General features: G+C 45.0%; 9 protein-coding genes and 1 pseudogene across 12 annotated transcripts in view; 3 read left to right on the plus strand and 7 right to left on the minus strand.

Annotated features, from left to right (window-relative positions):
* LRRC26 (leucine rich repeat containing 26) overlaps positions 1-65 on the minus strand; it is a 1,633-nt gene extending 1,568 nt beyond the window's left edge. Inside the window, exon 1 of the mRNA XM_020981734.2 lies at positions 1-65. This exon is cut by the window's left edge and continues 743 nt beyond it. The gene's annotated coding sequence lies outside the window, so the exon portion shown is untranslated.
* A 2,037-nt stretch (positions 66-2,102) lies between these two features.
* On the minus strand, positions 2,103-5,111 carry TMEM210 (transmembrane protein 210). 2 transcript variants are annotated; one of them, XM_020981366.2, is made up of 3 exons: positions 4,432-5,111; positions 3,772-3,922; positions 2,103-2,703 (listed from the first exon to the last, which is right to left on the minus strand). In XM_020981366.2, exons 1-3 carry the CDS (start codon positions 4,607-4,609, stop codon positions 2,634-2,636), a joined length of 399 nt encoding a protein of 132 aa, XP_020837025.1. In that variant the 5' UTR covers positions 4,610-5,111; the 3' UTR covers positions 2,103-2,633. The 2 variants fall into 2 exon arrangements, with proteins under 2 accessions (XP_020837025.1, XP_020837026.1); XM_020981367.2 differs by having other exon boundaries at positions 2,104-2,773; positions 4,432-5,077.
* A 16,364-nt stretch (positions 5,112-21,475) lies between these two features.
* ANAPC2 (anaphase promoting complex subunit 2) lies at positions 21,476-48,013 on the minus strand. Its single transcript, XM_020981737.2, has 13 exons — positions 47,719-48,013; positions 46,720-47,348; positions 44,703-44,835; positions 36,799-36,973; positions 32,166-32,285; positions 30,965-31,082; positions 29,857-30,038; positions 27,829-27,970; positions 26,028-26,103; positions 25,607-25,810; positions 23,539-23,668; positions 22,605-22,843; positions 21,476-21,980 (listed from the first exon to the last, which is right to left on the minus strand). The coding sequence occupies exons 1-13, from the start codon at positions 47,833-47,835 to the stop codon at positions 21,768-21,770; spliced, it is 2,478 nt and encodes an 825-aa protein (XP_020837396.1). The 5' UTR covers positions 47,836-48,013; the 3' UTR covers positions 21,476-21,767.
* Positions 48,014-48,083: 70 nt separating this feature from the next.
* SSNA1 (SS nuclear autoantigen 1) lies at positions 48,084-50,261 on the plus strand. Its single transcript, XM_020981738.2, has 3 exons — positions 48,084-48,237; positions 48,391-48,590; positions 49,605-50,261. The coding sequence occupies exons 1-3, from the start codon at positions 48,186-48,188 to the stop codon at positions 49,710-49,712; spliced, it is 360 nt and encodes a 119-aa protein (XP_020837397.1). The 5' UTR covers positions 48,084-48,185; the 3' UTR covers positions 49,713-50,261.
* Positions 50,262-52,598: 2,337 nt separating this feature from the next.
* TPRN (taperin) lies at positions 52,599-87,819 on the minus strand. Its single transcript, XM_020981735.2, is given in 6 exon segments — positions 52,599-53,957; positions 54,562-54,671; positions 55,006-55,225; positions 85,491-86,393; positions 86,395-87,141; positions 87,143-87,819. Coding segments are annotated over 6 exon segments (2,595 nt in total). The 5' UTR covers positions 87,695-87,819; the 3' UTR covers positions 52,599-53,894.
* A 2,700-nt stretch (positions 87,820-90,519) lies between these two features.
* TMEM203 (transmembrane protein 203) lies at positions 90,520-91,660 on the minus strand. Its single transcript, XM_020981742.2, has 2 exons — positions 91,572-91,660; positions 90,520-91,389 (listed from the first exon to the last, which is right to left on the minus strand). Exon 2 carries the CDS (start codon positions 91,285-91,287, stop codon positions 90,877-90,879), a length of 411 nt encoding a protein of 136 aa, XP_020837401.1. The 5' UTR covers positions 91,288-91,389; positions 91,572-91,660; the 3' UTR covers positions 90,520-90,876.
* NDOR1 (NADPH dependent diflavin oxidoreductase 1) lies at positions 91,642-105,426 on the plus strand. Its single transcript, XM_020981739.2, is given in 16 exon segments — positions 91,642-91,683; positions 92,098-92,232; positions 93,717-93,794; positions 95,069-95,166; positions 95,940-96,038; positions 96,722-96,823; positions 97,304-97,513; positions 99,672-99,793; positions 100,180-100,400; positions 100,578-100,685; positions 101,293-101,407; positions 101,757-101,903; positions 102,577-102,695; positions 102,874-102,968; positions 103,182-103,279; positions 103,282-105,426. Coding segments are annotated over 15 exon segments (1,791 nt in total). The 5' UTR covers positions 91,642-91,683; the 3' UTR covers positions 103,326-105,426.
* Positions 105,427-107,578: 2,152 nt separating this feature from the next.
* Positions 107,579-110,308, plus strand: LOC110205268 (ring finger protein-like). Its single transcript, XM_020981741.2, has 2 exons — positions 107,579-107,979; positions 108,069-110,308. The coding sequence occupies exon 2, from the start codon at positions 108,075-108,077 to the stop codon at positions 108,771-108,773; it is 699 nt and encodes a 232-aa protein (XP_020837400.1). The 5' UTR covers positions 107,579-107,979; positions 108,069-108,074; the 3' UTR covers positions 108,774-110,308.
* A 1,548-nt stretch (positions 110,309-111,856) lies between these two features.
* RNF208 (ring finger protein 208) lies at positions 111,857-115,682 on the minus strand. 3 transcript variants are annotated; one of them, XM_078149940.1, is made up of 2 exons: positions 115,455-115,682; positions 111,857-114,806 (listed from the first exon to the last, which is right to left on the minus strand). In XM_078149940.1, the coding sequence occupies exon 2, from the start codon at positions 113,931-113,933 to the stop codon at positions 113,178-113,180; it is 756 nt and encodes a 251-aa protein (XP_078006066.1). In that variant the 5' UTR covers positions 113,934-114,806; positions 115,455-115,682; the 3' UTR covers positions 111,857-113,177. The 3 variants fall into 3 exon arrangements, with proteins under 3 accessions (XP_078006066.1, XP_078006067.1, XP_020837402.1); XM_078149941.1 differs by lacking the exon at positions 115,455-115,682 and having other exon boundaries at positions 111,857-114,397; positions 114,735-115,038; XM_020981743.2 differs by lacking the exon at positions 115,455-115,682 and having other exon boundaries at positions 111,857-114,397; positions 114,622-115,038.
* A 1,251-nt stretch (positions 115,683-116,933) lies between these two features.
* On the minus strand, positions 116,934-117,415 carry LOC110205273 (large ribosomal subunit protein eL21 pseudogene; annotated as a pseudogene).
* Between the last annotated feature and the right edge of the window lie 9,188 nt (positions 117,416-126,603).

The following is a 126,603-nucleotide window of genomic DNA, read 5'->3' on the forward strand; positions in this document are numbered from 1 at the left end:
CTTCTCTCTAAGCTCTGCCCATCTATCTGTCCCTTTTGACTCTCACCTGCTTCTGAACAAATATTAACTCACCAGCTTAGAAGTTCTTGTACATCCTGTCCTGGGACAGGATTCTGTGGGGTGGGGGGTGGGGGGTGAGGCTCTGAGCAAACCCAGCAGCTCTACCAGCCACCTGCTGGGCTTGGGGCCAGCTCCACCTCAGCATAGCTAGGTCCCTTAGTAAGCACAGGAGCACCTAACCTGTCTTAATTGATGCCAGGCTGGGAGCTGCATGCCCCATTCCCCCACAGTCCACCATAGGGCAGCACCTCAGGCCCTTGGACGGGGGCAGTGTGCTGCTCCTAGCACCAACCAGGCTGTGCCCTGTGGCCACTCAAGGTTGAAAAGAAGACTTAGGGAGGGGGATCCCCAACTCAACATAAGATCAAGGGACCAAGGGACCAGTCCAGGCTACTAACTAGGAGGTCCTTTTATTTTCTCCCGCATCTCATTCCCATCCCAGTTCCTTGCTTCATAAAGGCAATGGGATAAGTAGGATGGCGCCAACATAACAAGCATGAGGAATTTCCCATCTCCACATTTAGGGCCTCTATCAGAGAGGAGGTCGTCTGACAGCTTTGTCCTTGTCCTCCCGCCTTGGGGACCAGCAGGGGTGTCAGCCAGAGCCAACCTCCAGGTGTTCCCTGATCCCAGAGCTTGGACCCTTATTCCCACCCTTTCCTCCTCAGGCTGCACAGCTAGGGCGGAGAAGACAACAAGGGCCTGAAATGCAGTCTCTTTGAACACATCTGTCTGCATATGCCTTCTTGTGTCCTGCATGAGACCGTCTGCATGTGCCTTTGCAAGCTGGACCTGCATGTGTGTATTGATCCAGTTTGGTATCTTCATTCTTGCAGGAATCTGCCCTTTGCTCGTATGTGACTGGGTCTGTGGGCATCTGCACATGAAATGCTATGTGTTCCAATGTGAGTGCCTTCCTGTGTATAAATCTGTGTGTCCAAGTCTCTGAATGTGAGAATCAGTCTATGTGTGTGTCAGCGTATCTACATACCCAAACCTATGTGTGGATCACTGTTTGAGTTATCTCTTGAGTCTGAATGGGAACCTGTGTCAGAATCCCAGTTCTGTGTTATGTCTCTTTGTGCCCATGAAAAGTAGCCAGTTTGAGCTAGCTAGGTGGCGCGGTGAATAGAGCTCTGGCCTTGGAGTCAGGAGGACCTGAGTTCAAATCCAGCCTCAGACACTTAACACTTACTAGCTGTGTGACCCTGGGCAAGTCACTTAACCCCAATCGCCTCACCAAAAAGAAAAAAAAATTGTTTATCTGAATGTTTTTGGTGGCCCCAGATGGGCAGTTGTTGGGAGGAGATATGGACTGGCCCAGCCCCGGTGAGATGGGTGATGATGAGACCTAACTGGTAGGAGGAATGTCAAGCCAGTTTGACTTCAGCTTAAACCAGTTCCTACCATGTTTGAGCCAGCCCTGGGAGCCCAGACCCCTGGCTTTGTTCCTCCAGGCGCAGGGTCTCAGAGGCAGGATCTGGACAGATTCCCATGGATATGTAGATGTTACTACTTTTGTTGGCACACCCAGTCCTGTGCTGGGTGGTTCATTTCCTGCTAGAGCTAGAAAGGGGGAGGAGAAGGGAGATTAGGGAAAAGTGGGCTGAGCCTGGGGCAGATTGGGAGAAGGGGCCAGTCTCTAAGGCTGGAGAGGCTCTGAAGGGAGGGTGTTTTATGTGTTGAGAGGCATTCCAGAAAGAAAGAGGAGAGGCTTTTTTGAGGGGATGAAGGGAGAGATTGTGTGTTCTGTCTTCCAAAGGATTTGCGTGAGGGGGTTTGGGCTCTTACTCCCGTAAGAGCCATGCAGAGGATAGTAGCTCTCAAAATCAAACCAGGCCCCCACTTTTAGTGGGGGATGACTCCTACCAACTAGTGGTTAAAAAAAAAGTTCATCATTCATTCACTCCATCTCAAGCCCACCATTATGGCCAAGGCTAAAAAGACGGGGATGACACCTATGAACTCCCAAGCTGCCTTGGAACTTCACAAACCCAGATAGAGACCCCCACAGACTCGGATCCCTACACGGACTGACACAGGCTCTGACTCACACAGGATGCCCAAACAATGATAAAAAGTAATGTATTAATTTTTTCCCCTCTCCCCATTGTCTCTTCCTCCCTCCATCCTACTTCCTCAATTCTCCTCCAAGGGTGGCTTTTCAAAGCACAGTACTACTTCCTTCTCCAAGTCTAGAAACTCCAGAACTTCCTCCAAGATTTCAGGGACCTCCAGCAACTCGAGCACCTCGTAACTCTTGATGAAACAGTTTTCTGATGGAACATTTAAGGGGCTGCCTTCCACACAATGTCCTGGCAGTACGTTCTTTTGGTTCATTTCCACAGGTGTTATTTGTTTGTGGCTTCCTTGTAGCATACAGCGTGATGGTGGCCACAAGTGAAAGTAGCTCCCCATCACTAAACACTGGGATGATGTCCTATGACTGAGTGAGCGAAGTTTCAGCCAAAGTTGAGGGGCAAGGGCAAGGAGGGGGCACATCTGGACCAGATGACCCTCCCCTAGCAAAGGACTTTGGGTGTGCTTACAGTTCCAAGATCCATATCATGGCATCATAACAGAGATAATGGGAACACTCTGTTCACTCCAGAGTCACCTAGTAAAAGCTTGGCCTCTAGAGCTCTAGAGGACCAATGGGATGTGTGCACAAGGAAAGAGGGTTCATCAGTAACTGAAGCCTGATGTAATGGCCCTTTGGAGAGGAATAGGAGAGAGAAGAACCAGAAGTAGCTTAATCTCTCCCCTTCTCCCCAGGCACTAAGACCTGCAGAGCCTAGCAGACTTACCCCCCTGAGAAAGATCCCCATCACTCAGTTTCCATATAGCTGGGTCCAATGCTTTAGGGCACTGTCATAGCCACTGAGATACATGAAGGTTAGGGAGCAGGCCCACTTTCCCAGAGAACCTTCCTCTCTCCTACCCACTACCCATTTCAAGGACCAGAAGGACCCTAGACTGGACATCTAGCTCAGAAGAATATTTCTTCTACCTCCCCCACACACATCCTCAAGCCCCCAAATATCCACTTATGGCCCCCCATGTTTTCCCTATACCAGTCCTATATTCTATCCCATGTTCTCTTCATACTTTATCCCTTTCTTACATTACTTTATTCCAGATCCCATATACCTCCCACATAACTTCTATTTCTCTCCCCCATATAATTTCAACATTCAGCTTCTCATTCTATCTCTACATAATACTGTACTCCATTCTGAAAGCCCAACATAATGCTCACACCATCTCTATATGCTAACTCTCTACATAATCCTCATCCTGCTCCTATATTCCATCTTCCCATATAATCCAAATAGCATCCCTATATTCCATCTCCACTATAGCCAATACCTTCTCCATATTTATCACCCATATAGTCTTTATACTACCTTCCATATTCTATCACTCAGTCCTCCCACATCCTTCACGTAACCACTTCTTCCTCCCCTCAGACACTCCCATATTTCTCTACCTATCTTCCCATATCTAACCTCCCTCCTCCCTCATATACTCCCTTGAGTATTGTACATGCTGCCCATAATACTGATTAGAGCATCTACTCCCCACTTGGAGGACCTAAAATGGCCAGTGCCCAGCTTGGTTGGCAACCATGGGACCCAGTCTCCTCCTGTCACTCCTGCCAACCGAGAGAGCTGGGAGCTCCTCCTCAGCTCCTGGTCCAGCCCCACACACCTCTTGGTACGAATAATGCTGAAGACCACAAGGAGCAGGGCTGAGAAGCAGCTCACACTGACACTTCCAAGGACAATGAGCAGGGTAATCAAAGCCTCCCGGCTGAGCCCCAGACCACACTCACAGCGCTTTCCATCAACGGAGATAGAGTCTAACCAGGGAAAGGAAACAAAGGACAAATGGAGGGGGATATCAGAGAGAGGGAAGGATGACAGAGGAAGGAACCCCCTTTCCCTCAGGGGAATTTTTATATCCCCTCCAAAGTCTGATGTCCATAATTAGAGGTAGTACAGGTCATGTAGGCTTTCTCCTCAGGAGGAATAAGTTTCACCCTTCTCACTCTCCTCTCTCTAGCCCCAGGAAGGCTGTGAGTGAGGAGAGGAGTCAGCAGACAAGACATGAGACTTAGCAAGAGTGACCAGAACCAGGAAGTCACAGGGTCAAGGAACATATTAATGAACCCTTTTTCTTCCCAGGCTGGGCAGCCAGGAATGGGGGAAGGGTAGAGGGAAATAGGGCAGGTTCCACAGAATTCACAAATGTGAAGAACCTCAAACCCTCATCTATTCCAACCCTCCTCATTTCATAAATAAGGAACCCTAGGCCAGGAGAGGTTGAGTAATTTGCCCAGTGTCACACTGGTGGGAAGCAGCAGAGTACCTGCAGCTGAAGAGACGCTGACAACCAAGAGCAGCAGGCATGGGATGCTGCCAACCAGTCCTGAGGAAGACTGGGGTCTGGGGAACATGTCCAGCCGCCAGCCCCTGTGGACAGCTCTGGGCAGGGCTGGGTGGCTGGAATGTGCTGACCTCACAGTGCGGGCTCTGGGTTGGTCCATGGGAAGAGTGGGAGAAGGGCTGGACTAACTCCCTTACCCCCTGTTCAGGCCCTCCTGCCTGCCTGGTCACCTGAAGAACTAGTCACAGATAGTAGGGAAATCTCACCACTGTCTCCCCTACCTCGAAAAAAGGACAAGAGGTCACTGTATACTTCTTACCAATGGGTTTGACCTCAGAGGAGAACTCAGGGCAAGGGGAAGAGGAGGAGAGGGCATGAACTTCTTTCTTCTTCCCATAAATCATGAGTTATAATGAGAATAACAGTGCTGCTCCCCCCATCCCCCCAGTCTTTCCCTTACAGCATGAGGCACTTCCTCATTAGGCAGCACAGGGAAGGGCACAAGGGCTGGGTCCAAGCCAGGGTGACACAGTGTACCTGCCTATCCTTCCTGCCTCAAACAGCCGCAACTAGGAGCTGCCAAGTCTGAGACAAGAGGACAGTTGTGGGGATCTGCCCCAAGCCAGCTGGCTGATGCAAAGAACTGGCTTGGTGACAGAGGAGACCTGGATGGTTGGAGCCTCTGGTGTCACCTGCAAGCAAAGGGAGAAGGGAGGAAATAGTCAGGGATAGGGAGAAGGGGAGGGGGTGGGGAGCCGGGGTGGCAAAGCTTTAAACAAATCCTAACCTGAATAATAGGAATTCTCGTTTCATGGAAGATGTGTTCAGGTGTGGGGGTGGGCTGACTCCTAAGACATTCTGCCTTGTGGCCTGGGTATACTCCTCCCACTGGTGCTTAGCACAGTTCTTGGCACGTAGTAAGAGCTTAATATGCTTACTGACTGACTGACCTCAACTCACACAATTGTAGGAAGACAGACCTTTTTTGCTTACATCTGCTTCATCTCATAAAATCTATACTCTCCATAAATCGGAGTCTTCTGCCCCCAAAATACATTCTGATCTCCCACCTCCATTCCTTTATACTCATGCTGCTCTTATCAAGGACAATGATGCCCCTCCTTGATCTCTTTGCCTACTGCCTGCATTCCAGACAAAAATCACTCCCATGAAGCCTGTCCCATCAATCCTCCCCACCTCATCGACCTTCTTCCATCATCCCTTCCCCGTGGTTGTGCATGAAAATGAAAGGCCTTGATAAACAAATTCACACTTAGGAGCTCAATATTGATCTCTACTACATCATGCCATTCTTCAGTTGTTCTACCCTAACTCAAAAACACCTACCTCCATTCAGGAGTTGTACTTGGAGTGAAGGAATTAACCCAGGGAACAAAGTCCACGGTGAAGGTGGTAGAACAACCCAAACAAAAATCTTAGAGAACCCCATTCCTAGAGAACAGGAAGTGATTATGGGTGTATGTTAATGTTACAATGCATGCACCAAATCTGAAACAAACTTTCCAGTGATATATCCTCTCCAGGCTTCTGCCACTAAGAGACCCTTGAGGTATCGCAGCACACTAATCAGCTAGTCAATTGTCAACAAGTATTATTAAATGTTTACTGTGTGCTAGGCAATACTAAGTGTTGCAGATACAAAAGCAAAATAAAACAAAACAAAAGCAAGATAAATGTAATGGATGAATGACCTTGGCCTTTTGTGGGGGGGGAGGCATTTATTTTGTATTTAACTAGTATGCTCCTTGAGGGCAGGGGCTGGTGTTTTTGTTTTTGTTTTGCTTTTGTATCTCCAGGACTTAGCAATGCCTAGCCATCAACAGCTGTCTTGACTTTTGTCTTGCCACTGGACTTCGATGACTCTGGAGGATAGAGTGAGGCCAAAGATTCTGTGCAGTTCTGCCTCACTTAAATTCAATTCCCATGTAAGTCAAGACATCACCTTCATGAGGTCATTCGTCTTCTTCCAGAACCAAGGGCAAACAGCAACCACCAAGACATAAATAAATGCAGAGTAGATGAAGGTAATCTGAAAGGGAAAGGCACTGAGGGGAGGAAGGGGAGGGGGGCTGGGAAAGACCTCCTGTAGAAGGTGAGATTGAGGGGCAGCTAGGTGGCACAGTGGATAGAGCACTGGCCCTGGAGTCAGGAGGACCTGAGTTCAAATCGGGCCTCAGACACATAACACTTACTAGCTGTGTGACCCTGGGCAAGTCACTCAACTGCACTGCCTAACCAAAACAAACAAACAAACAAAAAAAAAGGTGAGATTTAAGCTGAACACTAAAGGAAGAAAAATAAGAGTTGGGAGATGAGGGAACAGAATATTCATGCATATCAATGCCAAGGTATGGATTTGGGAGATAATGTCTTGTGTGAGGAATTACAAGTAGGCCAGTGCGGGTAGATGGGAGTAAAGGATAAGAACACCGGAAAGGCAGGAAGGGTCTGAGGTTAGGAAGGGCTTTAAATGCCAAACAGAGGACTTTATATATGATTCTGGGGGCAGTAGGGAACTGCAGGAGCTCAAGCAGGGACATGACAGATCAGACTATTCTTTTACAAAAATCACCTTGGCAGACGGGTGGAGGACGGATTGGAGTAGGAGAGAGACTTGAGATGGGAGACCAATTAAAAGCCCCAGAGCCCTGAGTATGCTGCTGCCCAGAGCAGATCATCAACTCAGTTCTGTAGCCTAGGACAGCAGAGCAGGGGTTACCAGAAGGGCCTGGATCCAAGATTCTGATTCAAGAGCACTTGGCTAGGCCAGCAACCCTGGGTAGCTCAGAGCAGATCACTGGAGGAATGAATTTGGAAAAAAAAAAGACTATTATGATTCCAGGAACTGATGCCAGACACAGAACCCAAAAAGGAGGATAATTCCAAATTGCTCACAAGCAAAGCCTCAAAGAAAAACAGAGCTTACCCACGAGATCAATTAGAATTTCTAGAAGAAATCAGAAAAGCTTTCTTTAAAAAAAAGTGTAAAATATTATACATGAAATGAGACTGACAGAGGAAAGAATCAGAAAAGAAATGAGAGCTACAGAGGAGAAACTTGGAAAGAATGAACAGCTTAGCACAAAAACCTCACTCAAGTAAGAGACTCTCCAAAAATCAGAAGGGGCCAAAGAGGAGTTAATGACTCCATGAACAACAAGAAATATTAAAACAAAGTGAAAAATTGAAAAATTAGAAGAAGAGGTAAAGTCTTTCATATTAAAAACTGACCTGCCATTAAGAAGAAACTCCAAGTGGATTCCCCAATGTATATAAAGCCTGAAGATTTTGTAGCTGATTTCCGACTGATTTTTGAAAATTGTGCTGAATTCAATGAGCTTGATTCTGAAGTAGCCAGTGCTGGTATAAAACTTGAAAGCTATTTTGAAGACCTTCTGAAAAACCTTAATCCAGAAAAAAAAATTTTCAAAGCAAGAATTTTTTTTAATATAAATTTATTTATTTTTAGTTTTCAACATTCACTTCCACAAGTTTTTGAGTTCCAAATTTCTCACCCCTCCCCATACCCCAAGATGGCATGCATTCTGAATACCCCTTCCCCTAGTCTGCCTTCTCTTCTATCTCTCCCCCCTCCCTTCTCTTATCCCCTTCCCCTTCTATTTTCCTGTAGGGTAGGATAGACTTCTGTACCCCATTTCCTGTATTTCTTATTTCCCAGTTGCATGTGAAAACATTTTTTTTAAAACATGTGTTTTTAAAACTTTGAGTTCCAAATTTTCTCCCTTGCTCCCTCCCCACCCACCCTCATTGAAAAGGCAAGCAACTCAATATAGGTTGTACATGTGCAGTTATGCAAAACACTTCCATAGTGGACATGTTGTGAAAAACTAACTCTATTTCCCTTAATCCTATCCTGCCCTCCCATTTATTCTATTCTTTCTTTTGACCCTGTCCCTCCTCAGAAGTATTTGCTTCTGATTACCCTCTTTCCCAATCTGCCCTCCTCTCTATCATCCCCCTGCTCTCTTGTCCCCTTCTCCCCCTATTTTCCTGTAGGGTAAGACAGATTTCCATACCCAATTGAATGTGTATGTTATTCTCTCCTTAAGCCAAATCCTATGAGAATAAGATTCCCTCATTCCCTCTCACCTTCCCCTGTTTCCCCTCCACTGTGAGAGACTTTTCCTTTTTTTTGTGAGATAATTTACCCCATTCTACCTCTCCCTTTCTTCTCTGAGTATCATCCTCTCTCATCCCTTAATTTTATTCTCCAGATATGACCCCTTAATCTTCAACTCACCCTGTGCCCTCTATCTATCGATCTATCTATCTATCTATACATACATATAATTTTTTGCCTCAACTACCCTAATACTGACAAAGTTCTTATGAGTTACAAATATCATCTTTCCATGCAGGAATGTAAACAGTTCAATCTTAATAAGTCTTTTATGATTTCTCTTTGCTGTTTACCTCTTCATGTTCCACTGGAGTCCTGTATATCTTTAGTCAAATTTTCTATTCAGCTCTGGTCTTTTCATCAGGAATGCTTGAAAGTCCTCTATTTCACTGAATGACCATTTTTTCCCTGAAGGATTATACTCAGTTTTGCTGGGTAGATGATTCTTGGTTGTAATCCTATCTCCTTTGCCCTCCAGAATATTATATTCCATGCCCTGTGGTCCTTTAATGTAGAAGCTGCTAAATCTTGTGTTATCCTGATTGTGTTTCCACAGTACTTGAATTGTTTCCTTCTGGCAGCTTGTAATATTTTCTCCTTGACCTGGGAACTCTGGAATTTGGCTACAATATTCCTAGGAGTTTTCCTTTGGGGATCTCTTTCAGGAGGAGATCTGTGGATTCTTTCAATTTCTATTTTGCCTCTGGTTCTAATATCAGGGCAGTTTTCCTTGATAATTTCTTGAAAGATGATGTCTAGGCTCTTTTTTTGATCATGGCTTTCAGATAGTCCAATAATTTTTAAATTCTCTCTCCTGGATCTATTTTCCAGGTCAGTTGTTTTTCCAATGAGATATTTCACATTGTTTTCTAATTTTTCATTCTTTTGGATTTGTTTTACAGTGTCTTGATTTCTCATAAAGTCACTGCTTCCAATTGCTCTATTCTAATTTTTAAGGAAGTATTTTCTTCAGTAATCTTTTGGACTTCCTTTTCCATTTGGCCAATTTTTCTTTTTAGGGCATTTTTCTCCTCATTGGCTTTTTGGACCTCTTTTGCCATTTGGGTTAGGCTATTTTTTAAGGTGTTATTTTCTTCAGTATTTTTTTGGGTCTCCTTTAGCAAGCTGTTGACTTGTTTTTCATGATTTTCTTGCATCACTCTCATTTCTCTTCCCAGTTTTTCCTCTACTTCCCTTACTTGCTTCTCAAAATCCCTTTTGAGCTCTTCCAAGGCCTGGGACTGATTCATATTTTTCTTGGAGGCTTTGGATGTAGGAGCTTTGACTTTGTTGTCTTCTTCTGGTTGTATATTTTGATCTTCTTTTTCACCAAAGTAAGATAATATAGTCTGACTCTTTTTGCGCTGCTTGCTCATGATCCCAGCCAATTACTTGAGTTTTAAACTCTTTGTTAAGGTAAGAGTCTGCTTCCAATGTGGAGAGTGTACTGTCCCAAGCTTCAGGGGTTTGTATAGCTGTTCTCAGAGATACTTGTAGGGACCTGTAAATTTTCAGTTCTTCCAAGGTGGTATGATAAGGGGCGAGGTGTTTACTCCTTTCCTGGCCTGTGACCACAAGTATTCCTTTCTGTCCTGTAACTGTGAGGAGGGGTTCCTCTCTACAGCCACTACAAGCTCCACCAGCAGCGCTCCTCCTCACCCGCACGCGCCAGAACTGTGACCCAGATCCACACGGGCAAAGCAAGAGATTCCTGCCTCAGCACTGGCAAAGAGATCCCTGCAATCCCTCTCTGATCAGCTACTGGATTCCCCCTCAGTCTGTGGGCCGGAAGCTCGGGAAGCAGCTGCCCTGCCCAGGGCCATGCTCTTGGGGAATGGAGCTGAAACCCCGCCTTCCTGTCTGAGCACGGACAGAAACAGACTTTTCCCACTGACCTTCTAAATTGTCCTTGGCATTCATGGATTGAGGAGTCTGGAAACCACCACAGCTGCCCGTGATTCAATCCTCTGAGGCCTGCTCCAGCTATGCTGCGGCCTGCGAGCCCACGCTGCACTCAAAGCCTGGCGCGATACACCTTTCTGATCAATCATCCAGGTTGTCTTGGGCTGGAAATTTGTTTCACTCTGTCTTTCTGTGGGTTCTGCTGCTTCAGAATTTGTTTAGAGCCATTTTTTATGAGTATTTGGAGGGGTTTGGAGGAGAGCTCAAGCAAGTCACTGCTTTCACTCCACCATCTTGGCTCCGCCCCACAAAGCAAGAATTTAAGAATGAAACACAGGATACCATATTTAGTGATGATTCAGATGATGACTGTACAACCACAGAAAAAGCATCTCAAAAACACTGAGGACTGCCCACTATTTAAATAAGTGGCACAGTAGCAAGGACTGGTTTAAACTTTTTTTTTATTAGTGATTAACATAATTGCAAGGAAAAATCCATGACCACTCTAACTTTTAGGTCTGTGGATGTTTAACAGCTGTTGATTTCTTAATATCCCTCCCTACCCCTACCCCTATTAAGCATCACTGAAGACTGAGATAGACTCTTCTCTTTCTCAGAAATCATAAAACAGCATCTGAAATCAGGATAGCTGCATGATGTATTCTAAAGGAAGGAGAGGGGGCAGCTAGGTGGCACAGTGGATAGAGCACCAGCCCTGAAGTCAGGAGTACCTGAGTTCAAATCCAGCCTCAGACCAAACACTTGACACTTACTAGCTGTGTGACCCTGGACAAGTCACTTAACCCCAACTGCCTAAAAAAAAAAAACCAAACGAACTAAAGGAAGGAGAAAGTTTTTATGTAGATAAAGTTGAAAACTTAAATGTGGTTTCAACAAATGAATTAATCCATTTTCAGAAAATGTGATACCACTACCTATTATTCTTACCAAAGGCTCGTGGCTGACCATTATAAGTTTATTCTACTGTTCTTAACAGTATGCCACAAATATGATATTAAATGTCCTAGGATACTGATTGGTGTGATTAAAGTGTGGGTAGATACCACTAAGGAAGTACCTGATAGTCTATCATGTAATATGGACAGTGTATTAAAGAAAAATCAGGGGGAAAAAAACCTGACCTGGGGACAGCTAGGTAGAGAGAGCACCCACTCTGGAGTCAGGATGTGAGTTCAAATCCAGCCTTAGACACACGATACCTACTAGCTGTGTGACCCTGGGCAAGTCATTTAACTCCAAGTGCCTTGCCAAAAAATAAAGAAAAAAACTGACCTAGGAAATAGATCAAGCAATAATTTAGGACTCATTGGACTAATTGAAAGCCATGAAAAAAACCTGAGCTTAGATAACATACTTCAAGAAATCATGAAAAAAAAAAAGGCCCAAATCTCTTAGAGTCAGAGGGCAAAGTAAAAATAAAATCCAGTGAGTCATCTCATGAAAGGAACCCTAAAATGAAAAGATAATATCCAAAATCCAGAATCTCCAAGTCAAAGAAAAAATATAAGTTCTCAGAAAAAAAGAATTCAAGTACTGAGAAACCATAATCACATCACACAAAGTTTAGCAGCTACTACTATAAAAGGAATGGGGAGCATTGACTACAATATTCCAAAAGGCAAACCATATAGGCATAAAACCAATAATAATTTACTCAGCAAAACTGAGTATAATCTTACAGATGGGGGAAAAAGGGGGACCTTGAATGACCTGACAGAGATTAGAACAAAGTACAAACTTCGAAATAGGATCATGGGTGGAAAGAAAAACATAAACAGATAAATACCAGTGAATAATCAGAAAAGACTTTATAAGGATGAACTAATTACATTCTAATGGGAAGGAAGGTGGGGTGGGAATGATCTACAAGCATCTCCTAAGAACCATAATGTCAGAAGTAACAGAAGGAGGCAAATAGGATGGAGGGTTTGGCAGTGATTTTTATTATGTTTTGATGTTCTTAAAAAAAGAAAAGGGAGGAAGGGAAAGGATACACAAGGGAAGAAAAGGGAAGTAATGGGGGATACTTAACCTCTCTTAATCGTTCATATAACTCATATAACAAGTTATAGTTTATATACAAACAAGGAAGGGGTGGTGGAATGAGAGTAATTTGAACCTCAATTATATTTCAGCTGGAGAAAGGAGGGTGGAAAACACATGCAAACACACACATTTACACAGTTTGGTGTATAAATACATTCAACTCAGCAGGGAAATAGAAGGAAATAAGGAGAAGGAAAAGAATGAGAAAGATATAACAAAAGGAGGGATTGTAAGCAAACCAAATCCTAAATTCAGAGAAGAAATTGTGAAGAGGAGTTTAAAAGGAAAAAAAAAAAGGTGTGATTTGGATCAGATGAGGGGAAGAGAAAACAGCCAGGGAGGAAAAGCTGTTTGCATCAAGTCCACAGTGTTGGTGTTGAACACACTCCTATTCTATGCCCTTCTTTTTCTTTGTAAAGAGGGGATGGAGAGGAAAGAAAAGTAAAAGGTAACAGGATGGAGAGAGATACATAAAATTTAAAAGTTTTTGCACAAATACAATATCGCTAAGATTAGAAAGGAAATAGTTAAACAGACAAAAAAAAATCTTCTAGGTAGAAGTAGGTGGCTCAGTGGATAGAGCTCCAGCCTTGGAGTCAGCAGGACCTGAGTTCAAATCCTGTCTCAGACACTTGACATTTACTAGCTGTGTGACCCTGGGCAAGTCACTTAACCTTAATTGCCTCACCAAAAAGCTAAAAAAATCTTCTTAACAGGTTTCTATGATAAAGGACTCATTTCCAAGATATATCAGGAACTGATTGATAAATTGTAACTGATTCCAATTTATATGAATAAGAGCCATTCCCCAATTAACCAGTGGTCAAAGGCTATGAACATCCTTTATAAGGATGAATGAATTCCATTCTAATGAATGCGTGTGTGTGTGTGTGTGTGTGTGTGTGTGTGTGTGTGTGTGTGTGTGTACAGTGGGGGTGACACACAAGCATCCTCTAAGAACCATAATGTCATCAGGAGTAACAGGAGGGGCCAATAGTTCTCTAGGGAAGAAATCCAAGCAATCTCTAGCCACATGAAGAAATGCTCTAAATCACTAATAATTAGAAAAATACAAATTAAAGCAACACTGAAGTTCTACTTCACACTCATCAGATCAGCATGGCTGACAAAAAGGAAAATGACAAATGCTGGAGGAGCATCAGGAAAACAGGAACATTAATAGATTGACGACAGAGCTATAAATTGGTGTAGCCATTCTTGAAAGCAATCTGGAACTATGCCCCCAAAGTCACTAAACTCTACCTACTCTTTAACTCAGCATTACTGAGCAATACTAGGCTTATAACCCAAGATCAATGGAAGAGAAAAGGGGTTTTGAGGAAATTGAGGGAATTAAGGGGATTAGAATAGCCAGTTGTGGTGGGAATTGGGTGAACCACAACGACTCCATCTTGTGACTCAATTCTGGAGCTAGCTCAGTTCCCTTTCTATTCAATTATGAGTCTAGTACAATTTCTGTCCTATGATAAAACTTTATTCAATTGTGGGAATTGAGGGAAAACCTTATTGCACTGTTTAGATCTGGCTGGGAAGCTGGAACCTCTACCTGCTGTGTTGAGACCCTGAATTAAGGACCTCAGTTATGCTGATCAGAAACTCAAGTCAGATCCAAAGCCTGCTGCAAGGAGTTTTCTCACAATTGTACATCTCAAACAAACCATATGCCTTATCTGAAAACCAGCTCCATGCTTATCAATCAGTTACTGTTTCCATGTTACTTTGCTTGTTCATTGACACCTGGGGGGAGTGGTACATCTCTTCTTCTGATTTCAGAGAATTGTACCAGTTCACTTTCCCTCTTCCAACTTGGAAAATCTCTAACCTTTCCTCCAATTAGAAATCAGATTACCTAATGGTTATTGTTTCCTTTTAATTAATTGGTCTTCCTATTTGATTATTTTTAATATATAAAAGTCTGTCTCCTCCTATATTCAGGGTCCAGGACAAAGCTAGTTCTAGCCCCAGTTTGTTGGGCAGTTGGCATACATTGCATAATAAATCAATATGCTTGGAAGAATAGACCTTCGTTTCCCCAGTCATTTCATCTTTCGCCTGCCATGATAGCTACAAAAATATTCACAACTGCTCTTTTTGTGATGACAAAGAGCTGGAAACTAAGGGGACACCCAGGATAGTATTTCATGTGTACCCCTCTTATGTCCCTATGTTCTGTTTTGCATTGTAGCTATTTTTCTAAGTGTTATCCTTCATAATTATGACTTTCATGAGAGGAGAGGCTTAAATCTTTTAAACATCTTTTTATATCCACCAGTGCCTAGTACAATCCTCTGCATTTAACAAGTAATTTATAAATGGTTATTGAATTAAAACAAGTCCTTGGTTTTGAACAAGGCATATGTACATAAAAAAGGCTAAAAGAACACAGAGGTAAAGCCAAGCAATTAGCTGTTATTTTCAAAGGAAGTACAGTTCAGTCACATGGACAAATCAAATGCTTCGTGTAAGACATTGATGTGAAGCTAGAAAGTTCATTCCCTGCCTGAAACATGCACACAACCGCTGAAAAAAATTAGATGGAAAGAAATCAGTGATCAACCTATGATGCCAAATGAAAAATTCAAAGTGAAATGTCCTGAGACAATTCTCAAGCCCAGGACTTTGTCTGAGACATGAATCTATGAGGAAGAGCAGTATTGTCTTCTGAGATGATCTCAAAAGGTTAGGGCTGTGCTCCCAAATATTTCTAACTTCTCACATAATTACCTTTAGGAATCTAGAATATATTCAAAAATCTTCTTTAACATTTATTTCTTCAGTCCTTATCATCATTCAAAGTCAAGTGTTCTATCTTTGTTGTTGAGTTATTTCAGTTATAGAAGACTCTCTGTGACCCCATTTGGAATTTTGTTGGCAAAGACACCAGAGTGGTTTGCCATTTCCTTCTCCAGTTCCTTTTACAGTTGAGGAACTGAGGCAAACAGGCTAGTGACTTGCCCAGGGTCATACAACTAGTAAGTGTCTGAGGCTGACTTTGAACTCACGTCCTCCTGACTTCAAGGCCAGCACGCTATCCATGGTGCCAACTAGCTGTTCCAGTTCATCTTTACTCCTCTGTAAAAGAAGACTTCTTCCCATTTGTCCTAAAACTATCCCCTTCAATAATAATTGTTTCCAGAGCACTTGCAAAACAATGCATATACTTTATCTCACTTGATTTTGACAACAGACCATCAAGGTAGGGCTACATGTTTTTCAGACAAGGACACAGGCCCAGAAATGTTAGTGACTTGCCCACTGTCACGCAATCACTAAGCCTTAGAGCTGGGTTCAAACCCAAGTCTTTTCTTATACCTAGTTTAGTACTTACTATACTTCGCTGTCTCCCAAGCCTGGACATGGTCCTCATCCCCAACACTGGTATGTGGGATTTGGAGATCAACATTGGATTTACCCACTCCCCATTCCTTTCATTGACCCTTAGCCCGTCTTTCCAGAAGGAAACAATTTCTACCAGTAGTACATGAAGATATTGATGATCATACTAAATAGTCTTACATCAACATCCGAAAGGATGAAATGTGCTATGTTGGAAAATTCTGTTGATGCTTTTTATGTTAATTAAAAAATAGAAACCAAGTTGGTGCTCACAGACTAGAGAATGGCTAAATAAACTAAGATACATGAATGCAATAGGATGTTATTACACTATACAAGATAACGGATATGGAGAATTCAGAGTACGGAAGCATATACACTGAGATCTCTTTTTGTTCTAGAAAACATTAAAAAAATAATCTTTTTGCAGGCTGAAATCTTTGGTCTTATTTGAAACAAAGACTTCCTCAGTTTTCAGTAATAGAAGACTTAATAAAGCTTAGGGAAGGATCCAGATTCCCCAAAACTAGAATGAGATACAGTAGATGTCCCTTTGTGTTTAACCAAAGGTAGTGTCCCACAGTTTATCATGAATCAAATCAGTATTTTTGCTTACCTTAGAATTGACTAAAAGAATAAAGTGTCAGTTTAATGCAATTAAGAAAATTATCAAAAAATTTTTTGTCTGCCTTTGAACAGACTGAGATGAATTCAGGGAAGGAGTGGTTAAAGAGTAAATAGTTTCAGGAAGACAGTTCTCCAAGCGTGCTCCAACACTGACATTATTATTGTTCTGTTTAAGTAAATTAAAAAAAAAACTAAACCTAAACTTTGTACCTTGTTTTCTCTTGCTGTGGAATTTTGTCCTTTATTTCATACAAAATGTCAAAGGACACTGGGTCAAGGACAACTTCAAGTAGCAGAGGAATCTTTGCCAGTAATCCTTTAAGCTGGAATAATTGTCTGATAGGCTTTTGACTAAAAACGCAGAATACAAAGTCTTTCTTCCACAAGAGAAACATGGAAAGACTTGTATATAGCGTACAGAAGGAAGAAAATAAAATCAGAGAAATGATATATACAATGACTACAATAATGTAATGAATATAACATTAAAAGCTGAAATCAGATTAAATGCACTGACCAATATTTGTTCCTGAGGACAAACGATGAAATATATCTCCCTCCTGTTGGTATGTGACTACAGATGTCAAAGTTGCATCCTTTGACAGAAGTGGAAACTGTGCCTATCAGTTTTGTTTAACTGTTTTTCTTTGTTATAGGGAAGCTAGGTGGCACAGTAGATAGAGCTCCAAGCCTGGAGTCAGGAAGACTTCTCCTTAGTCCAAATCCAGCCTCAGATATTTACTAGCTGTGTGACCCTAGGAAAGTCACTTAACTGTTTGCCTCAGTTTCCTCATCTGTAAAATGAACAGGAGAAGGAAATGACAAACCATTCTAGTATCTTTGCCAAGAAAACTCCAAATGAGGTTACAAAGAGTTGGACATAACTAACCATTGCAACTTTTCTTTATTATAAAAAAATTGATGAAGGAACCAAGATAGCAAAATGGTAGGAAGAAATAGAGTGAGCTTCTCTCACCACAAACTTGTCCAAACAGACCTAGAAAATATATCAGACCAAACCCCAGTGGGGAAATCCAAGAAAAAGTCATAGTGAGTTATTTAATTACCTGAAAGCCATGTAAAAAAGAGCCTAAACATTTTATTTCAAGAAATTAATTTTTATTTATTTTTTTTAGGCCTTTGGGGTTAAGTGACTTGCCCAGGGTCACACAGCTAGTAAGTGACAAGGGTTTGGTCTGAGGCTGGATTTGAACTCAGGTCCTCTTGATTTTGGGGCCAGTGCTCTATTCACTGTACCACCTAGCTGCCCCTATTTCAAGAAATCTTAAGAGAAAACGACCCAAATGTCTTAGGACCAGAAGGCTAAGTGGAGATAAAGAATCCACTGGTCACCTCCTGAAAGAAACTCTATAACGAAACTTCCAGGAACATCACAGACAAATCCAAGGCTTCTGGGTCAAAGAAAAAATACCAAAAGCAGCCAGAAAGAAAGAATTCCAGTACAGAGAAGCCAGTTAGGATCACACACAATTTAGCGACTACCATTATAAAGAGCAAAGAGCTGAAGATAGAATATTTCACAAGGCAAGGGATGTGTGTGTGTGTGTTTACAATCAAGAATAATTTACCCAGCAAAATTGAATATAATTCTACAAGGGAAAAATGAGCCTTTAATGAAATAAAGGACTTCCAAGAATTTCTGATGAAAAGAACAGAGCTAGGCACAGTGGATAGAGCACCGACCCTGGAGTCAGGAGGACCTGAGTTAAAATCTAGCCTCAGACACCTGACACTTACTAGCTGTGTGACCCTGGGCAAGTCACTTAACCCCTACTGCCTCACCAAAAAGAAAAAAAGAAAAGAGCAGAGCTACACAGAAACTCTGAAGTTAAGAGAAACCTAAATAGGTAAATAAGGGGCTAAACAAGGATAAACTGTTTACATTACATATGGGGAGATGATACATATGTCCCCTCTAAACACTATATAATCAGGGGGTCATAGAAGGAATCTAATTAGATAAAAGGCCTGGAAGTGGTTATGTCTTGATGATTCTAAAAGAATGGAGAAGGATGGGAAGAGGAATACACTTGAGGGGGTAGGGTCAGAAGGGGAAAGAAAGTTTAGGAAAATTATCTCACCTAATTAAGGTGTACAAGTAGAAGTCTATACAAACAAGAAGGAAGGAGTGGGGGAAGTGACTGGCACTTGAAACGCAATCTCATCTAAACTGGTCAAAAGAAGAAAAAATACATTCACACAAAATAGTATGGAAATGTTCAGTTGTTTCAATCTGGAGTTTTCTTGGCAAAGATACTGGAGTGGTTTGTCATTTTCTTCTCCAGTTCACTTTACAGATGAGGAAACTGAGGCAAACAGGGTTAAGTGACTTTCCCAGAGTCACTCAGCTCGTAAGTGTCTGAAGCCAGATTTGACTCAGGAAGATGAGTCTTCCTGACTCCAAGGCCCAGTGCTCTGTGCACTATGGTGCCACCTAGCTGCCAAGGTATGGACATACATTTCACCTATTAGGAAAAGAAGAGCAGATTGAGAGATCAGTTCTAAGAAAAACAAACTCCAGCTAAGGATGTACAAAAATATTTATAGATCCTCTTGAGGGACAAAGAATTGGAATCTGAGGGAGTACCCATAAATTGAGGAACAGATGAACATATGGGATATAAATGTGATGGAATACTATGATGCTATAAATGATGAAGTAGATAGTTTCAAAGAAACCTGGGAAAACTTCTATGAACTGATGCAGAGTGAAGTGAACAGAACCAGGAGGACAATTTATACAAAGACAAAAATACTCTAGACTTAGGAACTCTGATCAGTGGAATAATCAATCATAATTCCAGAGGGCTAATTATGAAACATGTTCTCTACCACCTGATAGAGAAGGGAAGGACTCAGAGTACAGAATGAGATAATATGGATATAGATACACTACATATATTATACACAACAGTATATCTTATTCTGTACTCTGAAAACATTCTATATATATGTATATACACATATATGTGTATGTCCATGTATATATGTATTATTTTAGATATAGTCAATTCTTTTTTTTAAGGCAATTGGGGTTAAGTGACTTGCCCAGGGTCAGACAGCTAGTAACTGTCAAGTGTTTGGTCTGAGGCTGAATTTGAACTCAGGTCCTCCTGACTTCAGGGCAGGTGCTCTATCCACTGTACCACCTAGCTGCCCTACACATAGTCAATGAAGAAATTTGTTTTGCTCGACTATACATGTTCGTAACAAGGATTTTGTTTATCTTTCAGTCTCAATTGATGGTGGAGGAAGGGAGAGATGGTAGATTTTTGCTGACTGAAAAAAACGTTTAAAAGTTAGACTTTTTTTGCATATAATTGGATAAAAAATAAAATATTTGAAAAAAAATTTGTTATATGAGATGGCTCTCTTGGAGAGGGGAGAGGGATACTGGCAGAAATTATGGTGATACAAAAAAAGAAAAGAGTGATAAAAGTTCCAAAAAAAATAAGAAAAGGGTATTTGTGTTTGGTCTAGGGGTGCTACAGCATATATGTAAATGACTGTTGAGTAAAAAGCAAAAGGAATCAATTTTTAAAAACTCACTGCTGACTTCAAAGCACTATCCATGGCTGCATTTATAGAGCTTCCTTTATAAACCCATGATAGTTTTAGGCTCAAATTTGCATGTAAAAGTAGCTTTCTGGTTGGGATCTGGACCCCAAAAAGGAAAAACCTTGGACTTTGCCACATGGCCAAATCTCTGGAGTTGGCCTGAGGCTATAATCCCATCAACTAGCCTTTCATTGTGGCTGAGCAAATCTGTTACCCTTAACCTACCCTGGCCCTCCTTTGTCTTACCTCACTATGGCGCGCCCCCCCCCTCAGCCATTTCCCACCCTTAATTCTAGCTAGGCTCCATTCTCCCTTGGCCATGTGGTCCAGGTCCCAGGAGTTCTGTTCACTCCAGCATACTGGCCACTCCCATCCAGATCTCCTTAGACCCCTCCTCCAGTCACTCCAAACTACTTGGTCCCTCCTAGATCCCTCCCACAGTCTTTCTGTATATAAGGTCCATCTTGTCTCCATTAAGGTGCTCAGATTCTTATAATCTAGCCAAATGCTCATATTCTTAATATCTAGCCAATGCTTAAATTCTTATAATCTAGCCAACAGCTCACTAACAGACTCCTTGAGAGTCCGCCCAATATGACAGATGTTCTAATAAACCTTGTCTTTCACTGAAAAAAAAAAAGCTTTCTGCCTTATAGAACAATGAAGCCAAACTGAGCGGCAAAGATTGACTCTGTCCTGCTTCATAAGCCCTCAACTGGAGCCTGAGGTACTGAAGCATCATAACCACAAGGCAGAACCTGAGGTAAGCTTAGGGTTACACAGAACCCTAAACATTTTATGTGAGAATTAAAAATTCTACTACAGTAATATAACAATCCCCCCCACCCCGGGGAAGATTCTTTTTATTCTGTAACCCCACAAAGGCCTGGTTCTATTCAGAAGCCCTCAATCTCCAATTAGTAGGGTATAACTACTTGTGGGAAGCTAATAAGTGGGTAGAGAGGTGAGGGTGGATAGGGGACACAGCCTCTTAGTTCCTAGAAATTTAAGTGCTGAAAGTAATGAAATTATGATTTCAATGCTATAAGGTGGGAACAGGCCATTTCTTTGTCCACACCTTGAAAGTTCAGCCCAGTGACCTGACATCATAGGACCTCATTTGATCATGACCAAAACTGAACCCTGTTCCCAGGGAGCAAAGTCCAGCCCAGGTATGGAAGAAGGTGCCTCACAGACTGAGTCTGGAAGATGAAGGTGAGGTGGGGAAGAAGTGCCTAGTGCCAGGTATGGTTTCTAGCTCAGTGTGGTTTCCATCACTGGTGTTCCTTCCCACACTGTCAAAAACCTCCACAGAAAATTGAGAAATGATTAAAAAGCCACTTTGCCTTTAATGAACAACAAAGAGTACTGAATTAGTTTTGGGAATAGTAGAAAAGGAATGAATGTGAGGTGGCATATCAGAGGAATGGGGGAGGGATAACACACATGCTCTCTGTCCTTGTCATTATGGAAAGCAGAAAAGCCCATAGAGAGAGCCTGACTTGGCCAGATCCTACTCTCATGGGCAGTCCTAGGGTCACCCTGGGCTCTGGTCAGTCTCCAGCATGACCTCACAGGCCCCTCAAGTCCCAAGACAATAAGGCTGCAGACCTGCCTCTTGTCAACTGCAGCTCTTGGGCAGGCGGTAGACACCCCCAGAGTAAATGAGCTGTTGGTCTCGAACCTTCTTCTGCAAAAAGCCTTGCAACTCCTGCAGATCTATCTCAGTCACCACCGGGCCCGTCATCACAAACATTTTAAGCATGCTATGGATGCGCTCCAGAGATAAGCTCTCCAAGTTGGTTAGCATGGCCTGGATGTATGTCCAGAATAGCTACAGAACAAAGAGATCAAGAGAATGAGTCAAGATGCGCCCAACTGTCTTCTCCCCACTCCTAATCTCCCTAGAGCTTAGGAGACTAGGGACCACTCTTAGAGCCCACAGATGTAGGAGATGGGGCACCATCTAAGAGTCACAGTGACTCTGCTCCCACCCAAACAAGTTCCTCCCATCTGTGACTCCTTGTCTTGGCAAACTGATAATGTCCCTTCCCATCTCCCCAGGCCAATCTGGTGAGAAGGAACAGCTGAGGCTAATTCCTCATAAACTCTAAGCTGGGGCAGCTGTTTCCCGTGGCCTAGGACATCTCTGGGAATCTCCAGGAGGTCTCCCTCTTAGGAAAAGTCCTCTGAGAATCAGCCAAGAGGAGAAATCCCTGAGGTACACACAAGTGAGTGTGTCCAAGGAGAGTCCACATTATGGACTCATAAAACACTGAGCTAGAAAGCTTCTAGTCCAGCCTGCTTAGCTTGGAGCCACAAGGGCTCCAAGGAGGGAATCACCATTGTTCTGCCGCTGCCCTCTCTGCAGCCCCCCACTGCTGCCCTGCCTCCCATGGCGACCCAGCCTCTAGGGAGGTTCTTGACATGTGCCTGGGGAATCAGGGCCAGGACTGACCTGCAGTTCCTCTTCCTTTTGGTCAGCCTGTGAGGCCATGGCTGAGTCACCCTCCTCATCGCTGTCAAGAAGCACCACCTTGTCCACTCGGTCCCTGGGCTGCTCTTCCTCTATCACTGAGAAGGTGCCCGGGGGCTCCTCCCGCAGCACCCCCTGCTGCAGCCACAGAGCCATCTTGCGCCGTAAGGAGGCCACTGGCACCTTCAGCACTTCGCTCAACTCCTCCAGGGACCAGCTGCCTGGGGTTAAGGTGAGGCATGAGGCCAGGGACCATATGAACTATCAGGGGCCTGGGCCCAAGAGGGATGATGGCCGAACCCTTCTCTAGCATGATCTGACCAGTACTATACTGCCTACTTCAGGTCTGTCTCTGAGACCAGGGCACTCCTCCAGGAGAGAGGAGAGGGGTGTTCCATAACCAAGCCCTAATTCTGCCTTTAACAGAATGTTTGTCAGCAAAGGCAGAAAGGGCTGAGCTCCAGTGATCACTTTCTTTGGAGGAGTTCCAGATACCCAGTGGGAACCCAGCACCCTCCCCCAGCAAAACAGTCCTGCCAGTCCCAGTGATGCCAGAAGCCAAACAGCAAAAGGAGGTGATGAGGAAAAGCTGGGCTGGATCCAGGGAGGCAGGTGTTCAATCTACACTCAAATCCTTCCTACCCTATACCAGTCAATGACTATTCCAGGGCCTGAGTCCCAAAGCAGAGAGTGCTTAGAACAGAACTGATACTTGGAGTTTACCGAGGGAATAGACCCACCAAATGAGCCTAAGAACTAGGGGTCACAAGTCCCCAAGTAGGACTATTGGTCCAGCCAGCTCAGAAGAACCATGAACTCTCAGCTAATTGACCTTCTCCCCTCACTCAGAGAATGCAGAGCAGCATCCAGACTACAATATGAGGGTACGGAATGCACAAGGCAGGAGGAATCTTACTTTTGCTCTGAAAATGCAACAGGACAGCAGCATGTATGGGAGACACCGACAAGGAAAGAGTACGGTCAGCCAGCTCCACATCGAGAGTCACCAAGCCCAGGTGGTGTTTCCAGCTCAAAGTCCTCATAGCCTGAGTGGAGACAGAAGAGTCAGCAGAGGGTCCAGGAGCATCTTGCTTTGTTTAGAGAAGAGCCACGCACATGGTCCCTCCATTTAGTTCTGGTGATTCAGCAAAGTGGCCCTTGCTTCTTCTGTGACCCTAATCAGTCCCCTCTCTATTTAGACTGGAATTTTTTTAAATTTCTTTTTTTTTGGGGAGGGGGCAGGCGGGGAGGTGAGACAATCAGAAGTTAAGTGACTTGCCCAGGGTCACAATGCTAAGTAAGTGTCAAGTGTCTGAGGCCGAATTTGAATTCAGGTCTTCCTGACTCCAAAGGCCAGATTTCTGTCCACTGCACCACCTAGCTGCCCCTAGGCTGGAATATTAGGTAAGAGAAGAGGAGGAAAGGGATTGCCATGGCCCACAGGTCAAAGTCCTGCTCCTCTTCTATAAAGTTTGCAGCTGAACCACCTGCAATATTAGAAGAAATATTAGAAGAAATTGAACAGTGGTAATACTCAGGATGTTCTAAATCAGAGACCAAATGAATGTGAAAAAACCACCAGGAACAGATGGCATCACTAAACTTTTGAAGGAACTCAAGGACAAAACTGGTGAACCATTGGCCAAAACATGTAACCTGCCACTACAAATGGCTAGTGTGCCCAAGGGTTGAAGTATTGCTGATATGATCCCCCTTGGGCTCCCGGAGGTCTCCTGGAAACCAGAAACTGGTGACTCTGGTAGGATCTATAAAGGGTAGACTCAACTGAACACTTAAGACAACATAGCCTATATGGTGAAAAGCAAAGAAGTCCCACCTGACTCTTCTATTTTATGAGAGGATAAAAAAACATTTAGGCAAGGAAAAAACAATGAATATAATTCAGCAAGCCTTTGACAAGGTACCACACCAAATTAAAATTATGTGATTTATTAAAAATGCTATAAATGTTTTCTAAAGTTACAAAGCATGAATATGGACTTGTTGGCTAAGTGCTAAATTACTATAATTAGAAGGCACTCCCTCCTTTAAAGATTACCACAGGCTTTAGAACAAGAAGAGACTAAGAGATCACCTTCTTCTAAGCCCCTCATTTGAGGGATGATGAAACTAAAGCTCACAGGTGAACTGATAAAACAGCAAAGCTGGAATATGAACAATACACAAAAGCAAAGACAACTTCATTCAGTGGGGAGCAAACGCTGAATGTGACATATGGGGTGAGATAAGCTGCAAATATAAGCACTACAGTTACTATTAGAGATCGAATGCTAGGATGAAACATAGGACTGACTGTTTCTCAGGGAAAGTTTTCAGAGATTATAAGCATAAGATCTGAAGGTTAATGGACAAAAGAGGGTTGACACACTGAAGGTGTATTAAAACAATGGGAACAGAAAATGATTTCTAGACAATGACAAAATAAAATTACGGACAGGAATTAAGAGAAATATATCATTTTAACAGAAATCTTAATCACAATAGCTTACCCACATTAAGTACTTAATTCAGATGGTTCTGGGTTAAATTTTTGTTTGGTTAATTATTGAACACTTAATTTACAATCATATTTTGTAATCCATGCCATGAAAATAGCATGAATCAATTTGTTTTGAAAGTTCACCTATGGGAAACCAAATTTTAAAACATGGTTCACATTAACAGAACACGAGTTAACAACTTAATTGAACAAGAGGCAGCAAGAAATACTGAGTAGAGGCCTGACCACACTGAATAGGACTGACTTTGGGGGCATTTTTTAAGCTCTAATTTACTCATAGGTCCCCTGCAACTCACCTAAGAGCCTCTTAGCAGTCAAACCACTCTCAGATTTCACTGCCATATTCTGGGGTCAGTGTTACCCTGCCACTAAAATAACCCCTTTCTTGGAAAATAATGTTTCTAAATGAGAGAAAGAGGGAATGCTCCCCTCCCAGTTCCCTTACATGTCAGGGGGCTGGTACCTTCAGCTTCTCATATCTCTTGGAATAGGCCTCCATTGCCTCTTTGATCTGCTCTGGGAGCTCCAGCTTCTCCTCCTTGAGGGTCGGCCAGAACTCACTAGACAGGATGACAGCAATGAGGCTGAATGGGGGTCGCTCTTCCTCAGGGAGCCTCTCCTCCTCATCACGGATGTTGGCATTAATGCGCCGTGAGTCTGCCATGTCCTGGAGTGAAGTGGAGGATAGAGGCCAGGTCATGTCTGGAGGGCCTGGGGTGGGTTCAGGAGTCAGGCTGCATCCAGAATTAGGGAGGGAAGGTAATTAACAAAGACGGGGAAGGCATCTTCCAGGTTAGAGTAGCCCACTGGGTTTCTAAATACGGAAACAGAGATGTACTTTACATGACTCACAGAGAAAACTTCCTCCCAAAAGGGATACTAACCTTCAACATGACCTCACAGTAGTGCATCTGGGCCTCACCAAAACGGAGCTTCAACAATTCCACATTACGTATTTCCCTGGAAATTGAAGGGTAGCTACATTAGTGCTGGGGAACAAGAACCTCCACGTGCCGGGGGGGAGGGATGTCTAAATCTGACAGCCCACGAAGGTCATGGGATAAGGTTATGGCTTTCTCTTTTGGCATCAGAGAGACCTAAACAATCTAATTACCTGTGAAGAAGTGAGAGGATGTAGTAAGTCTCCAAACACGGACTCTGATAACTGTCTGGAGGTAAACCTTAAGAGGAACATTTCATTTTGGAGGCTCTCCTGACATTTTTCCTCCTTCCCATCTCCACTCTCATCTCTGTCCCCTTCCCCCCCTCACAAAAAATGATTACAGAGTCATATAATTTGGAGCTGCAAGGTACCTCAGAAACCACCCACTCCAACTTCTTCATTTCAAAGCTGAAGGAACAGAGGTCTGGTGGGGTTAGGTAACTTGCCTAAAGTAAACAGCTAGCAAACCACTGTTAAGATGTGTACCAAGTGGGGCGGCTAGGTGGTGCAGTGGACAGAGCACCGGCCCTGGATTCAGGAGGACCTGAGTTCAAATGTGACCTTAGACACATAACACTTACTAGCTGTGTGACCCTGGGCAAGTCACTTAACCTCATTGCCTAACCAAAAAAATAAAAGATGTGTACCAAGTCCTCTAACTCTAAACCGAGGGGTTTTTCTACCGCACTATGCTACAATGCCCTGTAGATTTTCCCTGAGATCTTGAGCCAACTGAGAAGCCATTAAGGAAGCTGTCCTGAGCCTAGGACAGCTGAGAAGGTCTGAAATATTGCTGTGAAATATTTTCCCCAGAGATCTTGAGAGAGTTCTGATAATTCTCCCCAAGACCCTACCCAAATAGCAAAATGGACCAAAATCTCACTGCCTAGGACTCCACGAGGCCAACAGTCCAGCCCTGCCAAGAGGAGAGAGCCTCCATTAATGGCAATGAGTATCCTTATGAAAACTAGGCTTGACTTCCTCTCACGCCCCCCCTGGCCAGCTCTGAAAGAGCATTATGGGATCCCTGCTCCAAGCTGAGAAGGGCTCCAAGCTGAAAAAGGCTTCTTTCCTAACAGTGAATGAACTCTGACCCTCATCTCCTAATACACAGAAGCTACAGAGTCTTCTCCTACAGAGTTGTCAGCCAATCGTGTCCAAGGGGAAATATTTATAGTATTTATAGCAGCACCTTTTGTAGTAGCAAAGATATGGAAACAAAGAAGGTGTCCATCAATTGGGAAATAGCTGAATAAATTCTAGTAATAGTATTGTACCATAATGGAATGGATTATCATAATAAGAAATGATAAATATGAAGAATTCAGAAAAACTTGGGAGATTTGTATGAAATGATGCAGAGCAAAGTAAGCACAGTCAGAAGACCAATTTACAAGATGACTGTAATAATGTAAAGGACAATAACACCAAAATACTTCAGACCCTGATCAATGTAGTAACCAATCATGATTTCGGAAGACTAACAGTGATCAATAAAGCATTTAAAATATGCACACAAAATCCTATCCCTCGGGACGGGTTACTGGAAACAAGGAGGGAAACCGCGGCTTTTCTTGACTGGCAATAGCTTCACCGAACACAGTGGACCTGGTAGTACTGCTCACCTGCTAATCCCTTTCCTAGACTCTGAGGGCCTCTTCTTCAAAGATACTATGCCTTGGGTACCTGAGTACCATACAATGAAGACTCCTCTTCTATTAAAGGCCAGGGAACCGACTTACCTCTCAGCACTGTAATTGAACTGATGGAGAAGGCGGTCAGCAAGTAGCGTCCGATATTCATTGATAAAGAGGTCTTTGCTGCCATAGATACTGACCAGCAGGCTGATGATGTCTGAGGAGCGGCGTTTCGAACTTGACTTCCCTAGAGACACAAGCAACAAAGACAGAACATTAGGGAGAACCTTCTGGCGGAACCACTGGCAAAGACAGGAACGTGCTGCTGGCAGCAGGGGGACCCCAGGGCACATGAGCCCACCCTGGCTTTCCCAAGCCCTAAAGGAGTAAGGCTGTTATCCATTCCAGCACCAGATGATTCCCCTTGGTCTTGTCTTTGGGTGATAAACTCAGGGGGTTGAAAATCAGCTTCATTATACTAGAGCAGTGGTCCCCAACCAATCGATCAGGATCTAACAATAGAGCTTAAAGACTTACCTGAGCGATCATCAAACCAGCTGTTGCTGCCATCACATCCTCTTCCCCAGTTTGCCAGGGTTCCAAGTAGAGAGGAAAGTGTGGCTGGTGGCAGTGACCCCTTGGTGACTCAAGGACTTTACTGCCAGCACTGCCACCCTTTCAAGTCAAGGACTTTACCACAACCCCTGACTCCAACCCCACCACGATCTTAGGGCTTCTGGGTAAATGAAAGTTGCTAGCTCTTCTTCAGAAAAAGGTTGGGAATCCCTGACCTAGATACCACTCCTGTCAAAAGGGTGGGAAGAAAGAAGGGTCAGTCTTATAAGATGCTGGGGAAACTGAGGGTGAAAGGAATACTATGTCTGTGTGTAAGGAGAGGAGGGTGGGACAAGGGACCTGAAACTATGACAAAGAGAGTTCGAGGCCATCTGTCCTTGGGGCTCCTCTGTTGGTAAAAAGCCACATACCTGAGTCACTCACGCTGTCTGCCAGGGAAGGCAGAAGGGAAAACCCAAGAGACTAAGATCAGGGCCAGGGAGGAAATGAGGGAAGGTAGGGGTGGAGAGACAGCTATTGGAGACTTGTGAGAGACAACTGGGGTGAACTATAGTGGGAAGCAACACAAGCAAGGTGAGAAGTGAGAACCGTGCATTTAATCCCAATGGAGTGCCTGATACACTGGAAGCACAAACCTGGCTATGCCAGTTTCCCTGTGCCCAGAGCACCAGGTGTGAGATTTGTTTAGCTGCTGCTGTAATGAAGGGAGGGGGCAGAAATCCAGAGGGAAGTATGTCAGGACAATGTATTCCTCTCTTCTTATAGAGGAAGCAGCAGGAACTATGAAATGAGAGAGGGACAGGGCAGAGAACCTGATGATAAGGAAATGTGCAGCCCTGCCTCAGAGGCTGAGTGTGCTTGAAGAGGATGCGCTAGCTGCATGTCTGTATTTCCACAGACAGTTCCTAAAGCCAAGGCTTCTTTTCTGGCCCCTAGTGCCACATGTGTATCTGTCCATTCTACATATGTAATAAACAGAAGACAGGAAAGACCAAGCAAGTAGGCCAGAGACAGGTTCCATATCTGCTATGAATAACTTGGCCCCTGAACTCAATATTCACCTATCCTGGGAAATCACAAGCTCATACCTGACAAAGCTCCCCAGCCAAAATCTGAACATCCGTAAAAAGAAAACCCTTCCCATCGCTTTCCTGGCTTCCCCAAAGAGGTCCACTGGGGGCTACTAGTGATGGAGCTGGTTCCAGTGACTTCCTGAAGCTGGTTCCCTTTTCCTTAAACCCCATTTTGCAATCCCCAGCCTGGCTTATGTCCCTCCACACTGTAGTTCACCCCTAACTGGCTCCCCAAGACATCCCTTAGCTACCTATCCCTTCCTGGGACACTGAAGCAAGCATCACCCACAAACTGAAACTTAGCTCCACAGTTCTCAGCAAACAGGAGTAGGACCAATGAAAAAACAGGACTGATGAAAAAAACAGAACTAAGTCTACCCTAAGTATGTACAGGACCAGATCTTGGATGCTGCCCTTCCCACCAGCAAAAACCTTCAATAGCCCACGGCAGGCTAGGGAGCTACCCTAGAGGGAGCCATCTGACCTGGATCTGCATCCACTGGGTCTGGAACCCAGTCTTCCGGCTCACAGATGTCATCATCACTCTCCTGGCCATTTTCCAGCGTCACCGGGTCAGCCTTGGAGAGCTCGTGAGCCAAGTCCCCAGAACCCTCAGCATCACCAGTCAGCCCAGCTACAATCTGCCTCACAGTGTCTTCCCGTGTCCTGTCAGGGTGAGACCACGTGTGGTCATGACATAGGGCCAAACCATCAGCTCCCAGCGCTGGAGATCCCTGCATTGTCACAGCCATTGTAATAAATAGCCCTGTTCTAGTGCTATGAGAATTATAAGTAATACCCATACCCCTTTTTTTGCTACAGACAAAAACCATATTTTATTGGATGTAAATTTATAATGGAAAATAACTGACAGAAAACAGGGAGGCAAAGAAGATGATGTCCTGGAGGCATGAGCATAAACAAAAAGGAAAAACAGTGGGAAAAGAAATTTCTAAGTATATATAAAGAGAGTAATGGGTTTAAGAGGTGAAGGAGTTAACCAAGCAGGTGGAGAACAAATTAAGGAGCTGACCTAGTGTGGATACCTTATAAAAAGACTAGTGGAGGACACCACCTGAGGAGCTCCTGACCATTAGGAAGATCAAGACTGGGATTGGGGTACCTGTGCACAGGACAGACCTGAGCTCAGGACTTGTTCCTAGGGCAGAAGGGATCTTGCTTCTTCATTACTCAGTCCAAAGGGGATAAAAGTACATAGCTCTGGTTTTAATTGCTGGATTGGAACAGAGTAGAACTAGGAACAGAAGCCAGACCCTCCCAAGTAGGGAGAAGTGGAATCAGGCTTTAAAAGTGCTAAGTCAGGAAAATGGGCAGAAAATCCAAACCCAAAGAAATCCTCAAGGAGCCTTCTCTCTTAAGCAGCCCCCTGTGACTACACTGGATAACTGCAATATCCCATCTCCCCTAGGCAGTCTGTCCTCAAAGGTGTCTCACAGGGCAATGAAACAGTCTCTTGCCCTCTGAACATGCCACTGTTGATGACTCACTACAGAGGAGAGGTCTACAATGTAGACAAAGCCAGTGAGACTGAAGTGGGGGGGGGCCCCTAACATTCTGTTTCTCTCCCTCACCTTAGATATCGTCGTATAGGTTCACAAGCTACTTCCAGGATGACCATGGAGGAGTCCAGCTCCCGGAGGGCTTTGATGGCTGAGATGTAGAGGGTGATGATATCTGATGTATTTACCCCTGAAATTGAAGAGAGCAGGAAAGCAACAGTTGGAACACCTCTAGGACACCGAAATGGGACTCAAGAAGCTAGCTAGAGGAGCAAGCTTTCAGGAAGCTGAACTGTGGAGGTGCAGGTGCCAGGGTATTCATGCAAGCAAAGAACTGGAGAAACTTTGCCCCATTCTTTGAAGCATCTCTTTAAAGCCCTTGTGCTGTTCTTGATTCCAACTGTGGAGAAAGAACATTTAACATTCACTTTCCCTTCTACTCCTGAGAAGCTCAGCCTGATTCCTTCCCTGCTCTATTCTGTACGTGAAATAAGAAAGACTAGGTATGCCCACTCTGATTCCTGAACCACCTTCCCACTGCAAAACTCTTCTGTGTAATACTGAAATAGCATTAATGACTCCTTTTTGCCTTTATTCACAATTTTGTGAAGTTAAGTTTCAAAGTTACCTGAGTTTGGAGAAGTCACAAGATTACCATTTCTCCTGACCCCGCAAGTCATCCGACTTAAAGAATGTCACAAAATTATCCTTTTCCTTCTCTCCTCCTGTCCCCTGATTGTTTCCCAAACCCCTCCAGCCAACTCTCACCCTCACTTCATTGTCTCCAGATCTCCTCCAATAAGAAACAAGGTATCTTAACCTTTCATCCTGTTTTTCAATCCCTCCAAACCAACTAAAAACCAAAATTCTGGATTCTTGGTGACCAAGAGCCCTGAACCCATTTTGTTTTGCAACCACATGTGCATGCATTGCTAAATAAATCACTTGTCTGGATGATACTCAGTTTTAATATCTAACTGTAACATCTGATGGTGGAGTATTTTCTTCTTAACTGTGCAAGGTATCAAGGGTTCCAATTCAGACTTGGTCTTTAATCTGCTTCTCTTCTACACCCTGAGGGCTATACTCAAATTCCATCATAAGTCCAATTTTCACAAACATGAAAACTAGGGCCTAAGAACATGAAAGGACAGAAAATGATAAAGACCAAGGTTTAGAGCCCCCACAACAAACAAACATAATTACTCTACAAAATGGGACAGAAACTAGACAGTGAGGCCCTGAGCAACCATCTTTGATGAACAAGACGAACCTGGGTGAAGAAGGCGGGTTTCAAGAGCTGCTTTAAGGGAACTGAGCAGTTGCTGTCTCTGGTTGGTCCTTTCCAGACAGTATTTCAAATCTTCAATTGCTGGTTTAGACTCTGGAAAATCTATAAATTAAACAGAGAATGCTATAAAATCTTGTCACTGTGAGCCCACACTAGTGTATCAAAAAACCCTTTACCTACGCAGATGCAACCCAAGGTATACACATACAAAATCAAAGAAAATACAGACATGCACATATGGGCACTATTCAAAGAAGTCCAGACACCCATACTTTTGCTCTCATCTCTGAGGTCTCAAGATCAGAAATGAACCCACACAGAGGAAAAAAATAGCCAGTTTCAATTTCTAACCCCTCTCTCCATTTAAAGAGTTCAAACCTAAGAAAAACCTGGCTGTCCAGAAGTATGGAAGGTAGGTCACACGGTAAATCCAAGCATCTCAGAAAAATATTAGTTCAATTAATCCAGTAGGTGAGAAAGTAAAAATCAGGTGCACAAACAAGTACTAATCCGTACATCAGGCAGATCAGGAAACCCTTAACCTCAGTCAGAGCAAGGGGAGTGGTGGGGGTGAGAGAAAAAAAGGTAAATATATAGCCGAGTCCAGTTGAGAACTGGGGAGCAGGAGATCTGTCATCACTTGACTGGTGAGGGTGGGTGCCTAGGCACAGAACCTCTCACAAACTGGGTTTGTAACCTTCCCTGTCACAGAACCTCCCACATGTGAAGACGACCTATTCCACCCTGCATCACTAAACTATCTGAAAAAACACTCAGGGGCCAACTCTAACAGCAATGGCTCTCCATTCTTGGTCCCTCTCTGGGATGGAGTTTGGAGACCTCTTTACCTAAGGACCTACTCCACTGTGTGTCATCAAATGGTCTGTGAATATCAATGCTTCAGCCCTCTATAACCATCAAGCATGCAAACACCAAGCTACTTAACCATGACCAAATGGCACTCAATTTAAGTCTGACTAGGCCCCCAGGGACCCAAACATCAGGTCCTTTCCAACTCAGATGCCCCGCTCAATCAGCTTGCTGACTCAACCCTCTCCTCCAACGTCTGAAGAGACATGTTACTGTAAAACTCCAGAAGGCAGGGACCTCAGTAAAATGGTACTTCCCTCAAACTAAGGCTAGAAAACTCCTTCTTCCTCCTGTTTCTCCTCCTCTTCCTCTCCTAATCCTTGTCATTAGACCTGCTGTCTACAAAAACAAAAACAAACCCCTTTTACTTTGCAACCACTCACTACCTTTTCATCTCCATCCTGCTCAGCCCTACTTTTCTACTGTGCCCTCTGGGAAGCTCATACTATTATTTAACAAACTTCCTCTTAAGACCTCTTCCTCTCATATTCATCTCATCTTCTTGCATTCCCCAAAAACCTCACTCTCCCCCCTTCATAGTCCTGACCAAAGAGCTGACCAGTTCGACTATATACTACGCTCTACCCTTCAATCATTTGTCCTATTGCCCTTACAATTTGCCAAGCATCAACTGTGACTCAAACCCAGACTCTATCATCTTCATTCTTAATCATACTGGGGAACACTGCTAGAGGAAACCACACCACTGTACCTGCTGATGCTGCACAGAAAGCCTTTCATTCTTCCCTGCTATCACACTCCTTGTGGTGACTTTTCCAGTCTTTCTCTTCTTTCCTCAGGCCCCCTATGTTATCCACAATTCCTTCCCTCACCAGAAAGTCCTGACTCTGACTCCTACTGAAAACAACAGAGGTCATCCCTTCACCGAATACTTCTCTTCCTTTAAGATTCAGTTCAAGGTCCATCTTCTGCACAAAGCCTTCCTGATTCCCCCAACTGCTAGCAGCCTCCTTCCCATACTGCCCTGTACTTATCTATTCTGTATATAATCATATTTCTATTTATGCTGTACATAATTTTATTGGCAGCTAGGCTGGCATAGTGAACAAAAGGCTAGACTTGGAGTCAGGAAGACCTGAGTTCAAATCTGGCCTTAGACACTTACTAGCTATGTGACCTTGGGCACATCACTTCACCACTGTCTGCTTCTGTTCCTTCATTTGTAAAATCGGGAAATAATAGCACCTGCCTCTTGGGATTGTTTTGAGGACAAAATAAGGTATTTGTAAAGCACTCTGCAAACCTTAAAGCATTACAATTGCTAGCTATTATTATTATTACTACTACTTTCCAGGGTTGTGGTGAGGATCACATGAGATAACAAATGTAAAGAACTTAGTTTGTGTCTGGCACATAACAGGTCTAACACATTTCTATATTAAGCACTATATAAATGTTAGCTATGATTATATTAGCTAATGGTATTATTGTTGTTGTTGTTAAGTATTTGCTTTTGTGAGTAAGGATTGTTTCATTCTCTGCACTTGTACCTCCAACACCTCACATGCCTGACACACAGTAGGCACTTAAGAGCTTACTGACTGAATGACTGATAGGACTGATCTTTTTCCCTCCTCTACATCTCAAAATCTCTTCACAGCTTCCCTCATTCTCTCCTTTGCTCTAGTCTCTGAGAAAGAGATGGTCCTGGGGGCAGCTAGGTGGCGCAGTGGATAGAGCACTGGCCCTGAAGTCAGAAGGACCTGAGTTCAAATCCGGCCTCAGACCAAACACTTGACACTTACTAGCTGTGTGACCCTGAGCAAATCACTTAACCCCAACTGCCTTAAAAAAAAAGAGAGAGATGGTCTTTCTTCATGTCAAGGCCCACACTAAGACCATCACTCAACACCTTTGTCTCCTCTCACGGTCACCTGGTCCCTTGATCCCATCTCCTCTGGGAGCTGGTCCTGTCAATCATCCTTTTTCTCCCCCTTCATTTTCAATTTCTCCTTATTTGCTGGCTTGATGTTTAAATTAAGAACATGCCCAGGTTTTCCATATCTTTAAAAATCCTTCATTTGACTCTGCTGTCCCCTTAAGCAATCATGCTGTCTCTCTTCTCCCTTTCAGCATCAATCTCCCAGAAACAGTCAATCTATGTTGGGCTTCCATTGCAACACCTTCCACTCGTTTACTAATCTCTTATAACCTGGCTTCTGATGCCACCACGTGACTAAAATTACTTTCTCCAAAGTTGCATGTGATTTCTTAATTCCTAAATCTGCCCTTTTTTAAAAAAACTAAATTAAAATTTTGTTCAATTAATAAGCTTTTTTTTTTCTCCTTCCCACCTTCCATCAACTGGAAAAAGAAAAGATAAACAAATAATAATAATAAAAAGATAGCAAACAATCATGGCCAAGTGAAACAAATTCCCAAACAGACATGTCCAAAACTGCAAGTCACCTCTTTCATCTTGAGTCCCTAACAGGAGGTGGGCAGCATGCTTCATTGTCAGTCTTCCAGAATTGTGGTTAGTCATTACATTGTCTTCTCTCTATCCTCATCCCACCTGATACATGTTTACATGTTGCAACTTTTGATACTGTCAACCATTCCCTGTTTCTAAACATTTTCTCTTCCTCTGGCGACTCTGACAGCACTCTTCTCATTCTCCTCTTTCCTGTCTGACCACTCTTGTTTCCTTTACTGGATCATCATCCATCTCCCACCTCCTAATTGTGGGAATCCTCCAGTTGTGTGTATACTCAGCACTCACATCATCCCTCAACAGACTGACTGACTCTCTTGGTGATCTCATTGAGTCCAGTGGGAGCATCTCTATGCAGATGAATCCCAGATTTAAACATCTAGACCTATCCTGTCTTTGAAAACCCCCATCCTAAAATGCCACAAAACTGCTGAGTACCACCTCCCTGCATGTCCCCATGGCACAAACTCAACCTATCTGAAACAGAATCCATCATCTCCCTCATGCCATTTGCTCTTCCTCCAAACCTCCCTATTTCTTTCTGTTGAGGCACCACCATCCTTCTAGTCACTCAAGTTTGTAATCTCAGTCATTCCCGATTCTCCCTTACCCTCCACATGCCAAGTCTTGTGATAACACACCCCTATATTTCCTGAATATCACCCCCTTCTCTCCACTCACACGGCGTCTATGCTAGTTTGGGTTCTCACTGCTTCTCAACTAGACTACTGTGATAGCTTCCTGATTGCTGTCCCTATTGTCAGTCTCTTTCCTTCTCCAATGTATCCTCTACATATGTGTCAAATCAGTATCACTGAGACAGTGGTTTTGAATATGATCTCCTTCTATTCATAAAGTTCTAGTGGCTCCCCATTACCTCTAGGATAAAACATAACCTTCCCAGCTGGCATTTAAAACCATCTATGATCTGGTTCACCTTTACAGCCTATGTTCCAGGGCTGGCTATTATCTGACTATGGCTTTCATCTCCCTTCCTTCTGCTTTATTACATCTATGTATCTGTGCCTGGAATGCTTTTCCAACTTAAGTCTGCCTCTTGGAATCCTTACCTTCTTTCAGGGCTCAGAACCTTTTACACACACCCCTATAGTTATGAGCATTATCTTCTCCTTCAACTTTCCATGCATTTACTTTTATGTTTACACATTGTATCCCTCCAGTAGAATGTAAGCTCCATGAAGGCTGGGATTCATTTTGGACTTTGTACCCCCAGCTCCTTGCACAGAGTAGGCACTTAATAAATACGTACTGAACTGAATTGATGCTTACCACGGATGATGCTGAAGAGCTCCTCAATTCGCATGCTGGCATAAATTCGGTAAAAAAACCTCTGTACATGGCAGCGCCAGCGTCGCAGGGTACTGCTGGCCTCAGGGGCTGTGAGCCCTATAGGGTTATCCTGCAGGAATACTTTGCTGAGCCAGCCAATTACCTTCTCTATCCACTGTCAAGAGAAAACAGAAAGAAGGTTTACCTACTGCCCTAGCAACACAAGAGTAGGCCTGGGCCTTGACAGTGGCAGGGTAGGGAAAGGCTCCATATACTGTAGAAGAAAGGGGAGAGAATCTGTACAGGTACAGGAAATTAAGTTTCATCCAGCTGTAATGCTATTAGAAGCTGAGGCTTCTAAAATTCTTTTCTGGTTGAACCTAGAAGATCTACTATTATATAATGACAATTTATTTTTAAGTAACACTTTAAGATTGATGAAATGAATGCTTGTGTCACAAGATAAATATGACTTTCAGGGCCTATGACCAAAGCCCTGGCCAGAATAATAGCCCAAAATACAATTTCTTTTGCAGTTTTTTGGCATTTTTTTGGTTTGGGATTTTTTTTTTGGGGGGGGTGTTGCCCTCCGCCAGCTATAAGCTTTACTCTAAGTTTCTATTCTCACTGGAAGACTTACAAACCTTGCTGACTGAGTCTACTACACATTTATGCTAGCTACTTTCAACTAGGCTCTCACCTCAGCAAGGTGAGCTATCCTTCCCTAATGGTTCCCTATCACACTGACTACAGTTGCTGTTTCAGACTTTTTCTTTTCTCCTCCTGATGAAGATCTTCACTTATACTTAGCTGGGGAAAAAAAAAGTGAATTCAATTGCTGGGAGTTCCCTCTTCTCTATCTCACATCCCTCTGACATCATTCCTCACCATCTACTCCTTCATTACAGTATCTGATGATGTGGCCATTTCAAAGGCTAACCCTTAAACATTTATCCATGACCCTATTCCATGTTGTCTTCTCCATCAGACTACCTCCATCAACATCCCCATTCCCTAATCTTCAGTCTCTCCCTATCTATTAGCACCTTTCTTGCTTCCTACAACCCCAAATCTCCCCTATCCTTTGGGAAAAAAAAAACACTACTTCCTTTTTTAAATGAAGTAAAGAGAACAGAAGGAAGGCCAGAAAAGAACAGATAAGCAGGACAGCTTTGAAAACTAAAGCTAAAGGCTGAATTTATTATATATTTAAAAAGAAAAACATGTGATACCTAATAGACATTTGCAGTTTTGCATACAATCCTCTTTCTGTTCTATCCCATATATGGAAATGTCCATATTTATTTGGTGTTTGTTAAACTCAGAAGAAAAATAAATTTAAAATAAAAAAACGCTCATTTTAATTCTACCATGCCTGCCAGCTATTGTTCTATATCAGTCTTTCCCTTCTCAGCTAAACTCCTTGAAAAAATCATCTACAATCAAGAATCTGCCCCCTCTAACTCTCTAAATCTTCTGCTATCTAGCTTCCAACCTCAGCATTCAACTCCAAGATTATCGATGTCTCTGAACTACAAAATATAAAGGACTCTATTCAATCCTCATCCTTCTTGACCTCTCTTTAGCATCTGATAATGCTGACCTGGATATTCTCTCCTCTCTGCTCTCTTTTGGTTTATGCCATGTGTGACGGTTCCTTCTTCATCCATATCATGCCCACTACATGTAGATATCCCACAAGGCTCTAAAAATAGAATCATCTGTTTTATCTCTACAGTCTCACTTTGTGAGCTCATCAGCAACCCATGGGTTCAATTATCTATGCAGATAATTCCCAGATCTATTTATGTCATCCTTGTCTCTTTCCTGGTCACACATCACAAGTCGCCTGTTAAGACATGATCTGGATGTCCCCCAGACATCTCAAATTCAACATAGCCAAAACCAGAACTCCTTAAATTCTCTCTCAAACCTTCTCTTCTGAATTTCCCTATTTCTGTCAAAGACAACACTATCCTTCTAATCATTAACATTCAAAGCCTCAGCATCATCTGTTGACTTTTCTCTCTTCTATATCCTACAATGGGATGTAGAATTAGTTTACAATTAGTGTAATTTCTCTCTCTGTAACTCCTCTTAAATACGTCTCCTTTCTATTCAAACAGCCACCACTTCGGTGGCTGCATCACCTTTCTCACCTGCACTACTGCAATTATCTTCTAATTCACCTTCCTGACTCCCTCCCTAGTCTATCCAATCTATTCTCTATAGCTAACACAGTCATTTTCTCAAAGTGCAGATCTGACCATGTCTATCTGCCTTTCAGTCTCTGTTTCTCTCACACTCTCTCTCTCTCTCTCTCTTAGAATTCCTGCCTCCCTCTAAAACTCAGCTAAAGTGACATCTCCTCCAGGAGAACTTTCCTGGTTCCCTTAGCTTCTAAGGTCACCCCCTCCAACATTACACTCCATGTGTTCTGTATTTATCCTGTATTTTCTTTCCTTCTGGTGATTATATCCAATTTATCCTGTATGTGGCTGGTTTGTATGTTGTCTCCCCCACTGGATTCTGAATTCCTTGAGGGCAGGGACTGTTTTGGCCTTTTTTTTTTTGCATCTCCACTGTTTAGCATACTGCCTGGCACATACTAGATGCTTAAATAAATGCTTGCTGAGATTCAATGATCTAAGACAATTCCAAAAGACTCATGATGGAAAATGCTATCCACATCCAGAGAAAGAACCATGGAGTCTGCAGATCGAAGCACACTATACTTTTTGTTTTGTTTTTAGTTTTTTCTTTCTTGTGGTTTTTCCCCTTTTGTCCTGATTCTTCTTTCATAACATGACTAATGCAGAAATATGTTTAATATTATTGTACACATATAAACTATATCAGATTACATGCCATCTTGGGGAGCGGGGAGGTAAGGGAGAGGGAAAATTTAGAACTCAAAATCTTATAAAAGTGAATACTGAAAACTAAAAATAAATTAACTTTTTTTAAAAAAAATGCTTGATTTGACTTGACTTACATATGCTGTCCCTACCTCAATAGAATGTAAGATCCTTGACTGCAGGGATTCTTTTTGCTTTTTTCTTAGTATTTCCAGTGCTTACACACAGTCCCTGACACATAATAAATGACTAATAAATATCTGTTAATTGATTGATATTCTAGCTCTGACAGCACCTGAGGCAGTGACTTTAATGCATTAGATACATTAAAAAGTATGTATAGACACACACCTGCATGCACTTACTACATACCTATAGATGAAGTGTGATTATAATACCATGACTGACTTGTTAACAGGTATACCAAAATGTACACCTCTAAATTAGAGTGTGGTCCTTCAAGGAAGTCTCTTTGGTGATTATTTCAGGAATGTTGCCATTGTTCAAAGAATTTCTGGAAATATTCTTTTCAAACTCTCTTCTCAACGTCTTGGCATATTCTTTGACTATCCTCAAAGAAGGAAAATCTTTATTCTTTTAGAACAGATTGGGTTTTTAGAGACATCAAAAAGTCACTGAAAGACTTCTGTGGTGAATACTGTGGGTGATCATATGAGAAAATGCAATTCTGAACTAAAAATTGTTACTACAAAGTAATAACTCCTTCAATTGGATTCATAAACATTTACTAAGTGCATACTTTGTGTAACATAATGCTTTAGGAACCAAGGAAGATACAAAGTTTAGATCAAACACAGACGTTACCTTTGAGTTCTACTCTAGCAGGTTTTTTTCTTGTTTTAGCTGATAAAGTAGTTCCCAAGCAATTCCAAGAGGAATTTCAAACATATTTTGAGTGACGGCTTCATTGCTGGAATAAGTCTATAGTTTGCCAAGTACAAAGCCTGTTTGGAGGTATGAGTTCTTTCTCACCTATCTCCTACTCTTTATTACAACTTCCTTTCTTCCCCTTATCTTCTGATTATTCTTCAGTTCTGTTGGTGGTGCACAAGACTAAAAAACAATTGCTGAGCATTGTTTTAGGCTCCTTAGGTAGTTGTTCAGTCATTTCAGTCATGTTCAACTCTTTGTGACCCCATTTGGGGTTTTCTTGGCAAAGATATTGGAGTGGTTTGCCATTGCTTTCTCCAGCTCATTTTTCAGATGAAGAAACTGAGGCAAACAGGGTTAAGTGACTTGCCCAGGGTCACACAGCTAGTAAGTGTCTGAGGCCAGGTTTTTCCGACTCCAGGTCTGGTGCTCTACCTACTGCACCACCTAGCCACCTCCCTTTAGGTAATAAAAGGCGGTTTTTGTCTCCTGGGGACTGGGATGAGCACTTCAGTCTTTCTCCCCAATGCCCAAGCTATATGACAGTGAAAGGAGGACAGGCCAAGATCTCTAGCCCATGGTGTACAACTCATACCCCAAAGGAGGCTCAGTCATACCTTAGGCAAATCACTAACATCTCTGGGACTCAATTTCCTCATCAGTAAAATGAAAATATTGGAGTACCTTTCAGCTCAATCTTATTAAATGATTTCTTCTTTTTTGGCAAAAGTGAAGAAACTTAGACCCAGACTCAGAAACTAGATCCCAAACAGTGACATGGGACGAGTGAACATTCAAAATCTATTTGTGGAACTGTTGACAGAGAAACTTCCCCTATTTAGGACACGTGGCTGTTCTGGTTTTGAGTAACCATAATGAAGACAACAAGGAAAAAAACTCACGTCCAGATCTGCACAGCAGAAGGAGCAAGAAAGGGACAGTTTCTTTTTCCTTTCTGTACATTTAAGGCACTAATAACCAAGGTTGGAATACTTGAGGTTAAAAACAACGTGGCAATATTATAGGTTATCTGAATACAGATAATCCCTGTTTGTCTCATCCTGGTAAATGTATTTTCTCTTACACCCAGGCCAAGCCATCTAATGAAAATAATATTTAATGTTAGCCTAAGAAAATAATAATTAGGGGCAGCTAAGGGGGGCAGTAGATAGAGCACTGGTCCTGGAGTCAGGAGGACCTGAGTTCAAATCCAGTCTCAGACATATAACACTTACTAGCTGTGTGACTCTGGGCAAGTCACTTAACCCCAACTGCCTCACCAAAAAAAAAAAAAGAAAAAGAAAATAATAACTAACACAGGCTGGCTTAATACTAACTTTAAAACAAAAAGACATTTCCCAGTTTCTAAACTATAAGAGCTTATTGGAAAGTGAGGGGTGGGTCATGTTTCAAGAATTTAGCAACACCAGGTTTCCTCCTCCTTAACTTGGGAGGAAAGACTGGCTATGCTTGTTTCACGAGAAATATTCTAATTTTACCATGGCCATTTCTGACCGATTTAGGTAGCAAGTTCACAAGTTCACAAGTTCCTCTTTACTGATTAGTTTTGGGAACCCTCTGGTTCTAAGTCCATGATTTCTTGTCTTCTGATATGGAGACACCAACCAAAGAATATCCCATAATGCATAATTTAACACACTACTTTGTAATTCCTGGAGGCCTGTTATGTGTTGATGCTATTTATTTTTTGTGCTGAAGGAGAAGGAGGAGAAGGGGAGAGTATGGAAGGAAAGAAAGAAAAAGAGAGACGGAGAAGGAAAGAAAGAAAATAGAATGGCAATAATTAGTTCATGCTTGAGATAAGCAAAATTTGGCTATCTCCTCCTTCATCTCCATCTCAGATGAAGAGGTTTCCCTTTTCTTTGCCAAATCAATCTCTCTACATGTACCCTTGACCCCATTCTATCCCATCCTCTCCAACAGACTAAGCCTTCTATTATCTCCACTCTCACTAACCTTTAACTCCCTGGCTATACACTCCTTCCTGCTACCCACAAACATGTCCATGTCTCCCCAGTCCTTCAAAAACTCTCACTTGACCCAACCACCTCCACTAGCCAACTTGCTATATTTCTCCTCTCATTCTCAGCTAAAGTCCTTGGGAGAGCCATCTATATCTCCACTTCCTTTCCTCTAACTGGGTTCTAAACCTTCCGCAGGCTAGCTTTCGACCTCATCATTAAACTGAAACTGCTCACTCCAAAGTTACCAATGATCTCTGAACTGTCAAATGTAATGGCTTTTTCTCAATCCTTATCCTTCTCTACCTCTCTGCAGCCTCTGACACCACTCATCACAACTCTTTTCCTGGAAACTTTCTCCTCTCTAGGAGGATTATAGGTTTTTGTGATACTGCTCCCCCTGGTTCTTCTTTTACCTGTCTGATTACTCATTTTCACTCTCCTTTGCTGGATTTTCATCAGGGTCATACACACTAACCACTGATGTTCCCATCCCACTTTCCTAACCACCTCATCTCTTCCCCCTCCATACTCTCTCACTTGGTGATTTTATCAGCTCCAGAAGATTCAATTATCATCTCTATCATCATTTGAGATAGCTAGATGGCACAGCGGGTAAAGCCTGAAGTCACATATACCTGAGTTCAAATCTGAACTCAGACACTTCTCACTGTGTGACTGTGTACTTTAACCTCCATTTGCCTGCTTCCTTAACTGTAAAATGAGGATAATAACAGCACCTACCCCCAAGAGTTGCTGGGAAGATCAAATGAGGGGGCAGCTAGGTGGTGCAGTGGATAGAGTTCCGGCCTTGAAGTCAGGAAGACCTGAGTTCAAATCCGGTCTCAGACACACAACACACAACACGTACTAGTTGCGTGACCCTGGGCAAGTCACTTAACCCCAACTGCCTAGCAAAAAGAAAAAAAAAGATCAAATGAGATGATATTTGTAAAGTGCTTAGCACAGCTTCTGGTACATAACGGGTGCTGTATAAATGTTTATTGATTATTATTATTACGTGCAGATGATTCCCAGATCTATATACCCAGCCCTCTGGATCTTAAATGACCAACTGCCTACTGGACATCTCATATCTCAAACTCAACATGGCAGAATAGAACTCATTATCTTTTCCCCCAAGGCTCCTCTCTTCTGAAGTTCTCTATTACTGTCCTCGGCACTACCATTCTCCAGTAACCAAGGTTCACAATCTCACTATCATCTACAACGCCTCATTCTTACCCAACATATCTAATCCACTGGCAAATCTTATCATTTCTGCCTTGATAACATCTCTCATATACATTCCCTTCTCTCTATTCATACTCCCCTAGCTCAGGCCCATGACCCCATACCTAGACTACTGCAATAGCTTTCTAGCTGGTCTCTCAAGCCTCAGCTGCCAAAGCAATTTTCCTAAACTGCAGGTTCCCCATCTCCCACTGGCTCCCTGTAACCTCAGAAAATCCTCTCTTTGGCCCTTAAGGCCCTTTACATCCTGGTCCCTTCCTACCTATCCAGTCTTCTTACTATTCACTCTTCTCCACATATTCTATGGTACATTAATATTGGCCTCCCAGCTGCTCCTCAAACATAACACTCCATCTACCAAGCCCATGACTCTTCGTTGGCTGTCCCCCATGCCTGGAAAGTTCTCCCTCCTCCTCTCTGCCTTGTGGCCTTCCTGAAGATTCAGCTCACATCCAATCTTCTTCTGGCTCCTAGTGCCTTCCCACTGAGATGATCTCTCATTTACACTACCTATGTACATTGCATATGCATAATTGTTTGCATGCAAGCTCCTTAAAGGCAGAAATTATGCTTTTTGCATTCTTTGTATCCTCAGCACTTAACACAGTGCCTAGCACTTAGCAAGTACTTTATAAACGTTTAAGTGACTGAATGATTAACATCACCACACTCACAAGAACCTATATAAAACCTAGACCACAGCTAATAATGCTAGCCTGGGCAAGAACCATTAAGGAACAACAACAAAAAAAACCCCAACTAAACCTGTCCAACTACAGGGTAAATAAAATGGTTATCTATATATTATACCACTCTAAGTTTAGATTCTTGTCCATTTTTTAACTAACTCTCTCCTATGTGTTAAAATTGTGCTCCCTAAAGCAAGGGTCAAGAATACAAAGTCACAAAGAGAACTTACCTCCTGAAATTCATTCAGGAATGACCTTTCGTATTCTCCCCGACATCGACGTTCCATCCTTTCTTCAATCATCTGGTGGAGGATAGTTGTAACAGCATCAGCACTGACTCTCTCCAGCAAGTTTAGCCTGTGCCTGAAGGGAAGCCAGTGTTTAAAAATCTTATCCCAAGTCATGTGAAAGAATAGCTGAAGCAAGGGATGTAAGGAAGGAGATTCAGAAGGGGCAAAGTGTGAGACCACAAATGAGAAGTTATATTCCTGAAACAGAACCTGGATCTAAATCCAGACAGATTAAATAGTTAGCCTCTATATGCTCTAAGAGTGTTCTCCCCACCCCAAAATATTTAAGCCACCCTTACCCTCCAATAAAAAATTCATACCATTAGATCCACCACTTCAGTTTCCAGCACACTACTTATAGAAAGGTCACTATTAAAATAAATGTTAAATCTGGAAAAGTAACAGAACAAAGTTCCCATAGTTCATCAAAGAATAGGACTCTGAGAGCATTAGATGAAGAACAGATTAAAATTTTGTTGAAGAGGGGAATCTTAGGGGCAAAGTCCAAGAATAACACTGCAATGGGAGTTTTTAGGCAATTAGTAGGTCGGAAGCTGTTAAAAGCAGAGAGAGAGGCAAAGAAGAGGTGGTCTACTTCTGCTGAGGGGCTTGCCCTCAAGGACAATAAAGGATCAGAAAATCTGCTGAGAATATAGAATTTCTTAGCTCTGACTGGTGAAGTAGCACAGATCTGACAGCAGGTGTCCACACAGATCAGTCAGCAGACAAGTAAACATGGCTCCAATGGATGCAAAGTTACTTCTGGATAAGACAACTATCCCACTTGATCCCTCTAGCCACTGAAAAAGTTTGTAAAAATTCTGTCTGGGTAAATAGACATTATTGCAGTAGCTTAAAAACCATTAACTTTTGTGATTTTTAATGCAGATCTAAACTGCAGTAACAAATGCATCCTTAAAAAAAATTAACCACATACTTTGTGTGTGTGTATCTTGCCCTTCCTACCAGCCTTGTATGGCCCAAATGGGGATTCTTCAAAGAACCATACTTACAGACTCATTTTGGGCATAACTAGTTTCACTACAGTAAAAAACTGTAGACCAAAAAACTTCCAAGTCCACTCCAGGGCACATTTACTTAGAGAAGTTTTCAATACACAAAATTCCAGTACAAAAGAACTGGGATAACCACTTGAATTTCATCAAAATAAGTCTAATCCATGAAAATCAATGAGAACCTCAAAGGTCAAGCCAGAAATTTTAGTCATTTTAGCAAAACAACTCTAACATATTGTTGAAGAGCAAAATTCTTTCCCCAAAACTCTTTGATGGCCCTTAAGTGCTTCTAAAAATGCTAGTAATTTTGGACATGAAAATAAAAAGGCATAACCTAATCATCTACTCCAAAATACAAAACAAGGAACCTGAAGGGTCATCTAGTTCAACTTCTAATCATAATATGAATTATATCTATAGTGCCATTAATAAGCAGTCATCAATCATTCACTTGAAGCTGTCCAATGACAGGGAACACAAGACAAACCATTTTTTTTTACTTACTCTCCACTGAGCATAACTAAAGTCCAGTAACAGATGAAGAGATGAAAACATGATAATACAGTCAATGACTAAAAGTGTGAATTCATTATCCCAACAAATAAATTCTATTTTCTGTTAATGATATAGCACTGCGTGCTCTCCAACATTCCCTGCAATTATGAGTGAGGGAAATAGGACACTAAGATGTCCTAAGATCCTCTTCCACTACCCAGAAATAACAGGTTTCCTCTGCTCCAGCTTTGTTAAGCCCTGCCTGATCCTAGGGAAAGTGACTAGGCTAGGGGATACTGTTCTATAGGATAATAAAATTTGGAGCTAGAAGGGACCTGAGAGATGATTAAACCTGATTCCTTTATTCTACAGAGGAGATCCCTGAAGCCAAAAGAAGCAGGGGGATTTGCCCAATGCCACACAAGCTACAAGTAGCAGTCACTTACAGTATCTCACTAAGCTGCTGGAATTGTTCCAGAGCCACTGAGCACCAGCACAGCTCCTTAGCACTGTTGCAGCCAGCACATTCCTGGCCCTCTGGAGACCCACTCTCTTCCAGGTCACCTTGGTCCAGCTCTGGTTCACTCATGCCACTTTCACTCATCCCTTCATCCCCTTTCTTCTTCTTCTGCTGGTGCATGTAGATTTTAAAGGTACGCCCATAGAACTGTTGGATCATCTCTTGAAAGGTCTTCGTGGTGGAGAAAAACAAGATGGCTCTAAACATAGTATAGACTTTTTCCCGAAGACCCTGAGAGCCAGTCCCTAGCAACAAGCCCATTTGCGTCCACTTCTCCAGTAGATCCAAGCTGTTGAGGTACGGGTCCAGTCGACACTTGAGCGAGCCAAAGGCTTCCAGGAGGAGCAGGATACACTGGGGCTCTTCAGCAGTGTTCTCATACTGAGCAATGCCATTCCAAAACTCAGGGGCGATACTGGACTGCAGGTCGGTCTGAAGCACTTCTGTGAACCATTCCTCCAGGACTGAATGCAGCTCATAGCATTTCAGCACCTCCACAGCAGCCTGAAGTTCCTCTTCTTTCAAACTCACTGCTCCAGTCGGCCTGGAAGCTGCCTGGAGAGCACAGAACTCATAAGAACAGGGCCAAGAGAGGCCAGAAACATGTGCCTCCTTCAGCATCTCTAAAACAAGGAGGAAAAAAGCTCTAAAGGTAAGCCAGGGGAGGAAGAAGACTGCTGGGAGTCAGGACATGAGGGGAGGGCAGCTAAGGAGAGGAGAAAATAAGGGGTAAAGCCTGAGAGGCCAGTTGGGGTCTTAGGGGCATGAGGGGCAGAAGTTGAGAGGAGGGAGGGGGTTAAGGGGAAGGGGCTGAGCGGGGCGGGGGGCAAGGCTGAAGGAAGAGATGGAGCCAAGGGCTGGGATGCGGCCGAGAAGAGAGAGGGGATAGAGAGGAAGCGGAGATGGGCCCGGGTGTGGCCCTCACCAGCCCCAGCGCGGCAGGCGGCACCAGCCCGGTGCTCACGGTACTCCAGGCCACTGACAGCTCCGCCCCTGGGGCCCCGCAGGCTGCACCCTCTACCATGGCCGCCACCGTCGCCATTTGCGCTGTCAGGCCTGGACCCTGGACCCGGACCCCACTCCCGCCCCGGGTCCGGCTCCGGCTCCGGCTCCGGCTCCGGCTCCGGCTCCGGCTCCGGCTCCGGCTCCGGCTGCAGCTCCCCGCTCCCGCTGCTGCAGCGGTTCTGATCTTGGCCCTGGCGCGCGCCGCGGTGACGTCAGACGCAACGCGCTGACGCCCGTGAGCCGACGCTGCGCGGCGCGTTTTGATGAGCTCACTTCCCCGTTGGCGCGCAAAGGGAGCGGGAGGGCGGTGTCTGAGGCGGCGCAGTGATGCGATAGCGGCGGTTGGGGCCGGTGTAGGAGGAGGCAGGCGGCGGGAACCTGGGGAGGATGAGCCAGCAGGGAGCGGCGCTTCAGAACTACAACAACGAGCTGGTCAAGTGTGAGGGCCGCAGGCGGCGGCGCAGCCCCGACCCCGAGCCACCCCGGACCCCATGCCTCCCTGCCCCTCCCCTCCCCGATGTCCTTCCCCGCGCCCCAGGCCCTGCCCCCGCTTCCCGCCCGGGCCCCCACCAGCCTCTCTCGCCTCCCCTAGGCATCGAAGAGCTGTGCCAGAAGCGGGAGGAGCTGTGCCGGCAGATCCAACAGGAGGAGGATGAGAAGCAGAAACTCCAGGGCGAAGTGCGGCAGCTGACGGAGAAGCTGGCCCGGGTCAACGAGAACCTGGCCCGGAAGATCGCCTCCCGAAACGAGTTCGACCGCACCATTGCGGAGACCGAGGCCGCTTACCTCAAGGTGGGCCTTCCCCCGGGGCAGGCGGGCCAACCTCCCCCCCCCCAGCCGGACCCTCCCACCCCCACCCCCCGCTTCGTGGATGGGCACTTAAACCCATGGAAACCCCAAGCTCACTTGTGACACCTGGATGAACCCCCCTTCCCCCAAGAGATATTAGGCTGTTCTCTAAGTCCATCTGTGTGTGCTAAACACCCCAAGGTTGGCAGAGGACAGGTCTAGCCTTGCAGGCTCTGGGTGATTTGTTCCAGAGAGCAGATAAGAGGCTGAACTTGGAGTCCTGAAGTCAGGAGTTCCAGTTCTGCCTCGGACATTTAACTAGTTGTGTGACCCTGGGCAAGTCATTTAACCTTTCCGAGGTTCAGTGTCCTTTTCGGTAAAATGAGAGCACTGGACTTCCGAAGTCTCTACAAGCTCCTGCTCAATGAGTCCATCAAGAGTGCCCGTGAGAGGTCTGAATTTTCCATTTTCTTTAAGGGTGGAGCTGCCAGACATCCCCCAACCCCAATGAAGTGCTCCCCAAGAGCAGAGCTTTGCCCTTCCCTTTCCTTCCATACCGTTATCCTTCTGTCGATGCCCCCCTAGGAAGTCCATACTATGTTCTAGGTGCTATGCTAGGCTCTAGAGGTACCAGGAGACACTAGGTGTGATGGAAAGAGAATTAATCGCATTTGGAGGTGGAGGATGTGGTTCAACATCCTACTTCTATTATTTGCTACCCATGGGGGACCTTGAACAAGTCCCGTAATTTCTCTGGGCCTCAGTTTCCTTATCTGTAAAATGAGGGAGTTGGACTAGATGATATCTGAGGTCCCTTACAACTCAAACTAGGACCCTATAAATAAATAAATGGCATGATCCAGGCCCTTGACTTAAAGATGAAGGAGAATATATACAGTAAGTAGAATGTACAATAAAAGGTAGGTAGTGATGTAGACAAAGGACCCCTTAGTACCTAAAGAGGTTCACCTTTCCAAGATGAGCAAGCATAAACAGTTCTATTTCTTCTGGTCACAGATTCTGGAAAGTTCTCAGACGCTGCTCAGTGTCCTGAAGCGAGAAGCGGGGAATCTGAGCAAGGCCACAACCCAGGATCAGAAGAGCACTACGGGCAAGGATAGCTGAAGTAGGACCATGGGCTAGAGCCTGGGGCTTTCCTAACACTCCCTTTTGTAGGCCTGCAGGGGACTTTCTTGAGAGGGAATCTGTTAATAAAGTATCTTTGTTTTTCATAGCTGCAGCATTTCCCTTCTCTTGCTGTTTTAGGCATGTGAGAAGAACTTAGCTCCCCAGTACTTCATGGGTATTCACTATTCTCTGGTTGTTTCATCTAACATGTCCTAAAGAAAAGGGGTAATAACAGCCCAGCCACTTGGGGTAGGGGTGAGTAATGCTCTGCACATTTCGTTGCCTTCTCAGGCAGAAGGAAAATGGGGGAGAGGGAAACGTGGAGAGGACCAGAGGCAGTTTTGCCTGAGAGTTGTCACTGCTGTCCTGGATCAGCCTTCAGGATATTTATTCCCAGGCCCCATGCTTCCCTCAAGGCAGGTGGCCAGGCAAAGCCAGTAATGGTGGGAATGAGTGGCCAAAAACCCTAACTAGGGACATGAGCCTTAATATGTGGTCAATATATTGCAGTTTTATGTGTGAATAAAGATTTCCTTATGATTTTCATCTCTGAGCCTGTTGCCTGTGTTATGGGGGGAGGGCTTTTTTTTCCTCCCTAACAAAGAGCCAGAAGCCTTTGTTCATTGTTAACAGTCCGTGCCCAACAATCTAGCCCAGATGGCTCCTGATCCTGCCCCCACTCCACCATGGAAATTGAGTATCAGAATAGAGAGTATGAAGAACTAAAATACAGGCATGAGATGAGGCTGGAAGGACTTGGTTTAGCCACTTGACTGAGGGACCAGGACGCTTTCCTACATGGAGGTGAGCAGGCCCAGCACAGTAAAGGACTAGACTTCTTTCTGTTCTTTCTAATGCTTATTAAATGCCTACTAAGGACAAGGAAGGCCTTATGTGACTGTATAACTAGTCCATATCCTATCTTAGGCCTGGGTTGTTTTGATCTCATTTCATATTATTCCCCTTTATGTCCTCTATTCCAGTCAAACTGACCTGCTAGCTTGTTCTTCCTCCACATTTCCTTTCCTACCTCTGTATTTGCACAAGTGGTCTTCCACATCTTGATAATACCTCTTAGAATCCTTGTCTTCCTGTACAACACAGCTTATATCTTGCCTCCTAGAAGAGGCTTTTTCTGATATCTTCACATATCAGCACATTCCCATTGAAATTGCTTTGTATTATTTTGTATACAATTTGCATTAATTTACTTGAGTACATGTGCAAGTTCTTTGAGGGCAGAGATTTGGGGGGTTTAGTCATTTTCCCAGGGCCTAGCATAGTTTCTTGTATATAATTAGCACTAAATATATTTGTTGAAATGAAATACTGCAACAGCTTTCTCTCCTATTTCTGTTTATTCTAACTCTTCCATAGAAAAAGGTAATAAGTCATCTTCCTCCTGAGGCATTTTGGCCTTGTCACCATCCACATTAACAATGGCTTCCCCATCAAATTAAAATACAAAGAAAGATTGAATGTATCATAAATGCTGTCTTGATGTGAATTTGTTTGTGGAAAAACTGTTAAACTAATGACATTACAGTATGTTTTAGATCTAATGAATAGTTAGGCCCATTTTTACCCTCCTAAGCAGGAGTAAGCCTAACAGAACACACTGACTTATTACCTTGTTTTACTTTCCCAATTCCAGCTATATCTTCATTGGGCAATCTGGTGTTAACAACTGGGAACTGCCTTCATCTTTATAATCATAGGAATTGACTTCCTCACTTACTGCCTCACCTTTCCAGTTCACACCTAAGCAAGAAGTAGAACCTACAGGTTTACAGACCATAATGAGTACTTGAAAATTAGTTTGTGAACAGCCAAAGTTCAAGCAACTGAGGGACTGTGTAACATTGTCTTATGCTCTTGTGCCTTAATGAGACCAGAGAGGGAAATGTCCAAGGTAGTTCCCAACAGATCACTCTTCTGAATTTTATCATAGGGCATTTATCAGTGCTTAAATCTGTTTCTCATTTCCTGGGCTGTTAACCAGCTTTTAGTGCCAGCCACTAGCAGTTATGAGTATTACAAGGGCTTTCAGGATTTAAGTATTTCCAAGGCATAGAACTGCACTAAATTTTTGCTGCTTTTTCCACTGCCTTCTTTCCTCATAGATTTGAAGTCTCAGCTCTTCAATGAAACCTTCCCAAATATATTACTCCCACCACTCACATCTTTCAACTCTACATTGCTTAGGATTCTTATCTCCCTACTCCTACATCTGGCTGGGTTTTGATTGCCATCCCTTGTGCCTCTGAGTATTCATGGGGTCTGGGGTTCCCAAACTCGGCAAGTTTCCAGGCATGGGAAAGAAATACTAACTTTCTTTCTCCTCTACAGTTAAGCAGGGCACGCTCCTACAAGACACAATACTGATTTTTTTCAAGAGTCTGTAACTTAAGATCTGACCCCTTGGCTATCTGCATTATAGAAAAAGGCTGACCATCCAAAGGAATGGAATGTGAACTGAGAGCCTAATTCTGACACAGAACAGAGAAAAGAAATGCACTTAGGGAAAAACTGGGGGAAGGAAGGCTGGGAAAAGCTGACTCAAATCAGTTTAGGCTCTGGAGCTGAGTGTACATTTTTTGTTGTTGTTGATGTGTGGAGAAAGGAGAGAGGCAGCTATGCCATGGGCACACTGAGGGCAAACTTGCTGTAGCCTAAAATCAAGAATGTCTAATCCCATCATGTTTAGACAATGGTCTCCCTCCCTGTTTCTCTAAGACCCAGGTGGTACTGGGCTCCCTTCCCTTATTCCCCCAGTAGACTTTCCACAGACTTTTTCTCACCTGCCCCTCTTACAAAGACATCATTCCACCTGCAGTGGTGATGAGTAGCCCTTGGAAAGAGAAGGACAACTGAGAAGAAAGGCAGAGTTTCTCTAGTGCTGTTTATTGAGTCCCATTTATCAGACAAAGGAATCATTCTGGTTAATTACAAAGTGAACTGTGCTAATTTTAACCATGTGTATAAGTACTGACTGGTTGAATGAAGGGGAAGAACCACCTGTGGAGTCATAAGCCCCTAGGACCCCAGAGAGGGGACAAGGCAGAGGGCAGGGCAGGGCGGAAAGACTGAACCCCTGCTTTCTGGCTAGGCCAGGTCTGGTTAAATTCACTCTTTTCACACATGCACACCCACTCTACCCCTTCACATAAAATCCTGATATCCAGTGCAGACATGGAGTGCTTTTAAGCCAACTAGGCATTGCTAGCCTCAGTAGTAAATTCAGAGCAGGAAAAGGGCTGCCCTACTAAAACAAACAGAAGGAGACAGGTAGCTAAACCAGAGCCTGGCACAAAAGGCAGCTGCAAATGGAGAGTAAACACCCTAAGCTGGCTTTGGGCCTAGGCTTCTGCTAAAAGGCCTGTGCTTCTTTCCTTAGGCAAAGGAAAAAGAAGGCCCTTTTAGGTGCAGTTATGGCCTCCTTTCCTGTGTCAACCTTCACCCTCCCAGAAGGGTGTTTCCCCCCTCAGCAGAACAAAGCCTGACTAAACAAGGATGGGCCAACAGTGGGATGAGGAGGCAAGGGATGTGGAGAAGCACTGGGAGTAGGCATAAGGGTAGGAAAGCAGAGGACAGGAATACCACCAATCCCACCAATATCAGTGCTACCAAGAAAAGACAAAGCTGCTCCACTCCCAGGCTTGGGTTATACCCCGAGGACTGGAGGAAGCCTTGCGGCAGAAACAGAAGTAGAATGCAAGTCAACAGGGAGGGGCTGCCCTGTTAGGCCTCAGTAGTGGAACAAAAAGCATGGCCAAGCCCCAGCATTCCCCAAAGATAAGGTGGCAATGGAGCTTCTTAGGGCTGAGGCCCTGCAGAGGAGTAAAGTCATACAGCTCTGGAAATGCTGTAGGCACAGATCCTGAGTACTTCATCTCTGGGCAGAACCAAGCCAGATGAAGAGAGGGGAAGTGGGCGAGGGAAACCAGCAGCAGCTAGAGCTATGACCCTGGTGGCTGAGCTCCCCAACCACAGCACTGGAGAATTGTGGCACCAGCTGCCCATGACTTTACCAAGTATCCCAAGCACCATGGTCCTGGGGGGAGAGGGGAAATGGCAGGCTAATATCTGGAGAATTTCTAGTCCCACTCAGCCAAGATCAGGCCCAACAAAATGAAGTGCTATTGGTTTGTCCACTTCTCAGTCCAAGGTGCTGGGAGATCAGAAATAGAGGGCTGGCTCACTTCGGAAGTCTGAGAGGTCATTCTTGCTGGCTGGGGTAAGCTACAAGTGAGAAAGGAAAAATGAGGTAAGAGGGCTTGGGAGTAGAGAGAGATTCTGTCCTACCCCCCTCCACAGGGCCTCCCAGGAAAGTTTACATTACATGCCATAATCAAGGCATTGTAGGGGCAAGGATCTTAGGGTGCTTTAAATTAGGCAGTGAGAGAGGGGCCAATGTAGAGACTGTGGAAAGGTCAGGACAGAGGGGTAAATCATCAGATTTGCCAAGGGAAAACAAAACCAGCCCCTCCCTGTTCCAAGCAGAACCTCAAAGAAGTAGGCTGAGGCCTCTGGACCCTAAGATAAGTGCTGTAGGGCCATAAAAGGTGGTCAAAAGTCAAAGAGCTGGAATGAACCTTGGAGATCAGTTAATCCAACTCTCTCCATATTTTAAATGATAAAATTGAGGCTGAGTGGGGGAGTGACTTTTGCCTCAAGTCTCAGTGACTATATATATGGCCCAACAGGGCCTTGAAGGCAGGTCTCTGAGCTCCTAGGCCGAGGCTCTTTCCATAGCCTGGCTCCTTGAACCCACAGGGAGTAACCCCCCCCCCGGCCCCTGAAAGCCAGGCAGTCCAGGGGCCCTGTTCCAAACCCAAACTCTTACCATGACTTCTTTCTGAGGGCTAGCCCCAGCTTCACATGGTCCTGCATCATACTTCTGCTCCTGCCATTTGCTGAACTCCACTGAGTGTTTTGGGGTATAACTGGACAGACCTAGGGAACCAAATACAACACATGCATGGATATGTACCCACCCATGTGTAGTCTTGATGAGCAGCAAAAAAGCAGTGGGTCCTACTCCATGCAGGACCCATGTTGGCAGGCCCTCCCCAAGTTGGGTACCATCAGACCAGTATTTCATGCACCTCAAATACCTGGTCTACTAAATGGGACAAGGACTCCCTCTCCAACCCCTGGGTACATCAGGGATTGGGGGCTTTTTGACTACCAGGTTTTAAAAGGTCTGAGCAGTGGGAAGACCTAGCTGAATCACACCTAATCTCTACCCTACTGCCAAAAGATGAATTCTCCCCGATGGCTGGCTCACCTGAGCTGGATTCGGGAGGTTGAGTGGTACTCTCCACTACAGTGCTGTTTACAAAAGTTGCCCGAGGAAGGAAGACAGCAAAGGGTTTCTCCTCCTCATCCTCTTCAGAGCCAGATGTCCCCTGTTCTTCCTCCTCTGCTGCTTCTTCCTGTACCCATGAACTCTCGGAGGGGTATTCAAATGTGGTCTGCAGGCTTTTCTCATTGAAGGAAATCTTCATCTAGATCCAAGGAAAGACCCTGAAGAGTGACAGGGACACTCCCTTCAAGGCATTCTCTGCCCTTGTACCTCATTAATCACCTTTACCTCCTCTCCCTGGGCTGGAAAGAATCCAAGCACAGCAGCTGTACTTCTATTCCAAACACCTCCCCCTCCCACCTCCAGTCTGGAGAAGCTGGTAGTTAGCTGCAACAGTGAGTTTCTGGTGCAAATCTCTCCCTGGGCAAATCAGCACTGACCGCTGCCCTTAGGCAAAAAAAGGAGCGTTATACCTTCCCTCTGGAGACTAGCTGGGCAACTACAGCAGTCCTTTGCCCTCTCAGTCTGGGTTCCTAATTTGTAAAATGGGATTAACAGTACACTACTTACCTCGCATGGCTGTCGTGAGGAACGTGCTTTGCAAACTTTGGAATGGAACAAGCAATATAAACATGAATCAATCCCTAGCTGGCCTGGCCTGGTTCTTCTTAAGTACTCCTTGGACTGGACAGCCACCCTCATTCTCCACCCACTCCTTTCCCTCCAGCAACATGGGCTTCATGACTGAGGGCCTGGTCAAGGCTCGGGCCTCAGAGCTGGGCCTTTTGATTACCACACCCCAAGAGCCTTCCTGCAGACCCCCAGCTTGGAAAACAGAACAGCTAGGGGTAAAATCAGTCAAGGAGCACTAAGTCTTTACTGTGTGCCTGGCACTGTTTTAACTTGTCTCCCCTATCAGAAGATAATTCCAAAGAACCAGAATGAAAAATGCTCTCCACCTCCACAGAGAAAACTGATGAACTCTTAATGCAAATTGAAGCATACTTTTTAAAACTTTACTTTTATTATATTATTTGTTTTCTTTTGCAACATGGCTAATATAGACATGTTTTATGACATATGTATAATCAAAATCAAAGTGTTTGCCTTCTCAAGGAGGGGGAGAGGCAGGAGGGAGGGAGAGAATTTGGAACTCAAAAGTTTAGAAAATGATGATTAAAAAAATTTGACACGTAATTAGGAAATATTTAATGAAATAAATGCAAATCTTTTTTTTTAAGTTGGGTGCCAAAGTTAAAAAAAAAAACGAACGATGAAAGGGATGGGTTAAGAGAAATTTGGGGAAATTTGCATGAACTGATGAACAGTGAAGTGAACAAAAACCAGGAGAATAATTTATAGAAAAACTAAAACGTCATAAAGACAAACAAACTTTGAAGGAATTAAAAAAACTTAATGCATCAACCATATCTCCCTGACAAAGAAGTGATGGACTTAAGACACAGAAGGAAACATACTTTTTGCACACGGCCCATATGGGCATTTGTTTTGCTCAACTATGCATATTTGTTACAAAGGTCTGTGTTTCTTTTTCCCTTTAATAAACAAGGTCAGGATAAAGAGAAAATAAATGCTTGTCAATTGAAAAGAAAAAGAAAAAAAAATTTAATGGCCATGGTTGAACCCTGGGTAGATAAATGAGTTGATCAATTCTCTCTTGGAAGTAAAGGATAAACCAGAGTGACTGATCCGTAGCCATGTCTCTCATCTGAAATATTCCCCCTTGTCTCTCCTCAAATCTTAAAAAACATAGCTGATTTCAATATTCTTTTAAAACCATCAGGAAGGGAAATCACCCACAATTCCAGGTGATTCCTTCAAATATGTATAAAAAAAGATGTATCTGCCATTATTGTACTATAGCATCTTCTTCCCTGGTCAGTGTAAATCACTGAGAGTTGACTGAATAGATTCTAGATCCCCTAGGTCACCTTTTTCTGTCTCCTTGCCTCCAGGTAAGGCCTTAAGACTTTACGTAGAGAAGGAAATAGCGCTCCTCCCCACCCTATTTCTCCTTAAGCATTTCCATTTCTCTGAACACCAACACGTTCCAAAGAACAGATTTGGGCAGAACCACCCAGGCCCAATGGGCACTGAGCCAAGGAAACTATCATGCTCACCCCCTTTCTAGACTAATGAAAGGGATGATTAAGAAGGTTAAGACACACTACTCTCTGCTTGTTTTCCCCCACCCCCAAACAAAAATGTATATATAAACTCAGGAGAAAAGGTTCCAAACAAAAGCAGGGCATCAGTGTGAATGATGCGGAACTTGGAGTTAGGGAAACCTGGGTTCAAATCCTGCCTCCAACACAGACTAGCTGTGTGACCATGGGCAAGTGCTTAATCTTTCTGAACCCTGGTATCCCCACTTGTAAAATGGGGGTGATAATACCTATGGCACCTCTCTTGAGAGGTTGTTGTAAGGGTCAGATGAGATAATCTAGATAAAGTTTTTTACATAAATGTTAGTTATGCTTAATGATACAGAACAGTGGCAGCCTGCAGTGTTTTTTCCTACAAAATGAGCTCCCACCCAATCATATTTGCAATTCCTGTACCTTGCCTAGAGAAAACCTATTTAAGGTTTATAGGAGATGAGTCCATCACCTCTTGGTTGCTTTATCCCTGGCCCAATCCCCAGCTCAAAGAGCACCTAGTCACCAAGTTAGGGCAGTGCTCAGGGCTTACCTCAAGTACAAAGCTGGGTAGGTCTACCTTTGGTAGCCAGTCAGATTCCCAAGAAGTGGCCTGTCCCCAACTCCCTTATACCCACCCACCTTTCCAGCCTTGCCTCTTTTCTACTGCCTAACACAGAACCCCTTCCCACTCGAGACCAAATAAGGACCTCCTCATTTCACCCTGCACATGCTCATTCTCATTGCCCTCCCCCCACTCCAATTCATTCATTCATGCTGCCCCTTCTTCCCTAATTCTAGGAATGTCCTCCAAATCCTAACCTTCCTTCAAGCCCCAGTCCTACCTCCATCTTTCTAGCATTTTCTCTTTCCTTCCTGTCCCCCCCACCTTCTCTAGACAGATCTCACTCTCCCCCTTTCACAAACTCATTCTCACCTCTCATCTTTGCTCATATTATTTCTTTCCTCTCCTAGAATGAACCCCAATCCTTTCCACTTGGCTAAACCCTACCTACCCTTCAAGATTTAGCTCAAGACCCACCTCCACACATTCCTCTCAGACTGCTCCAGCCCACAGTGGCCTCTCCCCTCTCTAAAATCCTCCAGCTGAGTCTAGCAGGCTTTAGGAATTATTCTTCTACTCCACTAAAGTCCTCCTCTGAGGCCTCACCACAGTTTGGAGGTGACCCTCAGCTCTTTTTAAATATAAACAGTTTTCAACATTTGTTTAAAGTTAAGCCAATAATCAGCTATTTATAAAGAAGAAAAACATTGCTAGAACTGAGCTCTAGAGCCCTGACCTTCCGCCTGTTCCCATCAGATGTACCATTCAGGTCTCTCCCTGCCCCTCCACAGCCCTTTTGCCTTTTCCCTGAATGCCCTGGCCTGCCTCCCTCAACTAAGTTCCCAGGGTCACATGAATGCACAGAGGACATTCCAGTTCAGTGATCCATCTTCTCTCTGTCCCCTGGGAGCAGGCATAGGCCGTCCAGGGGGCCCTTCATAGAGGGAGGTGGACTTTGGCCTTGGCCTCCCCCTCTCTGCCTGGAGAAGAATAGCCACTGCTTCCCCTCAATCCTCCCTAAGAACAGAAAGGAAAAAACAGCCAGTGGATGGCAGGTGACATGACAGTCCATGCCTCACTAATGACATGGGTTCCACCCAATTCCCCCTGGACCCACAAGGCCATGGCCAATGCCATCTGTTTGTATCCTGGTGACTTCCTGCACACCAGTTCTGCCTAACCCCTCCTTCACAACAGCCACTCCCAGCTCAGAAATACAGTTATTTATACCTTGGGCTCCGGAAGGGGAAATCAATGTTTAGGCATGTTGCACAGGGTGTGTATGTCTGCCTGGAAAAATACCATTTGGCCTTGATGGGGGGTAGTATACAGCAGAGTCATGTGACCCTGAAGACTACTGGGGGGGGCACCCACATACCTGTTGAGCTGGCTATTGCCTTGACTTCAAGAACAATTTGAGTGGCTCTGGGTTTTGATTCAGAGGCCATCACAATGGCCTTTATACCCTGAAGAGCCCAGCCCTGGGATGCTGCTCCTTCTCTAAGAAAATGTCCAAATAAGAGCTGGACAACCCTCATTGCCCACAGGCCTCCCCCCCCCCCCAGCAAATACCAGCCTTAGTGTTTGAGAGGGAAGCCCAGCCCAAGGAGCTTATTCTGTCCCAGCTGAGTTCCAGTCATAGCAAACACACACCCTAACCCCTCTCCATTCCCCCTCCCCCACCTCCGGGCAAGCCACAACCCCAGCAAGGAGCAACAGGCCCGCCCTGGCACTTCCCCAGGAACATGTCGCAGATGCATGTCCCAGCTGGAGGAGTATCCAGCTCATTCAGCATCCTGGCCTGGACTCCAGCAGATGCCCTGAATGTGCCTTGAAGGACACAGTCAAAACAGGAAAAGACCATGGCTACCTCACAAAAACTAAGGCAGAGGATCAGCGCTTCCACAGAGCCTGCCCAAAGCCAGTCAGTGGAGAAACCAGGGGAAAATCCCAAACATCAAGACTTGAAGGCCAGCTCCTGACCCACTAGATTGGCCTATCCTACCTCTTCTTCCAGTATTCAAGAAGGTCTTAATCTCAACCTCTCTTGGATGAAAAAAAAAGGTCTTTAGAATGCCCTCTTAGGGAGAAAAGAAGAGAAAACATGCCCAGTTCCTCTCAGCAGGAATGTAGGGTACTCTAGGTATGGAGTATTTTGAACACTACCAGACATAGTTGGATGTTTTGCTCAAGGAGGATGCCATGAAGAAGGGAAGATTGGGAGGTTATCTGCGCGTTTAAAAAGAAAAAGTGTGGATCGGGGAGGAGTGGCCCTATAATCCACCAAGCAATTCCAAGGAGCTATTTTCTCCATTATTGACAGATTTCAGCAATACTTATAGGTATGTCTCCCTCCACCCCTCCCATTTCACAGGAGCTGATTCTTAAGCGCTTTGGGGTACATTTTCTACCCAAGCACCCAGGGCAGGGCAGACAGAAGGGCATTGGCTGAGATCACACCTTCTCTGTTACCCAAATACTCTCTACCCTGGTGTCCACTGGGGAGGACATGATGGGCCCAGGTGCACCTGGCATGGAAAGCAGGGGCCCTAAGAGTAAGGGAGTAGAGGTCAGCGAAGCAGGGAAACAAGAGAAGGCTTCTCTGGCTTTCTGGGTACAGAACCACAAACTTCATGTAATTCAGCCCTCCAAATTCAGCCTGAACCCCACTAGAGAAGGAGGGAGGGAAGGGAATAAGCATTTATGTGGTGCCTACTATGTCCCAGGTACTATGCTAAGAGCTTTTTACAAATATTATCTCACTTGATCCTCACAAAAACCCTGCAAGATAGGTGCTATTATTGTCCCCATTTCACAGTTCAGGAAAGTGAGGCAAACAGAGCTTAAGTGACTTGCCCAGAGTCATACAGCTAGTGAGTCTCTGAAGCCAAATCTGAACTCAGGTTTTCCTGACTCCAGGCCTAGCCCCTCTATCCATTTTGCCACCTACCTGTCTCTCTTATCCACTTGGGTTCTAAAAAGTAGCTCCCTACCCATGGGGGATGGGGGGCAGGGTAGGGAGACCATGGTACAGTGGAAAAACCACTGCAGTGGGAGTCAGGAAGCGTGAAGGTGACATCTTGGTTCTACCACTTACTAGCTATGTGACCTTGAACAAGTCACCCTTTCTGAGTCTCAGTTTCCTCATCTGTAAAATATGGAGATTTGAACTAGATAATTGATAAGGCCTATTCCAGCTCTAACAACCTACAGTTCTATCAGGTGAAGCCCAGACTATAGTGACGCTTGACCATCACGGGGTCAAAGGAGAAGCCACTCACTCAGAGGTGAACAAAGCTCATGCCTGCCCAAGGGGCCAAGGGAAGCATTTCATGTGCAAGGTAACATTCTGGGGCCCAAGCCTGGCTAGCTTCCCAGGCAGTGGCCATCACGGCTGGCCAGGAGCAGCCCAGCATTCTATCCTCAGCCAACACAACAGACAAAGTGCTCTACAACGACCTGTCAACAATGGAGGTTCTCAATAGTGGGGCAAATAGGACCAAAGTGGATCCTTGCTGCTTGCTCAGCAACCACCCCCCTAAAGAAGATCCCAGGTGCTCCTGCCCCCTCTGAAGGACTAAACTTGGACTCGTCCTCCCTCCAAAGGTCACTACCACACATTGAGTCCATTTAATCTTCCCTGTGTCCTTCTGCCAAAGCCTTCCATCTGACAGAAGAGGAGGCCACAGAGTGCATAAAGGTTGCTGACCCAGCATCCCTTCTAGGGGCTATCCCTAGCACTTGGCACAGTGCTTAATACAACACTTAATAAATGTTTATTAAATTGACTTAAACGGAATTGCCAGCATGGTACAGTGGAAGAATACTATTGGTGGAGGCAGAGGACTCGAGTTGAAATCTCACTTCTAAAGCAATTCATTTATCCCCCAAGTACTAATTTTCTCACCTGTTAAATGAAGTCACTGCTGTTGGACATCCCTACACTGATGTGCTGTAAGTATCTCATACTCACTCTCTTTCCCCCAACCCTACCCTTCCTCCTAACTTCCCTATCTTCTTTTAGAAAAGTACCAGTATCCTTCTAGTTAGCCACGTTTCCAGTCTCTGGGTCATCCCTCAACTCTTCACTTTCCCTCACGGTCAGTCAGTTGCCAAGCGTTTTACACATCATCACACACTGGGCATCCATTCCTTTCTCCATTTCTGTGGCCAGCACCCTGGTTCAGAGCCTCTCCCCTCTAATAGCCTCCTAATTGGTCTCCCTGATTTTTGAGTTTCTCCCCCTGTCCAATCACCAAATCAGCAAGATTCAGGGGGACACAACCACTCCTGTTATGGAATTCAGTAGAAGACTGGTCATTGGCCTGACTCTCTCCTCTCCAGGCATTGAAAACATCTGAGAGGCCAGACCTAAATAGAGGCAAACGTGCTGCCCTTGAGAAAAAAGCTTTATGTGCCAACACGATATTCCTAAAACACAGGTCTGACCAAGTCACGCCCCTGCTCAAAATGCCAGCAGTTTTCTATTGCCTCTAGGAAAAATACAAATTCTTTGTTGTACCTTTAAAGCCCTTCACAATCTGCCACCAACATTTTTTTTTCCCAGAATGATTTCACATCATTCCCTCTCACTTTATGTTCCAGACAAATTGGCCTACTTGCCATTCTATTTCCATTCACTACATCTTTGAAAACATTGTTCCTCCAAACCTGAAATACTGTCTCCTCTCACTCCTGCCCCTTAAAATCCCTAGTTCCATTCAAGTAGAACCATCTATAAAAGGTCTTCCCTGATCTCCCCAATTATTTCTGCTCCCCCATCCCAAAATTACTATATATGGTGTGTCTATATACATGGGTACACACACACACACACACACACACACAAAAACACACATACACACATACATACATATATTCAAACTAGCTGGTGCAATAGACCTGGAGTCTGGGAAGCTCATCGTCCTGAATTCCAATCTGGTCTCAGACACTTACTAGCTGTGTGACCCTGGACAAGTAATTTAACAGTTTGCCTCAGTTTGAGAAGGAAATGGCAAACCACTCCAGTATCTTTGCCAAGAAAACCCCACATGGGGTCACAGAGTCAGACGTGACTGAAAAAGACTGAATATACACACACACACACACACACACACACACACACACACACACACACACACATATACCTGTCTGCAATTGTGTGTCCTCCCCCCCCACACACATAGAATGAAAGCTACTTGAAGGGACTGTTATTTTTCCTCTGTATCCCCAATACCTAACACGGTGCCAGACATGTAGTAAAAACTTAATAAATGCTTGTTGAGGAGGCGAAACCAAGATGGCGGGAGGAAAGGTGAGGACTTGCCTGAACTCTTCCCCCAAACCCTCCAAATACCTTTAAATAATGACTCTAAACAAATTCTACAGTGGCAGAACCCACAAAAAAATGGAGTGAACCAATTTTCCAGCCCAGGACAACTTAGGTCAGCAGAAAAGGTCTGTTGCATCACAGTGAGAGAAGAGCACAATCTAGCACAGACTGCACCAGTGTAGACTAGGCTCCAGCAAACCAGGAACGAGCCTCAGGGTGACTGGATCAGTGGCAGCAGTGGTGGTTTCCAGACCTCTCAGCCTAGAGAGTAAGGGAATTGGCCAACGGGTAAGAAGCAGAGATACAGGAGTCCCTTTGCTGGCACAAGGGGCAGGACTCCGTTGCATTGCCTCTACCTGGATCTGGGTCTCAGTCCCAGTGCAAGGAGGAGCACTAGCACAGTAGAGCTTGTGGCCACAGGGAAGCAGGACCCCTGGTCACAATTCTAGAGTTAAAAAGAGGGCTTGTGGTTGCTATCAAACCAGTGCACAGCACAAGAGAATAGTAAAGACACCTTTTCCTAGATCACACCACCTTGGAAGAGCCAAAAACTTACAGGTTCCCAGAATTCCCTCTGAAAACAGCTGCACAAAAAACCTGAAGCTTGAGACAGTGAACCCTCCATTTGGGAAGCAGAGCCTCACTTTAACATAGTTAAAAGTCAAGAAATAGGTTGGAAAATGAGCAAACAAACAAAATTCTGACCAACACTTGTTGAATTAAATCCACATCACCACCCCCAAGTTCCCCTGTTTTTCTGGAAGGCACTGCCATTTGACCAGTCACATCAGTTTGCAGTGTGAGTCATCCTAGACTCTTCACTCTCCCTCACCTCCCATATATAAATCAGTTTTTAACTCTACCTTAACGGGCTTTCACCCTCTTCTCTCTACTTCTGTGTTCAGCGCGCTATTCAGGCCTTCGTCATTTCTCCCCTGGCCCATTCCAATAGTCTCCTAATTGGTCTCCATATTTTCAGTCTCTTCTCTATAACCCATCATTCCACATAGTCTGCAAATTCGTATTTCTTGGACATGAATCTGACCATGTCATTCTCCTACTCAAAAAGCTCCAGTAACTCCCATTTTCCTCTAAGACAAAGAAAGAAAAGAAGGAAGAAAGAAAGAAGAAAGGCCTGTGACTGGCATTTAAAGCCCCACACACCAGATATGAGAAGACTGACACCCTGATAAACTATCTGTGGAACTATGAAGCGTCCCATCTAGTCTAGATTTCAGTTTGGAATTATGCAACACGAGGAACTAAGCTGTTCATGCCCTTCGACCCAGAACTTCTACTGCTGGGCATATGCTTCCCCCACCCCCCACCCCAAGAAGTCACAATCAGAAACAAAGGTACCCAAAACTTCATAGTAGCATGCTTTGTAGTCCCAAAGAACTAGAAATGAGGCAGGTGTCATCAATGAGGGAATAACCAGAATCACCAAAGAAACTATGGTATGGGAACCTAAGTGGTGCAGTAAACAGAGCCCTGGCCCTGGAGTCAGGAAGACCTGAGTTCAAATCTGACCTCAGACACTTACTGACTGTGTGACCCTGGGCTAGCCACTTAACCCTGATTGCCTCAAAAAAGAGACTATGGTATATTAATGTGATGTAAAATTACTATGCAACATAGTAAGAAATGACAAATGTGAGGCACTCATAGAAACACGTATAAATTTGTATGAACCAGTACAGAAGAGGAGAAGGAGAAGTAGGACTCTAATGAAGAGATACAAGAAGACATCTCCAACTTATTCTTTAGTGGAGGTGGGAGCCCAGAGGGGTTACACACTGCACATGTTTTCAGACTTCCTCAATATATTCAGTCAATTGTGCTGCCTTTTTTTCCCCCTCTCTAAAAATTATAATTTGTCATATGGGATGGCTCTCTAGGAGGGGGAAGAATATACATGAGATATATGGTGATATAAGAAACAGAATATTTCAATAACAACTTTAAAAAAGAAAAAAGAAGCAGAACCAAGAAAACAATATACCCAGACCACAGCAATATAAATGAAAAGATCACTAAAAAAGAAGTTAAATTTAGTAACATAAAAGCAAGTGAAAGTTCAAAAGAAGAGATAATGAAATATGTCTCATTCCTCATGGGGGGTTGGGGGAGGCTGAGACAGAATATAGTCTACATTGTCAGACATGGTCTTTATATGAGTTATTTGAACTTAATTGCTCTTCTTTATCACAAGGGGAGATTCAATCTGGAGCAGGGACTGGAAGATTTAAGGAAAACAAAAGATATCAATAAAATTATTTAAAACAAAAAGGCTAAATGAGTAATTGTAGGGTATGGTGTACAGGGATTCTTTACAAAGCACAGATTGGAACAGATGGCCAAAGAAACGCCTTCCAATTCTGAAATGTATAGATTCCAAACTCCTGCAGAGGTTCTCGCCCAAGCCTCCTCAGCTCGACCTCTAAGGATCTAAAACTAACTTTCTTCAAAGGCTCATCTGACTGTGGTTCAATCTCTCTCGCAAAAAGCTTTTCCTAATCCTCTCCACTGCACTCCCACCAGCTTGTCAGCATACTGTCTTTTCAAATTACCTTGTATTTATTTATCTGTGTACAGGCTGTATGCCTGATAGCAAGTAAACTCTTTGCAGACGTGTTAATTTTTGGTCTTTATATTAAGAGAGGTTCTATAGAAATACTTCTTGTTTTTGTTGTGGTTGTTATGGGAGGAAGTAGTGGAAAGAGTAGTGTATTAGAAAGGTAAAGACCCTGAATCTGAAATCTCTGTGTGACCTTAGCAAGTCACCTAACCTGATATGCAAAATGAAAGGGATTGGACTAGAAGACTAAAATCCCTTCCCAGCTCTAAAGCTATTATTCTCTGATCCCCAGGCTAGCTCAAGGCAACCTGACACACAATAAAAGGCACTTAGACATTTATTGAAAAGAACTGAATGTTCCAGTGGCTTGACTGATTAGCCATGAGGCAAGTCCAGGCACCTCTGGCCACAACCTCCCAGCAGAAGTAAAGCTCAGACCCGCGTGTACAAAAATATTTACAGCAGCTCTTTTTGTGGTGGCAAAGGATTGGAAATTAAGCGGATGCCCACCAATTGGGGAATGGCTGAACAAGTTGTGGTATATGAACGTAATAGAATACTATTGTGCTGAAAGAAATGATGAGCAGGCAGACTTTAAAAAAATTTGGAAAGACTTACATGAACTGATACAGAGTGAAATGAGCAGAACCAGGAGAACGCTGTGCACGGTAATAGCCACATTTTGGGATGACTGACTTTGATAGATTCTTACATTGCTGTGAAGAGCCAAGTCTAAGACAATTCCAAAAGACTCATGATGGACATTGCTATCCACATCCAGAAAAAGAAATACAGAGTCTGAATGCAGATGGAAGTATACTATTTGCTCTCCTTTTCCTTTGTTGTTTTGTTTTATTGCTTCATCCTCATGGTTCCTCCCATTGGTTCTAATTGTTGTTTACATCATAACTAATGGGAAAATATGCTTAACATGAATGTATATGTAGAGCCTATATTGGATTGTATGCCATCTGGGGTGGGGGCGGGAGTGGGAGGAAGAAGTGGGAGAGGGAGAAAATTTAAAACTCAAAATCTTATGGAAGTGAATGTTGAAAACTAAAAATAAATAAATTAAATTTAAACAAAGTAAAGCTCAATGAGTGATCTTAGGGCCTCCACCCCTATGCTCTAACTCACAAATCCCAAAAGAAACGTAGTAGAGAAGGGACAGGGCTCCTCCTCAAAGCCAGGCTCATCCATCCTTCCCAGGGGAAAGGATTCCCTCATCCAGGAGCACCCTTTGCTCTCAGTCAACTTACTCTTTCCTCAGACTGTTTTCTATGACTCTAAGTCACTCATTCCTCAGAGTTTAAATTGTTACCTGTGCCATAAAGTGCCATACTTGTGCTCACCTATGGTTTGATTCTGCCCTAAAAAGCTGCCCTGATTGGCGAGAGCACACCCTTGAGGAAAGATGCAGGAGGTGACTTGGCATTCCATCTTTCACCTCAATGTCTCTGCAGAGCTGTCCCTCTGGACTAGGATGCTGTCTCTTCCTCCTAGTAGAATCCCAGACTTCCTGTAGGGCATACAGCAGGAACCTCTTCTTTCAGGAGTCCCTTTCTGATGTTAGTGGTCCCCTTCTACACCAAACTTACTCTGCATTTACTCTGTATCTATTTTATGCCTATTTAGTTGTGTCCACATTTCCCCAGGGAGCACAGAAGTTCTCTGAGGACAGAACTCTTTTACTTCTACCTTTAAATTTCCTTCACTTAACACCATGCCTGGCACTCAATTAAAGATTGATGAATTGACAGCCACCCACCTCCTTGAGGAAACACTCAAAAGTCCAGTCTTAGTGCCCCTCAAATGGTCGGCATTTAATAATAATTGTTGCTTAACATTATTCATGACATCGTGCTACAACTCTTGTTACCTACTAAGTGGACAGGGAACAACTGGACCTTGGACTCAAGGAGGCAAATCTGGAGGCAAATGTCACCTCATACGCTAGGTATAACACCCTGGACAAGTCATTTTACCTGTCTATGCCTCAGTTTCCTCATCTGTAAAATGAAGGAGATGTACTCAATGGAGCCCTTTCAAGCTCCAGAGCTAAGAACCCATATGAAACTACCAAAGGGCAGAAATATTTTAACTATTCAAGCCACCTAGCCATTGCTCTGTCAATACTTAACAAAAGCTATTAACTGCTTATGCCCTTTGAACCCTGTAATTGTGCTTCAGGAAACACATTCCAAGGAAATAACAAGAAAGAAATTGTAAAAAGATATTCATAACTCAAATTTTTTAAAATGAATGTTTAAAATTGTCTTTACATGTAATTGAGGGAAAACAAAATACTATTTAAAAAAGAAAAAGATGTTCATAGTAGCAATACATAGAGAGAGACCAGGGGGAATCTCCTTAAGTGATAATTCCCCTAAGACTGATCCCAACCCATCTATAATTTAGTAGGTACGTCTTAGTAGACAAATCTTATGCCAGAAGCACAGAAGCCCAATGACTTTCCCAGGAACACACTGCTATACTGAGTCAAAGGAAGGATTGCAACCTACATTTCTCTAACCCCAAGCCCAGTATACTAACACACTCTAACAGGCAGTACTGTTATAAGAGCAAAAGACTAGGAAGCTGCTAAAGGCTCCCACAGGAGCAGAAGATGGCAGGCAGGCCCTAGTATGTGAAACTCAGTGATATTGGGAAGTCAGGATCAGTGATCTGAATGCCAACTCTGGGGCTGTGTTGAAATGTTCATATAAAATAATGTTTACTGAAGAAAAAAAAAAAGCAAAATACAAGACAGTAATTGTTGCGTACGTAAAATGCCGTACAAACACAGGAATGGACCTTAAGGACACAAGAGACTCTGGAGGGACAGAAAGAGCTTAATGCTCTTTGTTTTCTGTAAAGTTGCTTAAGTTCATAATTTTTAAAACCATTAAGATTAACTTTCCCTTCAGCTAAACAGAATAAACAAAGCCAAACCTAAGAGGAAATATCTTTCTTTCCTTGAACTTTGCAATCATTTTCCTGACAGGCAGAACCTCACCTAATGCTTTCACCTGTGGATTCTGCTCTTTACAAGCCAGAGGTAACTCAATATGTGAATTACTATAAGCCTTTTTTTTAAACTACCAGTTTTCTTCTTCTTCTTTGATCTGGGCAGCTCCAAATAGTTCTCTGAGCCCCTGGCAGGGCTGAGGAGATCATCCACAGGCAGACAAATGCGCTATAACAGACAAGGAGTTCCTTCTACTCCACTTCCTCAAAGGTCATATTCAAGCAAATTCTATTCCAAAATCCCCTACCAAAGGTAACCAGAGGTTACAGAGAGCTAGGGCAGAGGAGATGGCAGGAGAGCAACTCCTGACTTGGTCTAAGGGCAGATGGCCCCTCTGACCCAGGCACACCTTGCCTTTGGTCTCAGAGGGTGCACAAAGGCCAGGTGGAGAGCCACTGGGGATCTCTCCCACCAGCCCCAGCCCTAACAGCCAGTAATGGTTCTTCATCATAGCCAGGGGACTTGGGGCCCATACCCTGAAGAGAAGCAGTAAGCCCCTGGGAAGGGGAAGCCAAGGTGAAGGGAAAGTCTGGAGTTCCACCACTGCACTTGGGCAGCTCCAAGATAAGATCCCATCTCCCAGCCCCAGCGCCCCCCCCCCAGCCTGCTCTCACTAGCTCTCTCGGTAATGAATACACTCAGCCCGTGGCAGATGGGAGCAGCACAGCCGAGGCTCGAAATATTAAACTCCACCTGGGCACAGGACACCACAAACAGTTTCAAATTCCTAGGGAGGAGAGACAGAGCGATCTAGATTCCACAATGGAAGGCAGAAAAATGTGGCAGGCCATGGGCCAGGGACCAGGAAGGAGCTGCTAAAATATTCCAGCTACCAGCAGAGGCCTTCCACTCAATCAGAGCTGGACTTTTAACAAGGAAGTTGCAGGATGGGCCCCCACAGGGTAAGGGCACAGCTTCCAGCCAAGCCTCAATTGAAAAGAATGATGATGCAACAGGAATATTTACATGACAGTGCCCTTTTGGAAGGGGAGTTCCAGGTGAGGGCCTGGTGTAATGGGGACACCACCCCTCCCCACTGGAGGATGTCTGCCTGCTCCCTAAGTACGGGCACAGGCACGGGCTTGGGTTACAATCACATCTCAGAGGAGCAGTCCTAGAAAGGAACAGCTCTCTCACATGAGCATTAGCCCAGATCTCACCACAGGACAGCAGGGCCCACACCTGTAACTCACCATGAGCTACCCCAGCAGAAAGGTCACAGGAAGAACCACAGCTCTCCAGGGGCTCACACACCTGTAACAGGCCTACACACTCACTGGGGTCTCCTACAGTGAAGGCTTCAAAGGGAGAGACAGGAAAGCTTGGCCATTGCCACAGGTTGTGGAGTAGCAAAGGTGAGGCCCTGGAGAGAAAACAGTCCTCTCCTGAGTGACGGCTTCCTCTGACCAAGGCCCAGAAGGGGCTCTCCATGAATCACCAAGCACCTAGGAATCCCCCAAGTCACAAGAGCCATATCTCTAGCTCTTGAATAACTAGCCTCAGACCACTTACCAGGTTAGGGCAAGGGCTGCTCCATCCTCAAAGTTGCACAAAGCCAGCCCAAATCAAATCTCCTACCAGAGTGCTCAGCCTGAGCCCTCCTGTGCACCCCCAATACCACAAGCAAGTTCTTTCCAGCACATGCCTGAAGGGTCCACACACAACCACAAAAGCAAAAGCATTCTAGTGTCAAGGAGAAACTTCCAAGACACTTTCAACTTCAACTTCCTGAATTTAAAGGAAAACTAGTTACTGAATCAGCATCATCTAAAGAGAAAAGACCTTCCATGCGTGATATCACTATATCCATCCCCTCATCGTTACAGAGAACCCTGCCACAGATCTAAGGCTGGACTTTCTCAAGGAAGACAGAACAGCCAATTCCATGAGAACAAGTCCCTTCATCTTGCCCTGGCTAGCAAGAGCCCTAAGGGAGGAAGACTTGAGTCACTCGAGCCTGTGATGATGCTTCCTTCTTAGATGGGTGCTTGCTCAATTTCAATATAACTGGCTTCCCCTACTTGCAGGATAAACAATAAACCTCACCTTGCTCCTTTTCTGGGCCTGTGGACTAGGTGAGCTTGAAAGCTAGATGAAGAAGGTAGGGAAAAATCCTTGAGGAATTAGGAAAGGAGAGGCATCAGTGGCCATAATCTGAACTATTGGGAAAAGGCCAGGGCAAGTCCTGAAAAGGACATGCAGCTATCACTCAGCCATCCCTCTGCCCTATATGTGCCCTCAACAACATAACGCACTGTCCACCATGAAGCCCCTAAAATATAGAGGCTTAGCTCTCCAAGCCTGTCCAGAAGGACATCATGATTAACAGGTGACTCACACACACATACACCATGCTAACTCCTGATTCGGTCACTGTGAGAAAGGCAAACAAGAAATATAACAATGGAGCTCTAGCTCTCTGAGGGTCCCTACCGAGATCAAGGTCCAGGACTGGTTAAAGAACACTTTAATCCAAATGATCAGACCCTGATGGAAAGTTTCCAAGCACAGACATGCCAAAAAGCTGAGTACTGAGATAGCTCAAGCTGTCTCCTAGCCCCCTGCCTTTACTAAGCACCTCAGTGCCATATGGATCAGGAGCCCTTTGTGTGAAACTGGAGGGATAAGGAAGGAGTGTCAACCCTGTCTCAGCTCCCTCTGAAGGAGGCACACACAGACAATGGGTAGCCACGAGTTCAACAACAGGCTTCTGGAAATCATCTAAATATGTATGTTGCCTTCCAACTCACAGCTTGGCCTGCTGTGAGGCCAAATCACTACCCCAAGGTCACAGACTGTGTCCCGAAATCATAATCAATGGCTATTGGTCACTAGTGGGACCAGGTGGGATAGTGAATGGCTCAGGGCAGACCATCCCCACTTCCACAGAAACAGCTCGAACACATGATGCTGGATAAACAGTGTCATCTCTGTATACAAACCACAGCACATTATTGTCTTGTTTGTGGACTTGCCCTTTGTCCTTTTATCCCCTTAAATTACAAACCCAAAAGGCAGAGAAACCATTCTGTGGATGTAGTGAGGGGGCCAAACAGGCTGCCACACCACTGATCTGTCTCTTCTGACTATCTTCACTCACCATAGAAACCAAGGCCAGCACTGGGTGGGGCCTAACACTGATCACTGATCCTTGGCAGAAATAAGCCGGTCAGCCATTCACCTGGAACATTCATTCACTCACTGCAGCTTCCCTCTTGGCTGAGCATTTATAAAATCTCAACAGGGAAATAGGCCTTCCCACATAGCGGATTAGCACTAAGCCTGACCAGCTGCTGCAATCAGCTTGTACCCATGAACCTCTAAAACTCACAAGTCACCTAATACATGGGCCAGGTAACCTGGGGGGTAGGGGGCTGCCAACAATCCCACTACTCTTGTGCCTCTCCAGTTATAGCCATAGAGCACTTGAAGTTCTGGGCCAAGCCCCAAAGCTCCTGGCAGCCACAGCAGAAAATGCCTTGCAAGTAACAGCCCTCTACTGAGAAGACGAAAGGAGGGCAGCAGAAGCCCAAGAGCCAGAAGGGAGTAAGGCCCAGAGAGGGAGAGAAGCCTAGAGGAAACGGGCTTCTGCTGGCTTCCACTGCTGTGTGCTTATATAAACTATCACCTGCCCCATGGGGACTTTGACCAAAAGAGTTTAACACACCAGGGCAGATTGGTCACAGCTCAGCCTCAGCTTCAAAGCTGAGCTTTCCCAGCTTTCACAAGTGCCTTTTTGTTCTCTGTTCACGCTACACAAAGCCCCAGCTTGTGTTACATTCCTACCCTCAGATTCTAGGCCCATGAGCCAAATACCAACCCCAACTTCAGGGGACAGCTGGGAGTTCAGAACCCTGGCTGTCCTCCCATCATCACTCCTCCTCCACAGTTAAACGTTTCTTCCTCTCCCCAACTGTAACATGCCAAGCGGCCTATACCCATCAACCAGCGATGAGAAAACAGACAGATACTCTCATCTACCTCACTTCTCCACTTTCTGCCTGCTGCTCAAATCCTCCCTCCCCACTCTTGATGTCCACCCTGGATGCTGTCTGGAAAGTGCCTTCAGCTGGTGGAGCCGATCAGCTAAATAAGGTATCCTCGGCAAAGAACTTGGCCTTGGAACACCTCAGGAAGTATGAGTTGGGAAAATGAGTCACTGATTACAGTGTAGCTCGATGAGGCAATGAGATGCTGAATTGTAGGCATCAGTGAATTGTCAATAAGCAAAATAAGATAATGGACAGAGCATGTCAGCTCTCAAACATAAGACAATAATGACAAGATCCTAAACATGCAGGGTAAAATGTCCTGAGAAGTAGCCATCATATGTACAAGTCCACAGCAAGAGCTAAAAACCAATACATCTTGTTTAAGAAGTCCCACTTAGCCAGCACCTGCCTGTGCCAAAATTAAGGGCTATTATGGATTTAGATGGTTGCTCCACGAAACAGAGGTATTCTAGAATCATACACAAAAAGGGGAAAGAACTGCTACGGAGATGAAAAGGCCTCCTAGCCTTGGAGCTAGGTGGTGCAGGAGATAGAATGCTGGGCCTACAGTCAAAAAGACCTGAGTTCAAATCCAGCCTTAGTCACATACTAGCTATGTGATCCTGGGCAAGTCACTTAACCTCTATTTGCCTCAGGTTTGGTTTTTTTTTTCCCCCAAATATAAAATGAGGATAATAACAGCATCCACCGGCAAGGTTGTTGTGAGGGTCAAACGATATGCCTGGCACATAGTAAGCACTATATAAATGCTTATTTCCTTCCCTTCTTCCTGGGAAACTACATCTCCTTGCTCCAGAGGTTAGGCCAGTCTACCTATGCACACACCCAACGAACTTTTCAGAAACAGAAGATTCTTTTATACTATAAGACCAATGATAAAGGAATATTGGCTATCATATAACTAAAACCCTAGATTTTTTTTTTAGGCAATTGGGGTAAAGTGACTTGCCCAGGGTCACACAGCTAGTAAGTGTCAAGTGCTTGGTCTGAGGCCAGATTTGAAGTCAGGTCCTCTTGACTTCAGGGCTGGTGCTGTATCCACTGTACCACCTCGCTGCCCTAAAACCCTAGATCTTACAAGATTTCACTAACATATAACAAACTGGAGTGACATTCATGTGATTAGGGGTCACTTCTCCATTATCAAATGGACGTTACCCACTTTTATCTGACCTTTCCTCCAGAGTACAAATACCAAGAAACTTTCAAATATCCTTCTGTGAGGCAGGGCTGAAAGGAAAATTCTTCTCCCCAAAGACAGAAAGGGAAACTACAGGGCATCAGGCAAGTGACTCATCCCAGGACACAGTCATTGCCTGGGTCTGTAACCTGGAGCTCCCAACCCTTTCCCCAGGGTCACAAGGACAACTCATCAGTAGAGCGGTCAGCTTGACACTAAGACTTAGGCTGGCATATGACAGTTTCAAAAAGTCTAAACCTTAAGCCAAACATGGAATTTGCCACCCAGAGACTTTGTGCCAGGAAACTGAGGCCAGTTATGTCCAGATAAGGCCAAATTTTAGCCAACAGTCACTCCCATAGCTGCCACTAATAACAGTAGCATCAACAACTGACTTTATGCCTGTTTTAAAGTTGACAGAGTGTTTTACATACATTATCTCATTTGAACCCCATGACAACCCTATGAGCTAAGTATTAAAGATATGCTCATTTTACAGATGAGGAAACCAGAGCACAAAGAGCTTTGTAAAAACGGTACTGTTCCCATGGCCACAGAATAAACGAAGCATCATAAGGCAGGACTGTGCACCTCAGTCTTCGTAAGTCCAGCACCATCCACGGCGCTGTGCTGCCCCTCCCTCCTTGACTAGGTGTCAGCAATTTGCTGATGGAAATGGAAGGAAGGGGGTGATGAGGGGAAAGGTTCCCGTACAGAATTGACTGTAAGAGTTCCTCTCAGTATGTCTAGCACTTTCTTCACTAACGGGGTGGAAAAACCAGGAGGCCTGGAGGGAGGGCAGGCGAGCCCTCAGAAGCCACGCCTGGGAACAACAGCCAGGAAAAACTTCCTTGGGGCATACCCAGCTCCTACACAGGGCCCAAGTGCCCCACCCCAGGGCTTAGGTGTGTAGGAGAAAAGGCAGCAGGAAACCAGAGAAGCTTAAACAAAATGTAAAAATCATTTAAAAGGGGGCAGCGAGGTGGCACAGTGGATACAGCACTGGCCTTGGAGTCAAGAGGACCCACGTTCAAATCCAGAGTCAAACACTTGACACTTACTAGTTGTGTGACCCTGGACAAGTCACTTAACCTCAATAAAAGGCCAATGGCAGTCTTTAGGAATAGTCACCTGTCTCTACTCCCTCCCTACTGCTTGAATAGGTATCAAACACAAATTGCTGGCAGATACATTAGCCAAAGATCCACTCAGGAGAAGGAACAACTCTTGCCTTCCTACAGCAGAATCTCTCCCTGACATCAGATCACTAGCCCAAATAGCCTTGAAAGTAAAATCTGAAGCAATAAGAACCCCAAGGGGGCAGCTAGGTGGCGCAGTGGATACAGCACTGGCCCTGGAGTCAGGAGGACCTGAGTTCAAATTCGACCTCAGATACACAACACATACTAGCTGTGTGACCCTGGGCAAGTCACTTAACCCCATTGCCTACCAAAAAAAAAAAAAAAAGAACCCCAAGGATGCAGAGAGCTGCAGTAGCTTGAGGTTGGGGGTGGGAGTGCTATCCCAAGGCCAGAGAGCTCCCCAGCTTAGCTCAGGGGGAGAAGGCATGGTCTCTTGTAGGCTTCTAGGCCAGGCCAAAGCTGCCTGTCACTCCTCCTGGCTTCTAATTTCTCTACTTCCCAAGAAAAGGCACAGGATAGTGGAAAGCATACTGAACTATGTTCTAACCTTGGCTCCTCCACCAACTCACTGTATGATCTTAGAGAAGGCCAGGGGACCCAACACCCACAGCAATCACTTCCAGTCACTAGGCTTGGAAGGAAAAAAACTTCCAGAAGAGTCTCTTGCAAGCCTTCATTTCCTTCAAAGCCCAGCCCTCAAATGCCATCAGGGGGTTCTTCACTTGGGGTCCACGAACTTACATTTAAACACCTTATTCTGAGGAGTTTGTAGACTTCCCCAGAACACAACAGGGAAAATGATTAGGAGCTCTGTTCCACATGAAGACTTTCCTGATCCAGTACTTCCCCTGCCCCCACCACGATAACCTTGTATTTTGTATATATGTAACCTACCCTGTCTACATTATGAACTCTTCAAAGGACAGATACTGTTTCACTTTTGTGCAGGCACTTAGTAAGTGTTTTGGGGCGATTTGTTTGGTTTTTTTGCTTGTTTGTTTTTGAGGCAGCTAGGTTGTACAGTGGGTAAGAGAGCATAGAGTCAGAACCTGGAGTCAGGAAGACACGAGTTCAAATTCAAACTCTGATACTTCCTAGCTGTATAACCCTGGGCACCTCTGTCTACCTCAGTTTCTCCAACAGTAGCACCCACCTCCCAGAGTTGTTATGAGGATCAAATGATACATTTGTGAAGGGCCTGGCAAACCTTAAAGCACTAAATAAGTAACAGCTAATACTAACATTATCAACATCATTATTGACAAGTGGCTCTGTGTATTTCCGAAAAGAAACAGTTTGCAGGACCAGCACCTTTTCCACTTGTTAAAGTCCTGCCACTCACTTCACAAATACAAATGATTAGAAAATAGGTACATTTATGCACTGTTAGTGGACCTGTGAACTGATCCAGCTATTCCAGAAAGCAATTTGGAACTGTTTCCAAAAAGCTATTAAGCTGTGTATACCCTATGGCCCACCATATCACTAGGAGGTCTATACCCCAAAGAGATCAAAGACAGAAGAAAATGATCCATAGGTACCAAAAAAAAAAAAAGCTGTTCTGGTGGCAAAGAATTAGAAACTGAGGGAATGCCTATTTTTTGGTGAATAGATAAACAAGTTATGGCACCTGAATGTAATGGAATATTATTGAGCTGTAAGAAATGATGAAAAGGACGGTTTCAGAGAAACTTGGGACAACTTGTATGAGCTGATACAAAATGAAGTGAGCAAAACCAGGAGAACAATTTATACAATAACAACAACATTATCAAGCCAAAGAACTTCAAAAGTTCTTTAAAAGTTAAACTTTAAAAATGTCAAAGACTTAGGAATTCTGATCAACACAATGACCAACAACATTTCCAGACAACTCATGATGAAACATGCTATCCACCTCCAGATGGAGAGCTGACGGCCTCAGAGCAAAGACTGAGGCTTGTGTTTTTTGAACATGACCAATTTGAGAATTTGTATTGCTTGACTACACATGTTCACGACAGGTTGTGTTTTTCTTACGTTCTCAACTGAGGGAAGAGGAAGAGGGAAGAGAGAGGGAGGGGAAGGTGGAAAGGAAAGAATTTAGATTTAGAAATAAAATAACAGAATCAGGAGAACATTGTACACAGCAACAGTCTAAGAATGATCAACTGAGCTACTCTGATCGAGACAATGATCCAAGACAATTCCAAAGGACCCAAGACGAAAATGCTATCCACTTTCAAAGAAAGAACTGATGATCTTTCAATGCAGATTGAAGTATACTTTTTTTAAACTTTCTTTATCCTGATTATTTTTGTTTTTGTTTTCTTTTGATTATATACATAATCAAAATCAAAGTGCCTGTCTTCTCAAGGAGGGGAGGGCCAGGAGGGAGAGAAAGAATTTGGAATGCAAAAGTTTAAAAAAGAATGTCAAAAAAATTTACATGTAACTGGGAAATGCTTAAGAAATAAATAAAAATATATTTTAAAATAATGGAAAAATAAAACAGAATTTCTTTTTAAAAAGGATTTACAACAAATGACAGAGAAGGTATTAACACAAGCTCATTCCTCCATTACTAGGGCCCATAGCTGACACATGTCAGGGATGTCACTGGCTGACTTAGGGTGTTACCATAGCTGACTACAGCTTTGTGAGGTGGTAATTCATATTTTGAAATCACTTTAGTATCTACAAAGCACTTTTCTCACAACCACCCCGGGAGATAGAACAAGTATCATTATCTGAAACAGATTCAGAAAAGTTAAATGATTTGCCAGTGGTCATTCAGACAAAATATACTTAAAATGAGATTCAATCCCAAGTGTCCTGACTTCAAGCCGAGCACTATTTAAACTGCATGAAATGCTGCCTCTGATGAATGTGAAGTAGACAAGTGATTCTGTGTGTCCAGGGACCGAAGCAGCTGCCCTGAATCAGTGCTGTGAATGAAGGTATTGCTCCCAGTAGGGCCCTGGCCAGGCCTGCCCACTCACCTGAGAGAAGCCATCTGGCCTCTCCCTTCCTTTTCTGGACCTACTGAAGTGATGACTGCCAGGTTTGGTCACCTCCACACCTTCCCAAGGTCACATCCCCTTTTCTCCTGGCCCAGGCTCAAGCTGACTTCCCTATCAACCTCCTCAACCTCTCTTCTTCCAGTCTAATTTATTGGGAAGTACATTATCTTTCCTATATCTAGGAATGTCTGTCCTTCTGTTCTCACCTATCTTCACCACCCCAAAATTTTTATTAGCCCCTTCTACAGCTCAAAACCCTGAGTCTCCCTCAGTCCCCTTAGCTTCTATTTCTCAGTTGCCAAACACCCTATCAGGGGTGGGGAACCTGCAGCCTCAAGGCCACGTGTGGCCTTCTAGGTCCTCAAGTGCAGCCCTTTTGAAGTTTGGGTTCAGTCAAAGGGCTGCACTTGAGGACCTAGAGGGTCACACGTGGTCTCAAGGCTGCAAGTTCCCCACCCCTCTGGGCCTAAATCAAGAGTTCTTCACTTTTCTGGGTCCACGAATCCCTTTTGCAGTCTGATGAAACCTACAGACCTCTTTTCAGAATAATGTTTTTAAATCATTGAAATGCTAAACTTTAGTTCAAGATTAGTGAAAACAAAAACATAATTTTTTTTTCCTATCCAAATTCATGGACTCCTTGAAATCTTCCCATGGACACCCCATCTTTCGGGACCCTGCCTTTGACAATCTATGTTCCTTAGTCCTAAAGCTCCATCATCTCAAACACCATTAGACCAAAGTCTCCTAGACATAAGAAATGGCCTAACAAAGTCCCTGGCTCCTTCTGCTGAGGTTCAGGGGTGCTGGGACCCCAAAATATCAAGAGCAAGAAATGCGGGTCCTGCCTGAATGAATCTGACCCAAGTCTTCTTTCAGCCAAAGACAAGGTTTATTAAAAATCTGCCATACTGGGCAGATTCTTAAGAAATCTAAACATCTGTGATGCTCACATTGACAGGCTGGCTAGAGTAAGTCTCAGCCATTGGCTAGATTTTAAGAATCTGAGTTTTTGGCCAGATTTTAAGAATCTGAACACTTGGCTAGACTCTTAAGGAATATGAGCATTGGCTAGATTTTAAGAATCTGAGAACTTTAATGGAGACAAGATGAACCTTATATACAAAAAGACTGTGGGAGGGATCTAGGAGTGGTCAAGTAATTTGGGGTGACTGGAGGAAGGGTCTGGGAAAAGGGGTCTAGGGAGGATCTTGATGGGAGTGGCCAGTAGTCTGGGGTGACTGGAGGAGGGGTCTAGGGAGGTTCTTGATGGGAGTGACTGGGAGATAGAGAATGGGGTCTAGATAGGATCAAGGGTGGCCATTGGGAGGTGACAGAAAGTGAAGGGCTGGGCTAGGTTAAGGGTAACAGAGAATTGGGAGATTGGGATTAGGCCTAGGCAATAAAGAATTATAGGATTATAGCCTCAGGTTACAAGGAAGGCTAGAGACTTCCTAGACCAAGTGGGAAAGTTCAAGGAGAATCCAAGGTGGGGGTTTCTACGGCCCATAGACAAATGGGACCCAAATTCTTTTTGGGGTGAGGGGCAAAGGTGTCGGCTTGGGTCCACACCCTATCACTTCCATTGTTGTCTTAATACAAGAAAGAGAGGTTAGAGGTGGCCCAGTGAACAGATTGCTGCCCTTAGAATTGGAAACTTGGGTTTAAATCCCTTGTTCTCTGGGGCAGCTAGGTGGTGCAGTAGATAGAGCACCAGCCCTGAAGTCAGGAGGACCTGAGTTCAAATCCGACATGAGACCAAACACTTGACACTTACTAGCTGTGTGACCCTGGGCAAGTCACTTAACCCCAATTGCCTAAAAAAAGTTTTTTTTTAAAATCTCTTGTTCTCTAGCCATATGACAATGGGCAACTCACTTAGGCATTTCAAGCCTCAATTGCCTTCTCACTAAAAGGGAGATAATAATGAGGATCATAATGAGGAAAATGCCTTCTAGTAAATTTTTAAATGCCATATAAGTATGAATTACTATTTACTTGAGAGACCCTAGCCCAGGGGTGGGCCACATGTGCCCTCCTAGGTCTTTGGGTGAGGCCTTTTGATTGAGTTCAAGTTTTACAGAACAAATCCTTTTAAGGGGATTTGTTCAGTGAAGTTTGGATTCAGTTAAAGAGCTAGCTTCGGGACCCAAAGGTTGCCCACACCTGCCCTAGCCCAAGGTCAAATGACACAAAGCAATAAAGGACTTAGGATAATTGAGGAAGTTGATGTCTAAGGACTGGAGAGACATGGGGGGGGGATGACAAGGGGGAGGACACCAACACCAAGAGAGAGAAAAGATGGCAGCCAAAACTAATAGTTTAATTTTTTTTTTAATGGCAAATAGGGAAGAGAAAGTCATGAAATAAGGATGGTGGGTAGATTTGTCTGCTAAAGTGGAAGCTGATGTCAGGGGGATAAGAAGATGCAAGTATGTAGGAGGGAAAGCCTCACAGGGACAAAATGAGGTTGCAATAGTGGAGCAGTGAGATAACCAGATTTTAGACATGAGCTTTGCTAAGAAAGAGGCAGGTATGAGAGATGACATAAGGGATCAGACACGGCACTGAGAGGATGTGTGAATAAGTGAGAGGAATCAGCAGGAGGGAAGTACCACTACCAACTGGGATGGCAGAGCCTCAGCACAGAGGATAAGGAAGGGTTGGGTCTGATTTGCTATTAAACCATGATCATTCAAAATACTAAGAGGACATTCAGGCCAAGGGACAGGGAGGTACTTTGACCATCTACATAAACACAGTAACAAATCATGATGGCAGAAGACCTCACAAAAGGAACAGATGTAGAGAGAAAACAAGGCAAGACTTAACCCCTGGAAGAGACCCCAGCAATGGGTGTGGACGGAGATGCAGAAGAAGGGAAGAAGGACAATAGAGACAGGAGAACCAAGGAAGGAAATATCCTATAAGTCAGTGCCAAAATATGAGGGCTGTATGCAACAGCTAGGAGAAGGGGAGAGAAAAGGGGCCCTTGGATTAGTCTTGGAAATGTTGCTAGAAGCTTTAAACAAGAGAACCTTTGGGCACCGAGATGTAAGCAAAAGTCACATTAGGAGGATCTAGGAGGAAAAGAATGAGAATGGGGCAGCTAAGTGGCTCAGTGGATAGAACACCAGCCGGGGAGTCAGGAGGACCTGAGTTCAAACCCAGTCTCAGACCAGACACTTGACACTTACTAGCTGTGTGACCCTGGGCAAGTCACTTAACTCTGATTGCCTCACCAAAAAAGAAAAAAAAAAGAATGAGAAGCCCTGGAAATAAACGGCTCACTCAGGAAGCTCTGAAATGAATGGGAGAAGTCACCATTGACAAGATGAGTAGGGCTGACCAGGGTATACTGTTAGATACTTGTCAGACCCAATTTCACTCCCAAAGGAGCCCCTTGTCTCCCCACCAATAGGGAAGTAATATGGTATTTACTAGCCTTGGAATTTGCCCCAAGGTTAAACAAAGAACAGGAAACAACCTGGAAAATTTTCAGCTTTTCTGTGAAAGAGATCGGCAGGGAGGGGCTCTATAAAGCACAGTGCTCAGGTACAGGGTACAAAGGGTTAGGCTGGCACTGCCTCTTCCCCTTCCCCCTCACCCCCCAGGAACAAGCAGGGCTAGGAAGGAGTTGGCTCTATTCAGAAAGATAGTCAGACACAAATCTGAGAGTCTCTACCTAGCCTTCAAGTTGCTTAACCTGGTTCTTATGGTATTTGCCATCCATAGGATTTAAGGTCTTTAAAAACCATCTGGTCCAAACCTCTCATCTTTCATGAGGAAAATGAAGCTCAGAGAGATGAAGAGAACCCATCCCAGGTCACACAAAGAGCCTGGATTTGAACCCAAGGCCTCTGACTCTACCTAAATCCAGTGCCCTTTCCATTACACATCCCATAGCCTCTCCCTTTTTCTTACTCAGTTATGGTTAATATATTCCTTTGAACTGCTTCAGGGGTCAAGACTTGTAGCAGTATATTGCTTTCTCCTAATACACTCAAGAGCTCAGTACAATCTACTCTCTCCCACTCATCTCATTAAATACAGAGAGGCCTAGGGGTGGGGTGGGGTGGGATGGGTTAAGTGAGCTCACCGAAGGAGGGTAAAAAGCCAGGAGAATGGGACAGAGTCAGCAGGTGAGCAGGGACAAAGACAGTTCAAGAAAGAAGACCAAGACCAACCCTATTAGAACTGGCTCCACCACTAAGACCCAGCTAGCAATGAGTCAGTTCTCTTATTTTTGCAAATCACAGAGAGTAAAGGCAACCAAAAAGTCCTTTACAGAAGGTAAAGGGCGTAACCCCCCTTATAAGAATGCTCCTTGTGCATCTGGAAATAGAAGTAGATCCACTCATAGTTCTGAGACTTCAACACCCAATACAGGGAAAGCCCAATGGGGCATGTAGTTAATGAGGCCCAGTGATAGGCCCCATGACAACAGCATTAAATAGAAAGGAATTAACAAGCCTGTTAATTCCATGTGGCCACTCCAGTTTCTGAGGGCTCCAGAGAGCTAAAGCTTTGGACCCGGGTAAATTTCAGTTTCTACTCACAAGGTTTGGAGGATTTATGGATTTACCAGCCAGAGCTGGCATCCCTTGCTGTAGGAACAAAAAAGACCTCCTACAGATGGGAAACAGTCTACAATATTTTTCTGTGAAAAAGCCAAAAGAGAAAATATACCTCCAACTTTAGAAATCAAAGTAGAGGTACCCAGTTTCCTAACGGAAAAAAAAAAGGCAGGTCTTAAGGAGACTCAAAGGTGAGGAAATGTATAAAGCTCCAACCCAGAATGCTGTCCAGAGAGTCAACCTGCCCTAATTTCTCCTTGTGGGTAGCAACAGGCTTCCTGAGGTTCTCCTAGGGCTTCTAATCTGAGCTTGGATTCAGCTGAAAACCAAATACAGGGCCCAAAAGGACATTGTGAATGTCACATAAGGTCAGCACACTTTGCCACCTGCAGATGACAAGCCTTAAGACAGAGGCATCCTGAACCAGATTAAAATGTAACTGGGAAATATTTAACAAAATAAAAATGCAGCAGAATACAGGTAATGTTAATAGGTGGTTTTCTAAGTCATCATGCAGCCCAAACAGGGGCCAGTGGCCCCCATTTCTATTTGAGTTTGACATCACATCACTGCTTTAAGGCAGAGAAAAAGTGGATCTTTGTTTGATTAGTTAGTAAAAGGAACTTCTTGCCAAGAATGCAGACCAGCACCTTTTCAGCAACGGGCCTAGAGTAATGACAGGTGAAGAGAATTGCCCAGGGTCATGAAGTCAGAAGGTTTCAGAGTTAGGACTTGAATTTGGGTCTTTCTGACTAAAACCCACTGTCTATTCTCCTGTCCTATAGCCACTGAACTATACACAGCCATGGCCAATTTGGGGCTGACCTTAACTTCCTTCCCATTTGTCTACTCTTCACCTGGCAAGCTATATGATAGATAGATAGATAGATAGATCTATATCTATATATATTTTTTTCTTTTTGGTGAGGCAATAGGGGTTAAGTGACTTGCCCAGGGTTACATAGCTAGTAAGTGTCAAGTGTCTAAGGCCAATCTGAACTCAGGTCCTCCTGACTCCAAGATCAGAGCTCTATCCACTGCACCATCTAGCTGCCCCCACCTGGCAAGCTATTTAAACAATAGCTCCAGGTGAGACCCTACAGGTTTTTCCTGCCTGTGCTATTTTTTTCCCTCAGGGGAGACCTGAAGAGCTTCCTTGGGATTAGGCTATGGATCACAGCATCAGACGACTGGAGATTTAGAGCTGAAAAGAACTTCAGAGGTCATCTGGTCATCTAGTTCCATCTCCCTCCTTGTTTTACACATGAGGGCCGGAGATGCGAATTTATGTACCTAAGGTCACTCAGGCCTCAAGTAGCAGAAACAGGATTCAAACCCTGGTCCTTTTATTCCAATGCCAGTGTTCTTTCTAAAGTTTTCACATAAATGGGAACTGCCTATCAACTAGACAAAACAGCACATCAGTTAAGGTCTTTCTTAAAGCAGTCCTCTCATTTTTGCAAATTACAGAGAGTAAAGGCAATGAAAAAGTCCTTCTTTTTCCATTTGAGTGGCAAACCGTAGGTAGCTACACCTGCATCTCCAATCTACAGAGCAGCTGCCACCACCTTGCTGTAAGGGGGGGCAAGTTGTTGTAATGACAAAACAGTTAGTATGGGATATTCTGACTCCTCTGTTAACTTACTAGGGAATTTTCTAATCTATACCCACAGGTGACAGCCAAGAAGACAAAGAAAACATGGGGAAAAGCTCAGATGCTTAATAATTTGAGGGAGGTCTGCTTCTTGTATCAAACAATTGTTTCTAACAATCCAAACATCTCCATCAACTGGGCACAACAGTTTGGACCAGAACAAGCTAATATTGTTTCTCTGTCCTCCTAACATTCAGAAGAGAGCACCTGAACAGCAGTTGCAACCAATCTCAACAATTTATGACCTGACTACAGATTTGGAACAAAGAAAAGTGGCGGAAATCACAAAAATACTCATATTCTTTTCTCTTTTTTTTTTCCATTTCATTGTCACTTTCCACTAACCATTCCAGCTCCAATAAAGCTCTCTCTTGTGAGGAATAAATTCAATCCAGAAGGAAGTTTCCCTTCACAGCTATCATTTTGGCAAAGGAGACAGAAAATGAGAAAGGAAAATGTTGGAGGGGCTATCACAGGAAGACAGGCACACTAATAATTTGTTGTAAACTGGTCCAACTGTTCTAAAAACAATTTGGAATTACACCGACAACATCACTAAGCCACAGGTATGTTCTGACCTAAGGATACCACATTAGGAAGTCAAAAACAGAGTGAAAGGTCTTAGACATATAAAAATATTTACAGCAGCTTTTTTTTAATAACAAAGAATTGGAAACAAAGCGGGTACCCACTGACCAGAAAATAGCTGAATAAATTGTAGCATACAAACTCAATGGAATATTATTGGGATGAAAAAAGAATTCAACTTGGGAAGCTTATTTTGAATTGATGCAGACTGAAAAACAAAACCAAAAGAACAATTTACATGAGAACCATAAAAATTAAAGGAAAACTACATCAAAAGCCTTCAGAACTCTGATCAATATGATCAATCATGACTTCAGAGAACTTTTTGTTGGAACACGCCTCCCAAGTCTTGACAGAAAGGTGATAGAGTTGAATGAGGCTTACACTTTTCAAACATGGTTAATATAATGATTTGCTAATATACTGACTATATTTATTGGTCACAACAGAGGGCTGTACTAGAGCAAGGATGGCCAGTGGAAAATGACTGTGAAGAAGGAAATAAAGAAAAGAATATCAATAAAGCTTTTCTTTCTTTTTAAGAGGCTGGGAATATTCACCAAGTGCTAGTCAGTTTAAGTGTCTATCACCTGATCACACATTTTCTTCCTTACTAGGCAGACCTCTGGTATCTCTCATTCAGTGTTACCTTTTTCCTTGAGGACCCAATCTTGGTTAAACAGGACTTCTTCAGAGACAAGTAGCCCCCAATCACTTCAATTTCATGGACAGTGGGGTAACGTTTCTTGAGTAACATCCCCACATTCTCATTGGATGCTTCAGGATCTTCAAGAGCTTTCCCTTTCCATTGGTCTTCCTCCTCCTCTTCCTCAGTATACAGTTCCCCATTTGGTGGGCTGAAGCTTGCCTCAGGGGCAGCTGGTTTCCTTTTAGGCACCACTGTGAATGTATTGTTGCTCAGGTAGTGAACTTCAGATTTGCTATTAGGCAGAGAGGGATGAGGTCGATAATGAGGAGCATCAGGGAAACTGAAAGCTGGTTTGGCCTCTTGGTAGGATTCATCATCCGAATCTACTTCATCAATATAAGTAACAGGAAGCCCTGGTCTACCTGTGTCTTCAGGAGTCTGGGTAACTGAGGAACTGAGAGATGTGTCAGAAATCTCAAAGCCTCCACAAGGCTCTTGTTTGGAAGGTCTCTCTATAGACGGGGCCGTCAATACCTTCCCCTGCCATTTGTGGTTCACCTCTGAGAGAGCTGTGGCTATTTGTTTCTGAGGATCTCCTTCCTCAGCTGCCTGCAGAGCATCACCCCCCAAGTGATTCCTGTAGGCAGGTACAACTTCCTGTGAGTGCTGACCCCCATTTTCCAGAGGTACATGGGTCAAGTGGCCAGACTGAGAAGAAACACTGGCCTTTCCCTTTGGCTGCTCAAAGGCTTTGCTCCCCACGGGATGGCCAGCCCTGGAGCCTAGCACTTCTACCCTGGGCTTGGGGATGATGACAAAAGAGTTTTTGGAATTCATCCGGAGGTTGGCCAAGGCCTTAGCCTGGATGTCCTCATCAGGGATGGTCTCCATATCTGGCTTTGGGGGCAGGTCTGATCTCAAAAGAGTCATTGGTGCTAGTGGCTGCAAAAACCCACCTTCGCTGACTGGGAGTGGCACTGGCCAGGCTGTGTTTGGGAAATGTGGAAGGGGCAGCTGGAGTGGCACTGGGTCCCCCACTGGCATTGCCCATCGGGCAAGGGCCAGGGGAAGGGTGAAGGATAGGTGCCTCCTCCTCAGCATTTGGCTTCCGATTGTCGGTGCCTTTGGAAGTACTGGAAGAGGATGGCACAGGCCCACCCACTGCAGGGAGGCCATTGGCAGGACCCAGACGGGGCACCGGGGTGGCCTCGATGGCAGGCCCATTTGGTACTGTCCGGCCTCCTCTGGTCAGACCCCGGGGGTGGACAGTGAAAGAGTTGCTGCCCGTTTTCTGGAGGAAGTCACTGAGCCGGGATGGGGCAGCTGCCGATTCCTGCTCCCTCTGGAACCAGGCGGCTCTCTCTCCAACGCTGGGAGTACGGGGTCCGGGGCTAGGCAGAGAGGGGGAGGTCGCAGAGCTCTGCTGCTGGACGGCAGAAGGCTTTGGCACCAGAGGCTGGCTCCGTTCAGGGCTCCCGCGACGCCGAGGCGGGGATGAGGCCCGGGACCGGGGCTCGCCGCTAGCTAGCGGGGGATCGAACTTCTCCAACAGACGGCTGACCCTGCCGGGCTGTGCGGCTGCCTCCGCGGCTGCCCGGGGCGTCTCATAGATCACCACCTCTGCGGCCCGGATCTCCGCCACGGAGCAGCCCACGCTGGGACAGCAGCTGCTGCACTGGGTCCGGGCCTGGGCTCGGGCCAGTGGTGCTCACCTCGTAGGGCCGTTGGCCAGGCAAGAAGCCGGGCTCGGACTCGATGATGAGGATGTTGTCGGCTCGAATGGTGCGGATGCCTGGGACCCGGCTGTACAGCTCCAGCAGGTGCTGCACTGGCCGTCCCGTCGAGGACCAGGCCCCGGGCGCGGCGCTGCGCCCCCTCCGCTGCCGCTTGCGCTCCGTCTCCAGCAGTATGAAGGGGTTCTCTCTCAGGGGGCCCAAGCTATCGGCCAGCACCAGCCGCTCCGCCGCCGGAGCTGTCTCCCCTGTGCACTCTCCCCCAGAGCTGGCCGCAGTCCCTGCTGCAGCCTCAACTCCAGCCCCAGCGTCGGGCCCCCCGGCCAAGCCCCGGGGCCCGGCCCCCAGGCTCGCCAACTTGGCTCGCTTCCTCTCCAGGATCTCCCGTTTCCATGCCGGCAGCACGGAGCGGGAGCCGGACCCCGCCAGTTCATCGAAGCCCGGCGGCCGCCGAGGCTCAAAGCTCGTCATGGTGAGGTGCAGCGCGAGATGAGGCGAAGCCGGGCAAATCCGCGCCAGCGCTAGCGCCCGGCAACCTGCCTGGCGGCGGGCCGGCAGACTAGAGGACTGATGGAATAGCCCCGGTTCGCCTGACCCCCACCTCTACCCGCTTTCCCGTCCGTGACCACGCCCCTATTCTCGGGGCCGCCGCCCATTGGGTAAGGCCCCTCAGGACCCGCCCCATGTGTGCCAGGGCCACCTATGGCAGACGGGCAAGGGTCGCCTCGCAGCTCATGGAGGGGAGGAGTTCTGTTTATTAGCCAGTGACCTTTCTTGCTCCGCCCCTTGAGATAAAGCGCAGTTCATTGGGGAATACGATCATCACCAAGGTCGGTGCTTATTGGGAAAAGACCCCATAGACTCGCCCAGTATGTACCAGCACCACCTACTGAGAAAACTGGGGGCGGGGTGAGGCGAGGGGAACACCCTCTCTCCGTGCCCCCCAGAAAGAGCTCTTCTATTGGCTAACGATTACTCTCGCTCAACCCCCATGGGAAAAGCACCCTTAATTGGGTAATACTCCATCACCCGGGCAGACGCCCAATTGGGGAAAGGCATCTTAGACCCTCCTCTTGGGTAGTCATGGTGTATTGTAATTACTTTCCTCCTCCTGCAATTCCCTCGGAAAAGGGAGGGTCCTGGCCCGCAGCCCAGACGCTTCCATCAGTAAGGGAGCTTCGAGCTATGAATGACTAAACCTGGGTTCCACCTCTCCGTGTGACCGTGAGTCTTGTTCTTGCTGGTCCAAGGAGGCAGCCCTGGGTAAACTGGGAGAAAAAGAAATGAGCCAAGTCCTGTGACATGTCTCAGGTAGACCTGGGTGTGGCTCCAGTGTGGACTCCGAGGAGAGCAGGCGGCGAATGTTTTTGTTGTTCAGTCGTATCCCAGTCTACCTGGCCCATGAACTTTTGTCCATATGATTTTCTGGCAAAGATACTGGACCGGTTTACCATTTTCTTCTCCAGTGTGTCCTTATTTTACAGAAGAGGAAGTGAGACAAATAGGGGTTAAGTGTCTTGTCCAGGGTGACACAGCTTGTGTCGAAGGCCGAATTAGAACTCAGGTGAAGACTGACTGCAGGCCCAGTGTTCTATCCAGCGCCACCCAGCTTCCCAGGCAGAGGTTAGGCCAAATTATTAATTTGGCTTAGTAAAAGTGGGCTTTTCACTTTCTCAATAAACTTACCTCTGTTCTCATGGTATTTTGCTTTTATAGTGAAATATAAGCAATGACTTTTTGCAAGAGTCATAGGATCATAGATTTAGAGCTGGAACAGACATTGAAGGTCATCTAACCACCTCATTTTACAGATGAGGGGAAAAATAGATTGGGACTTCCAAGATCCCAATATCTGAACAGTTCACAATACACTCTGGGGTCCCCTTTAATCCGGAGAAAGAATAACCTGACCAGAATATCTTCTTTAGGTTTGTTTAGGTAGATTTGTTTCCTTCACAATTACCCCAAGTGAAATCCAGTGGTGGGAAAAGCCTAGGATTGTGGACCAAGGGATTGATGTGAGAACAATCTAAGCCAAAAGAAGCCAAAATAACACCAGCTGTGTTCCTACAATTGCTAACTTTTCACCTCATTTTCTCCCATTTCCTTGGAAGCCTCACCACTATATTACAGTCAAGGGAAATTACTCATCTCCACTCCAAAGTTCTAGTAGTAAAATGTAATGGCCATACCATGACTTCTTAAGTATCTGCCTCTAGATTATTGGTTGGCCAGGAAAACATCCACACCCAGGGTTGCAATAGATTAGAAGTCCTTGACCTCACCAATTTTCTCCAGGTTGCATTAGTGTTTACCTAACTAAAAAGTGGGCTGAAGAAAGTAATGATACATGGAAATATATGGGTAAAAAGAAGAGAGAGTGTGAAAATTTTGGTGCACTGACATGGGATTTATATAAAGTTTTAAGATGTGCAAAGTACTCTGTATACGTTATCTTATTTGAGACTAACAACCCTGTAAAGAGCTATACAGAAATATGCAAATGTACAGATATATAGAAATGCATATTATGTAATCTAAGTCATCAAATACTTTTAGTAACAAGGCTGCTGTCCCGTTGATGTTACCAACCTTTATTGTTTTTTGTTTTTGTTTTAGGCAATTGGGGGTAAGTGACTTGCCCAGGGTCACACAGCTAGTAAGTGGCAAGTGTTTGGTCTGAGGCTGGATTTGAACTCAGGTCCTCCTGACTTCAGGGCCCGTGCTCTATCCACTGTGCCACCTAGCTGCCCCTGTTACCAACCTTTAATATAAAGGGTAGCAAGGACTTAACTGTTACCTTCATCTAGGATTACTGAAGGTGGATCACTCCCAAATCACTCTATGATTCCCAGAAAGGTTAAGTGGGGCAACAGTAAAGGGTGAAGAATGAAAATGGAAATGTGGAAATCACTGGAGCTGGCAGGAAAATATAATTATAATTCTAGATACCAATCAACTAAAATAAAAACTATGTTTCACTAATTCATGGGGCAACCTAGTCAGAGAGCTATCTAGCAACTAAGGTCCTAATCTTTGCTCTATCCTCAGGAATTAGTTTTCTCTATTTTCTCTTTAGGAAGGGAGGAACAAAAAATATGCTTAGTAAGCTGCAACCATCAAATTCTTTGATCAATTCAATTTGAGAAATGAGCTTTGCAGTCGACATATATATATATATATATACATACATATATATATGGGAAGCTTTGCTGATACAGGCTCCCTGACAAAACACCACTGACCAAAATGAGATTCCCGAATTTAGCAGTACACCACCAAGTCCAAAGAAATACTCTTATTCCAACAGTACATTTTATTAAAAAGCAATTTCTAACAGCAAAGCTCCTTTACAGTCCACGAAATTAAACACTGTCCAATTTGGAAATCATCTCAAATCAAGGAGAATAAAAAGAGAAAAAAAGGGAACTCAAAGAAAAAAAAAGAATACCTTTATTTAGTGATCAGTATTTTTTCCACACATCTACCCACCCGCCCAGAGTAAGGATGAAATGCATGAAGAAAAGCTGAGGACTTCATAAGCAAATGGGCCTGATTCCTCCTTGCTGGAGTTCCTTTCATCCAGTCCAAGGCTAGCGGGAGAGCTAGGTTTGGGATAGTGTCCTTTCTTTCTCCCTCCCCTCCAAGCAAGGCTAATTGACACGACAAGCCCGGATCATGAGCAGCTGCAAAAGAATGAAGACTGGGGACATGATAAGGCCAAACCAGAGCTCCCTGGTCTGCTCCACCAGCTTCTGGCACAGCAGCATCTCGAAAACAAACTTGAGGCTGAGGATAGTGAGGATCCAGAAGAGGCGCAGCACAGCCAGCCGCTTCTCCCCATCCTGGAAGAGGCGCACGGACACGATAGTGGTGAAGTAGGTGCTGAGCCCGTCGGCGGCGAAGAAGGGCACGAACACATTCCACCACGACAGGCCCGGGGCCAGCTCGTCTACTCGCAGCGCCAGGAGCACGGAGAACACGAGCAGCGCCAGCACGTGCACGAAGATCTCGAAGGTGGCGAAGCCCAGCCACTGCACCAGCTCCCGCAGCGAGAACAACATCGCGCCGGCTCTGGGGCTCCGCTCCCGGCAGGGCCCGCTCCTGCCAACCAGCGCTGCGCAGCTCGGCCGGGCCGCGCCTCAGCGGGAACCCGGCGGCGGCGGCTGCGGAGATAGGGACAGAGGGTCAGCAGCGAGGGGATAGGGGGCCAGCCAGCCCGGCCGCCCTCCGCTCGTTTACGGCGCCCCCAGCCCCGCAGTCGGACCTGGCCGCAGGCCGCCTGCTGACCGAACCGCCACACCAGGTGTCGGTAAGCTCCCAGTCCAACCCAGACCCCCGCACTCACCTCGGTGGTCCAAGCTCCTCCCGCTACCGCCGCCGCCATGATGGGCCCGTCGCTCACCGATGGCGTCACTTCCCCCGGCACCGGAAGTCAACCCTGGGAGTTGCTGATAGAGGTGGTGGTCCTTTCCTTGTCTCCCTCTCCGTCTTCATCCTACACCCCCCCACTCCCGTCTACTCGATCTTGCTTTATCCCGGCCTCCCGCCCTGCCCACGCACTTGAGGCCCCGCGCCCGTATCCTCTCCTATCCCAGAACCCCTTTCTCCCATCTGTGGCCTAAACTCCAAATTCTATCTGCCTCGGCTGGCATTCCGTCAACTCTGACCCCATCCACTTTGACCTACGTCGACTGACTCTAACACACTAACCCACCCACCTTCATATCCTGCCTTCCTTCCTAACCCTGACCCCAGCCTCAATTTTAACCCCTTCCAATTATACTGACATCCCCAAAGAAACACCCCCTCCCCCAATTTTGACCCTCCTCACGTCTCTGACACTCTCCCCAACACCAGCCCCATTTTTCCAGATGGTGACCCGGAGCCTCCTCATCCTGTTTGGGAGCCAGACAGGAACTTCCCAGGATGTGGCAGAGAGGATCAGCAGGGAGGGCCGGCGGAGGCGGCTCCAATGTAGGGTTCAGGCACTGGATTCCTATGATGTGGTGAGTAAGGTTGGGAGTGCAGCCTTGGCCTAGACTCCCCAGCTTTGTGTTCAGGTGTGTGCCCCGTGGCCGATGGGGTCCCTGCTCAGGACTTGGGAAAATGTGTGCCCCTGCTTGGCAGAGATGGCACACAGTCCTGCACCTGGGTTTCCTATGATTTAAAAAACTCCAGGAAGGTCACCTTAACCAAAAATCTTACTCCCACTTAGCTGTCTTAGGTCCTCAGATGATACCATTAGAACTTCATATCCGATGCCCCTGGAAGATGCAAAACTTTAAGCCATTAGTTACTAACCTTTTATGATGAAATTAACTTGTCAGACTTTTCCTCTCTGATGGGTAGCTGAGAACAGGCCAGTTAAACAATACAACAATACAATTGAGTAAACATTTATTAAGGATCTGCTTTGTGGAGAGGACTGTACTAGGTGCTGGAGGAGATAAGATGCAACAAACCTTATGAATCAATGAATAAGATGTACAGCTTACAATCTCATTGCAGGATACAACACAAATATAATAATGCACAATATTGCACTAAACAAATATTTGAAAGTTGCAAAACAAAGCGTTATGTGGTCTGAGGAGAAAGGTTTTGTGGAAGAAGTGGCATTTGATTGTCTTGAAGGATGGATAGTTCATCAGATGAAAAATGAGGAAAGAATGGATTCTTGGCATAGAAAATGTATAAGAAAAAGTTACAGAGGAGTGAAAGCACCAGGCAGGTTTCAAGGACAGAGTACTTCATACTGACAGCAACATACTATATGGTTTGTTTTGGGGTTTTTTTGGCTAGGCAATGGGATTAAGTGACTTGCCCAGGGTCACACAGCTCGTGTCAAGTGAACTCAGGTCCTCCTGACTCCAGGGCCGGTGCTCTGTCCACTGCGCCACCTAGCTGCCCCAACATACTATATGTTGAGGAGAGTAATATAAGATAATGTTAGAAAAATAGAGTGGCACTCAATCATGGAGGTCCTCGAATCATGTCAGAGAGTGGAAAACAGAAAACATTTGGGAATGTAGGGAACTGCCATGAGAGCTCAGTCTTGGAGGTGTTTTAAAAGTAAGGCAGTAGAGCAGGAACATGGGAGATATCAGGTGGGGGAAAAGGCCAAAAATGAGAACTAACAGAATGGCAAACACAAATGTATTTGTGTTCACATAATCTAAGTTCCCTTCTGCTCACATTAATCTCCTTTTCTCCACATTAACCAGAGTGAATTTGAACAGTGGGGACAAATCAAAGAGTAACATTAGGGGTTCTTATCAATTCTTATTCTTCATCTGTCTGGGCAACCAGGCCTGATTCTATGAGTCTTACCTGTTGAATAGAATGGACCTTGTAAAGAACCACCCCTCTGATACCACAAGCCAAGTCTATAGTATTTTCTTTCCCATGAATCTGCCAGAGAGTAAAGGAAGGGAAGATTTCTCATGCTGATATTATGAGAGATCCTTATACTTCTATTTTTTATATTGAGGTGAATCTGATTAATGAACCACTGGTGATATTTGTTTGTGCAACTACAGGCCAAGGAGACCCCCCTGACAACATGAAGGTAAGGTTTTTTAAATACTTGTGAATGTCCCTGGGGCCCAAAGAATCCTCCCCCCTCACCAGGTCAGTTCAGTTCAACAAACATATTGTTAAAACAAGTCAGGTTACTGGGCTCATAGGTCTTAAAGACAAAAGAATTGCTATTCTAGATCCATCCAGCCCAGGCTCATGTCTCTAATTGAGTCGATACAGTGACAGGTTTAGTAAGGCCATAGTCAATCTTCCTGACATCACTGCACAGACTAGGGACATCCCCAGCTTCACTTATTGATCTGCTATAGGTCTGTTGTCTAGGGGTTCATCTAAACACCTCCAGGTCTTAATTGTATTTTTATCCCATATCATCTCTCAAGGTAATAAATTCCAAGCTATTTAAATTAAGACAACTTTGATTTGGCTTATATTTACCTCCCTCCAGCCTTATGTTATAGTATACAGCAGAATGATCTGATGAACAAGCCTGTTCTTCCTCTCCACTTCCTCCATGATTTTGTTAACTTTTTCTCATTGTTATCAGAGAGTAGACCTAGCGAGTACTAGTTCTGTTACTAGAAGTAACAGAAAGACACACTTAAGTTAGATGTCTTACAAACTTCTTAATGATTAGAGCTGTCCCAAAGTGGAATGGCCCACCTTAAGAGGTGGGTGTTCTCCCTCCTTAGAGGTCTTCAAACAGAGGCTGAAGGACCACTGGCCAGACATGTTATAAAGTGGAGTTCTTTCATGGTCAGGTTGGACTAGGTTCTTCTAATTCTCAGGTTCTATGATTCTGTGATCATAGACTGATCCCATCTCTTCTCACTCTCCATCTCTGAAGACTAAAAAGGTTTTATCTCCAATGATCTATCACATGAACTATCCTTCTCTGAACTTTGCCTGTTGTTTTATGCCTGTCCTGAGATCCAGCATCCAAAGCTGGCCTCAGAATTCCAGATCCAGACACACTTTTGCTGGAAATACTTATCCCACCCAAGATCTGAACTACATGAGTAGTGCTGTATTTATCAGACCCTGACATGAAGTTTTTCTCAGAAAAAGCAAATTAACCTAAAATTACCCTACATGAAAGTAACAGTCTGTTACTTGGGGAACACTTCCTAAAGTTGAAATACTCACCCAGACTGCCCTTACAGTCTACACTATTGACTTAGACCACCTGAACCCCTGCACCTGGGGCCCAGATTAGGGAGGTCTGCTTACCCTGCGAGATATGCCATGTTATGAGCTCCTCAGTTATCTGGACCTGTGGTATCTAAAGAGTGGTTCTAATTTTAGAATTTCTGGAAGTTTATATTCCGAAAAAATCTGCCTCCTACCTCCCTCTGTCAGATGGATTATGCTGTGCTGGGTCTCGGCGATTCCTCCTATGCCAAGTGAGTAGAGTGGTTTAGAAGTGGGAGAAGATAGAAAGCAGCCTGTCTTCTGAGGTTGACCCCACCCTGTGACCCAGTTGTGTCCCTCAGAAAAAGATGGATTCTGTGCTAGATATCTTTGTTGAGATGAACAGGTGCCTTCCCCTTACCCCCAGCCCTACTAAGTCTTTGAGGTTTCCTAGCCTTTTGCAAGCCTAGAAACTGACCAAGAAATCAGGCTGCTCCCTGTCAGTGCTACCTTACCCTCTGGGATCCAGGTGCCTTCTTTCTCTAGTCTCCTGAGTACTCGTCATGGGGTTGTCTTAGCCTGAGAGTTTGCCCATTTCTAGAACTATTACCTAGAACAGGTTTGGGGACCTGGGCCTAAGATGACTCCATTGAAATCAAACATCATTAAAACCTCTCTCGTAGGGACTCCCTGATCATGCCCTAGCCAAGAGTGAAGAGACACTGGGCTGGGACTCAGAGGTCTGAGACTCCAGTCCTGTCCTTGCCTATTCACAGGCGAGTCCTGACCCTCTTTGAACCACTTCTGTAAAAACAGTGGTAATAGCGCGCGTGCGCGCGCGTGCACACACACACACACACACACACACACACACACACACACACACACACACACACACCGCCCCCGACTGAGATCCAGCTGAAGGAAAAGGCTTTTTCTGAAGAATGATAGGATCACCTGAGAAGAGGGGGCCCCATGAACTAGGAGTAGGGAGTTTTGCATTTGTTTGCATATGGGTTTCTTAGTATATTTTTTCTCTCAACAGGTTTAATTTTGTGGCCAAGAAACTACACCGGCGCCTGCTACAGCTTGGGGGTAATGCGCTCTTGCCCATTGGTCTGGGTGATGACCAGCATGACCTGGGGTGAGTGGGGACTCCAATGCTGCACAGGCTGGGGCTGATATTCCAGTCAACAAGTATTTATTCAGGACCTACTATGTGCAGGTCACTGTGGATACAAAGACAAACATGAAACAGTCCCCATTTTTATGGCATTTCTATTCTACTGGGGGAGACAGCATAAATATATGCAAAAAGTAGAAATCTTCAAGGAGCTATACGTAAGACAAGTAGTGAGTTGTCTGCCAACAGACCACTGTGCTCTAGTGAAAGGTGTGTGGGCCAAAGTTCAACCTAGACCCCGCCTCCCCCCAAGACATGCCTGCTTGGGCCTCTTCCCCTCCCACAGCTTCTCTCCTGGTCCTATGGAGCACATAATGTAGAGATGCTTGAGTCTTGATTTGGGAGTAGGATCAGAGGGCAAGGAAGAATGGTATTGCACCAAGTTTCCAGCATATGTCGATTATACCTACCTCCTCCCTAGGGTCCTGGTTTGAACGACCCCTAGGAAATGATGCTAGTTGTAAGGCTATCCTTAGTTCAGCTGCTCTCTGGTTTAAGAATGAGCTAAGACATGCTTTCCTCCCGACCAGTGAGTATTCAAGGCCTGTCCCAGAGCCAGACTACTGCAGGGGGAAGGAAATGGGTGAAGAGTTGTTAGAAGGCAGCATGCTTGCTTACCCTGGATTTTCTCTGTGTTCTGGCAGGCCTGATGCAGTTATTGATCCCTGGCTTCTGGACCTGTGGAGAAAGGTTCTGGGGCTGTATCCTGTGCCTTCTGACCTTAGTGTGATACCTGCTGATACACCGTAAGGATCAGATGTACGGAGAGCTGCCAGCTCTCTTCTAGAAGGTTTCTGTGTGACTCCCACTCCACTTCTCAGTCCCTCCCTTTCAGTGGCCAAGTATAGAATCTGCCCGGATTTGACATCACTGATCCAGGTTGCTTCTAGGCTTTTCCTGGGATGAGCTCTGGCCAGGAGTAAATCTGTAACTGAGACAGATCCAAACACATTTCCCTCTGGCTCAATTTAGGTACTCCCTGTACTGGTCACTGGGAAGAGATTCGTCATGAAAACTACCCCACTTCCTCTTGTGGGCTCTCTTTCCTCCCCAGCTTAGGCCATAGGGAGAGGAGGCGTGGCATATCCTTAAAGAATCTTGGGGGAAGAGAGGGTCCTTTAGTGGCTTACCTCATTAACGTGAAGCTCTTCCCCTTCCTCCCCTTCTGCTCCTCCAGCCTTGTAATGCACTGGCTTCCTTTGCCACCTTTTCATTCCTTTTTCTAGTTTGCCTTCAAGGTTTATTTTGAACTTTTGTGATGAAGCCCCAGGGATTTCTTATGAGGAAGAACATTCAGAGAATCAAAGACCTGAGGAGCTCCCCTCTGACCACAAACCCTTCTTGGCTCCCATTGTCTCCAATGAAAGAGTGACTGCAGAGTCACACTTCCAGGATGTTCGGCTAATTGAGTTTGATATCACAGGCTCTAGAATCAGGTGAGACACATCTGTCCCACAGATCCACTCCAGCTTCCCACTGGAATTCTCCCTTTGTCATCCGGAGGAGACAAGTTGGGCGTTCGATCAATAAGCATTTATTAAGTATGAGATATATTAAAGATGGAAAGAGATATTCTTTCTGCAAGTGTGTGTACTAATAGATGAGACATGTAAGCAAACAACTACAGTACATCACAGAATACAAGTGCCCATATGAGATAATAAATGCTAAAGGAATTCAGTAAAAGGAAAAATCTCTATGAGCTTCTGTGGTTGCAGAAGGTTTTGTGGGGGGTATTTGAGCATGTACCTTGAAAGTAAGGTTTGCAAAGTCGAATTTGGGTAAGGAGGGTGTTCCAAGAGGAGAAACAACAAACAAAAACACAAAGTCAGGAATATATGGGGCACATTTGGGAGACAATGAGAGTCTGGCAAGAGTACAGGATTCAAGTAGGGAAAGGAATGTGAAGTAAGGCTAGAAAAGTAGGCAGGGGCCTACCAGGCTGAGGAACTTGAACTTTTATTTCATAGTTTGGAGCCACTAAGCAGAGAAATAATGGGATTAGACCTCTGTTTTTAAGAAGATTATTCTTTTTTTTTTTTTAATTAGAAGGCTTTTTAGTACATGTATAAAGCATAACCACTTTGTGCCTCTGCACTGTAAGACAGACGTACAAATCTGAGAGCTTTCTGAGAAGTGGAACCCACCAAGGACTAAGAGGAGAATCTAAAGAAACTCAGATTATTTAATCACCAGGCACTTCAGTTTAATGAAAAGAAGACTGAATTTAGAGCCAGGTGACATGGGTTCAAATCATGCCTCTGCTTTTTTTTTTAAATATAAATTTATTTATTTTTAGTTTTCAACATTCACTTCCACAAGTTTTTGAGTTCCAGATTTTTACCCCATCTCACCCCTCCCCCCCACCCCAAGATGGCATGCATTCTGAATATCCCTTCCCCTAGTCTGTCCTCTCTTCTATCTCTCCCCCCCTTTTCTTATCCCCTTCCCCTTCTATTTTCCTGTAGGGCAGGATAGACTTCTATACCCCATTTCCTATATTTCTTATTTCCCAGTAGCATGTGAAAACATTTTTTTTAAACATATGTTTTTAAAACTTTAGGTTTCAAATTTTCTCTCTTCCTCCCTCCCCACCCACCCTCATTGAAAAGGCAAGCAATTCAATATAGGTTGTACATGTGCAGTTATGCAAAACACTTCCATAGTGGACATGTTGTGAAAAACTAACTCTATTTCCCTTAATCCTATCCTGCCCTCCCATTTATTCTATTCTTTCTTTTGACCCTGTCCCTCCTTAGAAGTATTTACTTCTGATTACCCCCTTTCCCAATCTGCCCTCCTCTCTATCATCCCCCTGCTCTCTTGTCCCCTTCTCCCCCCTATTTTCCTGTAGGGTAAGACAGATTTCCATACCCAATTGAATGTGTATGTTATTCCCTCCTTAAGCCAAATCCTATGAGAATAAGATTCACTCATTCCCTCTCACCTTCCGCCATTTCCCTTCCACTGTAAGCGACTTTTCTTTTCTGTTGGGTTTTTTTTGTGAGATAATTTACCCCATTCTACCTCTCCCTTTTTTCTTCTCCGAGTATAATCCTCTCTCATCCCTTAATTTTATTAAGAAGATTATTCTGGCAATGATGTATAGACTGGATTATGGTGGAGAGGCCAGGAGATCCTTTAGGACAATTATGCAGTGCTCCAGATGAGAGGGAATAAGGGCCTGTGGTAAGGTGGTAGAGATGGGAAGAGAGGAGGAACATGGGGATGCAAGTATATCTGGAATGTAGTTTCTAGTTAGATGTGGGAGGCAAGGGAAGAGGAGGAGTCAAAGATGACTTCTGCTTTGGCTTTAGCCCCCCAGTGTTCAGCAGCTCATTTTAGGGGTGTTAATTCTGAGACCCAGAATCCTGAAGAGCTACTTCAACCCTTGTCCCCTTAACTTAGCACTTTCTTGCCTTTCCTAGTTATATCCCCATAGTTTCCACCCCCTGCTCCCAATTCCCCTAGACTCACTCTTGCCTCTCTACTGCCATACCCAGATGTCCTTATATCCAGGTCAAAGGGAAGCTTCTCTGAAGCTTTCATAGGCAGGTGCCCAGGGGTAACTGGAGTAGGGTCCTTTCCCTACAGCTTTACTGCTGGTGACATTGTGATGATCCAGCCTCAGAACTCAGCCAGTGACACCGAGCAGTTCTGTCACCTGCTCCATCTGGACCCAGACCAGTGTTTTGTGCTGCAGCCTCGGGAGCCAGGTGGGTTTCTCTCTTTCTCTGTCCATTTCTTCATTTTGCTTTTCTCTTTTCCCTGTCTGTCTTTCGCTGCCTCTCTGCTCTGTCCATCTCTCTTCTCCCTCTCATGGCTCTCTTTTCTTCCATCTTCTCTCCTTTCTCCCATCAAAAGCCAAAGAACTTTAAGTATCCTCTCAGGGGCTTTGAGATATAATTGGTCTTCAGAGCCTCACCTTAGTTCCTGCTGTATGACCTAGAGAGAGTCAGCCTGTCCTCACCAGGTCCTCCCAGATTTGGCTGTGATTCTGATCACCCTTGAGGCAAAGATCACCCCCCAGGGAAGGTGGGCCTCTACCCCACCCCCTTTTACTCACCATAACCCAAATTGGATTCCCTGCTCGCTGTTTTAGATGTCACCTGCCCAGTTCAGCTGCCTCAGCCCTGCACCATCCATCACCTTGTGTCCCACTACCTGGACATCACTCGTGTCCCCCATCGCTCCTTTTTTGAGATCCTGGCCTGTCTCTCTCAACACCAGATGGAACGTGAGAAGCTGCTTGAATTCAGTTCTGCACAAGGCCAAGAAGAACTATACAACTACTGCAATAGACCTCGAAGGACTATCTTGGAGGTGAGGGATCAGGACTAGGGCCTGACTCTGGACCCCCGGGTCAGGAAGGCTCCACAGACAACAAAGGATTTGGTCCCAAGATACTGTCATGCTGTCATGCCCCCAGCCTTTAGCATCTGGGAGAAGCCAAAGTTGAGTTCCAAGATAACAGTCAGGTTGCTCTGCTTCCATTTTCAGGTCCTGGGTGACTTCCCTCACTCAGCAGCTTCCATCCCACCAGACTACCTGCTGGACCTCATCCCCCCAATCCGGCCCAGGGCCTACTCCATCGCTTCTTCATTGCTGGTGAGAGATAGTTCCCACCCCAAGGGTTCTGAAAGAGAAGGTTGGTGCCAGTGACTTCTGGGGAGGGAGGGCCAGGAGCAGAAGGCAGGCCTGCACTCTGAGAAAATCCACAGACGGCTTATAAACATCATTTAGAAGCATCTTTAGTCCTTAATTCCTCTCTTGACACTTTAATTGTCTATTTACAGTTTAAGAACAAAGAAAAAAGAATTTCATATTTTAAGTAATTCATACGTACCTTTTCAGGAACACAAGCTGTTGTCTAGAGTTTCAGTCTAGCCATAGTCAAAACCTCTCGACCAGAGTGGTATGAACGGTGCCTCAACACAGGGTACAGTAAGAGCCCTGAAGGAAATGAAAAGACAGGAATTCCCCCCCAAAAATCTCTTTCACTGCCTCTTGTTTTTTCCCTGGTTTTAGAGGCATATGTCGCCTTTCCAGTTTGACCAACAAAGGAGAGGCATAAAGGGAGAAGCGCTGTAAATTCTGTGAAGCAAATTGATATTTATAAGCTATCCATCGGCTTTCTGAAAATGAAGGCCTATGCCATATCCCTTCCCCCTTACTCCCCAAAGCATGATGTGATCCAGCTTGTTCCCTCCCCAAGGCTCATCCTCTCAGGGTGCAGATCCTCGTGGCTGTGGTGAAGTACCAGACTCGCCTCCGAAAGCCCCGTCAGGGCCTCTGTACTTCCTGGTTGGCCTCCCTGGATCCAAAGAGAGGTAAGCCCAGCAGCACTCCAGGACCAGAGAACTGTGCTCAAGCATAGTGTCACGGACTCTCTCTTTGCCACCCCAATCCTACTCTTTCCACTTGGCTGAGCTAAAATATCACAAGGCATGGGAAGTACTGAGGGACTCCAAGGAAGGCAGGGGAAATTTAACATAAGTGTCAAACATATTGCACGCAAAACACTTTGTGCCCTTTTGTTCCTCCCAGGGCTAGGAGTATATCCTGGATTTGCCCTGGCCTGGGGCCACCCCCCCAGGGCCCCTCAGAGAAGATTAAAAACTTAGAAATTCTCAGGGACTGTTCTGTCTTTGGATGTCACCCCAGCTTCTTCCCTAACAGGACCAATAAGAGTTCCTCTTTGGGTTCGAAAAAGTGGACTGAGCTTCCCTGCAGAGCCTAACACCCCTGTGATCATGGTGGGTCCTGGCACTGGGGTTGCACCCTTCCGTGCAGCCATCCAGGAGCGTGTGGCACAGGGCCAGACAGGTGAGCACGAGGGGCAGCATGGATTGGATCCGGACTGGACAGCAACTGCATACAAAAAGCTTCCTTGAAATATAGTACTTTTGTGTATTCCTGCCCTACTGTGTCTCCTGTCCCAACTAGAATGTTCCCAAAAGAATGTAAGGTCTTTGAAGGTGGGATCAGGTCATTTTTATCCTTGTTACCCCCAGGTACCTAGTAAGTCAGAGTTAGAAAAGTCAAAGTCAAAAATGAAAGCAAACGTCTCCCTGAGCAGCCTAATGGAGAGGGATCCAGAATAATCAGATTCCTCGTCCAGGAGGAGGATCAGTAATTTGCCAGAAGATGGCCTCCATCCCCGCCCCTTCTGAATCCCAGTGAGAAACTCTCAAAGTTAGAAAGATTGGGAAGGGGAATTGAAATGCTTTTCCAAATTCCCCAAAGTCCTTAGTAGGGCACCAAGATGCTTCTGGTGTCAAGTCCAATATTCTGGAATTGTCTTCCCTTTTTTTTTTCCCCTTTTGGAGGTACAATTGGGGTTAAGTGACTTGCCCAGGGTCACATAGCTAATAAATGTCTGAGGCCAGATTTGAACTCAGGTCCTTCTGACTCTAGGGCCAGTGCTCTATCCACTTCACCACCTAGCTTGCCCCTGTCTTTGTCTTCCTTATCCCACTCTGATCCCGTTTGCCAACAGGAAACTATCTGTTCTTTGGTTGTCGACAGAAAGACAAAGACTTTTACTGTGAGGCAGAGTGGCAAGAACTCATTCAGAAAGGCTTCTTGACCCTCATCACTGCTTTCTCCAGGGACCAAGTGAGTGGGAGTTGGGAGGGAGAGTCATGGGGAATGACAGCATGAAAGATGATGGAAATCAAAGGAGTCCGGGTGGAGGGGGGGCAGAGGGAGGTGCTAGAACCAGCAAAGGGGAGGTATTGGGTAAGTAACTGCTCTGGCCCCAGAGGGTTGAGAAAATGGTGCGGCATCTCAACAGGAGGAAAAGATTTACGTACAGCACCGTCTCCAGGAGCACGGGGCATTGGTGTGGGAGCTGCTGAACCAGCATGGAGCCTACTTTTACCTAGCTGGGTGAGTCTTTCCTCACTTCTCTCCCTCTCTCTTCTCTAACTCCTCATTCCCTTTGCCCTCAGGGTTTGGAGAGGTCTATGGGGGGTTGATAGGCCAGATTCATACTTTGGAGTAACCAGGCATACAGGGACCCAAAAAGGGCCTGGGGCCTAGGGGATCTACTGGAATCTTATAGTAACTCCCTCCCTCTCCTTTCCTTTTTCTTTCCATCAGCAATGCCAAGTCTATGCCAGCCTCTGTCTCAGAAGCATTGACTTCACTGTTCCAATCAGAGGGTGGACTGTCCGGCCCTGATGCTGCCACCTACCTCACATGCTGGAGCGGGCCATGCGCTTCCAGGCAGAGACCTGGGCCTGATGATCTTCACAACCCCTCTTCCCTTACAAGGGCTCAGGCCTGAGACTGACAATCCACCTTTCACATCTTGATCTTGAACACATTCTCCAGGCCCTCTCCACCCACCCTCGGCTTCCCCACCTTGTGACTAGATCTCAAGGTCTTCACCCTAACACCTAGATGTTTTCCTTTACAGCTGGGGAAGCTGATGAGCTTCAGTTCCCCTGAGAAAAGAATGACTGAGGGGGTGGAGCAGGGCCAGGGTATTGGATTTTTTGATTGGTTGGTGAAGGGGACTTGAGATGTGATTGGCAAAGCAATAATAATATGGCAAAGTCATCACCTGCAATGTCATTAAAAGGAATAGGGAAGGGCACAACCACACACACACACATACCGCTCCCCCCCCCAGGGACAGAATTCCCCTCTTCCACCTTCTACTGCAAAAGGAGATGAAGCTGGGGAAATGGCCTAGGCTACATGTATCATAAACAGATTACTTAAGCAGGAAAATTAGGGACATCTTCCTAGAGGAAGTCTGATGGAAAGGGCAGTTTTGATTTGGGGAGGGAGAGTGGAGAGAGAGTGTGGGTGAAGAAACTGGAAGAACCAGAGCCCTTAAAACAATTACTTGTGTCTACAGGATTCCTAGTCCCCCAAGGCTCACCCTGAGAGAACCTGGGCTTGGGACAGGGAGTTGGCTCATTCTCATCTGATCCCAAATGCCTTAACCGCTGTACAGGTGTGCACCAATGAGGTCCAGTCATCTTGAGTAGAGGGCACCTCTGCCCTCAGGAAAGAACAAGGTCCCCTGACCTGGGAAGGACCTCCCCTGCATTCTGGTCGGACCAGCAAGTAGGGATTCCTTACCCTGACTCAGCAGGGAGGGGTGACTCCAGGAGGCCTGCCTTACACCTGTATTCCTTCATCTGGGACATGGCTTAGGACATTCCAGGAGTCCAGAATACCTACCCTCTCCATCAAGCTATAGTGGAGCTATGGCTTGCCACCTCTAGGAAATTTTCCCAAATTAACTGTACCCTACATGAATCCCTGCTTTTTACTACCAACATCCCCTCTATTTTACATAAGATACTGACACTGTTCATTGGCATCTGCCCTCCTGTCACTTCTTCAGAACTTCATTTCCTGGAGTCATTACCCTCTCCCCAGGCTAGAAAGAAGTCCTTAGATTTGGGGGATTCCCAGTCATAGTTGGGGCTATTTTGTGTGGGAAGTTATTCATTGGGCGGGTATAAAAATGAGGCCACTTCAGTTTGGAGAGTCAGAGACTGAAAATGGAATTGAAATCTGTAATATCATGACAATGGGAAAAGAAGCATGGTGTACTTAATCAGTGCTGGTATTGAGAGCTTGGAACTTGAAGGATTTTGTAAACAAGTCTCAGGAAGTCCTAGAGCTGCTATAGGCTGAAAAGAAAGCCTCACGAACTAAACCGGAAAGGCTATTTCCCCATCATGGCCATGCCCAGGAAGTAACTTGGACAGGGAGTTGGGAACAAAATTACCACCCCTTCCCCTGGGGTTCTTTGGAGCCAAGTGTCCAGTCATCTCAGAAACACTCATTGGGTTAAGTTAAGGAGTAGTAATGTTGATGCATATCACAAGACACCTACCTTCCCACCCTTCCAGGCCCATCTACAAACCCTGTAAAAACTGCCATTTTTTAATGACATCAGGTGGTAGACAGTCTACAGTCTTAGACTATAAGGATCAGAAGGCAAGATGGCTACCTAACAGATAAGGCTGCCCTGACCCTCCTGACCAGGGCAGACTATCAGCTAGGGGGAAATGTCTGTTGTTACAGTTCCTTTTCTGAGACATGAAATAGTCATAGCTTTATCCAAAGGACTCTGAAGGATAAAGTGGAAAGTCAAACATTCTAGGGGACCTGCAAAGTTGACATTAACCATTAAAGACTACTCTTTGAGTCCTACCATTCAACCAGTTCCAAATCCATCTAACTGAATTATCCTTTCGTCTGTATCATAATTCCATCTTTTCTACAAGAAAATCTGCCTTCATTTTCTCACCTCACACTCAGTCCTCAACCCCTTGCAATTTGGCTTCTATCACAATCAATAAATATTAATAAATATTCAGTGCCTACTAAGTGCTAAGCACTGCTGGGGGGGATAGTCCTTGCTCTCAAGGAGTTTACAATCTAATGGGGAGATAAAACAAAAGGAAGCTGAAAAGTATGGGGGGAGGGGGAGAAGGCACCCAATGAGGGGGCGTGGTGGAAAAGTCAGAGAAGTCCCAAAGTAGTGCACAACCAGGTGAGAAATGAGGAAAGAGGTGTGTTCTTTGTCCTGAGAACATACACCCAAGGTAAACACAAGTGTGACACATAAATCTAATTGTGCCTTTAACATCCTATCTTCCTTAAAAGTTGTATGTAATAATCATTTCTGACAGTTGGAGTAGGTATCTGAACACTTTAGAATGTTAAATCTTCAGCCCTTCTTGACAGCCTATAAATTTAAATGTACTGTAGTTTGTGGTTTAAGAGAACCATTGGGTGCTAACCTAAGGAATTCTTGGTAATTGAATTAAAACATTTATTGAAGATCTGTTAGGTTAGGGATGAACATGTTAACATGGGAAAAGTAAAATCATAACATAGTTAATTCGGAAATTTGTTTCACATGTCTATACGTATTTGTAATTTTTTTTCTTACCTTCTCAATGGGTGGAGGAGAGAAATTAACCTTGAACCTTAAATAAGTGGTCTTGACATCAAGTACCATAGATATTTAAAAGAAAGATTACTGTACTACACAGTGATGGCTTTCTGGGAACATAAACTCCTTACTTGTAGAATTATTTCATTTTTGTACTTTTATCTACAGTGTCAGGCATATAGTAGGTGCTTAATAAATGTTGATTGATGCAGAGGCAGAAATTGGTGTTTTGTAAAAAATAATAATAGGGGAGAGAGATTGAAGACAGCTCTAAATGCCATCCTCAGAAATTTTTTTTAAATATAAATTTAGTAATAAACAAAAACAGTATATGTTACAAAATAAGTACCAAAATCTTACCCTCCGATAAGGTGCAAAAAAGACAAGCAAACAAAATGTTTTGTGTCGTTTTCAGGGCCTACCTAGAATAGGCAAAGGTATCTCTAGTTTATCTTTTAGGAAATGGGAAGAGAGATGTACTGGCTAGACTTAAGGGGGAAAACTGATGGTAGAGAGGTCAGTGAGGAGACTGGTTAACTTGTAACTCGGATCAAAGCACCTCACAACTTTGTAAAATTTTGATTCCGTCTGTATTCGGTTTGGGTTACCTTCAGCTAGTGTACTTGACTGATTAAGAGGGAAGAGAGAATAAGGACCAGGATCTGAACTAGCCAGTGAACAGCCCGGCATTGAATTTGGAGTGCTGGTTTAGGTGTTTACCTATCACATGTCAGTCTTTCAGTGAATTGACTGAATAACAAAGTTATTCAAACATTTATCAAATACCTATTCTGTGCAAAGCAAGTGCTGGAGATAATAAAGATTACAATCTAATCTTCCTTTCTGAGTCTACAGTGACGTCCCCACCAGAAAAAGGGCAGAAACATTCTGAGTAACAACTAATCAGCTCAGGGTCATCTTTCCCTTCCTGACAACTCACATTGCTTAACCTCTAGCGCACCTCTTCATGTTCTTAGGACAAGAGATTTGGCACTGGAGGGGACTCAGAGGTTAACCATTTTTGGGTGAAGAAGCTGAGACCCAGAGGAGTGACTTCCTGAAGTCACACAGGTGATTTTAAACCAGATCCTCCAATTCTAAACCTAGTGTCTATATTCAGACCCATCCTAGAGCCTATAGTCTTATTCATCCTTCCAAGTCTATTCCCAACTACACTGTGAGCCTCCAAACAGCAGAAGCCATAGGTATTCTTCCTGCCTTCCCCACAGAATAAGGCTGTTATAATAAGGAACTGTAACTAGGCAAGGTGTAAGTGCCTGATAAAGAGTTGGTTAATTAAGTGCCTTCTCTATGAAGATCTTTTCTTCCCTCTTCTTCTCAGAACCTGAGAAATCCTGATAATGGATTTTCCAGGATTTGTGCCTGGAATAGACTCAAGATGGAATTGGAAGAAGTCTGAAGTGTCCAGATTTTTAGCTTTGGGTTTTCTGGGCCTCCTCCCAGACCAATACTCACCTGGGTAGGGAGGAGCATGCTCACCTGAGGCTGTCCTTCACCTGCCCCACCCCCAGCCCTGGGAGGAGCCTGAGTTCACAGTCAGCTGAGCCACTCAAAAGAGAAATACTACTAGAACCTGGGCTCTGGCTGACTTTTTCCTGGCCTCTCTCTTCATTTGGTCTGTCTGGATTTGGCAGGAGCCAGAATTGGAGTTGGACGTGACCCAAGAACTAGGAGCCCAAAGCCAGAAATTAGGAAGCCAAGCTCACAAGGAATCGGGACTACCAGGAACCAGGAGCCAGCACCTACCAGGTGTTTGGGACTACAAAGTCTTAGAGGTTTGCTCTAACTGCCGGGAAGGATTGTGCTGGGACTCTGGGGAGGGAGAAATCGGTGGCCCAGCATTATCAAGTGCGTGTGTGATCCCCATAGGAGCCTCAGGCCCCTGCCAGGCTGAGCAGCCAAGTCCACTACCAAAGTCTCAGAGGAACTGAAGCAGTCAGCCAGGAAACAGTAGGTGTTCTTGCTTTTTCCTTCTGAATTCTGAACTCTTGAAACTAACCCCTAACATCTAACCTCTAACCCTGGTCCTGCCTTCCTAGAAAGATATGGCTGTGGGCAGCCAGGAACCAGAGCCAACTGAGCCTGTGTCTAGGTCCCCAGATGAAGAGGAGGAAATGGAGAGCTTGACCCCTTCAGCCCCCTGCCCTCCTGAGGCAGCCCCCATGGAAAGCAAGCCCCTACTGGGGGCTGGAGCTCAGTGGACTCTGCAACTAGTGGAGGATGTGGAAGATGAGTGCCCCATCTGTACGGAACCCTACGGCATAGACGAGCACCTCTTGGTGTTGCTGAACTGTGGACATGGGCTGTGCCAGCACTGCCTGAACAGGCTCTTGGGCACAGCTTCCAGCACTGACCTGGGCCGTGTGCGTTGCCCACTGTGCCGTCAGAAGACTCCTATGTTGGAGTGGGAGATCTACCAGCTTCAGGAAGAGTTGCTCCAGGCTGATGGGCCCCAACCTCCACCACCTCCCAGTCCCCCAGCCCTTCCTCCCCGAGGGACAGGGCTTTGGGCTTCCCTGGAGCACCGTTATCAACTTCGAGGGAACCGAGGTTGCCTCCCCTTCTTGCCTTGCCCACCATGTCTGATTTCGAGGCTCTGGGCCCTCCGTGACAGGGGGCCCTGCACCCGTTGCCTCATCTTGCTGACGATGCTAGCCCTAGAAATGTTTGGACTGGTACTCATCTTTCTGCCCCTCCTACTGCTTGCCTTGCTCTTGATCCTACTTAACCATCTAGGCCACTGACCCTCCAGCTTGGACTCGAAGGACCTTTTGAGGGGGTGGGCCTGCTTACCATTCACCGACCAGAGACTTGAGCACTGCTGCATCCTCTCACTGGAAGGATCCTGAATGGACTGAACTGACATTATCTCTGAGAAGATCTGGGGGGACGATTCTTCCAGGAGCTAATGGTCACTGATTAGAGAGCTTAGACTTTTGATCACAACTCCCTCAGCTGCCCACCTTGATAGTCAAGACTGAATAGGGGAAGAAAGAACTGGATTACTGAAAGAAGTAAGTTCACAACCTGGATAATTTCTAGAAATGATCATTTACATTAGTGAAAAGGGGGGGGTGGAGAGGAGAAGGCAACGAATACATTGAGATGGTGGGTGTGGAAGGGGCAGCCTGGGGCAGCCTGAGCAGAGGGACAATTTGGGATGGGAAGTATAGAGTTATAGACCAGTCAGGTCACTTTCAGGGGAGGAGCAGAAATGTCCTTCTCTGCCCCTCTCCTTGTCTGGAGGCCTCAGATAAGAGCTGTGCAGCTGGTGTTCCCTGAAGGTCAGCCAGGCTTGGGCTTGAAGGTAGGGAAATAGAAACTGCTCCCACCCAATTAGAGTGGAATGTCAGGCCTCAGACTGGTAGATGGGAGATCTCTGGGGGGAGAGCTGTACTCTGACCATATAGGCACATGCCTCCTCTAACAGGGATATGGCCAGCTGCGGTGAACACAGAACTTAACCTGGTATGAAAATGCCAGAGGGCACAAATGGACCTGGACCGAATTTCAAGGTGACCCCTTCTGGGGCCACCTAATTCTCCTGGAACTTGTCTCCCACACACATATACACACCCTAGACCATAAAGGGGAGCCCATAAAAAGAAGAACCCACAAGCTTTGGGGGCAGAAACAGGGCAATGCTGGACAGGAGGGAGCAGCAGTCCAGTGTACTGAATGAAGGAGCTGAGAGTCCAGTTGTACCCTGCTCTCATCAAACTACATCTTAAGAGCTATATTCAGAAGGATGGTGAAAAGCTGGAGTGTGTCCAGAAGAGGGCGACCAGATGTATGAGGCCAGGAGACCATGTCACATGAGAACTGGTTGAAAGATTTGGGTATCATCCATTGGGAAATGGTTAAACAAATGATGATACATGAATATGATGTGTAACATATCACTGTGGTGTAAGAAATGATGAATTACAGAGAAACATGGAAAGATTTGCCCAATCTGATGCAGACTTAAGCAAGAAGAGTCAAGATAACAATACAGACCAGCAATTCTCAAACTTTTTTGGTCTGAAGACCCCTCTACACTCTTAAAAATTATTGGGGGCCCCAAAAGCTTTTGTTTGTGAGTAACAGCCATTGGTATTTATTGTATTATAAAGAAAAACTGATAAATTTAAAAATATTTATTCATTTAAATAACAATAAACCTGTTACCTGTTAACACAAGCCATATGTTTTCTATGGGGAAAAAACTATTTTACAAAACAAAAAATTTAGTGAGAAGAGTGGCATTGTTTCACATATTTTTGCAGATCTCTTTAATTGGCTGGCTTAATAGACAACTGGATTTTCATATTTGCTTTTGCCTTCAATCTGCTGTGTTTTAATTGAAATATTTGAAGAAAATCCAGCCTCACACATAGATGTAGTTAGAATAGGGAGGAATATTTTAATAGGCAAATAATATCTTAATATGAAAATAGTTTTGACCTTACAGACCCCCTGAAAAGGTCTCAGAGACCCACCGAGCTGTGGACCAGGTTTTGACAACTGCTGATATACACACAATGACTACAATGTAAATGGAAAGAACAACTAGAAGACAATCAAGGGTTACACAATTACAAGGAATGGCCCCCAAAAAAGAAAAAGGAGGACATCCCCACCCTATTGCTTTGCACAAGTGGGCTGACCACAGACGTGGGGCATTGCATATATTTCAGACTTCTTAGATGTATTCATCAGTTTTGATTATTTTTTTCACTTCTACATTTTAAAAATAGTATTTATTGCAAGGGATGGCCCTCTGGGCAGGGGGAAGGGAAGGGAGAAATTCTATCGATGTAAAAAACAAAAGACACCAATAAGATTATTTTAAAAATAAAAATGTTAGAACCAGAAGAGACTTCATTAATATCATCTAGACCAACCTCTTCATTTTTTCAAAGGAGAAACCTGAAGCCCAGAGAGAAAAATCGACCATTTCTGGGATCACGATTGTTGTCCTGGAATGTTATTAGAAAGGGTTTAGATTTATTCTGTCCAGAAGACAGAGCTAGGGCTAATGACTAAATGTTTTAGGGAAGCAGTTTTCAAATCAATTTAATTCTTTCAAAATCAGAGCTGTTCAAAATAGGCAACCTTTGAGGTAGGTGTGCTCTCTTTCCATCACTGAAAGCATTCAAGCAGATACTGGATAAGGCCTCCCCCACACACGCCCCCCAGAAGATGTAGAATGGAAGGTGATTAGACTCAATGCTCTCTAAAGTTACTTCCTACAGTGAAATTCTATGACTTCTGGCTCCATCTAAACTCCTTCTGCCCTAACAGATGCTCTGGTTTTCACTTGAGAGGGTGCAAGATTCAATCAGCTGCTTAACATACTGGCGTCAGCATCAGGGGAAAATGTATTAGGTGGGGTACGGTGCCTGGTGTGTGAAAACCAGGCCTGGATGCACAGGATTTCCACACTCCAAAGCAGTCCGGGTCCAGCTCCATGTGGATTATATTGCTGCCTTGTCCCCATATGGTTCTACCCAGTTTCCCACCCTTATCAGCCCAAAGACTTCTGATTCCCTCTCCCTATCTGGACTCAGTCCCTGCCCCCAAAAATAGCCCTGGTGCAAAAAGAGCCTGATCCTAGGGTGCCTAGGGATTAGAGGTGAGGTCGAGTCAGAAAGTGTTTGGGATTAATCAGCTAATCAGTTGGTCGATAACCCCCCTGGGCTTCACTTTCTCCCTCCGTGCTGTGGGTTCTCACTAGCCTTAGAATTGGTTCAGTCTGCCTCTCTTATCCCCAGTCATTAGTGCTGTGTGGACACCTCCACACACCCCCCCCACCCTCTTCTCCCAAGTTCAGGCACCGACAAGGTTGGAATTTTTCAAAAGGAGTCTTTACTAGGAAACTCTGGGGCAGAAGAAGGAAAGAAAAACAACAGCAGAGAAGCAGATGAGTTTGCAGAGCACGCATTCCTGATCAGAGCAAATATTGGGCCCCAGAGCAGCTTATATAGAGTAAGTTACAGATCACCTGCTCTCGGGGGACAGCAAAGGGTGGTGGAAGGGGCGCTAGATTTAGAATTCGGTGATTGGGGTTCAAGTCCCTTGGGCAAAAGTCATGTCACCTCTGAGCCTGTTTCCTCATCTGTAAAATGGGAATAATACTTGCATCGCCTACCTCACAAGGTTGCTGTGAGGAAAACACTTTGTAAATGGTAAAGTGCTATAGAAATATGAACTGTCCTTAGTAGTAGTTATTGTCCTTATTTTTGCCCCTGACCCTGCCTGGGTTGAACCAAGATAAAAAGGTTTACCACACATGACCCAGGGGAAAGAAGAGATCAGTAGGTCCCTGGGTTCAAGCACAGCAGTGGTAGAGGACCAGAGCTCCAAGAGGGGTCACCCAAGCAGGAGAGGCATGGGCTGCTGTAGGCCCTTCCTGCTGGGGAATCCTTGGCTGATGCAACCTGCCCAGACACGTAAAGGAACCGAGCGGCCTTTGGACCCAGCTGTCCATGTTTCCCAGGCTCACACACATGGCCCAACTTAGCACAGCACACAAACGGAGCCTAGCTGCATGCTGACCTGAGACTCCAGGGGCCATGTCTTCATTGCTGGAAGGGAGAACCTGGGACCCAGCTCTGGGCAGAAGGGTTCCTGGGGAGGATGCAGACCTGTTAGGTGGAAGGGCCTTTAGGTTGGGCCTCATGGGCCTCTCTCCCATGACTACTCTGCTGCAAGGGAGGAGGGAGACTGGGGGACTGGGGCTGGGGCTTAAGTCTACCTGGGGAGGAGGGTTGTGCTGTCAGACATGGTTCCAATTAGCAACTGAAATGGCAACTTTGGCAAAGAGTTTTAATGGCAAAACTGGCTGCAGAGACCCTCCCTTGGAAGGGTGAGGAATGAGAAGCAGCAGGGCAGGGGCAGAAAAGGCTTCTTCCTAGGGGCTAGCATGGCCCCACTTCTAGGAGAAGCAGCTTCAGAGGGTAAGCAAACACCCAGGGAGATCGGAGGAAGCGAGGATCCCAGGACATGGAGACAGAACATCTAGGTTGCAGTCCTTTTCTGCTGAATCCTCTGGGGTGTTCCAGAAGGCTGGCATCAGTCTGCGCCTGGCATTTGGGGGGACCAAAGGAAGCAGAAGTCCTAGAATGGAGGATGAGGAGATAGCAGGGATAGGGATGGGGAGAGCACTACATGATAGCACAGGAGGACAGCGGGTTCCGGACATGACAGGTACAGGCAGCCCCACAGTACTGGCGGAAGGTCTGGTAGCAGCTGCCCTCAGCCTCACCGCCCCACTGGCCAGGTGGGGCGGTCAGTGCCTCTGGTGGCAGGCGACTCAAGATGGATGTATTGACAGCCAGGGCAGCCAGCCCATAGTCAGTGAAGAGCACAGTCTCCCTGCGGCAAGTAGGGCAGGAGATGAATTTGTACTTGGGGCAGGACTCATAAAGGATCTGTAGACACTGCTCGCACACAGAATGCAGACAGGAGAGCACACGTGGACGCCGCTGGGTCAGGTTATATGTGTGCCCACAGGTTGGGCACTCCAGCGGCTCCCCAGCAGGGCCAGGCCGTATCACATATTGGTTCACGATGACCTCATCACCAGGAGCTACCCGGGGGAAGCCCAGCTCAGCACTGCTCTTCCGGGGCCTCCTGGGCGGAGGTGGTGTGCGAGGTACCCCTTCCAGGGCAGGCACATCCCCACTGCAGGCCTGATTGACAATGATCTCGGTGTCAGAAGGCCAGGCCCTCTTGGGGGCCAGGGCAGGAGCAGGCCTGGGGGTGGGTGCATAGCGGGGGTTACCCGCCTGGAGCTCTGGAAACTTCTCAGGATGTACGATCTTCATGGTCTCCATCTTGAGGATGACCTGTGGGCCCTTCAGGCAGGACATGAGGAGGCCGGGCCAGCCGCTCGCCTCGGGCCCGGGGGGCGCCGGCATCCGGCTAGCGGCACTTAGGCCGGTTGGGCCCTGGGGTGGGGCTGCTGGTGAGGACCCAGCATCGGGGACAACATCCTGGCACTGCCAGGTTTGGGGTGGTCCCCAGCCGCCCCCCTGACTCCCAAGGGCGGACGGTGAGAATGTATGTGGACAGATCTGGGGGGGAGACCCCCCCAGGAGCCCCAGCGTCCTCCCAGGGCGAGTCTCAGGAGAAGGGCAAGTAACAGGAGAGGTGGATGTAGGGGATCCCCAAGGTATAGGTGCCTCCCCCAGGGCCCCTGCCCTCTATCTGAGGAGGTATGCAGGAGGCTTCCTCTCTGGCCTGAGTCAGTGGTCCCAGCAGCCAGGCAGCTGGACACCCAGGCACTCTGTGGCTGCCATGGCTCCAGGGCGGGGCTTCCCAGGGGGGCTGGTTACCTTACCCTCCCACCAGTCATGGGGCACCAAGGAGAAGAGGAAAGAAACTGAAAACAGAGACCAAAGGGTAAAAGAGGTCACCAGACTGAAGGAGATGTGACCCTAGAACCAACTGCCTGACCCAAAACCTGGCAACCTGACCTCTGACTCCCAACCCCGGTCCAGAAACCTAAGGACCCCTCCCCCCTCCAGCCCAGGTGTGTGCTCCGCCCCCAAAGCCCTAGGAGAAAGGAGGGGATGGAGAAGGGACAGGGAGGGGTTAGCGGCGTACCCCCGGGGCAGACGGAGCTCAGGCCAGGGGAGGCGAGAGCCCGTAGGGTCTGGCCGCGATGACCGCCCCAGCCCCAGGCCGCCCTCCGCCCCGTCTCCGGTCCCGTCCGTCACCTGGCTCGGTCCCCCGCGGCTCCAATGCGGCCCCAGGCCTGGCCAGCCCGGGCGCGGCTCCGCTGAGGTTATCTGAAAGGCAGAGACAGGGGATGCGCCGCCCGCTCCCCGGCTCGGCCCGAGGCGGCTCTGTAGGCACGGCGCGCTCCAGCGGCTGCTCAGAAGGAGGGCGAGAGGAGAGGAGGAGCAGGAGCAGGGCCCGGCTTCTGGGGATGCGGCGGGAGGATGCAGGGCCCCGGGCCCAAGGCGGGGGCGCGGGCGGGGGGCGCGGCGCGGCGCGGCCGGCTCAGCTGGGCTCGGCGCGGCGGCGGCGGCGGCAGGTGCGTGCGGAGCGGAGCGCGCTCTGCGGCGGAGACGCGGAGACCGCAGTGAGTGCGCGCTGCGCTTCGCGTCCCCCTCGCTCGCTCCGCGCGGCTGCAGCGCCTCCCCGGGCCCCCGACCTGACCCCGCCCCCAGCTCGCCCAGCCAGACCCTCCCCACGCCCCCGCATCGCACGCCCCCACTGCTTCTGGTTTCCTCCCCACTCCAGCCCCCCACTTCTCATAATAGGAGGGAAGGTGACTCAGGCCCCTCTAGAGGCCAGGGAGTCGAGGTTCCCAGGCTGAGCCCCCACCCAATACACAAACACTCCCCCTGCACAAACATTTCTTGTCACCCAGTTCCAAACAAGGGGCCATGAAGTGTCCCGAGGGTTCCCCCTCCCCCTCTATCGAGGCCAACCTGGAGGTGGGAGGTGGGAATGCTTCAAGCTCATAGCAGGAGCTGATGCCCAGCAGAGCCCTAACTGTCACAGCCCTGGCTCTTCCATGTTATCTCGTCTTCAACGACTGCACCCTTAGCCTCATGAATGCACACACACACACACACACACACACACACACACACACGCTATTGGGTGTAACGAATGACATATGAACTCCAGCTCCAAGGACTCTAGCTCCCACTCCCAGGCAAGGCCTCAGTCCTGCGGGGGGCCAGCTCCAGGTTCTGGGAGCCAGGCTCTGCCACAGGAAATCCGGGCTTTCTCCTCCCAGGCCACAGCCCCCACACACACAATGCTGCCTGGGGGAGGGGGAGGGATGACTGGGGGAAAAGGGGACCTGGCCAGAATGGGCTATAAGGAATTTTTTTGTGTGGTCTAGTGGGGAGGGCAGCTGTATCTCTTGGGATGCAAAGCCACAAGTGACACCAGGCCATCAGGAAAACATGACTGTCTCTCTCACCTGCACTTCTTCCATCATGCTTAAATGCTACATTGGCTGAATTCAAACCTGACCCCTTCCCCTGCTCCCCTGGTTGTCTCACAAACATACGGCATGACTCACCATAACCCTCTACTCTCTCTGCTGATTTGCTCCTTTGCAGCTTTCAGTCCAAGCCTACATTTTTTTTTTACCTCTGAACTGGGGGCTTAGAGACTGGCCAGAGGGAGGAGACCACAGATCATTCTCTCAACTTTTTCAATTTTTTAAAGTCCTACCAGCCTTAGCCTATATACAGCCACTTGTACCTTCACCATCCTGTTAGTGCCCCAAACAAAAGGCTCCACTTCATCTCTACCCCAGTATGCCTTACTCCTTAAAGGAATATTATCACTTGAGTATGTAACCCAAAGCCCATTGGCATGGGATTCTTACCTGGCTTACAGTTTTTCTCTCCAAACTATCTTCTGCCATCATCCTCAATGATTTTATTTTTTTTTTTTTTTTTTTTTTAGGCAATCAGGATTAAGTGACTTGCCCAGGGTCACACAGCTAGTAAGTGTCAGTGTCTGAGGCTGGATTTGAACTCAGGTCCTCTTGACTCCAAAGGGCAGAGCTCTATCCCCTGCAATACCTAGCTGTCCCTCTCAGTGATTTTAATATTCCTGTTGACAGTGCCACTAGGAACCTGATTTCTTAATTTGTCTACAACCTCAACTCCAATGACTTTCTCCGCCTAACAAGAACATAGTCTAGACTTTACAATCATTCAGAATTATACCATTTTGGGGGCAGCTAGGTGGCACAGTGAAGAGAGCACCATCCCTGGATTCAGGAGGAACTGAGTTCAAATCTGGCCTCAGACAGATGGGGTTAAGTTAACCCCATTGCCTAACCAAAAAAAAAAAAAAGAATTATACCATTTTGAAGATTCTAACCTTGGAATTCCACTTTTTTTAAATCCAATAATTTTTTATTGTTTTTATTTTACAGCCATTTATGCCATGAATTTGTAGGGGATTGGTTCCAACAGCTCAGGTTCCTTACCATTGGTTCTCACAAAATGGGCTTCTTTTGGTGGAGCATGCTGGTGTTTCAGATGAGCCCAAGTGCCTTTTTCTTTAGTTTTCCTTCTCCTTCTGATCATTTTCCTTTACCAGGTTCAGGAAACTCTCTGCTCTTAGAATGCTTAATATGCTCAATATGCACATTAATTCTCTTGGCTAGAGTCTTGCCCTTAACCTGTTTGTTTACAACGATGCCTACAGCATGTTGAGTAACATTATAGACCCGTCCAGTCTTGCCATGGTAGCATTTGTAGGGCATTCCTTGCTGAACTGTGCCCACACCCTTGATATCTACAACATCACCTTTCTTGTTTATTTGCATGTACGTAGCCAAAGGGACAACACCATGTTTTCCAAAGGGCCTAGAAAACATGTATAGTGACCCTCTTCTTTTTCCTTTTGTGTTCGTCATTTTGGCATCTCACTCAAACGCTTTCCCGAGCCTCCTTGGTAAGGAAATAATATGCCGCAATGCAGGAGCCACAGGAGCCCCTTGTACCTGGAATATGGTGGAGCCAGCGGAAAGGAAGAATGGAATTCCACTTTTCAAGAATAACTTCCTATCCTTCTACCTCTCTCACTCTCTTATTCACACTATTCATCCTTGTAACCTTCAGTTCCTTGAACCTTTCCAGTTCTCCCATTCCATATCCCCTACCCTGGTTTTATTTGCCTCCATACCCAAGCCTCGATGCCATGGTTTGCCATTTGAATGTATTACTAACTAGTATCCTAGGATGTTTTGCCTCCCTGATATTCCTTGTTCCTGGGTCACCCTAAACATCTGGTTTTTTAAAATTTGTTTTGTTTTGCTTTTTTGCTCCTGTTCCAGGGCTGCTAAAGGTGCTTGGAGAAATTAATGGAATTTATTAGACCATAGATTTAGTCTTGGAAGGAATCTTAGAGGTGCCCTAATCCAACCCTTCATTTTACAGATAAGGAGACCTTGGCACCAAGAAGTTAAGAGATTTGCTCAAGGTCACACAGGTAGTAACTGAGCAAGGATTTGAATCTTCTTATATCAAATCCAGATATTTTTACTCCAAAGCAAGAGCTCTTTTCACTGGATGATTTAATTAATTTCACCCTAAAAATTGAAGCTATGTGTACTATTAAAGCCAAAGAACACATTCCTATTGTCTGTTAAAAATTATGAATTTATTGTTTTCAAGGAATGTACTTTGTAGGAAACTTTCAATATTTCTTCAAAAATGTTTCAAAGTGTATCAATAAATTTTAAAAATAATTCATGGTACATAATTTCATCTGACAGCTTGACAATCCTGTTCTACTCTTGGCAAGTCTTTATTAATTTCCAACAGCAACAGTTTCTTCTGTCATCTCACCACCAGCCATACTGTCATTGTCCACAATTAGAGCAGATGACTTAGCCTCTTTCTCCCTGGAGAAGGTTGAGGCCATACAATTGCATTTCTTCAGCTCTCCTTCATTCCTCTAACCTTCTTAGCATCGTTGCCCTGTTTTCTGTCCCTCTGGTTATAGAAGATGAGTTGTTTCTAGTTTTCACTATGGTTAACCCTTCTTCTTGAATCCTTGACTTCATTCTCTCCAGCCTCCTTCACGACCTTGACCCAGCAGTCATCCCTCCTCTTTCATGCATCCTCAATCTCACACGCACCAGTGACATGGACAAATATTCACTTTAGGAATATCAACTTGGTAACTGTATGGAGGATGAACTGGAGAGAGAAAGGCTAGATGCTAGGAGACTGATTGGGATGATAATCCAATAGTCCAGGGAAGAGGTGATGGGATACTGAAAGAGGCACTTGTGGTGTAAATGGTGAGAAATGGATGAATAGGAGAGATGTTAAGAAGGTAGAATTAGCAAGATTTAGCAACTGATTAGTTAGAAGGTATGACAGTACAGTGTTGACAATTCTTAAGTTTTGAATCTAGAAGAATGCTAGTAGCCTTAACAGAAATATAGAAATACAAAGGAAGTGTGGGTTTGGGAGAAAAGATAGTAAGATTTTTTTTGGACATAATGAGTTTGAGTTATCTATGGTCATGCGGTTGGAGATGTCCAGCCAAACAGCTGGTGGGAAGCAATCTCAGGAGAAAGATAATGGCCAGATATGTAGATCTGAGAATTATCTGCATAGAGATGATAATTAAATTCTTAGGAGCTGATGCAATCATCTAGGGGGGCATAAAAAAGAATGAAAAGGAGACAGCCCAAGACAGAACATCCATGCATAGCAAAGGAGAGGGAATATATGACAGTTTTGCAAAAGAGACTGAGGATTGGTCTGACAAGAAGGAAGAGAACCACAAGGGAGAAATGTCATAAAAACCCAGGGGAGAGAAGTACCCCCAAAGTAAGGGATAGTCAACAGTATTAAACACTGCAGAGAAATCAAGGATGAGAATGAGGACTGAAAAGTACCATTGTAAAAAGAAAGGAGAGGAGGAGGAGGAAGAGGAGGAAGAAGTCATTTGGGACCTTAGAATAGTGTTAGGTGAGTTCATCATCTTATAAGATCTCATCAGTCTTAATATTCCACTTCATCACTACCCTCTGGAGGGTAGGACCATGAACTCCAAACCTTAATTTAAGGAAAGAGAGCACAGCTCAGACATCTGATTTCTCACCTGACTGAACTATTTTGGGACTTCTCTGACTGGCTTTTCCACCAAAGCCCCTCAGGTACCTTTTCATCCTCCCCTTTCACTCTAATTTTCAGCTTCCTGTTTTTGTGGTTTTTCTTCCCAGTTAGACTGTGAGTTCCTTGAGGGCAGACAATAGCTTTTTATTTTTTCATTTAGCACAGTGTTTAGCACATAGTAGGCACTTCATAAATGCTTACTGATTGATTGGAGTCTAGTCTCAAGACTTTGCACAGCTCCGCCTCACTTAAATCCAATTCACTTGCAAGTCAAGACATCACCCTCCTGATGTCATTGGTCCTCTTCCAGAACAAAGGACCAATATCAATAACAACAATCTGATTGATTAAATGACTGAGTGATTGAGGTAGAATCCAGATCACAAAGGTCTGAGAACTGAGGGTGAAGTGAGAAAGTGAAGACATATTTTTTTTGGTGGAAAAGATGGAATAATATAGACTAAAGGATAATTCAATTAGATAGATTTGGAACTGGTTGAATGGCAGGACTCAAAAAATAATCATTAATAGTCAATGTCAACTTGGCAGGTCCCCAGGAATCTGTGCGTGGCCCTGTGATGTTTAACATTTTTACCGGTGACTTGGATGAAGGATAGATGAATGAATGAAAAAACATTTATTAATCACTTACTACGTGCCAAGCATAAGTCATTATCTCTTAGAGATACAAATAAAAAAGAAGAGATATCTCTTACCTCAAAGAGCTTATAATCTAAAGGAGAAAATTATACATATAGAGAGGTGGTGGCCAGGGAGGAAATATTTTGGTCCAGAAAGCTATAGGGATCAGGGATAGTAAATAGAGGGGGCTATAAGGGAGTAGATTGACTTTATTTAATCATGGTTCCTGTTTCCAGAATTGAAGAGCCAGTGAATGCACACATGGCTGTGAGACTTTTAGTGAGGAGGTTATGAAAGAAGGAGCCAAAGAGGAAAGAGAAATTTTGGCTGAGTGACATGTTCAGAAACCAAATTGTAAGGGGTTGAGAAGTGAGTGTGACATGAAAAAATGGAAGCATATCTACTTGTGAAAAAGAGAGAAAGAAGTGGACTATCTGATGGTAAGTTTATTAAGTTGGCAGATGACACAAAGATAGAAGGGTTAGCTGTCATGATGGATGACCGTTAGGAACCAAAAAGGCCTTGACAGGCTAAAACGTGAATCTAACAAGATGAAATTCAAGGGACTAATTTTCCTTGCCATTTTTTCCTCCCCACCTATTCCATTTTGTATGTATAGTTTCATTTCTTCTGGGTACTCCTTTAGACCTTACACGGAGGGCATTGTTTTTTTCTGAGGCTCTGCTTGGATTTGTTAAGGTATTACTGTCTTCTTCTGGATTTACCCCTTGGATTTCTTTCAGTTTTATGACTGAGTGTAGATACCTTTTTCTAGGAGATACAGTGTAAAAGAAAGGAGAAATACAGAATGATAGCTTGAGGGGATGCTAGGATCAAGTGAAGGTTTTTGAAGGATAGGGGCAATCTGGACAGATTTGTAAGCAACCAGGAAAGAGCCAGTGAATAAGAAATGGTTGAAAATTAGGGATAGAAAGGGAATAATTATGGGGTAAGCTGCTGGAAGAGACAGAAGGGATGGGATCAAGGAAGAGTACAGGTAGTGGGGCTGGTACTGACAAGGAGAAAGGCCACCTTATCCTCTGAAATTGAAGCAAAGGAGAGAATAGCAAATGATGTTGAGGCTATTTAAAATATAGAACTGGGAAGAAGAGGGAGCTCCCAATAGAGGACCTCAGTTTTCCCCCCACAAAAGTCTATGTTTATGTTCCCTACAGAGAGAGGGAGACAAATGCAAAATCAGGGATGTAGGCAATGGTGTGTTGAAGAGAATTTAACTGTTTAGGCTAATTGCTAAATTTGAACATTTACATTTCAGAAATAAGCCAACACTATGAATCAGGGTTTGATTTATTGTTTGATTATCTAGACTTAAAGTGATGGATAAAATGTTAATAAGGTAATATACACTTAAATGTGTTGTGTACATTACTTTTTTTCCCCCTGACTGCTAAATATTCACTAGCATACTTCTGGTTGAAGATCATTTGAGAAGAGAAAAGAAGGTATGAAACAGCCTCTATAGGAAGTGAGAGAGAGTCAATTAGGAAAGAGTATAAGACTTGGTATACAACAGTGAGGACTGAATTCTAAACTTGACACACACCAAATAATTTGTCTGTTTTCCTCTAAACTGCCTTTTCTCTCCTTCTGCATATTTTTAAATATTTCATTGACACTCCTTTCTTTGTTTTCTCTCTTTCCTCCCTCCTTTTTTGTTTCTCTTCCTTAATTTCTGCAGTGCTATCATTATCATGTCCCCTTCCACCACCACTCCCCAAAATAAAAATTAAAACTCTTCTCATGCTAAATTGGGATAGCCATGCAAAACAGATCCACATATTGGCCATGCCTGAAAATGTATATCTCATTTTTCACCTCTGGTCCATTACCTTTCTGTCAAGAAGCAAGAAGCATTTTTCATCCTCAGTCTTCTGCAGCCAAGGTTGATCATTGAATTATTAGATTTCTTAAGTATTTCAAAATTGATTTTCTTTATAAATGTTGTAGTCATTGTATAAAATTATTCCCCTGGATCTGCTCACTTCACTGTGCATTAGTTCATACAAGCCTTCCCAAGTCTCTCTGAATCCATCACTTTCATTATGTCCTAAAGTGCAATGGTATTCCATTAAATTCATAAGCCATGATTTGTTTAGCCATTCCCCAGTTGATGGACATGCTGTCAGCTTCTATTTCTTTTGCTATAATAAAAAATGCTTGAATATTGCAATAAATATATTTGTATATATGGGTTCTTTCCTTCTTTCTTTGATCACTTTGGGATATATGCCAAGTACTGCTATTGCTAGGTCAAAGGGTATGCACAGTTAAGTGACTTTTTGAGTTTAGTTCCAATTGTTTTCCAGAATGTTTGTACCAATTCACAACAACAAAATTATGGGGATAATAATAGTACTTTACTTCCCAGGGTTGTTGGGAGGATCAAATGGGATAGTATTTGTTAAGTGCCTAGCACAGTGCCTACATAGTAAGTGCTTCATAAATGCTTAAAAATATATCAACATGTAAATTAAAGTCCCTAAGGGTAAGGGCAAGTGGGTTTTAGAGGAAATCTGTGAGGCAGACAATGGACTCCTACAGAAAGCTGAGGAGCTGTTATAGGCAACATATCTGGATGAAGTGAATTTCAAAGAAAAAGAGGTTATTATGTGATGGTGGTAAGGGGAGGGCCTGGAATTGATTGTGAGGATCAAGAAACATGCCTTCTCTTTCTCTTGACCTGTTGTATCATGACACACATGAAAGAAGGTACATCAGTGAGAGAAGGTACACTCAAGAAGATGGTCAGAAATACAGTGCTTTCTGGGGAGTCAGGGGAAAGGAAAGGAATAAACATTTAGATAGCACCTACCATGTGCCAGGCACTGTGCTAAATCTGAAAGAGCCAGATTTCTGTGATTTTGAAGAGATAGTGTGAAAAGAATGGGAACATGGGAGCAATAGGGCTAACCTAGATAGATATGGGGGAGAAACAAGTGGTGGTCAGGGAAGGGAGCTTCCCTAAGTTTCCTTTGATTTTGAGTCACAGGGATTCTGAATAGAGTATCAGTAGTAATGTTGTCATTATTTCTTAGCCTTCTTTTCTTATAATTTCTTCCTTGGAAAGCTCATTCACTCCCTCTTCTCTCCAGCTACAATTACCCCATAGTACAGATGACTCAATTTGCAGATTTTATTATCCATCTTTACCTCTGTTCTGAGCTCCAGAACTTCCACATGCCTACGGAAATGAGATCATATTTGTAAAGTGCTTAGCACTGTGCTGGGCACATAGTAGGTGCTTAATAAATGCTTGCTTGTTACCTCTCCTCTCTCCACTTCAAATTCAACATGCTCAAAATTGAATTCATTATCTTTTCTTCTAAACCTTCTATCTTATTTCATTTTTCTCTCTGTGACACCACCATTCATATGACCTTGGGATTATCTTTGTCTCTTTTTGCCATATCCAGTTTGGTACCAGTTTCTATCAACTCCATTTCTACAATATCTCTCATATACAGGTGTATGCTGGTAAATGTTTAACACCTACCTTTCTGGAAAAAAAAAGGAGGAATACACTTCCAGGTTAATCTTAATTATTAACATTTTCTTAAGTTTATATAATCAACAAAACAACAAATCAAACCCCAATTTGTAGCATTTGCTGAGTTCTGAGGTACAAATGCTCAAATTTAACAATTGGATCTCCCAGTCCTGTACAAACTGGCTCCAACACACCCCTGTGTCACATCCCTCCCCTTCTCCCTATTCTGCCATCTCTCCAGTTTCAGCCCTTGTTACAACTATCCCAGAATACTGAAACAGCTTTGTACCAGGTCTTTTGACCTTCACTCTCTCCCCACTCCAAAGCATTCTTTATATAGAAAAATCTTTCTTACCCACAGATCTTGAGATTTACCCCTATGCTCAAAAATCTTCAATGAGTCCCTATTGCTTCCTTTCATACACTTCTGCCTAACAATTAGGGTCCTAATGCCACCTTGCCTTTCTAGCCTGAGTTCTTCCCCCTTAGATCTCATGCAACGCATAATTTTGTAAATATTCCACGCACCAGGTAACATTGTTTATTAATTATAGTTGTACTGGTATTTCACTCCCATATTATACTATAAACTTGTGCTTAGGAAATGTTTGTTGTTCTTTGTTAATCCTAGAGCCTGGAGACAAGAGATGGCCATCAGGACCAAGATTCTGTTTTATTGGGGTTAGATATGCTGAGTGTGTATATGAGACTGGGGACTGGGGGTCAGGATCCCTAAGCTCTGATTCTGCCTCTGATACTCATTAGCTATCATCGAGTCTTAATCTCACACTGAGTCTGTTTTTCCCTCTTTCAATGAGAACTAATGCCTGCCCTATATATCCTGTCCTCTTTTTAGGCTGGCAGAAGATACTGTAATGGGAAGGGGCAGAGACAGTACTGAAGGATCCTCCCTTGGAAAGGCCCAAACTCCTCAGGTTCTTGATCAGCTAAGGATTTTTTTTCCTTACTGATATCAATAACATTTTGTGAGAGTCATTCAACAAAATCTGGAGCCTTTCTAAGCATCTGGCTATGCACTGATGAAGAAAGGATAAGACTAAGTTCTGAACCTTGGAGAGCTCATATCCTTTGTGATACAGGCAACAATTCTTGCAGGAGCTCAGATGAGGAAAAGATCACTGTGCTAAGGAAACATAATGTAGTAGAAGGAGCACTGGAAGACATTGGAGCCCTGACACTGACAGCTTCCTAGTCATATGTCTGTGGACTTATCATTTGGAGACATCAAGACACCTTTGTTTTGACGCTAGCACTAAGTTTCTGACACTCTATGCCTCAGTTTCTTTATCTTTAAAGTAAGGATAATAATATACTACCTATTTCACAGGGTTGTTGTGAAGAAAGGTTTTTTTAACCTTACAGAGATATAGAAATGTATTTTTTAAACCTTAGAGAGATACAGAAATATGGGCTATCATTATTCACAAAGGGGCAGTAAGACAAAAACCTTGCAGGACAGGCAGAGGAAGGGAAAAGAAATTCTAGGTTAGAAGGAGGGCACAAATCAGAATAAATGAAGAAAATAAGTCCCAGAAAGGTTAAGTGATTTACTGGAAGTCATAGAAGTGAGCCTCAATCTGGGCTGAGATTTAAACCCATGTTCTCAGACCCTAAATCTAAAGCTGTTTTCATTTTGCTGTATCATTTCTGCCCTACCTCTATTATAGGGCTGCTGTGAGCACCAGTCAGTCAATAAGCATTAAGTGCCTACTGTGTGCCAGACACTGTGCTAAGCTCTGGGGATACAAAAAGAGGCGAAAGACAGTCCCTGCCCTCAAGAGTCTCACAGTCTAACAGGGGAGACAACCAGCAGTTATGTACAAACAAGCTATATGCAGGAAAAATAAGAAATAACCAAAAGAGGGAAGGCACTGGAATTTGAAGGAGGTTGGAAAAGTCTTTCTGCAGAAAAGGGGATTTTAGATAGATCTGAAGGTATCCAAGGAAGCCAGTAATCAGAAAGGAAGAAGAGCATTCCACGAATGTGAGACATCCAGAGAAAATGTCCCGAGTCAATTGATGGAATGTCTTGTTTGTGGAATTGTAAAGAGACTAGTGTCACTAGATCCAAGAGTATCTGTCAGGGAGTAAAGTGTAACAAGAATAGGAGGAGAGGGGGGTAAATTATGAAGGGCTTTGTATTTGATCTCTGAGGCAATAGTGAGCCCGTAGAGTTTACCGAAAAGGGAGGTGACATTTTCAGACCTATGCTTTAGGAAAAACACTTGAGAGACTGGAGGATGGATTAGAAGCAGACGGACCAGCAGGCTATTGCAATAGCCCAATGATGAAGTGATTAGAGCTTGCACCATGCAGTGTCAGAGAAGGGGCTGTTGCTGTTCAGTCCTATCTGACTTTTCGTGACCCCATTTGGGGTTTTCTTGGCAAAGATAAGGAAGTGATTTGCCATCTCTTTTTCCAGACCATTTTACAGATGAGGAAACTGAGGCAAACAGTGACTTGCCCAGGGTAAGCGTCTGAGGGTGGATTTGAATTCGTCTTCCTGACTCCAGGTCTATCTACTGCGCCACCTAGCGGCAGAAGGGGGCTTATCAGAGACATATTGCAAAGGTGAAATGTCCAAGACTTGGCAGCAGATTAGCTATAGGGTGGGGGTGGAGGTGAGAGACAGTGAGTTAAGGAAGACAAAAATGAGATAATAGCTGCCAAGACCCGAGTGAATTGTACTATAGCAATGTCCTCTACCCCTACTGTTGACTGGCTGGCTGTCCCAGTCAGGTGCTAGGCCTCAGCAAGGCTGAAAGGTATACAGAGTGTGCAAGCTTCTTCCACGGCTAT

The sequence above is a fragment of the Phascolarctos cinereus genome, unplaced genomic scaffold (genome assembly GCF_003287225.1).
Source record: "Phascolarctos cinereus isolate Bilbo 61053 unplaced genomic scaffold, phaCin_HiC Scaffold_2;HRSCAF=192, whole genome shotgun sequence".
Classification (NCBI taxonomy): domain Eukaryota; kingdom Metazoa; phylum Chordata; class Mammalia; order Diprotodontia; family Phascolarctidae; genus Phascolarctos; species Phascolarctos cinereus.

Bases quoted from the DNA above. Each gene is read 5' to 3' on its own strand.
- TMEM203 (XM_020981742.2), bottom strand. From the start codon at position 91,287: ATGTTGTTCTCGCTGCGGGAGCTGGTGCAGTGGCTGGGCTTCGCCACC.
- TMEM210 (XM_020981366.2), bottom strand. From the start codon at position 4,609: ATGGACCAACCCAGAGCCCGCACTGTGAGGTCAGCACATTCCAGCCAC. The intron at 3,923-4,431 runs GTACTCTGCTGC...TTCCCTGGTTAG, and splicing joins CAGCGTCTCTTCAGCTGCAG to ACTCTATCTCCGTTGATGGA. The intron at 2,704-3,771 runs GTGTGTGGGGCT...TTGGTCCTCTAG, and splicing joins AGCATTATTCGTACCAAGAG to AGCTCTAGAGGCCAAGCTTT.
- RNF208 (XM_078149940.1), bottom strand. From the start codon at position 113,933: ATGCCGGCGCCCCCCGGGCCCGAGGCGAGCGGCTGGCCCGGCCTCCTC.
- SSNA1 (XM_020981738.2), top strand. From the start codon at position 48,186: ATGAGCCAGCAGGGAGCGGCGCTTCAGAACTACAACAACGAGCTGGTC. The intron at 48,238-48,390 runs GTGAGGGCCGCA...CGCCTCCCCTAG, and splicing joins CAACAACGAGCTGGTCAAGT to GCATCGAAGAGCTGTGCCAG. The intron at 48,591-49,604 runs GTGGGCCTTCCC...TTCTGGTCACAG, and splicing joins CCGAGGCCGCTTACCTCAAG to ATTCTGGAAAGTTCTCAGAC.
- ANAPC2 (XM_020981737.2), bottom strand. From the start codon at position 47,835: ATGGCGACGGTGGCGGCCATGGTAGAGGGTGCAGCCTGCGGGGCCCCA. The intron at 47,349-47,718 runs GTGAGGGCCACA...TGTGCTCTCCAG, and splicing joins CGCCTGCCGCGCTGGGGCTG to GCAGCTTCCAGGCCGACTGG. The intron at 25,811-26,027 runs GTTAGTATCCCT...ACTTCACTCCAG, and splicing joins ACTGTGAGGTCATGTTGAAG to GACATGGCAGACTCACGGCG.
- LOC110205268 (XM_020981741.2), top strand. From the start codon at position 108,075: ATGGCTGTGGGCAGCCAGGAACCAGAGCCAACTGAGCCTGTGTCTAGG.